Source organism: Coregonus clupeaformis, chromosome 9, assembly GCF_020615455.1.
Source record: "Coregonus clupeaformis isolate EN_2021a chromosome 9, ASM2061545v1, whole genome shotgun sequence".
Lineage (NCBI taxonomy): Eukaryota > Metazoa > Chordata > Actinopteri > Salmoniformes > Salmonidae > Coregonus > Coregonus clupeaformis.
This window is the reverse complement of record NC_059200.1, coordinates 42,980,072-43,096,828: the sequence shown is the minus strand read 5'-3', so window position 1 is coordinate 43,096,828 and position 116,757 is coordinate 42,980,072. Positions and strand designations below refer to the sequence as shown.

At 43.5% G+C, this 116,757-nt stretch overlaps 2 protein-coding genes, 1 long non-coding RNA gene and 1 pseudogene across 7 annotated transcripts in view; 3 read left to right on the top strand and 1 right to left on the bottom strand.

The window, feature by feature from the left end:
- The first annotated feature begins 5,115 nt into the window (after positions 1-5,115).
- LOC121574564 lies at positions 5,116-5,224 on the top strand (annotated as a pseudogene).
- A 19,709-nt stretch (positions 5,225-24,933) lies between these two features.
- On the top strand, positions 24,934-48,141 carry LOC121573836. 5 transcript variants are annotated; one of them, XR_006002097.2, is made up of 7 exons: positions 24,968-25,016; positions 37,114-37,144; positions 37,694-37,790; positions 38,117-38,193; positions 40,356-40,480; positions 43,871-44,032; positions 47,870-48,141. It is a non-coding gene; the product is annotated as an uncharacterized LOC121573836 (long non-coding RNA). The 5 variants fall into 5 exon arrangements; XR_006002100.2 differs by lacking the exon at positions 24,968-25,016 and adding an exon at positions 27,611-27,732 and having other exon boundaries at positions 40,360-40,480; XR_006002096.2 differs by lacking the exon at positions 24,968-25,016 and adding an exon at positions 27,611-27,732.
- A 12,885-nt stretch (positions 48,142-61,026) lies between these two features.
- LOC121574390 (glial cell line-derived neurotrophic factor-like) lies at positions 61,027-67,852 on the bottom strand. Its single transcript, XM_041887010.1, has 3 exons — positions 67,135-67,852; positions 65,413-65,643; positions 61,027-62,405 (listed from the first exon to the last, which is right to left on the bottom strand). The coding sequence occupies exons 2-3, from the start codon at positions 65,615-65,617 to the stop codon at positions 61,831-61,833; spliced, it is 780 nt and encodes a 259-aa protein (XP_041742944.1). The 5' UTR covers positions 65,618-65,643; positions 67,135-67,852; the 3' UTR covers positions 61,027-61,830.
- Positions 67,853-107,550: 39,698 nt separating this feature from the next.
- The window catches only part of LOC121573838 (melanopsin-B-like), a 24,993-nt gene continuing 15,786 nt past the window's right edge, over positions 107,551-116,757 (top strand). The window contains exon 1 of the mRNA XM_041886168.2: positions 107,551-108,227. Within this exon, the coding sequence (XP_041742102.1) occupies positions 108,091-108,227 (137 nt within the window). The 5' untranslated portion in view covers positions 107,551-108,090. The remainder of the gene's footprint in view (positions 108,228-116,757) is intronic.

Below are 116,757 nucleotides of genomic sequence, written 5' to 3'. Positions count from 1 at the left end.
TTAGGTCTGGCTAGCAGTCGGCATTCCAATTCATCCCAAAGGTGTTCGATTGGGTTGAGGTCAGGGCTCTCGACAAACCGTTTCTGTATGGACCTCACTTTGTGCACGGGGGCATTGTCATGCTGAAACAGGAAAGGGTCTTCCCCAAACTGTTGCCACAATGTTGGAAGCACATAATCGTCTAGAATGTCATTGTATGCTGTAGCGTTAAGATTTCCCTTCACTGGAACTAAGGGGCCTAGCCCAAACCATGAAAAACAGCCCCAGACCATTATTCCTCCTCCACCAAACTTTACAGTTGGCACTATGCATTCGGGCAGGTAGCGTTCTCCTGGCATCCGCCAAACCCAGATGAATCAGTCGGACTGCCAGATGATGAAGTGTGATTCATCACTCCAGAGAATGCGTTTCCATTGCTCCAGAGTCCAATGACGGCGAGCTTTACACCACTCCAGACGACGCTTGGCATTGCGCATGGTGATCTTAGGCTTTTGTGCGGCTGCTCGGCCATGGAAACCAATTTCATGAAGCTCCCGGTAATGAGTGTTGCAACCGAGGAAATACTATTTTTATGCGCTGCGCTCTTCAGCACTCTGCGGTTCCGTTCTGTGAGCTTGTGTGGCCTACCACTTAACGGCTGAGCCGTTGTTGCTCCTAGATGTTTCCACTTCACAATAACAGCACTTACAGTTGACCGGGGCAGCTCTAGCAGGGCAGAAATTTGACGAACTGACTTGTTGGTAAGGTGGCATCCTATGACAGTGCCACATTGAAAGTCACTGAGCTCTTCAGTAAGGCCATTCTATTGCCAATGTTTGTCTATGGAGATTGCTTGGCTGTGTGCTCGATTTTATGCACTTGTCAGCAACGGGTGTGGCTGAAATAGCTGAATCCACTAATTTGAAGTTGTTTCACAAATGTTTTATATATAGTGTATGTTGATATTGTGTTGTTGTTGAAGAGTCTGTGTGTTTGTTAATAATTAACCTCTCCCCTCTCTCACTGTGTTCTCAGTACTGTCGCACATGGGACCTGAGCTCTAACAAGAAGCACAAGATGTGCTTCAAAACCCGCTCCCTACAGAGGAAAAAGTCACGTCTACCTGTTGCACCTAGAGCCGAGATAGGAAGCTGGTGGCAGCCGGCTGCCAGGACGGAACCGTCCAGATCTGGGACCGGAACCTTAGCGTGAGTCTCGCTTTCTCGCTCGCACACTCACTCACTGACTCACACTCTCTCTCTCTCTCTTACACACACGCACACACACACACACACACACACAAACCACTTCAACGCCGTCTGACACAAACACACACACACACACACACAACCTCAACATTGTCTCACACTGGTGCACACTGTTAGTCACACTGAGGACTGAGAGGAGTAGGTCAGGATGCGAGCTGGGTGGTAAAATCCGACTGGACCTTGTCATGGGGTCAGAGTTCAAAAGGTCACTGACACTAAGCAGGACCCAGCAGTAAATAAAGCAAAAGGTGGGAAAGTGGCGTGTGTGTTTGGTAAATACCCTTATTTTAAAACAACCTGTCTGTTTCTTCCGTCTGTCTTGTATCTGGTGTGATATAGAGAAAGGACTGTGTGGTAAACGGATGGATAGGTCTTTACCAATGACGTATATAAACCCTGGATTGCTGACACTATGTATTGTTCATTGAGAGACTTTGAAGCCACCAGTCGGCCATATTGGCACTCCCTAGAAGAAGCAGTCCTCCGTTGGAATCAATGGAATTCTATAGTATTTCAATTCAGTTTCAAGGACAAGATTACATGTATTTAATTATTTTTGTTGGTTTATTGGGCAAATTAACATTAGTACTCTCTAAAAAATATATATACTTTAAGGAAAATGTTTATATTTTTAATTTTTAGCTCACATAATACAATTTAAAAGTATGCATTAAAGTGTCTGTAATAGAATAGATATGTCAAAAACAAATGTAGACATTAATAAATGCATTTCTATAGCTTCCAAAATATTTTTTACAATTGAGGAGGAGTACCAAGATGGCTGCGCGGTGGCTTCAATACAGCGCCCCCTGTCAGTCATCCAGGGTTTATACACATCATTGGTCTCTACGTGTGTTGTGGGGGACGTGGTTGAATAAGAATGCTTTGTATGTTAGTGGGATGGATGGTTAGGTTTGATCCTTATTGCTGAGATGGAGGATGCTGGTTGTTAGGCGAACATCTTTTGTTTTTGGTCACTGGGAGGGATAACCATTTAGATATAACCCACCCAGAAGAATATAGGGGAGAAATGCTGGTCTAGGTTAAAGCGGAGGTATGGTGCTTTAAAGATGTACTATGCAGAAATCGATCCGCCATTTCCTGGTTTCTAAAATTCTAATAGTTTTTGCCTAATTTCAGTTTGTGACAAAACAAGCAAATATAGTGTAGAGAATCATGGTACCATTTGTACCATGGTACCAACAATATTTTATTTTCAGCTGTTTGAAGTAAAAGACGCAAAAACGAAACTTAAGAACGGGAAGCATAAAAATAGCGCACATAGAACAGCTCTACTGCTTCTTAGATTTGCGTTTAATATGAATGACAGCTCTAGAATTTGGTCGGGTCGCCCAAAAAGTTACATATTGCAGCTTTAAGTTAAAGGGGAGGTATGTACTCTAGTTCTGTCTTGTAGAACTAGAGTACATACCTATTTTACTCTAGTTGTGAGTTAAAGGAAGGAGGCCTATTGTTGCTCCACCTTGGGAGAATTCCTAGAGTGAAAATGTCAGATTTGAGGGTTCAGCTAATATTGTGAACAGTTTGTGAGAGAACTGTGAATTACTAGCTAGGTTTCCTCTGCAACACACACAGTAAATCAACTCCTAGCTTGGTAGACTTGTTATACCACTCTATTTGGGTGGCTGTAGACTTTAGCGTAATGTTATTCACTGTGAGCTGGAATATTTTGACACCTTAGACCCACTGCAATTTTCATACCGCCCCAATAGATCCACAGAAAGCTTGTGCTCTGTTCCTTGTCTCAAGCTGCACACCCTGTTCTCTCATCAAGTGATCATATGTTCACCCATCAGACTATTCTCAATTTTATCTTGTCTTTACTAATATGTAAAATGAGTTTTGATTTAGAATGGCCCTTTATCAAATGGGTAGGAACAGGGGCAGGGGAAAAAGACATGTCATTCGTATGCACTGGAATAGCGAATGGAGGCTGCTTTCCCGCAGTTGAAATCATGCCTGGTAGGCTACTCTGGTTTTATAGGGAGCAGCTGAGAAATAGGCCTAAATATAGTAGCAACTGTGATCCTCTTTTTAGTGGCAACCATCAAAACTCTGCTTTCACACGGCATTGCATATACAGTGGGGGAAAAAAGTATTTAGTCAGCCACCAATTGTGCAAGTTCTCCCACTTAAAAAGATGAGAGAGGCCTGTAATTTTCATCATAGGTACACGTCAACTATGACAGACAAAATGAGAAAAAAAATCCAGAAAATTACATTGTAGGATTTTTAATGAATTTATTTGCAAATTATGGTGGAAAATAAGTATTTGGTCAATAACAAAAGTTTCTCAATACTTTGTTATATACCCTTTGTTGGCAATGACACAGGTCAAACGTTTTCTGTAAGTCTTCACAAGGTTTTCACACACTGTTGCTGGTATTTTGGCCCATTCCTCCATGCAGATCTCCTCTAGAGCAGTGATGTTTTGGGGCTGTCGCTGGGCAACACGGACTTTCAACTCCCTCCAAAGATTTTCTATGGGGTTGAGATCTGGAGACTGGCTAGGCCACTCCAGGACCTTGAAATGCTTTTTACGAAGCCACTCCTTCGTTGCCCGGGCGGTGTGTTTGGGATCATTGTCATGCTGAAAGACCCAGCCACGTTTCATCTTCAATGCCCTTGCTGATGGAAGGAGGTTTTCACTCAAAATCTCACGATACATGGCCCCATTCATTCTTTCCTTTACACGGATCAGTCGTCCTGGTCCCTTTGCAGAAAAACAGCCCCAAAGCATGATGTTTCCACCCCCATGCTTCACAGTAGGTATGGTGTTCTTTGGATGCAACTCAGCATTCTTTGTCCTCCAAACACGACGAGTTGAGTTTTTACCAAAAAGTTATATTTTGGTTTCATCTGACCATATGACATTCTCCCAATCCTCTTCTGGATCATCCAAATGCACTCTAGCAAACTTCAGACGGGCCTGGACATGTACTGGCTTAAGCAGGGGGACACGTCTGTCACTGCAGGATTTGAGTCCCTGGCGGCATAGTGTGTTACTGATGGTAGGCTTTGTTACTTTGGTCCCAGCTCTCTGCAGGTCATTCACTAGGTCCCCCGTGTGGTTCTGGGATTTTTGCTCACCGTTCTTGTGATCATTTTGACCCCACGGGTGAGATCTTGCGTGGAGCCCCAGATCGAGGGAGATTATCAGTGGTCTTGTATGTCTTCCATTTCCTAATAATTGCTCCCACAGTTGATTTCTTCAAACCAAGCTGCTTACCTATTGCAGATTCAGTCTTCCCAGCCTGGTGCAGGTCTACAATTTTGTTTCTGGTGTCCTTTGACAGCTCTTTGGTCTTGGCCATAGTGGAGTTTGGAGTGTGACTGTTTGAGGTTGTGGACAGGTGTCTTTTATACTGATAACAAGTTCAAACAGGTGCCATTAATACAGGTAACGAGTGGAGGCCTCTTAAAGAAGAAGTTACAGGTTTGTGAGAGCCAGAAATCTTGCTTGTTTGTAGGTGACCAAATACTTATTTTCCACCATAATTTGCAAATCAATTCATTAAAAATCCTACAATGTGATTTTCTGGATTTTTTTCCCTCAATTTGTCTGTCATAGTTGACGTGTACCTATGATGAAAATTACAGGCCTCTCTCATCGTTTTAAGTGGGAGAACTTGCACAATTGGTGGCTGACTAAATACTTTTTTTCCCCACTGTAGAAATGTCTGGGCTTAAAATAACATTTATTTCACTTAATGCAACCACTGTTTGAAGAGCATGCAGCTTTTAAATGCGCGACAGGTGATGTTCCATATTCCGCCCAAACTCTGTATGCCATGGGTGAGCGATGAGCCAAGGTTGTAATTCGGGAGAAAATGGGGTAAAAAAATATGCTTGTGGCCATACCACCCTGAACATGCCTGATCTCGGTAGCTAAGCAGGGTCGTGCCTTGTTAGTACTTGGATGGGAGACCCCCTGGGAATAGCAGGTGCTGTAAGCGCAATTTATTTTAAAAAATAATTAGAAAGACAGCGCTGTCCATTTTGTTGTTTTGGCTTTGAAATAACATCCATAACGGCCATGTTTTCCACTCTTTCAACCTGTTGTTGAACTTCTTTCTTCAAATTGATCATCACAGTGAGGTCAAAACATAAGTGTTTGTGATTTTCGGTTGCATTTGCATTGATGTCATTGGTTATAGGGACAATAGAGCACTGAGTACCAGGTGATTAGCGACCTGATAGTCGTTAGCAAGTTGGGTACTACCAACGCATGTCCAGAGTGTATAAGAAGAGTTTGCCGTGACTCAGCGGTCACGTGGAATTTGACTGCGGTCATGGCTCATGACTTCCGGTGTGGCGGTAATATGGTCACCGCAACAGCCCTACTCACAGCATTCAGCACTTGAGTATGAGTCGATCTGCTTGAGTCGCGTTGTTCTCATGGAGTAGAGTTTCCTGTCTGGCTACGGAGTACAGACTGAGGAGAAACAGGCCTTGTCTGTCGGCTCAGAAGGTCAGTCACATCTTCACTTCTCCTCTTCCCAGACTCTCCAAGCCCTGCCCTGCCGTCTACCCATGATCCTCCCTGCCTGGGGGATTTTGCGGCTGGGGTGACACATCTCTGGTCAGTGTTGGGGTGGTGGGAGGAAATTACACGCCGCAGCTTCCTGTGGATGGATCAGTGGACAGAGTAGGTTTGGCAGTCTATCGCTCACTGCCTCACTCACAGCTGTCACAGACAGACCTGACTCTCCGAGGGGGGATGGGGGAGGGGGGGCTCAGGACCTGGCAAAACCATCTCCTTACGCTTGAGGTGTCAGAACATCAGGACATCACTCCGGTTTGATTTCCTCCTAGTTATTTCCTCAGTGCTTATTGCCAAGTTTCACAAGTCTTATTTTCCCACCAGAGTAGGCTGTTCACAAGGTACTCTAGTATTCAAGGCTGGACTCAAACTGGACTTTTGTCTTTTTATTTTTCCTCCCTTCTATTTACGATTAACCAAAACAAAATCAGGATAACATTAATCCAAATGTCAATGATGATTACAGTCATTCAGGCTCGCCTGCCTTGCTAACAGATACTGTACATCCTGGAGAGTTGTAATTGGTTGAAAGAATGTTAGGCAATAATACAGAGCATATCGTTGCTGTCTGATGAAAACCTCTTATCACCAAAACAGAAACTTTTCAGGAAAAAAAAAAAATACCGTATTTTCCTATTAACAAACAGTTATTTTATTTTAATTTTTTTACATTAGTCATTTAGCAGACGCTCTTATCCAGAGCGACTTTCAGTAGTCAGTGCATACATTTTTCATACTGGTGGCGCAGTGGTCTAAGGCACTGCATCGCAGTGCTAACTGTGCCACTAGAGATCCTGGTTCGAATCCAGGCTCTGTCGCAGCCGGCCGCGACCGGGAGACTCATGGGCGGCGCACAATTGGCTCAGTATAAAAAAATTGGCCAGTATAAAAAAATATATATATGTATTCACTAACTGTAAGTCGCTCTGGATAAGAGCGTCTGCTAAATGACTAAAATGTAAAATGTAAATGGTGGGAATCGAACCCACAACCCTGACGTTGCAAGCGCCTTTCTTTACCAACTGAGCCACACGGGATCACCACACAGGATCATGAAAAAAAAAAAAACTGGCCAATTTAGTTACAAGGATGTCATCAGACAGCGACGATATGGGTTTTCCCTTACACCTCCACCAGCTCCCTCCATCCCTCCCTTTCTCTGAGGACCTTTCTGTGGACAGGGTTGAGTAGCTCTGAATGTGTGTTAATAGTAGTGTGTGTGTGTGTGTGTGTGTGTGTGTGTGTGTGTGTGTGTGTGTGTGTGTGTGTGACGTGACAGTTATTTAGTGCTAGGTGAGGTATGTGAGACCGTGACAGGCAGGCCTGAAATCTGCAGGCTCTCTGTGCAGTGAGTCGGAACAGGTAGGAGCAGGGCTCAGACAGATTACTCTTTGTTTTGAGGTTATAACCTCTTATATTCAAACATTTTTAAAATTATTTATTTTTATTATAACGATCTATGAACCTTTGCTTATACTGTATCTATAGCAGTCGTGCTTTTAGTTTCACATTTGGTCACTACTAGTAGACATGCATGCGTGTTATGAGACCAAGGGATTTCTCACTCCGTTTGCTAGAGAGTCTGTGACTTGTGTGATACTAGAGAGTTTTCTGTAGCTAGATTCCTGTCCTGCCAGCAGCCCTAGCAGAGCCCAGAGCCTTGCCCCCCTGCTGCATGGCTGTAACAGCAGGCTCAGAGAGATTGCGTAAAAGCTCTTTAATTTATTACTGTTCCTTCTCCTTGACTAAATATTTACCCAGCATCCCATAGCAGCTTACAATTACACTATGTGTTCCCTGGCCACCGGTGCCTGTGCTGGAGGGGCAAGTTTTCACTGGATACCCTCTACCCTATGCCCCATGACATGGGCTGTGTCCTTTGCCCTGTGCCATATGCACTGCTACAGGCTTGAAAGAGCCCTGGGACAAGCCCAGGACATGTTTGTTATTTAAATGGATTAACCCAGAAAACGTTATTACGTTATGACGAAATATAATCAATTAACTTGTATCACTCTCATTGATTTAGACTCACTTCCCAGCTAAGAACAAGACCCCCTACCAACCCATCACTGGTGGAACTCTCCACTCTGAAGAGGTTAGGACAAGGGTGGGCAATCATTTTGGCTCAAGGGCCACATCGGGATTTTCCAAATTATTGAAAAATCGGGCCGTATGTTGCCCACCCCTGGGTTAGGATCAAGTCCATCTCTTGCCATATCACTACTATTACTCATGGGCAGAAAATGTTGACAGACAATATCAATTATCCAGCCGACCTTGATCTAGTGATTTGGACTAAAGAAGGATTATTGAGGATGACAGATCAGGCTCTTGAATCCTGACGTGGGGTTGATTAATCATAAAATGGGAGTCAAGGAGGTCTCTCAGCCTTGCTGGGTAGGCAGTGATTGCATGGCTGTATTTTTGCCCAAATTACACAGTTTCATGTCCAGTGGTACTTGAAGGTGCTGCTGGGATGCCTTTCTCACTTGGAATGGGTGACATACGGGTGAAAACGCTGTTCGGCTGCGCTGGCCTCAGTTCCAGAACATTACCACAGTTACGTAAGGAATGTTATGTCGTCCTTGTTCTCCTCGGAACACTCCAGACTACAAAGTGCGTCCACTCAAGGTGTGGTTTCCATTAACTTTTACAACTTTATGATCAAGTCAAGAGATGATCAGAGTTAGCGTAATACAGAGACATTACGCAATGTTCTGCACACCTTAATAAGGAAGAGGAACATACAATATTTGTGATATTCATATGTTCAAGCCATAGTGTTCATATGCATTGTGACTGAATTAACATTTGGTGATCAACCGCCACCTTGTTTTTATTCTTGTTACACACTGTATCCCTGCCTGTGTAAATGGACCAGAGCTGGCCAACACATCATTTGCAGTCACCTGCCTACTGGGACCTCAACGCAGCAGCAATGGGACTCTGCACAGTGTCACTGTAAACCAGTAAATCCCTAGGCCATAAAAGATGGTGCCGGGGAGATTGGCTAGGAACTGCCTGCAGACTTCTAAAAACACAGGCCCAAGGAAAATGTTTAGAGGAGAAGCCCCTGACAGCCAGCTAGAGCAGCTACTAAGCCTGCTTTACGAGCCCATCTTCAGGGAACCCTTTGGAGTGTGAACAAACTGCCCCAGCTGGGTCTGGCTGGCTGGCTGAATGCAACCTGCCTCCTACAAACCCTGGCCCAATACCACAGCCTCCATCACAGCTGGGACTGGGAGACTAACAGCCAACAAGTCAGGGAACTGGGAGATTTGCCATGTGGAAATGGAATGCTACGGGACAGCCTGCAATATGGTTCTTAACCAGTTTCTCCATCCTAAAGTGGAGAGGTTTTATTCCCTGCATTTTGGCTATGGTTGAATGACTTAGAGAAATGTGTTGGAGATGGAGAGAAGTTAGAGGAAAGTAGCTGTGAGACACTCGCCGCAATGTGAGACACACTGACATCCTCCACACACACACACACACACACACACAGGGAGGGAAAGTATCACTTGTTTATTTCCATGAAGGATCAGCGCAGCTGTTCAGGGCTGGAGTTGGGCCACTCGATCCTCGGAACCAGCAAGAGTTCATAGCCTGATCTGACTGTACAGACGTCATCACACAGTGGTTCAGGTGTGTGTATTAGTGGGTGATTATAAGTGGGTGTGTTGGGTATAGGGGTTGTAATATAAATATAACTTTACTCGGATAACAAGGTCAGGAACAGTTGTGCTTGGGGTAGATCTTTATCAGACCCTTCCGAGGATGAAACCTAACCCACTATTGTGGCCTAACTCTGAGCCCCCCATGAAAATGTGTGAAATCTTCGGTGATGTCCCAGGGATCAGCGTTATAAGCTCTGAGCCCTCTAATCTGTTTTCGTCCATGCATGGATGATAGTGTGTGTTTGTGCGACGTTGCATTTGTGTGTATGTGAGGGGGGCACCTATTGCTCTATACTGAGGAAGGGGCGAGCAAGAGGTGTGAGACCAGCTTCAAACCAAGTCCGAGACTCCAGTTTCATAACCTGGTGCAGAACAGGAAGCTAGGCTTAACACGGGAAGCAAACCAACATGGAGCCTGCTGCCAACCAACATCAGGAAATGACCACATAAAACCTTGAAACCTGCACACCTGTAAGAATGTATTCAGGAAAACCCATTATAGGATTGTAATAAGTAACACAATTGCATTATGTGATTTGTTGGCACAATGATGGTTGATTTACCATCACTTCTGCCGGAATCACTGAATCACTAGACCTTAACACCGGACCATCGCAACTAGCTAGCTGCAACTGAATGGCTGATGTTGGCTAATCACCACTTCCCGACGTACTAGTTAGCCTTGAGCTAGCCTCGAGCCAGGCCCATCTCCCTGCCGTCTACCTCTCTGTCAACCGGACGGGACCTCCTAGTGGCGACACGGAGCCCCGCCGATCCATCACGACTGGTCTGCCGACGTAATCGTCTGATGTGGTTTCAACAGGCTTCCCGTTGCGACGACCACGAAGATCCATCTGCTAGCCCCGACCTGCTAGCACGCGTTAATCAATAGCCGTGCCTCCTGCTCGCCTGTGCTTTAGCAGCCTACGATCTGCTCCCGGACTTACTTAGTGCTGTTCACTGGACCTTATGATCACTCAGCTACACAGCTAATGCCTGCTGGACTGTTCCTTTACACGGTACCCCATCCTGTTTATCTGTTTAGCCTCAGCCCAAACTTTCATCGCCATTACCAGTTGTTGTCTTAGCCCTCTCGAATAACACCTGTGATTGTGTTATGCCTCTCTCCCATGTCAATATGCCTAGCCTATTGCTGTTTGGGTTAGTTCTTATTATACAATTTCACTGTAGAGCCCCAAGTTCAGCTCAACCAGCCTCAGAGAGCTCCTTTGTCCCACCCCCCATACACGCGGAGACCTGCTCAATCGGTACCTCCAATGATGCTATCTCTTTCATAGTTACCCAATGCTTAGGAGTACCTCAACTGTACTCATATCCTTCCATATCCTTGTCTGTACATAATGCCCTGAATCTATTCTACAACGCCCGGAAATCTGCCCCTTTTCTCTGTACCCAACGCACTAGAAGACCAGTTCTTAAAGCCTTTAGCTGTATCCTTATTCTATTCCTCCTCTGTTCCTCTGGTGATGTAGAGGTTAACCCAGCCCCTGCGATATGCACATTTTCAGGGAAGTCAGGAACCAATATACACAATCAGTTAGGAAAGCAAAGGCTAGCTTTTTCAAACAGAAATTTGCATCCTGTAGCAATAACTCCAAAACGTTTTGGGACACTAAAGTCCATGGAGAATAAGAGCTACCCAGCTACCCACTGCACTGAGGCTAGGAAACACTGTCACCACCGATAAATCTACGATAATCGAGAATTTCAATAAGCATTTTGCCACGGCTGGCCATGCTTTCCACCTGGCTACCCCTACCCCGGCCACCAGCTCTGTACCCTCCGCTGCAACTTGCCCATGCCCCCCCCCCCACCGCTTCTCCATCACCCAAATTCAGATAGCTGATGTCCTGAAAGAGCTGCTAAATCTGGACCCCTACAAATCAGCTGGGCTAGACAATCTGGACCCTTTCTTTCTAAAATTAGCTGCCGAAATTGTCGCAACCCCTGTTACTAGCCTGTTCAACCTCTCGTATCGTCTGAGATCCTCAGAGATTGGAAAGCTGCCGCGGTCATCCCCCTCTTCAAAGGGGGTGACACTCTAGATCCAAACTGTTACAGACCTATATCCATCCTGCCCTACCTTTCGAAAGTATTTGAAAGCCAAGTTAACATACAGATCACCGACCATTTCGAATCCCACCGTACCTTGTCCGCTATGCAATCTGGTTTCCGAGCTGGTTATGGGTGCACCTCAGCCACGCTCAAGGTCCTAAACGATATAATAACCGCGATTGATAAAAGACAGTACTGTGCAGCCGTCTTCATCGACCTGGCCAAGGCTTTTGACTCTGTCAATCACCGCATTCTTATTGACAGACTAAATAGCCTTGGTTTCTCAAATGACTGCCTCGCCTGGTTCACCAACTACTTCTCAGATAGCGTTCAATGTGTCAAATCGGAGGGCCTGTTGTCTGGACCTCTGGCAGTCTCTATGGGGGTGCCACAGGGTTCAATTCTCGGGCCGACTCTATTCTCTGTGATATCAATGTTGTTGCTCTTGCTGCTGGTGACTCTCAGATCCACCTCTACGCAGACGACACTATTTTGTATACTTCTGGCCCTTCATTGGACACTGTGTTAACAAACCTCCAAACGAGCTTCAATGCCATACAACACTCCTTCCGTGGCCTCCAAATGCTCTTAAACGCTAGTAAAACTAAATGCATGCTCTTCAATCGAACGCTGCTTGCACCCGCCTGCCCGACTAGAATCACTACTCTCGGCGGGTCTGACTTATAATATGTGGACAACTACAACTACCTAGGTGTCTGGTTAGACCGTAAACTATCCTTCCAGACTCACATTAAGCATCTCGGCTTCCTATTTCGCAACAAATCCTCCTTCATTCATGCTGCTAAACATGCCCTCGTAAAACTGACTATCCTACCGATCCTTGACTTCGGCGATGTCATTTACAAAATAGCTTCCAACACTCTACTCATCAAATGTGATGTAGTCTATCACAGTGCCATCCGTTTTGTCACCAAAGCCCCATATACTACCCACCATTGTGACCTGTACGCTCTCGTTGGCTGGCCCTCACTACATATTCGTCGCCAAACCCACTGGCTCCAGGTCATCTATAAATCACTTCTAGTCAAATCCCCGCCTTATCTTAGATCATTGGTCACCATAGCAACACCCACCCGTAGTACGCGTTCCAGCAGGTATATCTCACTGGTCATCCCCAAAGCCAACACCTCCTTTGGCCGCCATTCCTACAGTGAGGGAAAAAAGTATTTGATCCCCTGCTGATTTTGTACGTTTGCCCACTGACAAAGAAATGATCAGTCTATAATTTTAATGGTAGGTTTATTTGAACAGTGGGAGACAGAATAACAACAAAAAAATCCAAATGAAACGCATGTCAAAAATGTTATAAATTGATTTGCATTTTAATGAGGGAAATAAGTATTTGACCCCTCTGCAAAACATGACTTAGTACTTGGTGGCAAAACCCTTGTTGGCAATCACAGAGGTCAGACGTTTCTTGTAGTTGGCCACCAGGTTTGCACACATCTCAGGAGGGATTTTGTCCCACTCCTCTTTGCAGATCTTCTCCAAGTCATGAAGGTTTCAAGGCTGACGTTTGGCAACTCGAACCTTCAGCTCCCTCCACAGATATTCTATGGGATTCTATTCTATGGGATTAAGGTCTTGAGACTGGCTTGGCCACTCCAGGACCTTAATGTGCTTCTTCTTGAGCCACTCCTTTGTTGCCTTGGCCGTGTGTTTTGGGGCATTGTCATGCTGGAATACCCATCCACGACCCATTTTCAATGCCCTATCTCAGGGAAGGAGGTTCTCACCCAAGATTTGACGGTACATGGCCCCGTCCATCGTCCCTTTGATGCGGTGAAGTTGTCCTGTCCCCTTAGCAGAAAAACACCCCCAAACAATAATGTTTCCACCTCCATGTTTGACGGTGGGGATGGTGTTCTTGGGGTCATAGGCAGCATTCCTCCTCCTTAAAACACGGCGAGTTGAGTTGATGCCAAAGAGCTCGATTTTGGTCTCATCTGACCACAACACTTTCACCCAGTTCTCCTCTGAATCATTCAGATGTTCATTGGAACGATTCCTCACCGTTCTCATGATCATTGCAACTCCACGAGGTGAGATCTTGCATGGAGCCCCAGGACGAGGGAGATTCACAGTTCTTTTGTGTTTCTTCCATTTGCGAATAATCGCACCAACTGTTTGTCACCTTCTCACCAAGCTGCTTGGCGATGGTCTTGTAGCCCATTCCAGCCTTGTGTAGGTCTACAATCTTGTCCCTGACATCCTTGGAGAGCTCTTTGGTCTTGGCCATGGTGGAGAGTTTGGAATCTGATTGATTGATTGCTTCTGTGGACAGGTGTTTTTTTATACAGGTAACAAGCTGAGATTAGGAGCACTCCCTTTAAGAGTGTGCTCCTAATCTCAGCTCGTTACCTGTATAAAATACACCTGGGAGCCAGAAATCTTTCTGATTGAGACTGGGTCAAATACTTATTTCCCTCATTAAAATGCAAATCAATTTATAACATTTTTGACATGCGTTTTTCTGGATTTTTTGTTGTTATTCTGTCTCTCACTGTTCAAATAAACCTACCATTAAAATTATAGACTGATCATTTCTTTGTCAGTGGGCAAACTTACAAAATCAGCAGGGGATCAAATACTTTTTTCCCTCACTGTACCTCATCCCCATATTGTTATTTACATTGTTATTTATTTTGCTCATTTGCACCCCAGTATCTCTATTTGCACATCATTTTCTGCACATCTATCACTCCAGTGTTAATACTAAATTGTAACTATTTTGCACTATAGCCTATTTATTGCCTTACCTCCATAACTTACTACATTTGCACACACTGTATATATATTTTCTATTGTGTTATTGACTGTACGTTTTGTTTATTCCATATGTAACTCTGTGTTGTTGTTTTTATCACACTGCTTTGCTTTATCTTGGCCAGGTCGCAGTTTTAAATGAGAACTTGTTCTCAACTGGCTTACCTGGTTAAATAAAGGTGAAATAAAAAATTTAAGAAACTTACCATGAATGACTTAGGTGGAATAGCTAAGTTGTTGTGAGTGTGCTACACGCTGACTTAGCTATTCTACATGTACACTACCGTTCAAAAGTTTGGGGTCACTTACAAATGTCCTTGTTTTTGAAAGAAAAGCAATTTTTTTGTCCATAAAAATAACATCACATTGATCAGAAATACAGTGTAGACATTGTTAATGTTGGAAATGGCTATTGTAGCTGGAAACTGCTGATTTAAAAAAAATGGAATATCTACATAGGCGTACAGAGGCCCATTATCAACAACCATCAGTCCTGTGTTCCAATGGCACGTTGTGTTTGCTAATCCAAGTTTATCATTTAAAAGGCAGAGTTGCAAAGAAAAAGCCATATTCAGACTGGCCAATAAAAATAAAAGATTAAGATGGGCAAATGAACACAGACACTGGACTTTTTCATTGCAACTCTGCCTAGGTCAGCATCTCAGAGTCGCCTCTTCACTGTTGACGTTGAGACTGGTGTTTTGCGGGTACTATTTAATGAAGCTGCCAGCTGAGGACCTGTGAGGTGTCTGTTTCTCAAGCTAGACACTCCAATGTATTTGTCCTCTTGCTCAGTTGTGCACCGGGGCCTCCCACTCCTCTTTCTGTTCTGGTTAAAGCCAATTTGCGTTGTTCTGTGAAGGGAGTAGTACACAGTGTTGTATGAGATCTTCAGTTTCTTGGCAATTTCTCGCATGGAATAGCCTTCATTTCTCAGAAGAAGAATAGACTGACGAGTTTCAGAAGAAAGTTCTTTGTTTCTGGCCATTTTGATCCTGTAATCGAACCCACAATTGCTGATGCTCCAGATACTCAACTAGTCTCAAGAAGCCCAGTTTTATTGCTTCTTTAATCAGCACAACCATTTTCTGCTGTGCTAACATAATTGCAAAAGAGTTTTCTAATGATCAATTATCCTTTTAAAATGATAAACTTGGATTAGCAAACACATAGCCATTTACAACATTAACAATTTCTACACTGTATTTCTGATCAATTTGATGTTATTTTAATGGACAAAAAATTTGCTTTTCTTTTGAAAACAAGGACATTTCTAAGTGACCCCACATTTTTGAATGGTAGTGTACATATTACCTCAATTACCTCGACTAACCTGTACCCCCGCACATTGACTCGGTACCGGTACTCCCTGTATATACAGTGGGGGAAAAAAGTCTTTAGTCAGCCACCAATTGTGCAAGTTCTCCCACTTAAAAAGATGAGAGAGGCCTGTCATTTTCATCATAGGTACACGTCAACTATGACAGACAAAATGAGAAAAAAAAATCCAGAAAATCACATTGTAGGATTTGTAATGAATTTATTTGCAAATTATGGTGAAAAAATTAGTATTTGGTCAATAACAAAAGTTTCTCAATACTTTGTTATATACCCTTTGTTGGCAATGACACAGGTCAAACGTTTTCTGTAAGTCTTCACAAGGTTTTCACACACTGCTGGTATTTTGGCCCATTCCTCCATGCAGATCTCCTCTAGAGCAGTGATGTTTTGGGGCTGTCGCTGGGCAACACGGACTCCCTCCAAATATTTTCTATGGGGTTGAGATCTGGGGACTGGCTAGGCCACTCCAGGACCTTGAAATGCTTCTTACGAAGCCACTCCTTCGTTGCCCGGGCGGTGTGTTTGGGATCATTGTCATGCTGAAAGACCCAGCCACGTTTCATCTTCAATGCCCTTGCTGATGGAAGGAGGTTTTCACTCAAAATCTCACGATACATGGCCCCATTCATTCTTTCCTTTACACGGATCAGTCGTCCTGGTCCCTTTGCAGAAAAACAGCCCCAAAGCATGATGTTTCCACCCCCATGCTTCACAGTAGGTATGGTGTTCTTTGGATGCAACTCAGCATTCTTTGTCCTCCAAACACGACGAGTTGAGTTTTTACCAAAAAGTTCTATTTTGGTTTCATCTGACCATATGACATTCCTTTGACAGCTCTTTGGTCTTGGCCATAGTGGAGTTTGGAGTGTGACTGTTTGAGGTTGTGGACAGGTGTCTTTTATACTGATAACAAGTTCAAACAGGTGCCATTAATACAGGTAACGAGTGGAGGACAGAGGAGCCTCTTAAAGAAGAAGTTACAGGTCTGTGAGAGCCAGAAATCTTGCTTGTTTGTAGGTGACCAAATACTTATTTTCCACCATAATTTGCAAATAAATTCATAAAAAATCCTACAATGTGATTTTCTGGATTTTCTTTTCTCAATTTGTCTGTCATAGTTGACGTGTACCTATGATGAAAATTACACGCCACTCATCTTTTTAAGTGGGAGAACATACAAAATTGGTGGCTGACTAAATACTTTTTTTCCTCACTGTAGCCTTGATATTGTTATTTTATTGTTGCTCTTTTATTTTTTACTTTTGTTTATTTAGTCAATATTTTTCTTAACTCTTATTTTTCTTAAAACTGCATTATTGGTTAAGGGATTGTAAGTAGGCATTTCACGGTAAGGTCTACACCTGTTGTATTCAGCGCATGTGAAAAATACGATGTTATTTTATTGGTCACTATTAGGAAGGTTCTTTCCCCAGCCTGAGGGCAGGGCTGTACAGTGTGACCATTTTACTGGCATATGCGGCAAAATATTTAGCTGTGCGTCCTGGAATTTTTATTTAGGAGCACCAGTGCACCTAGAGAATTTAAGAATTCTAGCTTTAATATCAAAAATATTTGTCATTATGCGCCTACATTTCATCTTAGGCGCACACGTGCTCCTTGTAAATAAATAAATAAGTTATGCGTAGAGCCCTCAACGGGTGAAATCAGAAGAATTTGGTGCTCTGCGTAGAGCCAACAGGATTCCCAGTTCTCAGAAGAGCTTTTCCTGGTGGTTGAAAACTTGACTGTCACGAAGGCACCATTTTTTGGTTTTACTTCATTCCTCATCATCTCTCAGCTACTCTTGCATTCCCTCTTCCCCTCTCTCTATCTCTCTCCCCCCTCACCTTTCACTTTCCCCTCCTGATGAGGGGGCGCAGAAAAGGGGCTGAAATATGTCATGTCAACAGTAATCAAATCTCCCTGTAATCAAAGCTTACCTCATGTCTGTGTTTTGGGCTGGGAGAAAAAAGAACCCACTTCCCAAAGCTCAAGTAGAGGTCACATTGCTCTGTTTAGCAAAAAATAAGAACGTCTTGCTTTATTTGCCTGAATATTTAGTAGCTCTTAAATGGGATCATTTGACCCAAAATATGAACTTAGTTCTTGGTTGTCACATTTATCACAGCTAGAAAAGCTAATTTACTTATTGTGGTATGCAAAATTATTTATTTGTAGGTTAAGAGTTTTGGGCTACCAGATGTTGTCTTTGTAATTTCTCTCTGTTTTGAGATTTAAAACTATTTACCAGTTTTTCATTTAACATTGTAAACGTTTGAGCAAGAAAAAAAATCAGTGTTAAAAAAACATTTCCTCTGGCGAATGAGAGATAAAAGAAAAGAGGTTAGGCAATACGAGGGAAAAATTATAATGCAAAATAAAGTTAGGTTAGAAAAAGGTGCAAAGGCCAAGTGGTAGAGAGGACTGGAAATAAACGGACAGAGAGAGGCGTTGAGGGTGTGTGTGTTATCTGAGGCTGAAGGTATATCGTTATTGCTCTGTTCCAGCTTAATAGCGTCCCTCCACTTAGTATGGTGCTTACGGCCCTCTTACATCTCTATCGTCAGTACACCACCACTTGTTCCACTCTGTCACTTTCATTCTCTAGCTCTCTGTCTTATCTTTTCCCTCCCTACATCCCAAATTCCTTCTCTTGCTGACTGAAACTCCCTTGTTGCTATATTTATTGTACCATTTATTTATTTGGTTATTGTTTAGAATTTATGAATGTTTACATGCATAAATACTGGTTGTTTATGTTTGAGTGCTGGGAAGTCCTTTACCTCCGTGTTAAAAGCTGCCTGGTGTGATTTCTCTTGGTAGTCTGGTTGTACTCTGCACAGGTAAAGCCAAGGTATGCTGGCCAGAGCTCACTGCCAAGTCACACAAGAATAAAGCAGGCAGAGGCAGATCTGTCTTTTTATGTCATTCCAGTCTGGTTATCTACAGTTTCTAAAACTGAAGATGATGGGGCGGCAGGTAGCTTAGTAGTTAAGAGCGTTGTGCCAGTAACCGAAAGGTCGCTGGTTCTAATCCCAGAGCCGACTAGGTGAAAAATCTCTGTGCCCTTGAGCAAGGCACTTAACCCTAATTGCTCCTGTAAGTCGCTCTGGATAAGAGCGTCTGCTAAATGACTAAAATGTAATGATCAGAATTTAATCTCAGTACTAGCTGGGCTGGACAGATGTTCATCTCTAGCGTTTTTTTCTCATGCAATTTCTGAGCAGCTTTGTTTTTGTGCTGAGCAGCATAAGGTTATAACTCTCTGTGCCATTCCATGATGAAGGCACATTGGGGCAATGCCAACAGTACAGACCTGTGGAACTTGGCACACACAGCCACTCTACCACCGCAGGAGCTGCTGCAGTGGAACAAACTGAGTAAGCAGTAAGCACAGAGGAACTACATTAGATGGCAAGGAGGCCATCTTGGCAACACCTGTTTAAATCTTCAGGCAGGGTGCTGCTGTCTGCTTCTGAGTGGACATGGTTAGGGAGCTGAGATGAATGTTGGTGGCCACTGACCAGTCAGATTGTTTTTTATCTCAATCTGTAGCCTAACTGTACTACATGTCAAAATCGATCAAATCACATTTTATTTGTCACATACACGTGTTTAGCAGATGTTATTGCGGGTGTAGCAAAATGCTTGTCAACACCACCTTACCATAACCCCCATTGAGACTCCTAAAGAGAGATGGTAATAGCGGCTGTTTTACGGGATCCTGTGCTATTTTTTTATAATTTGTTTGCGCTGATCTTCACTTTTTTGTACATAATGTTTCCGTGGATAAGCCGCCTCTACCCTCCGTTCTATTGGCGAACGTACAATCACTGGAGAATAAACTGGACAAGCTCCGTTCGAGACTATCCTATCAACTAGTTTTTCTATACACCGGCAGGACAGAACGGCAGCGTTGGGTAAACTCAGGGGAGGGGGCATGTGCCTCTTTGTTAACAACAGCTGGTGTGCGATCACTAATGTTAAGGAAGTCTTGAAGTTCTGCTCGTCTGAGTTAGAATACCTCATGATAAGCTGTAGACCATACCAATATAGTTTTCATCTATATTTTTCTTAGCTGTCTATTTACCACCATAAACCGATGCTGGCACTAAGACTGCACTCAACGAGCTGTATAGGGCCATAAGCAAACAAGAAAATGTGCACCCAGAGACGGCGCTCCTAGTGGCCAGTGATTTTAATGCAGGAAAACTGAAATCCATTTAACCTAATTTCTACCAGCATGTCAACTGTGCAACTAGAGGAGAAACAATAAGTTAATTGATGACGTTGTCCCCACAGTGACTGTACAGTGAGGGGAAAAAAGTATATGATCCCCTGCTGATTTTGTACGTTTGCCCACTGACAAAGACATGATCAGTCTATAATTTCAATTGTAGGTTTATTTGAACAGTGAGAGACAGAATAACAAAAAAATCCAGAAAAACGCATGTCAAAAATGTTATAAATTGATTTGCATTTTAATGAGAGAAATAAGTATTTGACCCCCTCTGCAAAACATGACTTAGTACTTGGTGGCAAAACCCTTGTTGGCAATCACAGAGGTCAGACGTTTCTTGTAGTTGGCCACCAGGTTTGCACACATCTCAGGAGGGATTTTGTTCCACTCCTCTTTGCAGATCTTCTCCAAGTCATTAAGGTTTCCAGGCTGACGTTTGGCAACTCGAACCTTCAGCTCCCTCCACAGATTTTCTATGGGAATAAGGTCTGGAGACTGGCTAGGCCACTCCAGGACCTTAATGTGCTTCTTCTTGAGCCACTCCTTTGTTGCCTTAGCCGTGTGTTTTGGGTCATTGTCATGCTGGAATACCCATCCATGACCCATTTTCAATGCCCTGGCTGAGGGAAGGAGGTTCTCACCCAAGATTTGACGGTACATGGCCCCGTCCATCGTCCCTTTGATGCGGTGAAGTTATCTTGTCCCCTTAGCAAAAAAACACCCCCAAAGCATAATGTTTCCACCTCCATGTTTGACGGTGGGGATGGTGTTCTTGGGGTCATAGGCAGCATTCCTCCTCCTTCAAACAAGGCGAGTTGAGTTGATGCCAAAGAGCTCGATTTTGGTCTCATCTGACCACAACACTTTCACCCAGTTCTCCTCTGAATCATTCAGATGTTCTTTGGCAAACTTCAGGCGGCCCTGTATATGTGCTTTCTTGAGCAGGGGGACCTTGCGAGCGCTGCAGGATTTCAGTCCTTCACAGCGTAGTGTGTTACCAATTGTTGTCTTAGTGACTATGGTCCCAGCTGCCTTGAGATCATTGACAAGATCCTCCCGTGTAGTTCTGGGCTGATTCCTCACTGTTCTCATGATCATTGCAACTCCACAAGGTGAGATCTTGCATGGAGCCCCAGGCTGAGGGAGATTGACAGTTTTTTTGTGTTTCTTCCATTTGTGAATAATCGCACCAACTGTTGTCACCTTCTCACCAAGCTGCTTGGCAATGGTCTTGTAGCCCATTCCAGCCTTGTGTAGGTCTACAATCTTGTCCCTGACATCCTTGGAGAGCTCTTTGGTCTTGGCCATGGTGGAGAGTTTGAAATCTGATTGATTGATTGCTTCTGTGGACAGGTGTCTTTTATACAGGTAACAAGCTGAGATTAGGAGCACTCCCTTTAAGAGTGTGCTCCTAATCTCAGCTCGTTACCTGTATAAAAGACACCTGGGAGCCAGAAATCTTTCTGATTGAGAGGGGGTCAAATACTTATTTCCCTCATTAAAATGCAAATCAATTTATAACATTTTTGACATGCGTTTTTCTGGATTTTTTTGTTGTTATTCTGTCTCTCACTGTTCAAATAAACCTACCATTAAAATTATAGACTGATCATTTCTTTGTCAGTGGGCAAACGTACAAAATCAGCAGGGGATCAAATACTTTTTTCCCTCACTGTACGTACATATCCCAACCAGAAGCAATTGATTACAGGCAACATCCGCACTGAGCTAAAGGCTAGAGCTGCTGCTTTCAATGAGCGGGACACTAATCCGGACGCGTATAAGAATTCCCTCATCGTCTTCCAACGAACCAGCAAACAGGAGAAGTGTCAATACAGGACCAAGATCAAATCCTACTTCACTGGCTCTGACGCTAGTCGGATGTGGCAGGGCTTGCAAACTATCACGGATTACAAAGGGAAACCCAGACGCAAGCTGTCCAGTGACGTGAGCCTACCAGATGAGCTAAATACCTTCTATGCTCGCTTCGAGGCAAGCAACACTGAACCATTTTAACAAGTTAACATTCACAAGGCTGCAGGGCCAGACGGAATACCAGGATGCGTACTCAGAGCATGCACTGTCCAGCTGGCAAGTGTCTTCACTGACATTTCCAACATCTCCCTGACCCAGTCTGTAATACTGATGGTAGGCCTGATCACCAACGACGATGAGACAGCCTACAGGGAGGAGGTCAGAGACCTGGCAGTGTGGTGCCAGGGAAACAAACTCTCCCTCAACGTCAGCAAGACAAAGGAGCTGATCGTGGACTACAGGAAATGGAGGGCCGAGCATGCCCCCATTCACATCGACTGGGCTGTAGTCGAGCGGGTCGAGAGCTTCAAGATCTTAATCAAATGGCTACCCGGACTATTTGCATTGACACCCTTTTTTTTGCACTGATGTTCTTGCACTGGCTCTACCCACACCCTCACACATACTACACTGACACTCCAACACACATATACACAGACACTCACCCACATATACTCACACACCCACACCTGCATATTGATGCCACACACACACACACTTTCACACTCTTCACATACGCTGCTGCTACTCTGCACATAGACTCGGTACCAGTATAACTTGAATGTAGCCTATATTCGGCGCGTGCGACAAATAAAAGGTGATTTTATATCACTTTGCACTACATGATCTATAAATGCACAACTCTGTAAAGTGAAATTCTGTATTGGCGTTTTTAACCTTTGAGTCTTCGACCACATTAGCACTGTCATGCAATTTAGAAGACACCTTTTTTATGCAGTCATGCGTGAATAGTACATTTTATGTACGTGTTGTCCCGGGAATCGAACCCACTATCCATGCTCTACCAACTGAGCTACAGCGGACCACCATAGTGGCACGTGTTGATCATGTCAACTATGTTTTCATCAAATCAAATTTTATTGGTCACATACACATATTTAGCAGATGTTATTGCGGGTGTAGCGAAATGCTTGTGTTCCTAGCTCCAACTATGTAGTAGTATCTAACAATTCACAACAATACACACAAATCTAAGGTAAAATAATGGAATTAAGAAATATATAAATATTAGGACGAGCAATGTCGGAGTGGCATTGAATAGAATACATTATATACATATGAAATGAGTAAAGCAGTACAGTATGTAAACATTATTAAAGTGCCTATTGTTCCATTATTAAAGTGACCAGTGATTCCATGTCTATGTATATATGGCAGGAGCCTCAAAGGTGCAGGGTTGAGTAACCGGGTGGTGGCTTACCTGTGACACCGGGTGCTGTAGGTGTCCTGGGGGGCAGGCAGTGTGCCCCTGGTGATGCGTTGGGCAAACCGCACCACCCTCTGGAGAGCCCTGCGGTTGCCGTACCAGGCGGTGATACAGCCCGACAGGATGCTCTCAATTTTGCATCTGTAAAAGTTTGTAAAAGCTGAATTTCCTCAGCCTCCTGAGGTTGAAGAGGCGCTGTTGCGTGGACCATTTCAGATTGTCAGTGATGTGTACGCAGAGGAACTTGAAGCTTTTCACCTTCTCCACTGCGGTCCCGTCGATGTTTATAGGGGCGTGCTCTCTCTGCTGTCTCATGAAGTCCACGATCAGCTCCTTTGCTTTGTTGACGTTGAGGGAGAGGTTATTTTCTTGGCACCACTCCGCCAGGGCCCTCACCTCCTCCCTGTAGGCTGTCTCGTCATTGTTGGTTATCAGGCCTACTACTGTTATGTCGTCTGCAAACTTGATGATTGAGTTGGAGGTCTGCGTTGCCACGCAGTCATGGGTGAACAGGGAGTACAGGAAGGGGCAGATCAGGGAAGTGGAGGTGTTGTTTCCTACCTTCACCACCTGAGGGCGGCCCGTCAGGAAGTCCAGGACCCAGTTGCACAGGGCGGGGTTCAGACCCAGGGCCCCAAGCTTAATGATGAGCTTGGAGGGTACTATGGTGTTGAAGGCTGAGCTATAGTCAATGAACAACATTCTGACGTAGGTATTCCTCTTGTCCAGATGGGATAGGGCAGCGTGCAGTGCGATGATGATTGCATCGTCTGTGGATCTATTGGGGCAGTATGCAAATTGAAGTGGGTCTAGGGTGTCAGGTAAGGTAGAGGTGATATGATCCTTAACTAGCCTCTCAAAGCACTTCATGATGACAGAAGTGAGTGCTACGGGGCGATAGTCATTGAGTTCAGTTACCTTTGCTTTCTTGGGTACAGGAACAATGGTGGACATCTTGAAGCATGTGGGGACAGCAGACTGGGATAGGGAGAGATTGAATATGTCCGTAAACACTCCTGCCAGCTGGTCTGCGCATGCTCTGAGGACGCGGCTAGGGATGCCTTTTCATTTAGGTATTGTTAGGTCAGTGCACATTTCTGACGCTCCTGACACATTGGCTACAGTGTTATTGACATTACTATGACTGACCCCAGTTACATGTAAAATCTATTAACTTAAGCTTTTCAACCTCCCCAGGCCTAAATGTCCTAAATGCGTTAGGACAAAGTGGTTTGTCTGCTATGTATTGTGGTGTGGGACTTGAGTTATGGTAACTGTAGTGTGTTTTGGATTTGAATAGAGAAAAACAAAGACTAGTAGTCAGGCAGCTCAGCTTGCCAAGGTAAACCCCCGGAGTCGAAAATCAAACAACGTGTGTGTGTTCTGTCTGCAAAGGTTGGAGGATTTCATACAGCATGGAGGTTTTGAGGGTATAGTGTTTTAGGAGGAAATGGAAACCGTATGTTGTCTTGAAGAGATGGAACATGAAAAGGTCTTTATGTTACTGGAGTGGTAAGAGTTCAACATCCGTTTGTGAAAGAGAACTTATAGCAGAGTGTTTAGAAGTTCACTAAGGATGGTTGACAGTAGGGAGCATGCATTTTATACCTCAGTAACTGAGACAATGTCCTGGAATGTTCACTCTGATACAATGTCTATGTGAATGTTGGGTCATCTTCACTTGTCATACCTTTGACCTCTATCCTCTTCCGTCCCCAGGTCCATACCAAGTTCCACTGTCGCCAGGCCAACGCCCCAGGAACAGACACCTCCCGTCTCACCTTCTCCTACGAAGGGACAACACTGGCTTCTCGAGGAGGTGAGATCGATCAGCCTGCCTCACTGCCTATGCTTTCCGGATTTGTTACTACTACAGTACACCACCAATATAATATGAACATCAGCATTGCCTAACTGTGCATTCAACAACACTGTACTGTAGCTCTGTGCCTGTGTGTGTATACATTGGAGAGAGTCCCTCTACTCCAGTCCTGACTCAGCGCTTTCAGTAGAGCTGTGATGTCTGAACACGCTTCCTACAGTCTCGGTTGTTTCAGCGGGGAAAGAGCTCATCTCTTCCCCCAAGTGCAAATAAAGACGGCCAGTCTGCCACCATCAGCAAAGTTGTTCTGCACACATGCAGATCTTCTATACATAGAAGCAGAGGGGTTCCCTTGGAGTCTTTGTGCGTGTTCTGTTCTAGCCGTATGTCCCTCTAAGCTGTACTACAGTGGGGGAAAAAAGTATTTAGTCAGCCACCAATTGTGCAAGTTCTCCCACTTAAAAAAATGAGAGAGGCCTGTAATTTTCATCATAGGTACACGTCAACTATGACAGACAAATTGAGAGAAAAAAATCCAGAAAATCACATTGTAGGATTTTTTATGAATTTATTTGCAAATTATGGTGGAAAATAAGTATTTGGTCACCTACAAACAAGCAAGATTTCTGGCTCTCACAGACCTGTATCTTCTTCTTTATGAGGCTCCTCTGTCCTCCACTCGTTACCTGTATTAATGGCACCTGTTTGAACTTGTTATCAGTATAAAAGACACCTGTCCACAACCTCAAACAGTCACACTCCAAACTCCACTATGGCCAAGACCAAAGAGCTGTCAAAGGACACCAGAAACAAAATTGTAGACCTGCACCAGGCTGGGAAGACTGAATCTGCAATAGGTAAGCAGCTTGGTTTGAAGAAATCAACTGTGGGAGCAATTATTAGGAAATGGAAGACATACAAGACCACTGATAATCTCCCTCGATCTGGGGCTCCACGCAAGATCTCACCCCGTGGGGTCAAAATGATCACAAGAGCGGTGAGCAAAAATCCCAGAACCACACGGGGGACCTAGTGAATGACCTGCAGAGAGCTGGGACCAAAGTAACAAAGCCTACCATCAGTAACACACTACGCCGCCAGGGACTCAAATCCTGCAGTGCGAGACGTGTCCCCCTGCTTAAGCCAGTACATGTCCAGGCCCGTCTGAAGTTTGCTAGAGTGCATTTGGATGATCCATAAGAGGATTGGGAGAATGTCATATGGTCAGATGAAACCAAAATAGAACTTTTTGGTAAAATCTCAACTCGTCGTGTTTGGAGGACAAAGAATGCTGAGTTGCATCCAAAGAACACCATACCTACTGTGAAGCATGGGTGTGGAAACATCATGCTTTGGGGCTGTTTTTCTGCAAAGGGACCAGGACGACTGATCCGTGTAAAGGAAAGAATGAATGGGGCCATGTATCGTGAGATTTTGAGTGAAAACCTTCCATCAGCAAGGGCATTGAAGATGAAACGTGGCTGGGTCTTTCAGCATGACAATGATCCCAAACACACCGCCCGGAACTGAAGGAGTGGCTTCGTAAGAAGCATTTCAAGGTCCTGGAGTGGCCTAGCCAGTCTCCAGATCTCAACCCCATAGAAAATCTTTGGAGGGAGTTGAAAGTCCGTGTTGCCCAGCGACAGCCCCAAAACATCACTGCTCTAGAGGAGATCTGCATGGAGGAATGGGCCAAAATACCAGCAACAGTGTGTGAAAACCTTGTGAAGACTTACAGAAAACGTTTGACCTGTGTCATTGCCAACAAAGGGTATATAACAAAGTATTGAGAAACTTTTGTTATTGACCAAATACTTATTTTCCACCATAATTTGCAAGAAAATTTATTTAAAATCCTACAATGTGATTTTCTGGAGAAAAAAAATCTCATTTTGTCTGTCATAGTTGACGTGTACCTATGATGAAAATTACAGGCCTCTCTCATCTTTTTAAGTGGGAGAACTTGCACAATTGGTGGCTGACTAAATACTTTTTATCCCCACTGTATCTGTTTGGCCCGCGATGCCTCAGGCTTCGATTATCCCTGTGTGGAGACTCTCATCATGGTGCCAGTGTTTTTAAACCATTATAGTTCCGGGAAGGTCATTGTTGAGTTAAGAACACTGTACAAGAATTACCAGGCCATGTGACCTATAGTATGTAACACAGGAGAGAGTTGACCATCAGACCAGCATGAAATAATTACAATAACTCTTGAATAACTCCCATGTTTACATTGTTTTCTCTGCCAGGTGATGACACTGAAGATCTGGGACATCCCTAATTTCAAGAAGCCTCAATGTGGCTACAGGGCTTTCCAACTTCTTCCCCATGTGAGTACTACGTCATTATTCCCTTGACATTAATAATAGGTGATTTGAACACCCTTCTTGTGATTACTTCAACGTAACTGGTTGGCACACTACCTACATGTGCAGCGTACAGTTCCCGAAGGCAAATGTATGACATTATGTTTTGTACAAATGTGCTTGTCTAGTATCAGCTGGCTGAACTGTGGTGTGTGACTGTGTGTGTCCCCCCCAGGACAGACTGCTGTTTCAGCCCTCATGACAAGCTGCTGGTGACAGGGACGTCGGTGAAGAAGGACGAGGGCAATGGGAAGCTGGTGTTCTTCGACAGAGCCTCTTTCCAGAAGGTTGCTGGCACCCGCCCACCCGACTAGAATCACCACTCTTGACGGGTCTGACCTAGAGTATGTGGACAACTACAAATACCTATGTGTCTGGTTAGACTGTAAACTCTCCTTCCAGACTCACATAAAGAATCTCCAATCCAAAGTTAAATCTAGAATCGTCTTCCTATTTCGCAAAAAAGCCTCCTTCACTCATGCTGCCAAACATGCCCTCGTAAAACTGACTATCCTACCGATCCTTGACTTCGGCGATGTCATTTACAAAATAGCCTCCAACACTCTACTCAGCAAATTGGATGTAGTCTATCACAGTGCCATCCGTTTTGTCTCCAAAGCCCCATACGCTACCCACCACTGTGACCTGTACGCTCTTGTTGGCTGGTCCTCACTACATGTTCGTCGTCAAACCCACTGGCTCCAGGCCATCTATAAATCACTGCTAGGCAAATCCCCGCCTTATCTTAGCTCACTGGTCATTCCCAAAGCCAACACCTCCTTTGGCCGCCATTCCTTCCAGTTCTCTGCTGCCAATGACTGGAACGAATTGCAAAAATCTCTGAAGCTGGAGACTCTTATCTCCCTCACTAACTTTAAGCATCAGTTGTCAGAGCACCTTACCGATCACTGCACCTGTACACAGCCCATCTGAAATTAGCCCACCCAACTACCTCATCCCTATATTGTTATTTATTTTGCTCTTTTGCACCCCAGTATCTCTATTTGCACATAATCTCTTGCACATCTAGCATTCCAGTGTTAATACTATTGTAATTATTTTGCACTATAGCCTATTTATTGCCTTACCTCCATAACTTGCTACATTTGCACACACTGTATATATATTTTCTGTTGTATTTTTGACTTTATGTTTTTTACCCCATATGTAACTCTGTGTTGTTTTTATCGCACTGCTTTGCTTTATCTTGGCCAGGTCGCAGTTGTAAATGAGAACTTGTTCTCAACTGGCTTACCTGGTTAAATAAAGGTGAAATAAAATAAAAAATAAAAAAAGGTCTATGAGATAGAGGTCACCAACGCCGTGAGTAACATCCTGAAACTCTTGACTGCAACACTAATAATAACTGACCAGAATGACTACACCATATCCTAAGGTTTCATTTAAATGTATTGGTTCACAAACATAATCAACCATGTACATAGATAATCAAACAGTATTTTGTTGAAGGGACAATATTAATTTCTGTACATTGCAACAGATGCAGTATTGCAGACTTACCTAGAAAAATCCTATAATTTAATTTCCTCTCAGGATTTGTGGTTTGTCCTAAAACTCTCCTACATCAGTCTAAGCTCTCATTTGGGCAGGAAATAAGTCTTGTCTGTTTAGATTAAGAGGTTTAAGGTAGTTTCTTTAATCTCCCATTTAACCAGAGCTGAATTATCCCCAGCAGGGATTAGAGCTACAGTACAGCCACTACTGGGACTATACAGGCAGGAGAGGAGAGTTGGCCTGGGGAATACTGGATGCTGCTAAACTCAATTAGTAAGGTCTGATACTGTAGATACTGCTGAACTCAATTAGTAAGGTCTGATACTGTAGATACTGCTGAACTCAATTAGTAAGGTCTGATACTGTAGATACTGCTGAACTCAATTAGTAAGGTCTGATACTGTAGATACTGCTGAACTCAATTAGTAAGTTCTGATACTGTAGATACTGCTAAACTCAATTAGTAAGGTCTGATGCTGTAGATACTGCTGAACTCAATTAGTAAGGTCTGATACTGTAGATACTGCTGAACTCAATTAGTAAGGTCTGATACTGTAGATACTGCTGAACTCAATTAGTAAGGTCTGATACTGTAGATACTGCTGAACTCAATTAGTAAGGTCTGATACTGTAGATACTGCTGAACTCAATTAGTAAGGTCTGATACTGTAGATACTGCTGAACTCAATTAGTAAGGTCTGATACTGTAGATACTGCTGAACTCAATTAGTAAGGTCTGATACTGTAGATACTGCTGAACTCAATTAGTAAGTTCTGATACTGTAGATACTGCTAAACTCAATTAGTAAGGTCTGATGCTGTAGATACTGCTGAACTCAATTAGTAAGGTCTGATACTGTAGATACTGCTGAACTCAATTAGTAAGGTCTGATACTGTAGATACTGCTGAACTCAATTAGTAAGGTCTGATACTGTAGATACTGCTGAACTCAATTAGTAAGGTCTGATACTGTAGATACTGCTGAACTCAATTAGTAAGTTCTGATACTGTAGATACTGCTAAACTCAATTAGTAAGGTCTGATGCTGTAGATACTGCTGAACTCAATTAGTAAGGTCTGATACTGTAGATACTGCTGAACTCAATTAGTAAGGTCTGATACTGTAGATACTGCTGAACTCAATTAGTAAGGTCTGATACTGTAGATACAGTGGGGGAAAAAAGTATTTAGTCAGCCACCAATTGTGCAAGTTCTCCCACTTAAAAAGATGAGAGAGGCCTGTAATTTTCATCATAGGTACACGTCAACTATGACAGACAAAATGAGAAAAAAATTTTTTTATGAATTTATTTGCAAATTATGGTGGAAAATAAGTATTTGGTCAATAACAAAAGTTTCTCAATACTTTGTTATATACCCTTTGTTGGCAATGACACAGGTCAAACGTTTTCTGTAAGTCTTCACAAGGTTTTCACACACTGCTGCTGGTATTTTGGCCCATTCCTCCATGCAGATCTCCTCTAGAGCAGTGATGTTTTGGGGCTGTCGCTGGGCAACACAGACTTTCAACTCCCTCCAAAGATTTTCTAATGGGTTGAGATCTGGAGACTGGCTAGGCCACTCCAGGACCTTGAAATGCTTCTTACGAAGCCACTCCTTCGTTGCCCGGGCGGTGTGTTTGGGATCATTGTCATGCTGAAAGACCCAGCCACGTTTCATCTTCAGTGCCTTGCTGATGGAAGGAGGTTTTCACTCAAAATCTCACGATACATGGCCCCATTCATTCTTTCCTTTACACGGATCAGTCGTCCTGGTCCCTTTGCAGAAAAACAGCCCCAAAGCATGATGTTTCCACACCCATGCTTCACAGTAGGTATGGTGTTCTTTGGATGCAACTCAGCATTCTTTGCCCTCCAAACACGACGAGTTGAGTTTTTACCAAAAAGTTCTATTTTGGTTTCATCTGACCATATGACATTCTCCCAATCCTCTTCTGGATCATCCAAATGCACTCTAGCAAACTTCAGACGGGCCTGGACATGTACTGGCTTAAGCAGGGGGACACGTCTGGCACTTCAGGATTTGAGTCCCTGGCGGCGTAGTGTGTTACTGATGGTAGGCTTTGTTACTTTGGTCCCAGCTCTCTGCAGGTCATTCACTAGGTCCCCCCGTGTGGTTCTGGGATTTTTGCTCACCGCTCTTGTGATCATTTTGACCCCACGGGGTGAGATCTTGCGTGGAGCCCCAGATCGAGGGAGATTATCAGTGGTCTTGTATGTCTTCCATTTCCTAATAATTGCTCCCACAGTTGATTTCTTCAAACCAAGCTGCTTACCTATTGCAGATTCAGTCTTCCCAGCCTGGTGCATGTCTACACTTTTGTTTCTGGTGTCCTTTGACAGCTCTTTGGTCTTGGCCATAGTGGAGTTTGGAGTGTGACTGTTTGAGGTTGTGGACAGGTGTCTTTTATACTGATAACAAGTTCAAACAGGTGCCATTAATACAGGTAACGAGTGGAGGACAGAGGAGCCTCTTAAAGAAGTTACAGGTCTGTGAGAGCCAGAAATATTGCTTGTTTGTAGGTGACCAAATACTTATTTTCCACCATAATTTGCAAATTAATTCATTAAAAATCCTACAATGTGATTTTCTGGATTTTTTTCCCTAATTTTCTCTGTCATAGTTGACGTGTACCTATGATGAAAATTACAGGCCTCTCTCATCTTTTTAAGTGGGAGAACTTGCACAATTGGTGGCTGACTAAATACTTTTTTTCCTCACTGTACTGCTGAACTCAATTAGTAAGGTCTGATACTGTAGATACTGCTAAATGCCAAACGTAATTACTCAGGCCAGAGGGGTATACTACACAGACTAGTGCCCACAATGCAACAGAACCAGTAGCCACCAGAGGGGTATTCTACAAAGTAGGATCAATGAGTTAGCCAGCTAACTTGCCTAAATATTCTGAAATAACGTATAATTTTTTGGGAAGATAGGCTTGAAATGGGCATGATCTAATTGACTCAACAACCAAAAACACATATCTAAGTTTACCGTTCTTAAATTAAGCAGAAAATCAATAGTTATTTATGGGTTGTTAATTATGGAACAAGTGACTAAGGCTTTTGTATTATATAACTTAATTCAAGCCATGCATTTGTGTCTGAACATCTTGATTAGCCTACATGTATCATTGTTACATTTCAATAGAAAGCCTTTCATTAAAACATCTGACTTGAGTTATGTCTGTGGGTCTCAACATGGCCAACTGTGCTACTTGTGGGTCTCATCTCTGAATGAGAGCAGAATACTGATGTTTCCCCAACACTATGGTTTGCCAGTAGCACGATCGTCTTTCAGTGTAGGGAGAACTGGAAAACCCAGCTCAACCCAGCCAAGCCGATCTAAGAGAAAGAGAAGAGAGGAGAAAAGAGTCAGGAACACTATTTTAAGGGCCAGCCAAGCCAGGAAAGAGGGGAGAAATGTACCCCTATTCTCTGACAATCCTCCCCATCCAGTATTGGCAGGAGACACACAGTAGATGCTTTTCCAACTGCTTCAGTAAACATTAGATAGAGAATGAAATAGTATAACTAGCAAAATTATTATAGTCCATTCACACACAATGTGCATGTGAAGTAATGTTCTACACAATCTATCTGCATGTAGAGAACCTACATGCTACGTGTTGCCAAGGCAAAGTGCATGTATCCATAACATAAAATGGAGTAGCAGTTATTTACACCTCTATAATGCTTCTAGAGATACAGCAGCTGCAGGTGTTCTCCTCAACACTCCACTGCAGCGTCTGTCTTGTATTAGCCAATCAAAATAGCTCTCTTCACCAGGCTAAATAGAGGTTCAGATTGGAGAGAGAGCGAGAGAGGTCTGTCGATAATTGAAACCACACCACCAGCCCGTCGTTGGAAGAATGTTCTCTCTGTTGTCTGTGTCATGTCATACAGTACAGTATGCACAGTGCAGCTCTTTTTCTCTCTCCGCTCTTCCACCTCAATCCCTTTCCATCGCTCCTTCTTGCTCTCTGTCTCCCTCCCTCTCTCTATCTCCATCTCTACTGTCTCTGTCGGCCCGGGGATTTAGCAGAGTGTATGTGTAGTCATAACAACGAGGTCTGACGGAGGCTAATAGCTTCTATCTCAGTATCCCTCTGGACCAGGCCTGACGGCCAGGTTCTCCTATCCTCTCCTCGGGGTTACAGTGGCTGTGTTGCGCCCTGCCTCTCTCCTCTGCCAGCCGGCTGCCATCTCTTCTCCTGTCTGACAGAAGGCCTGGCACAGCCTACAGAGAGAGAGACCTAAGTGCATGTACCCTTGTATATTTAGTACCTTCCCCATCCCAAACCAGATAAGCAGAGCTATGAGGTAGTAAAGTTATTTCATTGGGGGGTGGGAGGGGGGGGTGACGTGCACTCAGGGGACCTGACGAATGAGCGATTTACTGTGTTTACACTAGCCGTCCCGCTCTGAGATGGGTTAAGAATTTAAGTGCTGTCTTTATGAAGTGGTGCACCATGCAGTCGAGTGAAAGGCAGGGTAACTAAACAGTCAGCGTAAACCCAGACCTGGGCCATAGGCTGTGCTAGGGAACGGAGGATTTATTTATCCTGGATAAGGTAAATAATCCATCCACTCTTAACTTATCTCTGTCTATCACAGGAGGGCATGAACCAGGTGACAACTCACAGACTCACTCCCACTGAGGTACAGTGGGAAATATCTCTGAGAAATACCTCTGTGAGAGTACTAGTGGATATAGCAGTCCTGGAAATCCTACAGTAGATTGCCCTGGGGAGAAATGGGAAAGACCTAGATAAGGTGTATTTGGTTGTGGTGGGTGGGTGTTGTGTATTGGGGAGGCGTTGTCCCTGCCTCCCATAGTGTGGGTGGGTGTTGATGTTTGCACTTGCTACCCTTCACTTCTCACGCTTGATGGCTCTCAAACAGTAGCCTGCCTCTCCCTCTCCTGCTTTCTTTGATGGAGAGGTTTAGGCTTTCATCTATAGAGTGAGGAGGAGGGTGCAAGGTGGGACATGGGCCATGGTTCTCCTCTTTGTGGCTCAGTACACTGCTCCTCCACAATGGCCTATTTGGAGGTCATTCTGACGTCAGTTATGGGGTGCTAAGGCAAACGGACACTTTAATTGAGATTTCCCCATTTAGTGGCACCAAAGCTAGATGTTTGGCTGCTGTGGTCCTTTTTGTTTTTGCCTGGCCACCCTGTTCTATGGCTCTCTCTCTGTCAACAGCAATAACCCTGTTAAAATGAACACACTGGCAGCTAACCAGGGGCCAGGAAGTTCTTTCTGAAGATCAAAAACATGCTCAGTTTGACTTCGTTACCAAAATCATCAGATTTTCTGTCCTGTCGGAAACATGTTTGTTTCTCTTCATCAGCCACACATTGATAGATACTATCCACTACATGTTCTCTTTTCAGACAGGAGGCAGAGAAAGAATGCTATTGAATAGCCGATTAAAGAGCTGCTCTCATCTCCATGATGTGATGTAATGTTGTGGAGTAGGAGAGTAAACTGTGTATTCCCCACACTATAAACACACGGCTCTGAATATCTACACTACCGGTCAAAGGTTTTAGAACACCTACTCATTCAAGGGATTTTCTTTATTTGTTACTATTTTCTACATTGTGGAATAATAGTGAAGACATCAAAACTATGAAATAACACATATGGAATCATGTAGTAACCAAAAAAGTGTTAAACAAATCAAAATATGTTATATTTGAGATTCTTCAAATAGCCACCCTGTGCCTCGATGACAGCTTTGCACACTCTTGGCATTCTCTCAACCAGCTTCATGAGGTTGTCACCTGGAATGCATTTCAATTAACAGGTGTGCCTTCTTAAAAGTTCATTTGTTTGAGCCAATGTGTTGTGACAAGGTAGGGGGATATACAGAAGATAGCCTTATTTGGTAATAGACCAAGTCCATATTATGGCAGGAACAGCTCAAATAAGCAAAGAGAAACAACAGTCCATCATTACTTTAAGACATGAAGGTCAGTCAATATGGAAAATGTCAAGAACTTTGAACGTTTCTTCAAGTGCAGTCGCAAAAAGCATCAAGCGCTATGATGAAACTGGCTCTCATGAGGACTGCCACAGGAATGGAAGACCCAGAGTTACATCTGCTGCAGAGGATAAGTCATTTGAGTTACCAGCCTCAGAAATTGCAGCCGAAATAAATGCTTCACAGAGTTCAAGTAACAGACACATCTCAACATCGACTGTTCAGAGGAGACTGTGTGAATCAGGCCTTCATGGTCGAATTGCTACAAAGAAACCACTACTAAAGGACACCAATAAGAAGAAGAGACTTGCTTGGGCCAAGAAACACGAGCAATGGAATTAGACCGGTGGAAATTTGTCCTTTGGTTCCAACCGCTGTGTCTTTGTGAGACACGGTGTGCGTGAATGGATGGTCTCCGCATGTGTATTTCCCACAATAAAGCATGGAGGAGGAGGTGTTATGGTTTGGAGGTGCTTTGCTGGTGACACGGTCTGTGATTTATTTCGAATTCAAGGCACACTTAACCAGCATGTTTAACACAGCATTCTGCAGCGATTTGGGCTTAGTGGGACTATCATTTGTTTTTCAACAGGTCAATGACCCAACACACCTCCAGGCTGTGTAAGGGCTATTTGACCAAGGAGGAGAGTGATGGAGTGCTGCATCAGATGACCTGGCCTCCACAATCCCCCGACCTCAACCAAATTGAGATGGTTTGGGATGAGTCGGACCGCAGAGTGAAGGAAAAGCAGCCAACAAGTGCTCAGCATATGTGGGAACTCCTTCAAGACTGTTGGAAAAGCATTCCAGGTGAAGCTGGTTGAGCGAATGCCAAGAGTGTGCAAAGCTGTCAAGGCAAAGAGTGGCTATTTGAAGAATCTAAAATATAAAATATATTTTGATTTGTTTAACATTTTTTTTGGTTACTACATGATTCCATATGTGTTATTTCATAGTTTGATGTCTTCACTATTGTTCTACAATGTAGAAAATAGTAAAAATAAAGAAAAACCCTTGAATGAGTAAAACTTTTGACCTGTAGTGTACATTGGAACCCTACTGCTGTGTCGCCTGGGTGAGGCTACTGCATAGCTCTGCTGGCCTGGGCTGGGCTATACTTGACTGGACTAAGTCAGTTGGGTTGGATCGGGCTGGACTGTTGTGCTGGTCTTGGTCCTTCTTGCCTGTGTTAGGCTGCTGGGTCAAGTCTCTGAGCTCTACTGGAGTGTAACGGAATTCCTCATGTGATGTAAATTAAATGATCTATAATCTCCAAGCCGATAGATTACCTAAAGACCCAGTCCTGTTTGGGAGCGTTTTCTTGATCTTTCTAAATCATAAATTACTCCACCACATGGTCAGTGGGGCAGATTAACCCCTATATGTCTAGTACACTCACTCACCCGGCACACACACAGCTGCTGTTGGTGCCTGCGGGGTTTGTGGGTGGGGGTGTTTGGCTGACTGTTTACGTAAGTGCATGATGTGTAATGCCTATGCATTGTGTGAGTATGTGCATTCATAAGTGTGTTTTGTGTTGCTGTGTGTGGGGGGGTCCCCTTACCACTGGGAGCCTGGTGGGAAGCTGAATGCTGTCACACCACCCTTAGTCCTGCCCTTCCCCATCTTGTCCCACCCCCCACAGGGCCACCCTGATCCACCCGCGGGGCCAGGGCACGCCATGCCACAGCTACACTACTCTCTCTCTCTCTGGCAAACACACCTCACACAAAAAAGCACCACACTGCTACACACATACATACAATCACTTCCTCCACCCACACACTCACTTTGTCAAACTGGGGTTAACTGGGGTCTTCCAATTCACACTAATACTCCATCCATGCCCACTGCTTGTAATACTGCCCACTGCTTGTAATACTGCCCACTGCTTGTAATACTGCCTACAGCTTGTAATACTGCCCACTGCTTGTAATACTGCCCACTGCTTGTAATACTGCCTACAGCTTATAATAGTGCCCACTGCTTGTAATACTGCCTACAGCTTGTAATACTGCCCACTGCTTGTAATACTGCCTATAGCTTGTAATACTGCCCACTGCTTGTAATACTGCCCACTGCTTGTAATACTGCCTACAGCTTGTAATACTGCCTACTGTGCCCAGCATCAGTCATAAACCTTTTTCTTTTTGTATAAAACGTTAAATAATTATTCCTCTCTCTCTCTTTCACAGTCATGCATAGAGGAAACTGCACTATCAGTGTGTGAGTAATGCATCCTCTTCCATTCCTACATTAGGCCTCTTTGTTACAGAGGGTCTTAGAGAGATGGAGAGAGCACAAAAAGCCTGAGTGAGAGGACTCTGCTGTACATTCAGGAACATCCAACGTCCAGCCACTACTGTGCTACCTGCCACACATCTGCTTAGCATCTCAGGACTTCAACCTATAAACTGGAAGTCTCTCACAAAAATAGTACACACGTGCACTCTGAAGTGCTTCATCACTGCTATGAGCGTGGTCACATTTGCCTTGGCAGCGAGCCATCTGTCACACACAGACTGATGGATCCAGGCCCCGTCCTGAGAACCAAATATAGTCAACTAATGCAGAGACCACTCCGACTGTTAAAAACCTGCCCGCATCCCACTCTACAACTATAGTCTACCGCGGTCAATAGTACAAACCACTACCACAATGTGTCCGCTCCAGCAGTCGTCGCTACGAATGATTTGAATCTCATGTTACGATGAAATGTTCAGTATGTCTCTGTATAGCTCATCTCCTGTCTCTGTTTCTCTGTCTCTCTCTCAGGGTGTGGTGTGTCTGGCATCCCAAGCTGAATCAGATTATGGTGGGGACTGGAAATGGACCGGCTAAAGGTCTACTAAGACCCTGTCAGGAGTCTCAGGTACACTGAGCTGAGAATGTTTACTTTTATGGTGGCTGGGACGACAGTTGTTATTTTTTTTATGACACGTTTTTAGCTGTCCTGTACATCGTCAGTCTTTTTCTCACTTTACAAACTCCCAGCGAGAAACGATAGTGTGTATATTTGATAATGTGCCTGAAGTGGGTTGTCTAGACTCCATCCTGTTGGAGCAGAGCAGAAGAGACTGGCCTGTGGTCCATCTCTAACCTACAGGCACCCATGTTTGAGAACGGTGTATAAAACTGACCTTGTCTCCCACAGAATGAAATATGAATTCTGTGGTGTCTCTATCTCTCTGTGTGCAGGGGAGCTGAGCTGTGTGTGGTGAAGAGCAAGAGGAAAGAGATGCAAGCAGAGACACTGACGCAAGACTACATCACACGTAAGTACCTCAACAAACACACACACACTAGGGCTGGGCGGTATACCGTATTTTACGATATACCGGTATTGATGCACGGACCGGTTTGGGTTTTTGCTCTATCTTCTATAACGGTAGTTGAATGTTTGGTTTGTTAAATGTGATACGCCGTGTATAACGTCCATTTTTATGGTTTACTTTGCTACTTGAGTCAACGCTCCGCTCTCTCTCAGACCTAGCCCTGCCCCGTCACTCAAGGAGCGCATGTGTTGTTCCTCCAGTCTCTGCATGGTCACATGCAACAATGTTGATGACAACGATATTGTTTTCACTTTGCTTCTTAATATAAATCCACTAGCGTTCTATAATTACACTATTTGTTTGTGTTTCTTACATCTGCAAACAGCTAGTTTGTATTTTCTTAGTAAGGTGGGCCTAAATCTTGTTAGCCGCTAATCGTTAGCTAACTAAAACATTTACTGAGCCAGAGCAAACGTAACTAGCTATACAGCCTGATAATACCAGTGATGGTGTAGTCCTACATCTGCATGCTTTTTTGAGCAACAGTATCTTCTAAATCAAAGAGGAATACGCGACGCAAGAATATGTTAGCTACCGTAGCTAAGAGAAAACATTGTGTAGCCAAAGATTATAGGGTCCCCTAGGAAACACTTGTCAACACTTTGGTTCCTACGCTGTCACAATAAATCCTTCCGGGCATTTTCATTTGTTGTCATGTCAAACACTGTATTCAAAGTGGCCAGTATTATATTCTAACTATAGAATTAGAATAATCATCAACATTTTGGTTAAAATAAGGCCTAGATTGTTTACCCATATTGTGCATCCCTACGTGGCAGTGTGGAAATGACCTCAAATGAGTGCAGGAAATGCAGAAATTGATGAAAATGTATTATTATTTTTGATTGAATTGAACAGTATAAAACAATCAGAATGGAGAAAGACACATTGAAATCAAAAACATAAAATACAATTATTCTTTCATATCCCGTGATATGATATTTTGGCCATATCGCCCAGCCCTAACACACACAGTATCAGGCACAAACACTCTAGCAGTATTATACAGCACACTCTCTCACACACACACAGATTTCAGAGGTGGCATCAGGCAATGTTCAGTCAGTGTTGTCACGGTGCAGGCCCATTTGCTGATGGTGAGTGTGAGTGAACAGACCGCCACAGGGCATGATGCCACGTGTCAACCACCCAGGGCCCCAGTCACGCCAGGGACAGCCACCTTTCCCATCCCCGGCAGCGCGATACCCCCGCTTACACACACACCCCTCTCCTGAATCAACCCCCCCCCCCACAATACGTGGCTCTCCTCTGTCAGCCTCGTATATGAATAGGAGGACCAGACACCTGACTGAGCCGTGATGGACTAGGAGGGAACACACAGCTTATTGTTTAGGCGACAGAACCCTTTTTATTATCCATCATGTGATTTCATCGCCACGCCGACAGGCTGTGAGAGTAAAGGTCATGGTCGCTGAGTGACAAACTTGTGCCCTAGTGCTAGAAAATTAGAGTGGAGAGGAAGCACGGTGATGGCCCATTGAGAAAAGAGTGGGGATCTGTTAACAGTAACCTTTTTATTTAATGTAGCGTGGAGGAGAAGAATTAACACTGAGCAGTGACAACAGGAGCTCCTGAATGGAAAATCACTTCATCTAGCCCTACACTAAGTGTGTCTCTGTAACCTCTAAGGAAGCACACACATACACACACACTGTTACTCAGATATACAAGCGTACACATAATGTTGGGGACACACACGTGGATGTGTAAATATAAACATGGAAGTGATAATGACCCTGTTGGGATCCAACATGGCAGAAAGAGTACACAGAGAGAACATGGATCTCGCCAGAGGCCACTTGGTGTGTTTGAGTGTATGGCTTTGTTATGCTATGCTTTCCAGTAAGGCCTGTTGACATGTTTGTTAATGTATGTGTTTTGTACTTGTTCTCTCTCTCTCTCTCGCTCTCTCTCTCTTTCTCTCTTTCTCTCTTTCTCTCTTTCTCTCTTTCTCTCTTTCTCTCTTTCTCTCTCTCTCTCTCTCTCTCTCTCTCTCTCTCTCTCTCTCTCTCTCTCTCTCTCTCTCTCTCTCTCTCGCGCTCTCTCTCTCTCTCTCTCGCGCTCTCTCTCTCTCTCGCCAGCCAGCCAGCCCATCCTCTTCCCATGTTCCGTGAGGCCCGGCAGCACAGCACTAAGAAACAGCTGGAGAAAGACAGAGTGGACCTTATGAAGTCCCACAAGCTTGAGCCCCCCGTCACTGGACCAGGTAACATTATAGGGACAACAATACAACTACATCAATCAACGAATATGACCTTATTATTACTGCTGGTAGGAATAGGTCTACAAACAAAGGCATTGGGCTTGACCAATATTAGAAGTAATACCGCTGCAGTTCAGGGTCACAACAACACAATGCAACCCCTGTTGTGTTTCCCTTACTAACACATTTGGCCATTGTCTTATTTCCCTAACTGCTGAGCCGCTGCTGCCCCAAGGACCTCTGTGGACTCCTATGTCCACTGTGCGTACAGTCTATCACACACACAAACACTCAATAAGCTGAGGTGCTGTACAACATTTCCTGACTGAATGTCTTCCAGCTGTCTGTTTAGCTGTGATGCTTTGAGAGAAGTTTGCAGCCCAGCTGTTCTCTTGAATGCTCACATATTCCCTTGCTCAATATTATGGGCACGAGGTTTAGAGAGAATAAAGTGGGAAAGAGAGAATGACATGTTGGCTAATTCACTGTAGTTGGTTTATCATCCTGATTTAAACTACTCTTAAAAGTGTTGTGTAATGTTTGAGGGATTGGCTGGGTGCTAGGGATGGATATTTCCCAAAAGATCTACCAAGTTTCAATACTCTGGAATAATTAATATTTGTCCCGGGAAATACCGCAAGAATCGGAAGTGCCCATTTTAAAGCATTTAAAACCAAGATATGGTCACTATGCCAGGATTCTCCCCAAATAAGCAGGACGCTGCGCCACCTTGTCGGATTGGTTGCGGCACTATGTAAAGATTTCAGAGCAAATTAAACTGATATTTAGTAATGTGCGAGTAGGCAAACTATCTTTGATCGCCAATGACGTTGTGAGTTGTGAAACAGGCCGTTCATAAATTCAGAGCATTATTATGTTCCTCAATTAATTCAGCACATTTCAGCAGTAGGCTATCTCGACACAGCGTGCTTAGGACACACCGAGTATAGCGTTGTCAAATCATGCAAACTTTGTAACAGCATTCAAACAAAAGGCAAATGACCAAAGTTGCTAACCTTGCTAGATAACCTCCTTCAACGAAAGACAGAATACCTCCTATATATGGATAAATCGAGTTGATGATTATACAGATAGCAGATCAGCTCATTAATAATGGGGAGATGAAGAATGGAAATAGTTTAAATATCAACGTATCTTAATGGGGACCAATTCTGTTTCAAAAATATCCATATCTGCTTTCAATAGCCATATCTCCTCTCGATAGCCATATCTACTCTCAATAGCCATATCTCCTCTCAATAGCCATATCTACTCTCAATAGCCATATCTCCTCTCTCTCCGTTTGTTGATCGTGACATTCTCTACCGAAGCTCTCATATGGGCTGCAGTACGAGACAGCACAAAGAAGCGGAGGAAATGTAATAGCGGTATTTTGGCATGCATCGGCAAGAGACGTGCTTTGATAATGCAACCTATCGATAATAAAGTTAGCAATTTTCATGCGAGACAGGATTCAGGATTTTGGGTTTCAGTGGGATTGGAACTGGATAGGAAAATAGCCTAGGCTCTAGAACAGGAGAAGATCACATTTTCCCTCATCCCTCTCTGAATTGTTAAGACTGCATGTCTGTGACAGAGAGGCCTATGTAGTGAATGGCTATCAAATTTGTGACTGTCTGAAGAGTCATAATGTTGAGCTGAATCTCAGGAGTGAGTCAAAGAACTACACTTCCCAGAGTGCACCAGCAGCAGCAAACCGGCTGCTTGTCACCTGATCAATCATTTTCACTGATTTGGAGCACCTGTGAAGGCATGGAGGGGCTCAGTCATTCAGAAGAACAAACTTCAGAGAGAAGACTCCAAGTTCACTCACAGGTTCAGTCCAAAGACGCCAATGGTAAAAGGCTTAAATGGTTAATTCATTTAAGTTATTTAGAATGTTTATTTAAATGTTTAAACTAATTTAAGTTCATTAAAATGTTTAATTAAAATGGTAACTTTTTGTTCTGTCTTTAAAGGTTTACAACCTAATTTACTGGCTAATTTACTGGACAGACCAATCGACTGAGAGCAAACTAAAAATAAAAAGGATTGAGTCAGAAATTTGAGTTGTCCCTGTGTCCTTTGGATGGTGAACAAGAGGAGGACTTGACACATAATGACAGCTCAAAGAGGCCCACGTTATATAGGCTATACTGTAGGAGTTTCCTGTAGGGTTTATTAACCACATTCTGGTCGCGACTCGCCTGTGCAGTCCAGCAGTGTCAATTATGCGTGTGCTTTGAATATAGGGTGACTTTGTGTGAAGTAGATACACTAGGGTAAAGGTTTCCATGTGACAACCTGTTTGGATAATGTGCTATTTAATTTTTTACTAATCTGCTGCTGCACATGTTTGGTATTTTGTAGAATTGCATTAGTGCGACATTGGGGATAATAGGATTTTGAATGTGAGTGTGACTGTGGCAGTCCATGTTTTAACACAACATAAATACTCTTATGGAAATGAGGACATTTTTTCTAACATTTTCATGTGTGTATGTTTTGGAGCAGGAGGAATGTGTTTCCTTGTCTGTCATTAAATGTGAGACTTTTTTCGTCTGTATGTATGCTTTTGGGTGCATGTTGCTAGTGTGTCTGCCTGCCTGTCGGTCTGTGCATGTTGCTAGTGTGTCTGCCTGCCTGTCGGTCTGTGCATGTTGCTAGTGTGTCTGCCTGCCTGTCGGTCTGTGCATGTTGCTAGTGTGTCTGCCTGCCTGTCGGTCTGTGCATGTTGCTAGTGTGTCTGCCTGCCTGTCGGTCTGTGCATGTTGCTAGTGTGTCTGCCTGCCTGTCGGTCTGTGCATGTTGCTAGTGTGTCTGCCTGCCTGTCGGTCTGTGCATGTTGCTAGTGTGTCTGCCTGCCTGTCGGTCTGTGCATGTTGCTAGTGTGTCTGCCTGCCTGTCGGTCTGTGCATGTTGCTAGTGTGTCTGCCTGCCTGTCGGTCTGTGCATGTTGCTAGTGTGTCTGCCTGCCTGTCGGTCTGTGCATGTTGCTAGTGTGTCTGCCTGCCTGTCGGTCTGTGCATGTTGCTAGTGTGTCTGCCTGCCTTTCGGTCTGTGCATGTTGCTAGTGTGTCTGCCTGCCTGTCGGTCTGTGCATGTTGCTAGTGTGTCTGCCTGCCTGTCGGTCTGTGTATGTTGCTAGTGTGTCTGCCTGCCTGTCGGTCTGTGCATGTGTAGGAGATATGTGTGTCGGTGGTAGGTAGCCTAGCGGTTAAGAACGTTGGGCCAGTCAACCAAAAATCTCTGGTTCGAATCCCAGAGCTGACTGTCGATGTGCCCTTGAGCAAGGCACTTTACCCTAATTGCTCCAGTAAGTCGCCCTGGATAAGAGCGTCTGCTAAATGACTAAAATGTGTTCCTAACCCAGTGTTCCTCTCTTCCTCTCAGGTCAGGTGGTCATGTGGCAGCCCATGGAGGTACTCTGTCCTCCTTCATTGTGAAGAACATTGCTCTGGACAAAACCGATGACAGAAACCCTCGCCAGGCCATCCTCCGACACGCCAAGAAGGCCTCCAAAAACCCCTACTGGGTCGCTCCTGCCTACACCAAGTAAGACCAACCACACACACACACTCCTGTGATGACACAGACAGACAGGCTGTAAGATGAGTCTGCGGTGGGTATAGTTTGTGGCTGTGCTAAGGTTGCAGCCTGCCTGGCTTGGTGACACGTGGATGTTTAAAGTGCTGCAGGCTGCAGCCCAGGTCTGGAGGCCCACCAACCACCAATCAGCTACCTAAGAGGGCTCGTGTTACACCTGGCTAATGGACAGGACTATTATGGGCTGAGGATCTAAATGTGTTTAAGGAAAACGTCCACATTAATCTGTAGACATCCCAAACCCCTTCATGATATGTTTAGGTCCATAAAAATGTAATTCATGGCATGATGTTTGACAGGAGACAGTATATTTAGTTAGCACAGTAGATAATGGGTGTATGAACTTATTGAGGCTCACAGTCTTAACTTATATAACCTTTTTAACTCAATTTGATGATCAAAGTCCAAAATGACTAGGAGTAAGAACAGGTCATTCCCCTGAGAGATTCTCTCGTGTTGATGGCTATCGCTCTAGGGGTTGGAAAGTGTAGCCTGGCCCCTGTTTGGCTCTCTGTCAATAATATTTCACATGCATTATGCATCAGTCTAATTCTGGCGACACAATCCCAATGGACTGTCAATATAGCTCATCACCTCACCAGTCGACAGGTGTATAGATGAGCTATGGAGATTTCATGGCCATCATCATCCATGCAGGTGCTGAAGTATTGAGTGTCATAGACAGTGGGGTAAGACACACCAAGGTACCACGTCTAGTCTGGGCTAAGAAAACATCCTGATCCATGTAACCCTACCTGTAGCCTTTTACCTGAGTGGGCTCGCTCAGCTGATCCACCCGATCACTCATTAGTCATTACCACTGCTAATTGGAATGTTAACACTAATGAGACGCATTGTAGCACTTGGGCACCGTGACAGATTCATGACCAACTGATCCGTTTACTCCCTTTGTTGGGCTCCCTGGTATCAGTATACACAATAGTGATGCGCGGGTTGACTCATAACCCGCGGTTATATCCACGTGGCGGACGGGTTTAGGATCATTAAATATTGTGGCTGAAGGGCGGATGTGTGGCGGGTAGGTTAAATAAAGAGAAAAAATACCTTTAAAATATCCATGAATGTATAATTATTGTGCAATTTATATAGGCTACATTGAGGTTTTTCTTTCATTATTTTAGGCTATCTGGTATTACTGCATAAGCCTAAGCTTGAGGGCTTAACTGTGCGTGCCAAATAGCCTGCACAGCCAATTGCCAAATAATGCTTTTGGGAACGGGCAGAAGTTAACGTCAATCCAAGGAGGCAAAAAGGACATTGCCTAAACTGAGTTCAATAAGACAAACGCTGTGAACGGAGAGTTGAAAATAAAGAGAAGGGAGGGCCAGAAAAGTCATGTTTGGGGAAGATTTGGTGAAGTGGTAAGAGGGTAATAGCAGTACCGGCTATGTTATGTGTGTTGATTGTGAGGTTCTATACATATTCGACAGTCACAAGGCGGTACTTCAAATAGGCCTATTTCATGTTAAGGGAAATGTAGTCTACTGTTTAGATGGGTTAAATGGAAACTGAAATCTGGACATTGACTAACCAGAATAACCTACAGTTTTTTTGGCAAACTCCAAAGTCCTCTGATGATACTAGTCCCTTGCGAATCGACATCTTTATGTTTTTAGAGAAATGTCTTAGTTTGACAGCTGTTGCTTGCGGTTTGAGCAAGAAAACAATAACGGATTGGATAAATTGAACAAAGTGCTGCACATAGCCTATATAAGGGGCTACATGTATGACTTTCACAGTGAATGCTTTTGTGTATACATTTTGTGCGAATGAATTGAACATCGCCAAATGCATCATAAAATAATATTGCGCCTCTGGAATAACGGACATTCTGGGGTAATAAATACATAACCAATGTTCTAGTAATAGTAGTCCCGTGTGAATAGGGCTATAGCCTTAATAATAACTCCTGCGGAATGAAGCATTTCTTGCAGTAAAATGATACACCAAATATAGGCTAAATATGGACTTGGGAACAGGAGTGGAGAAATATGATTGATTTATTTCTGCAGCTTGAGAGAATGCAATGCTCAGTTAGATACCATCTGTAGAGTTGCTGTCTTCATCATAAATCATCATAAAAGCTGATAGTATTTCAACCACAAAATATGCATTGAAGCCGACCTGAAATCTTATCAGAAACACGTTGCGTCGTTTTCACAGCTTTCTTTTTCCTTACAACCGGTCAAACTGATGTCATTTGGATGTTTTGCACAGAGAAAATATTTTCTGGGAGGGGGGCTTTATATTTTCTCCCCAGTCCCTAAATGTCTTTGCTCCGTGAAAGATGACAGAGAGAACTTCATGGACGTCAACTAGATTGAAGCATCTATTACATTATTCTGTTTAGCAAGGGTTTATTTAGTCTTCTATTGGGCAACATATATTGACAAAAGAGAAGCTACATGTATCTAATTATAGACAAGTTGACTAACAAATAGCCTACCAAAATGTTGGATATTCTTTTATTTTTATATTTTTTTTTACCCCTTGTCTCCCCAATTTTGTGATATCTAATTGGTAGTTAGTCTTGTCCCATCGCTGCAACTCCCGTACAAACTCGGGAGAGGCGAAGGTCGAGAGCCATGCGTCCTCCGAAACACGACCCTGCCAAGCCGCACTGCTTCTTGACACACTGCTTGCTTAACCTGGAAGCCAGCCGCACCAATGTGTCAGAGGATACACCGTACAACTGGCGACCGAAGTCAGCGTGCATGCGCCCGGGCCCGCCACAAGGAGTCACTATAGCGCGCGATGGGACAAGGACATCCCGGTCGGCCAAACCCTCCCCTAACCGGGAAGACGCTGGGCCAATTGTGCGCCGCCTCATGGGTTTCCTGGTCGCGCCCGGCTGCGACACAGCCTGGGATCGAACCCGGGTCTGTAGTGACGCCTCAAGCACTGCGATGCAATGCCTTAGACCGCTGCGCCACTCAGGAGGCAAATGTCGGATAGTCTAAGCAGAAATATATCTAAAGCGGGCATCAACAAAATCCTGCACCCCTGTCAAATAATCGTTCTGCAGTCTTTGACTGTAGCCTATAGCACATTTTCTATATTTGCGGGTTAGGGTTGGGTGCGGGCATCAGATTTTTACTTTATCACATATAGTCGGGCGGTTGCAGATGGATTATTAGCAATTGCGGGCGGGTGCGGGTGAACAAACAGCTGACTCACGCACCACTAACAAACACACGAGACAGAACAGAATAAATATTGCATTACAACTCCCTCACCTGATCATTGAATGACCTGTAAGAAAGTTCTAAAAGAGAGGGTATGGTGGATAAAAGAGTCACTGACTAGGAGGCACACTGCAGGTGTTTTAGGAGGTGCTGCCTGGACCCTAGTGGAGGTATTAGAAGAACATATTCTTAATTCCCCTACTCTCTCCTTCCTATAGTCTAACCCCGTGTGTGTTTTCCATGTGTGTATATGTTTCTGTGAGTGTCATGTCCCCTCCATTACTTACCTAGGACAGATGTTGGATTATAATCACTGCTCAGAATGGACAGAGTGATAAAAATAGGGAAATAGTTTAATCTCCTCCCGACCTGCCTCACTGACTTATGTCCTATCCCTTTCACTACTCCTCCCTTATTGTCTCTTAATATCTTCTCCCATTATTCCTTCTCTCGGTCTGTATCAGTTTCATTTTCTGTTGTGTTGACACTGAATATGACCCCCTTATTTGTATCGTGTAAGGATGGTTGTAATGTACCGTACCGAAGTAAATTGTCTCCCCTCCTCACTGTCTTCTGCCAGGACCCAACCAGATGCGATCTTTCAGAGTCTGATGTAGAGGCTGACGATGAACCAGATTGGAAGAAACGCAAGATTTGAGCCGCAGCAACTCCTTTGTGTGTGTGTGCGTGTGTGCATGCAAGTGTGTTTTTGTGCGATTGTGTGCTAGTGTGCATGGGAGTGTTTGTATATGAATATGTGTATGTTTTTGTACTTTGCTGTACTTGAATCAAATGTAGTGTTTGTGATCTCCTGAGATACAGTAATTAAAGGGATAGTTTATCCAAATTCCACGTGTACTTTTACTCTACCTCACTTTATCCCATCTCATTGAAGCCTATAGCATTGTCTTTGGACCTGTAGCGTCCCAGATCAAGACTTTCAGCTAGTTCTTATTGAGATGCAATCTCCTCCACCTAAAATCAATCTTGATCTATCTGGTTTCTATCAGGGAGTTTACCCTCTTAGACATATAGTCAGTCTTAGTCATAGACTGAAGGACATGCATGCGTTTCCTTTGAGTCACTCTGTCAAATATTTATTTAGATGTTATTTCTGTTGCGCAGTTTCACTTGCAGGACTCAACCAGTCCTAAATATTGATGGGAAAAGAGAACATTTTGCATGGAAATGGTCGATTTGAATTAGAAAATACCAAAACAACTCAATGTCATGTGGTGTAATTTATGGTCCATCGTATGAATTGAATTTAGAAAGTTACTCCATGAATAATGCTTTTGTCAATATGAACAAGCACTTTATCTAATGTACATACACAGTAGAGCTATCTTACGCAACGTATGGTATGGCCACCCAACTGTGTCAGAGCTGAATAGCTAGAAATGTTAAAAATATCCTTTTAATTGCTGTGTTCACCTCACCTAGAAACTAGATAAGTGATGACAGTAAGCAGTGTTGTCCTAAATCTCCTGTCCAACCTGTAGATTGTCTATAATTATTTTAGTGTGAGAGAAAAGGCTACTGTGTACAGTGTATGGATCACGTTTATGTTCATTACAGTCCTCTGGAATGTAGCCTCTGGCTATTTACCCATCTTACAGTTTCATCTATATTTTTCGTAGCCGTCTATTTACCACCACAAACCGATGCTGACACTGACCGCACTCAGCCAGCTGTATAGGTCCATAAGCAAACAGGAAAACGCTCCTCTAGAGGCGGCACTCCTAGTGGCCGGGGAATTTAAGGCAGGAAAACTGAAATCCGTCTTACTTAATTTCTACCAGCATGTCACCTGTGCAACTAGAGGCGAAAAAAACTTTTTATTTTGTTTTTTATTTCACCTTTATTTAACCAGGTAAGCCAGTTGAGAACAAGTTCTCATTTACAACTGCGACCTGGCCAAGATAAAGCAAAGCAGTGCGATAAAAACAACACAGAGTTACATATGGAATAAACAAAACGTACAGCCAATAACACAATAGAAAATCTATATACAGTGTGTGCAAATGTAGTAAGTTATGGAGGAAGGCAATAAATAAGCCATAGTGCAAAATAATTACAATTTAGTATTAACACTGGAGTGATGGATGCGCAGAAGATTATGTGCAAATAGAGATACTGGGGTGCAAATGAGCAAAATAAATAACAATGTAAATAACAATATAGGTATGAGGTAGTTGGGTGGGCTAATTACAGATGGGCTGTGTACAGGTGCAGTGATCGGTAAGCTGCTCTGACAACTGATGCTTAAAGGTCACCTTTAGATCACCTGTACTCCACATCACAGAAACGCATACAAAGCTCTCCCTTGCCCTCCATTTGGCATATCTGACCATAAAGCTATCCTCCTGATTCCTGCTTACCAGCAAAATCTCAAACCGTAAGTACCAGTGACAGACTCAATACGGAAGTTGTCCGATGAAGCGGATGCTAAGCTACAGGACTATTTTGCTAGCACAGACTGGAATATGTTCCGGCATTGAGGAGTTTACCACATCAGTCACCGGCTTCATTAATAAGTGCATTGACGATGTCATCCCCACAGTGACCGTATGGATATATCCCAACCAGAAGCCATGGATTACAGGCAACATCCGCACTGAGCTAAAGGCTAGAGCTGCCTCTTTCAAGAAGTGGGACACTAACCCGGACACTTATAAGAAATCCCGCTACGCCCACTGATGAACCATCAAACAGGCGAAGTGTCGATAAAGGACTAAGACCAAATCCTACTACACTGGCTCTGACGCTCGTTGGATGTAGCAGGGCTTGTAAACTACCACGGACTACAAAGAGAAACCCAGCCGCGAGCTGCCTAGTGACTTGAGCCTACTAGACAAGCTAAATGCCTTCTATGCTCGCTTCGAGGCAAGCAACACTGAATCATGCGTGAGAGCAACACCTGTTCTGGACAACTGTGTGATCACGCTCTCTGTATTCGATGTGAGTAAGAACTTTAAACAGGTTAACATTCAGATGGATTACAAGGACGGGTACTCAGAGCATTCGCTGACCAGCTGGCAAGTGCTTCTGACATTTTCAACCTCTCCCTGACCCAGTCTGTAATACCTACATGTTTCAAGCAGACCACCATAGTCCCTGTGCCCAAGAATGCCAAGGTAACCTGTCTAAATGACTATCGCCCCGTAGCACTCACATCTGTAGCACTCACGACAACGCCTCTTCCCCCTCAGGAGGATAAAAATATTTGGCATGGACCCTCAGATCCCCAAAGTTCTACAGCTGCACCATTGAGAGCATCTTGACTAGCTGCATCACTGCTTGGTATGGCAACTGCTTGGCATCCGTCTGCAAGGCGCTACAGAGGGTAGTGCGGACGGCCCATTACATCACTGGGGCCGAGCTCCCTGCCATTCAGGACCTCTATACCAGGCGGTGTCAGAGGAAGGCTCTAAAAATTGTCAGACTCCAGCCACCCAATTCAAAGACTTCTCTCTGCTACCGCACGGCAAGCGGTACCGATGCACCAAGTCTGGAACCAACAGGACCCTGAACAGCTTCTACCCCCAAGCCATAACACTGCTAAATATATTGGACAAAAATCTAAACCAACATGTGTTGGTCCCATGTTTCATGCGCTGAAATAAAAGATCCCAGAAATGTTCCATACGCACAAAAAGCTTCTCTCAGATTTTGCACACATTTGTTTACATCCCTGTTAGTGAGCATTTCTCCTTTGCCAAGGTAATCCATCCAACTGACAGGTGTGGCATATCAAGAAGCTGATTAAACAGCAGGATCATTACACAGGTGCACCTTGTGCTGGGGACAATAAAAGGCCATTCTAAAATGTCCAGTTTTGTCACACGTGTGCAATTTGCATGCTGTTGAATTGAACCAGCCACCCGGACAGCTGATGAAACTGGGTTTGCACATCCGAAGAATTTCTGCACAAACTGTCAGAAACGACTCAGGAAAGCTAATCCGCGTGCTTGTTGTCCTCACCAGGGTCTTGACCTGACTGCAGTTCGGCGTCGTAACAGACTTCAGTGGGCAAATGCTCACATTCGATGGCCACTGGCACGCTGGAGAAGTGTGCTCTTCATGGATGAATCCCAGTTGCAACTGTACTGGGCAGACGGCGTGTATAGCGTCATGTGGGTGAGCGGTTTGCTGATGTCAACATTGTGAACATTTGAGTGCCCCATGATGGTGGTGGGTTATGGTATGGGCAGGCATAAGCTAGGGACAACAAACACATGCATTTTACCGATGGCAATTTGAATGCACCTAGATACCGTGACCATGCCCCTACTTTTTTTAAAAGGTATCTGTGACCTCCAGGTGCATATCTGTATTCCCAGTCATGTGAAATCCATAGATTAGGGCCTAATGTATTTATTTAAATTGACTGATTTCCTTATATGAACTGTAACTCAGGAAGAGCTTTGAAATTGTAGTTAGTTCGGTTGGCTATTTGGTTAACTATTTAACTATCTGCATTGACTCTTTTTGCACTAACTTTTTTGACTCATCACATACAGTGGGGAAAAAAGTATTTAGTCAGCCACCAATTGTGCAAGTTCTCCCACGTAAAAAGATGAGAGAGGCCTGTAATTTTCATCACAGGTACACGTCAACTATTACAGACAAATTGAGAATTTTTTTTCCAGAAAATCACATTGTAGGATTTTTAATGAATTTATTTGCAAATTATGGTGGAAAATAAGTATTTGGTCACCTACAAACAAGCAACATTTCTGGCTCTCACAGACCTGTAACTTCTTCTTTAAGAGGCTCCACTGTCCTCCACTCGTTACCTGTATTAATGGCACCTGTTTGAACTTGTTATCAGTATAAAAGACACCTGTCCACAACCTCAAACAGTCACACTCCAAACTCCACTATGGCCAAGACCAAAGAGCTGTCAAATGACACCAGAAACAAAATTGTAGACCTGCACCAGGCTGGGAAGACTGAATCTGCAATAGGTACGCAGCTTGGTTTGAAGAAATCAACTGTGGGAGCAATTATTAGGAAATGGAAGACATACAAGACCACTGATAATCTCCCTCGATCTGGGGCTCCACGCAAGATCTCACCCCTTGGGGTCAAAATGATCACAAGAACGGTGAGCAAAAATCCCAGAACCACACGGGGGGACCTAGTGAATGACCTGCAGAGAGCTGGGACCAAAGTAACAAAGCCTACCATCAGTAACACACTACGCCGCCAGGGACTCAAATCCTGCAGTGCAAGACGTGTCCCCCTGCTTAAGCCAAAGTACATGTCCAGGCCCGTCTGAAGTTTGCTAGAGTGCATTTGGATGATCCAGAAGAGGATTGGGAGAATGTCATATGGTCAGATGAAACCAAAATAGAACTTTTTGGTAAAAACTCAACTCGTCGTGTTTGGAGGACAAAGAATGCTGAGTTGCATCCAAAGAACACCATACCTACTGTGAAGCATGGGGGTGGAAACATCATGCTTTGGGGCTGTTTTTCTGCAAAGGGACCAAACGACTGATCCGTGTAAAGGAAAGAATGAATGGGGCCATGTATCGTGAGATTTTGAGTGAAAACCTCCTTCCATCAGCAAGGGCATTGAAGATGAAACGTGGCTGGGTCTTCCAGCATGACAATGATCCCAAACACACCGCCCGGGCAACGAAGGAGTGGCTTCGTAAGAAGCATTTCAAGGTCCTGGAGTGGCCTAGCCAGTCTCCAGATCTCAACCCCATAGAAAATCTTTGGAGGGAGTTGAAAGTCTGTGTTGCCCAGCGACAGCCCCAAAACATCACTGCTCTAGAGGAGATCTGCGTGGAGGAATGGGCCGAAATACCAGCAACGGTGTGTGAAAACCTTGTGAAGACTTACAGAAAACGTTTGACCTGTGTCATTGCCAACAAAGGGTATATAACAAAGTATTGAGAAACTTTTGTTATTGACCAAATACCTATTTTCCACCATAATTTGCAAATTAATTCATAAAAAATCCTACAATGTGATTTTCTGGATTTTTTCCCCTCATTCTGTCTGTCATAGTTGACGTGTACCTATGATGAAAATTACAGGCCTCTCTCATCTTTTTAAGTGGGAGAGCTTGCACAATTGGTGGCTGACTAAATACTTTTTTTCCCCACTGTACGCTGCACCTACTGTTTAACATCTGTCACTTTATTCCTAGTTATATGTACAGCGGGGAGAACAAGTATTTGATACACTGCCGATTTTGCAGGTTTTCCTACTTACAAAGCATGTAGAGGTCTGTAATTTTTATCATAGGTACACTTCAACTGTGAGAGACGGAATCTAAACAAAAATCCAGAAAATCACATTGTATGATTTTTAAGTAATTAATTTGCATTTTTATTGCATGACATAAGTATTTGATCACCTACCAACCAGTAAGAATTCCAGCTCTCACAGACCTGTTAGTTTTTCTTTAAGAAGCCCTCCTGTTCTCCACTCATTACCTGTATTAACTGCACCTGTTTGAACTCGTTACCTGTATAAAAGACACCTGTCCACACACTCAATCAAACAGACTCCAACCTCTCCACAATGGCCAAGACCAGAGAGCTGTGTAAGGACATCAGGGATAAAATTGTAGACCTGCACAAGGCTGGGATGGGCTACAGGACAATAGGCAAGCAGCTTGGTGAGAAGGCAACAACTGTTGGCGCAATTATTAGAAAATGGAAGAAGTTCAAGATGATGGTCAATCATCCTCGGTCTGGGGCTCCATGCAACATCTCACCTCGTGGGGCATCAATGATCATGAGGAAGGTGAGGGATCAGCCCAGAACCACACGGCAGGACCTGGTCAATGATCTGAAGAGAGCTCGGACCACAGTCTCAAAGAAAACCATTAGTAACACACTACACCGGCAAGCCAGCTCATGCTCAAGCTGCTCAAGCCAGCGCATGTCCAGGCTCGTCTGAAGTTTGCCAATGACCATCTGGATGATCCAGAGGAGGAATGGTAGAAGGTCATGTAGTCTGATAAGACAAAAATTGAGCTTTTTGGTCTAAACTCCACTCGCCGTGTTTGGAGGAAGAAGAAGGATGAGTACAACCCCAAGAACACCATCCCAACCGTGAAGCATGGAGGTGGAAACATAATTCTTTGGGGATGCTTTTCTGCAAAGGGGACAGGACGACTGCACCGTATTGAGGGGAGGATGGATGGGGCCATCTATCGTGAGATCTTGGCCAACAACCTCCTTCCCTCAGTAAGAGCATTGAAGATGGGTCGTGGCTGAGTCTTCCAGCATGACAACAACCCGAAACACACAGCCAAGGCAACTAAGGAGTGGCTCCGTAAGAAGCATCTCAAGGTTCTGGAGTGGCCTAGCCAGTCTCCAGACCTGAACCCAATAGAAAATCTTTGGAGGGAGCTGAAAGTCCGTATTGCCCAGCGACAGCCCCGAAACCTGAAGGATCTGGAGAAGGTCTGTATGGAGGAGTGGGCCAAAATCCCTGCAAACCTGGTCAAGACCTACAGGAAACGTATGATCTCTGTAATTGCAAACAAAGGTTTCTGTACCAAATATTAAGTTCTGCTTTTCTGGTGTATCAAATACTTATGTCATGCAATAAAATTCAAATGAATTACTGAAAAATCATACAATGTGATTTTCTGGATTTCTTTTTTTTATTTTTTTTGATTTTTTTTTGATTATGTCTCTCACAGTTGAAGTGTACCTATGATAAAAATTACAGACATCTACATGCTTTGTAAGTAGGAAAACCTGCAAAATCGGCAGTGTATCAAATACTTGTTCTCCCCACTGTATTTATCTACCTTAACTACCTCGTACCCCTGCACATTGACTCGGTACTGGTACCCCTTGTATATAGCCAATTTATCGTTACTCATTGTATTATTGTGTTATTCTACTCATCTATTATTACGTGTTTTGCTTTTCTATTATTTAACTTTCTTTCTCTGCGTTGTTGGGAAGGGTTCGTAAGTATTTCACTGTTAGTCCACACATGTCGTTTACGTGACAAATAACATTTTATTTGATTTATGAGGGATTGAGAAGACTATAGTAGTTTTGTTGAAACTGAATGGTGTCTTTATAACATGGCAGTTCTCCTTCACCGGTGTGAATACCCAGTCCCCAGATTTTGTTAACGTGTTAAGAAAACAGGCATGGAAAGGGTTAGTTTTGTCTTTCCTTCTTAGTGAATCAAATAGCACAGGGTGTGCTGTGCTTTGGCATGCACAATCATCCCAAGAGATCATGACTAGAAAGTGTGTTCTAAACACAAACCCTCGAAAGCTGCTCATCATCTGCGCTGTGGCCAGTTCGCCATGAAAAAGCCTCAAACATCCTGAAAACCGTAATGAGTCCCAAAGGAGCGTGGCTTAGCCAACCGCCAAGCCCTAAGGCCTAATCCTCTTGCCCAGCACTACTATTCCGAGCGGTGATGTCACCAGCCAGTGGCTGCAGCAGTGTCTGTTACCAGCCCTAGAATGCAGGAGCAGTGGGTGACGTCACAGTCCACCCATGTCCAGTGGGATCATCTGCCTCCTTTAGTAGTGGGAAAAGGGTGTGTTGTGGGCTGGATGTGTGGCACTACAACCCGTATAAGTCATGGAGCAGTCAGAGGATCAAATCTCTCTGTCTTGTTCCCAGGTTTCGCCTCATCTCCTTGCCCCCAATGCTTGGCAGTTTTTTTTTGTTGTTGTTCAAAAGAGGGGCAGGTTTTGGACTAAAGAAATGTGGTTTGCTGATGGTCCAGGCCTGAAGTCATCATCCTCACAGTGCTTGATGGACAGTTGTGTGTACATAATCAGTGCTTTCCTTTTATCCACTGGAAAAATCGAGGTACATAAACCCACCTTGAGGTGTATACACACTGTCAGAAATTGACTGACTCATGCCGCCTGTGCCATTTTCTCATCAGTGTTTACACATCTCTGCACAGTGGAAACATTCTCCCTGAGTGCCTCGATTTACAGCAGGGTGTCGCTTTCCAGCAAGCTTTTGTTTACTGTACAGCCCTGGCCCCGGCATTCAGGAATACACAACAGGAGGGAGCATATCACTGGAGAGCCTCTCTCCTCCCTCTTATCTAGCCCTACAACCCACTAACACACACCTACAACACTCAACAACCCCTCCCCTGACCCTCCCTATAGAACCTCAGACCTCCCCCTGCCCTAACATCTGTCCTTCAAGTGCTGATGGCAACCTCCAACAAGGTTATTCCACCATGAGAATTACTTTTGCACTCGCCTTGCTTACAATCTTTCTTATAAACTACAAATAGGATTCTACAGCACTTGCACTGTATTTAGTATTGAATAGCAATCAGACGCACAACATTTAGATAGAAACAAGTTTTATTATGTAAAAAGTTATAAAATGAATATTGTACAAAAATACAATTTGTTGAGAGCTTTGGTTCAGTAACACAAAACAAGTGAGACATTACATATTTTCTTTCACTGTGTCAATAACAACACAAACATAGGTCTGAAAAAAAATAATGCAATTCTTTCTGCCTGCCTAGTGTTTGTACTGCTTGGTGTTCGTACACCAGGCATGTTTACCTTCACAGAATAACTGCCGGAGTTATGAACACACAGGAAAAGAACACTGACCATTGAGCAAACATCCATAAGACAGAGGGGAAGTGGTCAGTCAGTTAGTTCACGCACACTTTAAAATAACGTATGGAAGGGTAAGGGCTGAAGATGCTGCTAGGAAGTCTCCAGAAGGCTTACACAGAAATCTGTTATTAAAGGGGACGATGATCCAAATGCTAAAAGTGTGCTGTGATAAAATGGTTGATTATTCTCTGACAGTATTTGGCCTAAATTTCAGCTTGATGCTGTGGATTTGTTCTGTGTGCAGGGTGGATTATGGGACTAAAGCTGGCTTGGTTGTAGTTGGGTGAACACAGATACTCTGGTCCATAATCCATGCCCTTCATCAAGTCCTGGGGCGCTCTCTCTCTCTCTCTGTTTCCATCAGAAGCTCCTCTCTATGAGCATGGGAGAAAGGCAAAGTAGTAATCTGATTTTAACGATTCCTCTGTTAGTGCTCCTTTCTGTTTTAGTAGTTGTTTTGGGTGAGTGTACAGTGAGGGAAAAAAGTATTTGATCCCCTGCTGATTTTGTACGTTTGCCCACTGACAAAGAAATGATCAGTCTATAATTTTAATGGTAGGTTTATTTGAACAGTGAGAGACAGAATAACAACAAAAAAATCCAGAAAAGCGCATGTCAAAAATTTTATGAATTGATTTGCATTTCAATGAGGGAAATAAGTATTTGACCCCTCTGCAAAACATGACTTAGTACTTGGTGGCAAAACCCTTGGTGGCAATCACTGAGGTCAGATGTTTCTTGTAGTTGGCCACCAGGTTTGCACACATCTCAGGAGGGATTTTGTCCCACTCCTCTTTGCAGATCTTCTCCAAGTCATTAAGGTTTCGAGGCTGACGTTTGGCAACTCGAACCTTCAGCTCCCTCCACAGATTTTCTATGGGATTAAGGTCTGGAGACTGGCTAGGCCACTCCAGGACCTTAATGTGCTTCTTCTTGAGCCACTCCTTTGTTGCCTTGGCCGTGTGTTTTGGGTCATTGTCATGCTGGAATACCCATCCACGACCCATTTTCAATGCCCTGGCTGAGGGAAGGAGGTTCTCACCCAAGATTTGACGGTACATGGCCCCGTCCATCGTCCCTTTGATGCGGTGAAGTTGTCCTGTCCCCTTAGCAGAAAAACACCCCCAAAGCATAATGTTTCCACCTCCATGTTTGACGGTGGGGATGGTGTTCTTGGGGTCATTGGCATCAACTCAACTCGCCGTGTTTGGAGGAGGAGGAATGCTGCCTAAGAGCTCCATTTTGTTCTCATCTGACCACAACACTTTCACCCAGTTCTCCTCTGAATCATTCAGATGTTCATTGGCAAACTTCAGACGGGCATGAATATGTGCTTTCTTGAGCAGGGGGACCTTGCGGGCGCTGCAGGATTTCAGTCCTTCACGGCGTAGTGTGTTACCAATTGTTTTCTTGGTGACTATGGTCCCACCTGCCTTGATATCATTGACAAGATCCTCCCGTGTAGTTCTGGGTTGATTCCTCACCGTTCTCATGATCATTGCAACTCCACGAGGTGAGATCTTGCATGGAGCCCCAGGCCGAGGGAGATTTACAGTTATTTTGTGTTTCTTCCATTTGCGAATAATCGCACCAACTGTTGTCACCTTCTCACCAAGCTGCTTGGCGATGGTCTTGTAGCCCATTCCAGCCTTGTGTAGTTCTACAATCTTGTCCCTGACATCCTTGGAGAGCTCTTTGGTCTTGGACATGGTGGAGAGTTTGGAATCTGATTGATTGATTGCTTCTGTGGACAGGTGTCTTTTATACAGGTAACAAGCTGAGATTAGGAGCACTCCCTTTAAGAGTGTGCTCCTAATCTCAGCTCGTTACCTGTATAGAAGACACCTGGGAGCCAGAAATCTTTCTGATTGAGAGGGGGTCAAATACTTATTTCCCTCATTAAAATGCAAATCAATTTATAACATTTTTGACATGCGTTTTTCTGGATTTTTTTGTTGTTATTCTGTCTCTCACTGTTCAAATAACCCTACCATTAAAATGATAGACTGATCATTTCTTTGTCAGTGGGCAAAAGTACAAAATCAGCAGGGGATCAAATACCTTTTTCCCTCACTGTATATTGTATGCTGTATAGTGCTAACACTGAGTGCCTGGTTACCCAGTGCTCCCCTCTCTCCCCTTCAGTGATGTCACAAACACTGTCTGTCTCTCTTTGTTGTACTGTCTGGTCTTAAGACGTACACTTCCTTATGTATTCATTTTGTCAGTGAAGCTAAAATCTGTACATTTGGCCCTATACTCCAGCATTTTGGATTTGAGATCAAATGTTTCATATGTCACCTTTTATTTGAGGGTATATTCATACATTTACATTTACGTCATTTAGCAGACGCTCTTATCCAGAGCGACTTACAAATTGGTGCATTCACCTTATAGCCAGTGGGATAACCACTTTACAATACAACCACTAACAATTTTTTTTCTTTATTCTTTTTCTTTGGGGAGGGGTACATATCTGTTTTACCGTTTAGAAATTAAATATTAAACTTTTGACTACTTTAATACACTTAAATACTTATGACACCTTCAAATGGGGGGACTAGATACATAAAGTGCTTTAATTTCTAAATGGTAAAACTTATGTATGAAAATACCCTCAAATAAAAGGTGACATTCTGTACTGTCACCTCATATGAAACATTTGATCTCAAATCCAAAATGCTGGAGTATAGGCCCAAATTAAAAGTTTTAGCTTCACTGTCCAAATAAATATGTAGGGGAGTCTATGTCGGCTTGGCCAAGAGAGACAGAGCCAAGATCTCCCTTAAATGGTCTTAAACACTGGGGTTCCAGTGGGAGTAGTGGGCTAAGCTGCATGTTAGAGGATCATTTTCAAACTAACCCCAGATCAGTGAGAAAAACCTGTGTGTCTGTCAAAGCAGAGACCACAGAGACACTCCTAAGAACGCTAAAGCCTACTGGGACAGTAACCACTACGAAGCCTTTGCCCAGACTTGGTGTAGAGCCAGGACCAGGCTGAAGGGTTGAGGGTAACAGATCCTGGCAGCCAAGTGTACATGCATACCATCAACTTCTGCACTGTGATGGCCAAAGGACAGTGGATCCCTTTTCCACAGTCTAGTCTCAAGGTTTGTACTGACTGCTTCTATGATATCAGAGATTTTCTGTTCTACCATCGCTCCTGGCTAGCTTTTTTGTAGTATTTTGTAAAGCGTTCAGTAACACATTACTTTCAAAAAGGTGTGATAGAGAAAGCAAATGAATTGTAAGCAGTGGGCCTGAAGGCTGTTCATATCCAACCTGTCCTGCACCAACTCTAGCAATGAGGTCATTTTGTTATTCTGTCTTTAAAAAAGAGGATGTCTTGAATTAATGTGGAGAGTATCATTGTATAGAAAGCTACACAGCTCTCCGGGATAACCACTGGCAGTACGACTTTATTATGTCTAGAACATAAACAGTGTTTGCATGTTCCTTTGTAAACCGATAATGGCATGCCATGATTTTGTCAGTCTGTTTACCCCTCTACTTTGTTAGAGTGAGGAGCAGCTGACTGGTGTCTCCAAGGCCCTCCGCCCCGAATGTCCCAGGCCGCTCGGCCCTCTCTGCTTTCCATTAGTGACAAATGAAGAACGCTGTCAAAGACGCTCAAACCTGGCATCATTCAAAATGATCGAAAGCAGAGATAAGATGTTTACATTTAGAAAAAGGTTGAAATTGGTCCGCTCCACCCTGTCTCTTTCTTTCTGCGCGCCCTCCCTAAATCGATACCTTCTGTTATTCTCATAAATCTATGATGTTTTGGAATCGGCAGTGGGTTTAGGATTAACTACCATGGATTACAGATATAAACTGTACAGCATTTTGAAACTGAAGGATGAGTTTGATTAGTTATGGTTGCACCTTGAATCCGGTTGTTTCAGCAATCTGATTCCACTTAGAAAACACATGCTCCACTTTGGTACCATCCGGGACAAACCAGAGCTCAAATAAATAAGAAAAACATTTCTTTCATAAAATGGACTGCAATAAATAACAATAAGTTAATTCAATCTTAATAAATACAGTGTGTATGTATGTATGTATGTATGTGTGTATATATATATATATATATATATATATATATATATAAATTCTAAATATCTTGGATTTTACATTGATGTGTCGTACCAGACAATCTGTCTCTTTGCTGTAGGACTAAACCAGTCAACAGGTTCCCTGGTACATTTGAAATGTAAACGTTAAGCTCCAGTCTGTGCAGTGAAACCAGAACACTCTGGACTGCAGCTGGAAATACTCATCAGGAAGAGTTCTGTTCTCACTGTAAGCCTCATGATCTGACTACGGAAAAACGGACGTTCCTGGGAAAAAAGATGCTCCCCGGGAAAAACTGACGTTTTTGAGGAACGGCATACAATATCCTGAAATCCTCTTAGTCTGATTTAGTTTCAGCAGCTCCATTGCAGGTAAGCCTGTGAGTGTAACAGCATGGTTCCACAGGTAAGTGAGACCGTATGCCCCTGTAGGCGTCCAAGAACGTGATCCAATCATGAAGTGAATACTGAGCTGAATTGACAACGTCTCTTTTATAGACCGTTAGGCTGAATTTCTATGTAATGTCAATTCTATGTAATTATAGCATAGAGGAGTCCCTTCTCCAATGTGACCTGATCTGGGCTCTGAATCAGCCTAATTACTGGAGGTTTGGGGATCACACCATCCCTGTTCACCCCACTGCAGCCTCTCAGGAGTAGGACACAGGACATGCTAACTCTGGCCATGGGTCCTAAGACACCACTGGAGTGGAGTGTATCCGTCTCATGTTCCCTTCTTTTTCACTGTGTTCCTTCCCTCCAAGAGGCAGTACCAGCCTCTGAGTGGCTTTATGTTACTGCTCCTTCTCATGTCTGTCTGTCAGCCTTTCTCGCTCTCTCTCATTTGTCTCTCCCAGAGTCAGACACAGCCACATTTGCGGGCGGAATGCTTCCGCAGAATGTGGTAGTCCTCGTTGTTGTCATCCAGGAAGGACAGATCATCGTCAAAGGTGATTGGTCGACAGCAGGTGCGGGAGGGTGTGTCCTTGACCAGCTTCTTGTTGTGGGTGAGGTTGTTGAGGATTTTGTCATAGTTTGTCTCTGCGTCTGAACAGGGGCCGCTGCAGTACCGGAAGATCAGTTCCTCTTTGGTCCGGTAGCCCAACCCTAAGTCTGTCACATTGAGATGGACCTCTTTTAGCAAGCAGCCTCGGCCTCCAACCGGCTTCATCCGCTGCTCCCCTCTTTCACTGCTCCTCCCTTTGCCACCTCGCCCCCGACCCTTCTTCTCCCCGCGTCCTCCTCTCCCCTCTCCTCTCACTCCTCCTCTGCGGTCTGTGTTTGCTGCTCCTCTCTGTCTCTCCTGCTCTCTCTGCTCCCTCCTACCCCTTGAGCCGCCGTTAGGCTCAGATGATCTCCTCAGTCTGCCAATGGTAGCTTTGATAAAATCCATTACATCATCAAACTGGTCCGGATATGGGCCTGTGATGTCATCTTTAAGAGAGAGAGGAAGCAAAGAGGAAATGACTGATAATGCAATAGTAAATGGAATGCAATAAAGTGACAATAACATATAGAGTCGTAATAAACAATAGAAGTAAAAATAGTAATGGCAACAATTTGAATGTTAAATCAATATTGAGTATCCCCATGACAAAGTAGCAACGCTTCAATAACTGGCTCTGCCTAAGATTACTGAGAAAGACTCAAACAATCTTCTGTATGGCACTGTCAACACAGGTTTTATTCTCGCCTCCGACAATTCCCTATAAAATAACCTGCTGTAAACAAGCAAAACAGAGCTGCGAATTTAACATACGTTTTTATTGATTGGCATTCGGGACAATGTCACATTGTCTGTACTGTGTTGTGGTGTCAACAAATTGCATATCTGCTTTCACTGGATATCTTCATAGGTTTTGAAACTATCAGAGATAAACAGTACAACGCAGAAGCATCAATTATCACTTAGCAACAGCTATGGAGGAGAAAGTGGCGCTCTCAGAACATTCAGACAGAAACCGCATCGGCCCAACTCTCCAAATAATGACTGATCTTAGTTATACGTCTTGGAATGGACAGCCTTCTCTTTCCCTTTTAAAACATTGAATCTGAGCATTAAGCACCTCTAGAAGGGAATCATACGGATTGTGACATTGAGTTAGAGCAGATTTCATCTCTCAGAGTACCTATTCTGCTTCAAATTCAGAACATGCAGGGAGCCCTCCGCCCTCTGCAGAGGGGACAAAAACAGACCCAGAGAGCCCTTTGATCCTTAAGTAATACATGTTGATTCTATTATAGTGTAAACTCCCTCCTGCTCCACAGCGCATAAACGTCTGGCAACCCACTCAGAAGATCACAGAAAACATTATTGCTAAATGACTCAATTAGTATGACACTGTTACCCAACAGCAATCAGGTGTATGATGTTTTTATTATGTTTTAATGTGCATGCGTGTAAGTTTTGTGCGTCTGTGTATTCGGTCGGTGGAGGTGAGGTTAGTAGAGGGGGTAAACTGGCCTTGACATGATTACTCCAGGCCTCCGTTGACTGGCCTGTATGTGGTGGGCACAGGGCAGCCAGAGAGGTTGTGTAGTGTGTCTGTCTGGCAGGTGGAGGTGTCAGTAACCCAGCCTCTCTATGGTGGTGGGTTTCACCTGTCCCACTGCCAGGGTACAGGTAATCTGATCCACCCAGCTCCACAGCTGATTGGGCAGTCGCGACCGTATCGGGTGAGCCAGGGGCCAATCTGTTTAGACACCCTGTGCCCTTTTGATTTAGGCACCACCTATTGTGTGGCTATCAGCTGATAGACTATAGAGCAGACAGACAGGGGTAGGTCCTATTCTATGCCAGCTGACAGACAGGTGAAGTGTTCTGCAGCAAAACAGCCCAAAACACAGAAACACCTGGGTCTCCCATGCACCTATTTCAAACGTTCTCCAGAATCATGTTTGTTATGATTTAGAGATCAGCTATGACACCTGCCAGTGTAAAGCTTCACTGAGACCAAAGTGAAGTCCTGACAAGGATCCGACAGGGACCAAAATATTTTTTACTATTAAAAACTTGTCTAGCCTAGTTGAGCATGCACCAGAAGCCTTGTACACATTTTCTGTCCTACAGACACAAGTATCTCTAGAGGCAGTGGATCAGCTGCAGAGACACTTGCCTCCAAAGGTTACTTGAAACGGTTACAAGATTAATCGCTTACCACAGACATCGCAACTGAAACAAAAGGCCAAAACCTCCCATTGAGTCCAGGGTTGTTTACACCTTGGTGCATTGTTAATGGTTTTAAGTTACAGAACAGGCCGAGGTGATGTCACTCACCGCTGCTAACTGAATATGAGGTGAGGGCAAAACATTTCTCTGGTCTAAATGTTCCATGTCTCATCTACAGCTTATACTGTGTAAAGACAAGACAGGTTCATGCTCTTTTTAAACAAATGGAATTCCTCACCCTCGCAGCTGCTAAAATGAGCTTAAACACAATATTGAGCGTTCCTTTGTTGGTTCTGACTCTGCCATATTGTCCATTCTTTCTCCTGTGATCAGCATCTGTTTTGAGGTTTCTCTACTTTAACTTGGTTAGGGTGGGAAACGTGCTTTGTTTTCCTGACAGGGAGAGGGCACATATCCTGCAGTCCCAGAGAGGCAGGGTTGAAGATAAACAAGGCAGGAGGAATGTCAGCGCTAACCTCCTGTGTTTTGGACTGAGGAGCTGCAGTCACTATTTCTTGCTCCTTCTGCCGCATGGATGTTTTGACACCAGCGTGATGCTGCCCACAGCAGCAGAGAAAGCTGTTCAAACCTGCTGTTAGACAAACTACTGCTCCTTCTCTGAAGCAGGCACTGAGCAGGATTCATCAATGACTGGTCTGGCCCGATGGGCGCCTCTGTTCAAGGGCACTTCACACTATCAGGCCTCAATTACATTGACTGCTGTCCCGTTATTTGGGATAAGCTTGCCTTGCTAGTTGCAACAATGTGGTTCATAGCAAAAGGCAGTAGCTTGCAAGACTTTAACCCACCAAAAACCAAGTGTAACCCCAGAGAGCCTGTTCTTACCAGGGGAGCACTCCTGGGTGCAATACGGAACACATGGCAACCTATGGCCATCACATCAACAGATATGTATCCTCTCTGTTTGGACTGAGTATAGCACGTTTGTTTTGGTAATCAGGCCTTTGAACACACTGAGTACCAAACAATACATGGTATGTTGAATGTGCATTTTTTTCAGAGCGCGTGTTTAATGTATGGTGTGTCACCCTCTTTAAACCCATATTCACTTCAAGGAACTGAGAACCAGTTGAGTACTGAGGACTGCAGTCACATTAATGCTACGGTTTTGCAACAGATTCTCATCAAGCAACTTTATTAGTCTTCGATAAGAAATAATACTTTTCTAGAAGATGGTCTGATCTTATGCAGAAGAATGTATCTTTGACACTTCAGCAGGTGATAAAACAATGTATCAGAGTCTTGACTTACATTTATCCTCCATGGAAATCTCTTGCAGGCTGTGAGACTCCGAATGGAACTCTGGCTCTGGTTCCTCCACAGACAGGGACAGAGAATCACTATGCCAATCCAAGTAGTGAGTTCTTTTGGCTGGCTGAATGTTTTGGTAGAGGGGGCGTGTGGAGACGGAGCTCAGGAGCAACAAACACGTGGCCAAAACATCCCATAACTTCATCTTAGACTCAGTTCCTATGAAGGAATCTGCAAGAAAACGAGATGGGTGTGTGAGTTGGATCCAACTTTAAAATAATCAAACATTTCAAAATTGGATTGAACTATGAATATAAGTGTAGGCTGTAGACACAGTGCCAAAAGGGGGTTAGTTTGGTAATCTTTTCAATAGCGAGAAAACTGGACAATATTACAAGCATATAAAATGTATAAAAATGCTGGGCAGGCCATTCTTTTGGCTACCATGGCTATGCCCCCATAGGATGACAATGCCTCCATCCACAGGGCATGAGTGGCCCTGAATAGTTTGATGAGCATAAAAACAATGTAAATCATATGTCATGGTCGTCTGTCACCAGATCTCAACCCAATTGAACACTTATGGGAGATTCTGGAGCGGCGCCTGAGACAGCGTCTTCCACCACGGTCAACAAAACACCAAAGTATGGAATTTCTCATGGAAGAATTGAGGTCTCCAATAGAGTTCCAGACACTTGTAAAATCTATGTCAAGGTGCATTGAAGCTGTTCTGGCTTGTGGTGGCCCAATGCCCTATTAAGACACTTTATGTTGGTGTTTATTTAGGCAGTTACCTGTAGTTATTTGTATGTTTTGTTGGCTAACTGGGGTTCCAAATTAACAAACTTCAGAGAGCATTATTAACATTGTAGCAAATTTGATATTTTTCAACTTAAAGGCCAAATATGTCTAGAAGGTTATAAACACTATATGTAGCTATAAACTGTTAGCACATGGTATTTAGGTTTAAATAACCTAGATATAATCTATGAATGTAATACTTGACTATCCTATTACTTTTAGGGACCTCCATAGCTTCTGCATGATACAAATATTGATAATCACAATCATGGTTTAATGATTGTTTTTGTGGCAAGATATTTCTTCATTTCCATGAATATCCATTCTGTCCCAAACAACACCTCGATTACAACTAATTCTATACCTATTTCAGAGAGAATGCATGAGTGCGTGTTACTGAAATGGGTCGCGGCCACAGGCATAGGGTGCGCCTTTACTCCAAAATGTGTTCATGGACGCGCTATGCATAGCGCATTGGCTACTGTCCAGCATAAAGGCTACACTAGCCCAAATGTTCACAGGAATTTGCCAGATGGTGAATCCCTGGACAATTCATTCTTACCTGGACTCTTGTTAATTGAGTAGTGTCTGAAGCTAAGGTTTGTCCATAGGGTGTAATTTTTTAATAGGCTTCATGCATTAAATAAATTGCTTCCAATTGTGCAGATAACACCGAACAAAATTGTATACACTGTTAGAAAACTGCCATCTTTTACACGTTTGATGCATTTGTCCTTTCAAATAAAATAATTTATGAATGCTTTTTTGTATTTTGTAGGCTAGACATTCAGAATGTCTGATAGCCTCACAATTAGTATATCAATGTTATAGGCATACAATAACATAAAACAGCCTACACACATGCATCTAAATTACTCAATAATACTGAACAACCAATAACTGTGATTGTAATGTGCTTACCTTAAATCTGGCCCTTGCAGACCTGCAATTGGTATCAGTATTAAAACCCAACACACAGCGATGCATTTAATGTTCCGTGGTGCGTCAGAAGGAGCCCTAGTTGTATCCAAAGGATATATTCAGACAGTACAGTTTTATCCGTTCATCCGATGCGTTGAATTAAATTTACAATGTAAAAAAAATAATTAAAAAAGTAAAAATGCCCCTCAAAATTAATGCAACAACGCTTGATGAGTGGCTTCTCGTATACAGAGCGGCCAACCATGCGTCTGCGCACAGGTAGGCTAAGTGTTGGAGTGACTGGCTGGCCAAAGTGCCGCTGCGCTCTCTCTCCAGGCGCTCAGTCGCAAACTAATTGGATGCTGGTTTCCACATTGGAAATCCGAGAAAGATCCACCATTACCAACTGCAAGGAGTCAAATGAAGACATCGGCTTTTCCGACGCAGGGAGTGGACCAGTTCACTAAAGCCGTGGTGCAGGGAAACGTACAGTAAACGGCTTTAGCGAGACCGTTAGGTGTTACTTTTGACCTTTTTCATGAGAGAAGATGTAATAAAAACGTTCGTAACATCCACCAGAGCACATGTATGATCATGAAGATTTACGCGATGTTTTCATATCCACAATAGACTTGGTATTCTAATAAAAAATTAGGGCAATGATGTGTATTCTCCATTATATCCAAGGTGTCCGCGTGAGGAGTGAGATGGCTGTCCACATGCGGGCTCTTCAGGCTGGCACTGGCAGTACAGATGTGCAGCTGTCTGCGCATTACACAATACCCGGCGCAGAGGGCGGTTAGGATAGATTTATAGCTTAGAGCGCGCTGACTTTTCGAAGTGTCCGCCCTTCTTTTCTCGACCTCTGCACGACCAAACAGAAGTAGAAACAGAAGTCCACTCCAACACACATCTCTAAACCACCACTGGCACTCCATTTGCAGGGTGGCAGTTTTGGGATGTCTTGAGGATTATGTCACTCTCCTGATGTCCTCGGGTTAGATTTCAGTAATGCGGAAGGCGATTTGGAGACATTCGGTTGCGATACATGTTCCTTGCCTACACTGATCTTCACCGCGCGCTCTGGGTTTCGGGTTCGGTCTAGTGGCTACACACAGCTCAAATTAGGATGCTCATCACTCTTATTTACTAGGACACACTTGTAAATACGTGTGGTGGACATTTGGGGTGAAAGGTGAACATATACAACGACTTTTAACATTTTACATATATGGCAAACTATATCATTCTCCATAATTTAATGCATCTGTAGAATACTCATAACTATTCAGATGCACACTATAGCTTGCAGCAAATGGTCACTTAATAACCAGTGTTTGGTGTCATTATCCCTGCAGGGGTCTATGTGGGCCACAATAGAGGCACTAGAAGCATTCTGTGATGTGGCACCTGAGAGGCCTGGTCCATTAGCCCTCATAATTTACACTCAAAGATCTCCTTTCATCTTTAGCAGAGCCAAATTCCTCCTGGTTTAACCCAACTGTTTATGAATTTATGTGAATTTAGTGTTGATGAGTTAAAGGTACCTGACATCCCCCCCCAAAAAACATCAAAAATAATAAAAAACGTCCAAATACAGTGCACATTTTTTATTAGAGAGAGAAGGACTTCATTTCTGTTTGACAGGCATATTGCAGAGGGAAATTTCTGTCTGTCGACAAAAGGGATGCAAATCCTACTGTTGACACTGTAAATCCAAGGTGACTGGTGATATGATTTAGCTTGTTTTGATCATTCATTGGTATTAAAGGTGCGTACTTGTTAGCTCCAGGACTGGAATATCATGTCAATACATGCATTCTCTAATATGTTTTTGCCTTGGTTACCCTGTGTCCTCTTGGTATTGAGTCCTTTCTACATACACACAATACTGTAGATTCCTCACTGGCATGTTCTCTTCTGAAGCTATGCACTTCATTGTTGCTATATCATTAACAGACTGTGAGTAATGGGTGCACCCATAACCTGTCAAGAGGCATACAATTGTCTAAATCCATATAATGTAGGTGTAAAGACACCTATGACTGACCGTGTGCTGCTTACTCCATCTCATAATTATGCCTAAACCACAGCATAACTATTTTTGCTCAGTGAATGACTTTTAAGTGTTGTGTCTGTGTAAGAATGTAGGATCTTTCAAAAGCCAAGGGAGGGATATCCTCTACGAAGGTGCAGTACAACAGAATCATTGAAGAACCAGTAGTTTATAAGTGCAGGCTAAGGGAGTATATGACATATTTACAGAGTGGATTATAAAAGAAAAATGTTTTTACAAAAACAATAGTAAATTGACTTAGTGGATGGGTGGGATTCTTCTTATTTGCATTCCCAGTATCAACTCTGTTTGTATTCCAAATGGTTGTTAGATGCCGTCAGTCACTGATTGATTCATGTCATGTTACTGGATTAAAGGTTGATAGTCAGGTTACAGAAAAAAAAGTAACATACACACCAGATAGGTGTAGTGAAATGTGTTGTTTTACAGGGTCCGCCATAGTAGTACAGCACCCCTGGAGCAAATTAAGGTTAAAGGGATACTTCTACTTCCCCAGCGTCAGATGAACTCGTGGATACCATTTTTATGTCTCTGCATGCAGTTTAAAGGAAGTTGCTAACTAGAGCTAGCGTAATTGCTAACTAGCATTAGCGCAATGACTGGAAGTCTATCTGCTAGCATGCTAGTAGATACTCATTCCCCATAGACTTCCAGTCATTGCGCTAAAGCTAGTTAGGATTGGCTCACAAAACTACCTATGACTTCCTACATGCTGGACACAGAGATGGTCAAATGGTCAAAAATAAACAAAAATAGCTTCTTATTAAAGAGTAATTTCTCAAGCAAGAATTTTGCTAGGGGCCTCCCGAGTGGCGCAGCGGTCTAAGGCACTGCATCGCAGTGCTTGAGGCATCACTACAGACCCGGGTTCCATCCTGGGCTGTGTCGCAGCTGGCCGCGACCTGGAGACCCATGAGGCGGCGCACAATTGGCCCAGAGTCGTCCGGGCTAGGGGAGGGTTTGGCCGGCCGGGATGTCCTTGTCCCATTGCGCTATAGTGACTCCTGTGGCGGGCCGGGCGCATGCACGCTGACACGGTCGGCAGTTATTATTACTGGGTTAAGCGAGCAGTGTGTCAAGAAGCAGTGCGGCTTGGCAGGGTCGTGTTTTGGAGGACGCATGGCTCTCGACCTTCGCCTCTCCCGAGTCCGTATGGGAGTTGCAGCGATGGGACAAGACTGTAACTACCAATTGGATATCACGGAAAGTTAAAAAATTATAATAATCACATTTGCTAGGACTGTCTGGGAGTGGTTTCAGTTGGGAGGGGAAAACGGAAACTTAGCTGTTACTGGCAGAGAGGTTTGGAACTCTTTCTTATTGGTCTATTAACTAATTTACCACTTGGTGATGTCACATTTCAGGTGGTCTTTTCAAACAGATCTTACACTAAAAGGGCATATTCATCATTTTCACGGTCTTATTACAACCTCATAGTGTGGATATATATATAGAACACAGGAAAATCACGTTTTTGACTGTACTGGGCCTTTTAAGCGGTGCAGTCATAATTGGTGCACTGCCCAGTCCCCCTGATTTAGGTCTTGCCGTGAGGAATCGCTTTAACTGTCTCTTTCTTGCTCTATTTCCTTTGGGCGTTATTGACCGTCAGAGCTGTGTGTGCCTGTCTCTGTGCTGCTCTGGGTTTGGCCAAACGTTTGGCTTGGTGTTGGTGCCTCCAGGACGGATGCCCATTGGCCATGGACACCTAGATACAGTACATCACACATCCTTTATGGAAGAGGCGGTTACTAGTGGTTACTACTAACAAACCATGACAAACAAACACTACCATAAAAACAAGAATAAACAGGATTACATAATGATGCCCCTTTTCCCTCTTACGGTCAACGAGAATATCAACAGTAATGACAACAATGATTCATATGCTGTGTGCTACCAACAAGCCCAGGAATGTCACAGTCAAGTTGGTGTGTTCAGTAACAGATAGCAACAAAAGCCAACATAAACAGTGCATTCGGAAAGTATTCAGACCCCTTGACTTTTCCACATTTTGTTACGTTAAAGCCTTATTCTAAAATGGATGACATTATTTTTCAGCAATCTACACATAATACCCCATAATGACAAAGCGAAAACAGGTTTTTCAAAAGAGCACAGTGGCCTCCATCATTAAATGGAAGAAGTTTGGAAGCACCAAGACTCTTCCTAGAGCTGGCCGCCCAGCCAAACTGAGCAATCGGGGGAGAAGGGTCTTGCTCAGGGAGGTGACCAAGAACCCGATGGTCACTCTGACAGAGCTCCAGAGTTCCTCTGTGGAGATGGGAGAACCTTCCAGAAGGACAACCATCTCTGCAGCACTCCACCATCAGGCCTTTATGGTAGAGTGGCCAGACGGAAGCCACTCATTTTTAAATTTTTTACATTTTAGTTATTTAGCAGACGCTCTTATCCAGAGCGACTTACAGTTAGTGAGTGCATACATTTTCATACTGGCCCCCCATGGGAAATGAACCCACAACCCTGGCGTTGCAAGCGCCATGCTCTACCAACTGAGCTACAGGGAACTCCTCAGTGAAAGGCACATGACAGCCCGCTTGGAGTTTGCCAAAAGGCACCTAAAGACTCTCAGACCATGAGAAACAAGATTCTCTGGTCTGATGAAAACCAAGATCGAACTCTTTGGCCTGAATGCCAAACGTCGCGTTTGGAAGAAACCTGGCACCATCCCTACGGTGAAGCATGGTGATGGCAGCATCTTGCTGTGGGGATGTTTTTCAGCGGCATGGACTGGGAGACTAATATTTCCGTTTTTTTAAAATATACATATGCAAAAATTTATAAAAACCAGTTTTTGTTTTGTCATTATGGGGTATTGTGTGTAGATTGATGAGGAATAATTTTTTTTAAAATCCATTTTAGAATAAAACTGTAACGTAACAAAATGTGGAAAAAATCAAGGGGTCTGAATACTTCCCGAATGCACCGTACAACAAACGGTGGTCCTTAACTACAGCCTTCATAGAGAGTTGGTTCTTTAGAAGTGATCTAAAGTGCTGAGCATTTTTTACGGGGAGGGGCTGAGAATTCCACAGGCGGGGGGTAGAACTGGAGATGGGGGCTGTCCCCTGTGGGGGAGGGGGGGGGGCAGTAAGGAGACCAGGGTCAGAGCCCAGGAGCTGCTAGAGTGACTTGAGGTCAGTTACCAGTCCACTCAAACTGATTTGTAGAGTACTTCTCACAATGACATTGTCACCAAGCCTAGAATCTGTTGTGGAAGTGTTGTGTTGGTAAGGGAGAATAGTTTTTATGATGTGATAACTAAAAAACCAGCAGGGGAACTAGATATTTGGGAATTATCAAACAGCTTTCTCTGGCTGGCACTGGGAATGTGTGTCAAAACTTTGCATGACTGGGCAACAACACTGGATATGATTGAAGATGGTCACGGCAGTGCACAGAGCCAGTGGAGTTAGAAGGGAGGGAATATTATTATTATTATTATTATTATTATTATTATTATTATTATTATTAATAATAATAATTCATATCAAACCTCGCCCAGAGAACTCAGCTGAGAGAGATTGATCCAATAGCGACTCTGGAATACAATCAACCATTATTATAAAAAGCAATCAATCACTTTCAGTGATGAGTGATCTTTTAATTTTAGATGCGTTCGTAAGGGAGATAATCACAGAGCTCTCTGATGTCAGACTAGTTGACAATGACCAGCTCATAGACAGACAGAGCGTGTATTGTTAAGTGGACTGGAGCTAGACTGGGGTGACACCAAAGACATCCTCATACTGCCCTCTCTCAAGTGCGTGTATTAAATATTAGTTGGCTTGGAGGAGTAACATGAGTAAGCTGAACGAATCACCACCACATGGGGTGTGAGGAAGAGACTAGTAATGACTGAGATGGAAGTGCCTTCTTTTTTCATTAGGCGTTCTGTGCGACGGGGAGAACCCCTCCATTTTTAATGCCAACCCTCAGATCACCCGAACAGCCTGTCTCAGTAGGATGGTGACTGTTGGTTGATCTTTATTATTCAAACTCAACCCCAGTGTTTAAAATAACTAGTCACAAAGAGTTTGGTGACTTTTTGGGACAGTTTGTGTCTTGTCATGTAGTGGGTTTCATTATGTGTTGTGTCATATTTGACAGAGGTAAGTTCATAACTCATGATGTCAATGTTGATCTGCCTGAATCAAATACACAATGAACAATCAAGAAATACATGTCTAAAGATATTCCTAGAAGGCTTCAGTATGATCCACCATTGTGTTTAGTACATGGGTGACATGTTAACCACTCACAGTTCCTGTTTTAGGGTCCTCCTGACCACAGTAACCAGCCCAGTGATACTGTATGTAGACTTGTCTGAAACTTGTCTGAGACTTGTCTGGCTAGCACATGGAATTCACTCACATTATATACCCCTCACTCACATTATACACCCTCACTCAAATGATACACCCCTCACTCACATTATACACCCCTCACTCACATTATACACCCCTCACTCACATTATACACCCCTCACTCATATTATACACCCCTCACTCACATTATACACCCCTCACTTGCACTACACCCATGGAGTGGACTGTATGTTCTGACATGATCCGTGACACTATATACAGACTGTACATACACTGTATATGCATTTCTGTCCCAGCCTCATCAAGTAAGCCTTTGATGGTGATGGCTTGATTAAATCCGTTTGGACAGGTGTATTGACCTGTACCTGTGATGAAAATATATGCACTGTTTGGGTGCTTCAGCAGTTTGTAGGCTTTATTTGAACTACTTGCTTGTGAAACCACGTGGCATGACCACTGACGGTACCACAAATCCCTTCATGACCTGCCAAGCGAGCCGACCCTGACCAGATCCCACCCTAGCCAGATAGTATCAGGCAGTGTTTGTTTGATGTGGCTGTGGGACATTCACATGGCATTGCATAGTGGTCCTGTCTCTAAATCCCCTCTGGAACTCTTGATCAGCCAGGACAAGGTGTGCCTGGGCACTGATACCCTGGAGGGCAGTGTCTCAACTCCAGTAATACCCAGCTGCTACAGGCTGCCAGACACCCGCCCTGGATAACCCCTGGAACCAACAGGTTCCTGTTGAGAGAGTAGTATGTAATGTAACAAAGTTAGATCAGTAGGTGATTCTTATACTACTGATCAGTTGCTATACAGTGCTGTATCTCCCTGTTTTTGCTCCCAGTTTTTTTTATCAACTCATGAGGTGGTGCACAGGCATTAATCACACAATCTACTATATCTCATGGTATTCTATAAGAAACAGTCTAGGTCACTTTTACAGTAAGATTCCACTCTGTATCATCTGTGCTTTGAGAGAGAGAGAATCTCTCAAACAGAAATATAACGTACAGAAAGGACACATTTAAAAAACCCATGTGTACCGTTTCTTTAAAATGCTGTGGCACCTTGTATTTGTTCTATCACTTTTGTCAGTGCAATATACTGTAGATTAAATTAGACAAAATATCCACGTCTTTTCTCAAGTCTAGTACATTCTACATCTATGTACTCAGGACAAGACAGTAAAAATCAGAAGTCTTCCCAGGAGTTTCTCTTCTCCTGATCTACTCATCTGTGCCATAGGCCGACAGGTTGTAACATGGAGATAAGGGTCAGTGATTGAACTGTCTGCAGTGTTATTAGAACAGCACACTGGGGAGGTGTGGGAACAGCTCATTATTGGTCAAGGGTGAATGATCACCTATGGGGATCAAAGGGAGTAGATTGTCTTGATCTGGGGGGAAATACTCAATGGCTTTTCAAGACCTTGCATAGGCTTTTGAAGGGAATAACAGATTCAAGGTTGTTAAGAAGGTGGAGTGTGCTAAAAGTGGTTGGCTTTGTTATCAAGGTGTGTTCATTTCTGACAAAGAGCCTAATTGTGGAATCCTTTTGGCGTAGCAAGTCCCTTTACAATGACATAGTTGTGTATATGTATGTTAGGCTCTGGATGTATGGGATGCAGCTCTCTTAATTGATGCTATAGGGATAGTCTTGGCAAGTTCTTAGAATCCCACAGGCTTCCAGGAGTTTCTGTGTCCAGCTGGACAGAATCAGTGGAGGTTTCTGCAGGGTGTGTACGGCATCCAGTCTGGCGTTTGGTCTGCCATGTGCTATCTCTGTAAGCCTTCATCAGGCTGTCAGACACACTGGCCAGCGCCTGCGGTCACAGGCACAACGTCTGTGGTGGAGCAGATAGTATCCCAGCAGGGCCTTTTAACTCTGAGAGGGTTGGCCGCCAGCATGCCTTTGGGCTGATATGTTACCTGTGATGGGCTTGACCTCTGACCTTCAGCGGCTGTCAGTGTGAGGAGCCATCTCAGAGGAGACATGTGGGACGGTCCCCAAGGTGGCACCGTGTCAGAACCGACGCTGGCTTTACGGCTCTGACCATTCAAAGAGAGTCCGCCAGGCCGGGGCGGCCCCCCCTCCTACTTCTGTTACTAAATAAACATGGACGGGCTAGCGCTGAGCAGCTTCACTGGGCTCAGATCCCTGGGGAAGGGAAATAATTACACTGCTTGTTGTCCTGCTGCTTTATACACTCTCACTTTACAGAGCTGAGCAGTGCTATTTTAATGATAACCTCTAGCCTTCAGGGTTGCTGGCTTGCTGCTGCTGGCTAAAAGTGTTGTACAGGCGGGGGGCTTGGTCTTGACTTTCACAACGTGTACCCGTCCCAAACGTAACAAGGTTGCATTAATTGGAGGAGGAAGTGCCAAGGATGTTTTTTGAGGAGGGGTAGCGGGCCCAGTGAGTGATCGGAGAGGGGGTCGGATCCTGTTTCTGCTCTCCTCTGCTCTGGTTCCCTGTTCTAATCCAGCCCAGTATGTGTTGAACAGGGTGGGGGCCGTTGGCTGTGTGATTCCATCCGGTGGCAGTGCAAAGAGAGTCGCTAACTCCATACTTCCTCCAACGCTTCGCTCACAATGGACACACAGAGAGCGCTGAGAGCACCTGATGGATCTATGTCATGCAAATACACGTACACACACACGTACACACACACACATGCAGACACACCTCCAAACCTCCATGTCAGTTATATTATGTCTCTCTCTCAGCAGACTGAGCAGCTGGCTCCCCAGGCCATAACGCTGGTGTCAATCAGCTTATATGCTGGTTGCATTCATTGCTACTGTTACATTATCATGCATTACCTGCAGAATTTCTGCAAATAAATAATGCTTCCAGGTGCAGTGTAGGCCTACTACTATCAGCCGGAATAAGAAAAAAGTTTGTTTTAGATAGATAGTAGATTTGCACCTGGTTACCCTAAACCTTTGAGTACTTTGAGCAGAAAATGTAATTAGCTCATTCCTTGGCCAACAGTACAATCTATGACTAACAATGTGGGAACACACTGTGTCTACTCTGCACATCTGCATATCCTTGCTAGTGGTCTAGTTGGGATCATATTAATAACAGGGCTAAATTTGGCTCACTATCACAGTGAGGAGACTGGGTGAGGAGGAGAACTGACACCAATCCAAAAAGGTCACTAGCACAACGTAAATCACTGACTCATAACAACAGTCGCCAGTTAGCATGGTCACTCAGTGAGACAACCCCATGGGACCAATTATTCCTATCTATGAAGTGGAGGCTAAATTGGGAAACCTAAGCATACTTTGATCCCAGCCAGAAAGGTACATTATGCACTGATGCCAGTATTGTTACAGCTAGATACATTTACATTACATTTTAGTCATTTAGCAGACGCTCTTATCCAGAGCGACTTACAGTTAGTGAGTGCATACATTATTTTTTAATACTGGCCCCCCGTGGGAATCGAACCCACAACCCTGTTGTTGCAAACGCCATGCTCTACCAACTGAGCTACATCCCTGCCGGCCATTTCCTCCCCTACCCTGGACGACGTTGGGCCGATTGTGCGCCACCCCATGGGTCTCCCGGTCACGGCCGGCTACGACAGAGCCTGGATTCGAACCAGGATCTCTAGTGGCACAGCTTGCACTGCGATGAAATAACACATATAGAATCATGTAGTAACCAAAAAAGTGTTAAACAAATCAAAATATATTTTATATTTGAGATTCTTCAAAGTAGCCACCCTTTGCCTTGATGACAGCTTTGCACACTCTTGGCATTCTCTCAACCAGCTTCACCTGGAATGCTTTTCCAACAGTCTTGAAGGAGTTCCCACATATGCTGAGCACTTGTTGGCTGCTTTTCCTTCACTCTGCGGTCCGACTCATCCCAAACCATCTCAATTGGGTTGAGGTCGGGGAATTGTGGAGGCCAGGTCATCTGACGCAGCACTCCATCACTCTCCTTCTTAGTAAAATAGCCCTTACACAGCCTGGAGGTGTGTTGGGTCATTGTCCTGTTGAAAAACAAATGATAGTCCCACTAAGCCCAAACCAAATGGGATGGCGTATCGCTGCAGAATGCTAGGTAGCCATGCTGGTTAAGTGTGCCTTGAATTCTAAATAAATCACAGACAGTGTCACCAGCAAAGCACCCCCACACCATAACACCTCCTCCTCCATGCTTTACGGTGGGAAATACATATGCGGAGATCATCCGTTCACCCACACCGCGTCTCACAAAGACACGGTGGTTGGAACCAAAAATCTCTAATTTGGACACCAGACCAAAGGACACATTTCCACCGGTCTAATGTCCATTACTGGTGTTTCACAACACAACTGATTGGCTCAAACGCATTAAGAAATTAACTTTTAAGAAAGCATACCTGTTAATTGAAATTCATTCCAGGTGACTACCTCATGAAGCTGGTTGAGAGAATGCCAAGAGTGTGCAAAGCTGTCATCAAGGCAAAGGGTGGCTATTTGAAGAATCTCAAATATAAAATATATTTTGATTTGTTTAACAGTTTTGTGGTTACTACATGATTCCATATGTGTTATTTCATAGTGTTGTCTTCACTATTATTCTACAATGTAGAAAATAGTAAAAATAAAGAAAAACTCTTGAGTGAGTAGGTGTTCTAAAACTTTTGAACGGTAGTGTATGTGAAATTACATAATATGAAAAATGTTGTGGAATTTAACTGAAAAAATCTGCAAGTATGAGCTTTTCACATTCCCAGCAGTAAGTTGTTCTTGTATGGTGTTACGAGTTAGTTACAATTAGTATATTGGGGAGCATATTTAAGATAGGGTTGGTATTTGAAGAGAAATTGAACTTTCATTCTAGATAATTTCCATACCTGCTGTTCCAATTCAGAGCTGTTGTTGTGGGTGGAGATAGAAGCCTTCCAGTATCTCAGAAGTGATCAGCCGCCCTGGCGTGATACACCTGGCGGTTCCTTCAGGGTTCTGCCAAATGGAATGCTGCTGGGTCAGTGCTCATGTGGCCTCAGCCTTGAACTTTGCTTTCTGAATCACAAACAACAAGTAGCTCACATTCACCACAACATTCATTATACAGTTTGCCAAGAGACAGTTAAAAGTAACCTAATGATAATCTAATCTGTTACCTTTGGGACTGTAACTGTTATGGATAACCTAAGTACAGATAGCAATGCTAATTCAATTCCAAGGTCAGGACGGGGGAAATAGTGACTTCTTTCTCCAAGGAGGACGACTGCCTTTAAAGCCAGAGGAAAGAGCATGATTAAGACCAGCCTGGCACCAGTGAGTTTGCAGTCACACTTGTACTGTGTCAGATGTGTTTTCCGGACCGGACCACAAGGAGAAGCTGACCAACTGATCAGGAAATTAGGTTTTGGTTCAAGGGTCAAGGTTCAGGCATCACATATGACTCATAGTGAGTCATAGCGGGTGGATCTGAAGATCTGAACCTTGGAACGAATTAAGGATATAGCTTTACTTAGTGTAGCTGTACAGTACTTCTGTACCACTCCTCTGCCCGTAATGTGTTTTTACCAGTCCCTTTCCCTAACCACTAGGGTTAGCGTGTCCCATTTACCTGTGATAGAGGATCTGACTGACAGTGGTCTCATGTAACTAACCATTGGTGTCTGCTGTGCAGAGCAGCGTCCCAAACCTATGTAGTCCCATCACAGTCAGGGGCGTGTCTGTATGTAACCTACAACACAGCTGTCATGTGGTGTGTAGTAACAGCTGAAAACACTGATGAAAATGACCTGTGACCTGTCATTACGCTGACCTATGACCTGTCATTACTCTGTTGTCCAGGGAGGGAGGGATGGATGGATGAATAGAGAAATGAATAGACAGTTTTACTAAGACTAACAAAGTGATCTGAGTGGCAGCATAATCTGGCAACAAATGCTTGACACTTTACAGCATCCTTATATGCATGCACCTGGAGTAATCTGGAAACGTTTTGTGAACGTTTAGCATACTGTATTTGTGTGAGAATGGTGTAAAACAAAATCTTAATTTCTGTTTATTTTCCAAGTGTAGGTCAGCCAACTAAGGGGTCAATTATGCAGCTCTCAGGGAGGATCAACATGCTGTATTCATACATTCCTTTTGGCCTTTCTTCTGCATGTCAATGTTGTGTGTTTTCACCAGGGGATTGGTGTCACTACCGCCCAGAGGCAAAGGCTTTGGAGAGACCGACACCCCTCGTGGTGAAACCAGTGAGGAGCACAATTATTTTATATTTCTACACATTGCTATTACAACTGAAAGAGCTATACCTTCAACTGCCCACATGCCAAAAAGCAATATTTCACGCGAAACGTGATCCGTGTGTGTGACAAAGGGAATGTGCTATACGGGATCATTACAGAGAGAGAAAGGCCTGAGTCTTCGGAGCAGGTGGGGCTTTATCATTGTGACCGGGGGGCAAGAAGACACAGAGTAAGGGGGACAGAGACAGGAGACCACAAGAAAGGTGGAGAGGGGACTGGACTTTTACTCACCTCTCCTTTGGAGTGTCATCATGTTACCAGCCTTCTGAAGAGCCGCCCTCCCCTGCACTGTATTGTACTATAGTGCATGTGGGCTGGGGAATAAAAGACACTTGACAATGCTCCAGATAATAGGGCAGACGGTGGGGGTGAGCCTTGTCCCATTGTTGCTGATGTATCGTTTAATAAACCAAGAGATCAAGTTGATTGGATGGCTGCACGCCCCTGCACTGGTTGTATGGTGGAGGTGGCATTCATTTGAAGAAATGTAAAGGGGGGCGTGCAGACACTGTAGAAGTTGGAGATTGATAAATTGCTCTCCCTTCATCCTTTTATATCTAGCAATGGACAAGGACACACCTACAGGATCAAATTGATGGCTGGACTTTGTGCAGTTGACTTGAACCACCTGTGCTCTCTTTTGACAACCTATTCTTTACCTATCACCACCTCATCATAGTCAAAGAAATGTAGAATCTAGACTGATTTATACTTTGTTATAAGCTTTTGTGCAAGAGTCTGCTGTAAAAAAGAACAAAGAAAATATTTTATTTTATGCTGTACTGAAACCATTTGGCCATATTAGCCATACTATCAGACCTCACTAGGAAGGTTACATTGCTAAACCTGCTACTACCATCACCTGCCATAGGACCTCTACACCAGGTGGTGTCAGAGGTTGAGGTTGTAATTCTTTACAGGGAGACAGAGCTCTCTCCCTCTCTCTCCGTCTCTCTCTCTCTCTCTCTCCCTCTCTTTCTGTCAGTCTGAGGGAGGTGATGGGAGATCAAGAGCAGCATTCCACCAGGTGGAAAGCTAAGCTGTCAGGGGTCAGAGACACAGGAGTGGTCACACACTTGTAAGGACATTATTTACAGCTGTAGAGGGCCACCACAGCCCACCAATGACTGCCCTGCTCTACACTACTCTCTACAGTACATCAGTATATCTGACCCTATGGAAGTGTTTTCCTCCTGGGACCACTAGGTTGGAGTAAACATTAAGACATTACAATGCTCTGGTAGTCTAACCTACTTATTGTATATTTATATCCTTCAACCATTGGAGGCTGCTGAGGGGAGGACGACTCTTAATAATGGTTGGAACGGAGCGAATAGAATGGCATCAAACACCTGGAAACCATGGAAACCATGTGTTTGATGTATTTAATACCATGCCACTTATTCCGCTCCAGCCATTACCACGAGCCCGTCCTCCCCAATGAAGGTGTCACCAACCTCCTGTGCCTTCAATAGTGGTTATATGCTGTATGTTGATCAAAGGTACTGTGCAGAAGTTTCCTCTTATTTTTTCGGAAACAGCTGAGAACACTGCCCTGGTTATGTTATTAAAGTGTTATACTGTAAACAATGCTATTCAAGTGTGTGCATGTGTGTTGTTGTCTGCGTGTGTGCGTGCACGCGTATGAGTGTCCGTGTGTGTGCATAACTTGGCCTTTATTTGAAAAGGGTCCATAACCTTTGGGTTTGTTGTTCAAGGTTTGGAGGGAGAGAAGGCCAGGGTCAGTGTGTGAGTAACAGAGATGGAATGTGTTTTAGCTGCCTAGTGCTATGGCTTCCATTTGTCATTCAAATACTGAATATAGAAAAAACTGAGCGTGCAATATGAGAACACCATCTCCTATTCCACTTCCATGAATATGTTGGAGTGCTTAATATGTACCCACCGACCAACTGATCTTACACAAATACACTCTGCCAAGTTTACCCTTTCTAACCTTGATAATAAAAACCTTTATTGATAGACCTAGGGAATGTTACACTAGGTGACTCCCTTCTACTGCAGACTTGAATCTCAAATATACTCTGTAATATTGCATTCAGTGGGTTGAATGTATGAATGAACGTATCCAGTTTAGTTGTAAATATGTGTCACTAGTGGGCCAATATAAACCCCTAAGGTCGATGTATGCGCCCGCAAAAAAGAGAGAGCGGTGTTTGTCAGACCATGAGACATCCCGAAAAGTCTGTCTTCTCATAAAATCGTCTGTAGCGTCCGAATGGTTTGGCCCACAAAACTATTATGACCTCTCTATAGAAAGATGAGACTCACAAACACGATGGTGTTCTCCGTCTTGGGGACTCGTCTGAAGTCGGTACAGCCGATCTGCCAACTTCTATCTGTAGCGTCCGAACAGTTTGGGCTACACACTAATATGATCCCTCTCAGTGGCAATTTTAGCATGTCAATCTTGGTGGGGCAAACTCCCCCCCAAAGAAATCGATGCATGCCAGCAAAGCCACAACACAACACTAAACAATACATTAATTGCACTATAACGGTGACAAACATTGCCTACAAACTGTTAGGGCCAACATAAAGCTGTCCCAACAGCAGAGATTTATTTTCAGCACCATGGAGTGAATCCTTACCACCACTACACCTGGCTATCAGTGGAGCCTTGACTGGCAGCAAAACAGTTCATTCAGCCACATTTACTGCCTTTAAAAAAACATGGCTGATATGGCTGACTTGCTTAAACAAATGTGGTTTCTACTGACAATTGAGATGTACAAACTATGGCATTAGGGAATGATGAGCGGATAAGAGGCAATCCATAATTTCGATTAAGAAAATGAGCGAGCTAAGACGGACGTAGTCAATATAACTATTTGTTCAGCACTTTTGAAATGTACAGCGACAGAATTCAGAACATGGGCCGTTCTTACAGTATTCTCCCTGTACACCAGGTCAGAACCGTAGGATAAATAAAGGGGGCATATAAGCAGACAATGAAAGCTCTTACAATATTCTATGATGACATTTCTGCCTCATTTACTGCCTTTAAAAAAACATGGCTGATATGGCTGACTTGCTTAAACAAATGTGGTTTCTACTGACAATTGAGATGTACAAACTATGGCATAAGGGGACAACGAGCAGATGAGAGGCAATCCGTAATTTCGATTAAGACATTAATGAGCGAGCTAAGACGGACGTAGTCAATATAACTATTTGTTCAGCACTTTTGAAATGTACAGCGACAGAATTCAGAACATGGGCCGTTCTTACAGTATTCTCCCTGTACACAAAGTCAGAACCATAGGATAAATAAAGGGGGCATATAAGCAGACAATGAAAGCTCTTACAATATTCTATGATGACATTTCTCTAAAACAAGCTATAGGCTACATGTGCACCACCAAGTCAGAACAGTAGGCTAAGTTATGAGGGGGAAAGGGACAAAAGTATTAGGGTGAGGCACATGGGCTACTAACAGCTTACTACATAACATGCACTTAGTATTACTTTCTTAGCTACAGTATATATATCTCCCTGCCATATTACATCATTTATGCAGCAGCATACAATACATTTTTGGACTCACCGTTATGCTGTGCTCACTTGAACAGAAAGGTGGCATATTGTCCCAGTCGGAGCTAGTTTTTTTCAGAGTTCCCTGTTGTCTTGAACTCACTGAAGTCTGAGAATTCCCAGTTCTGAGTTTCCAGTTGTTTTGAACGCGGCAGATTGACAGCAGGCCAATGTATTGAACCTTTTCTGGCCCATGGCATGTGAATGTTTATGCTTTTAAGCTTGGAAAAGAGACCCTTAAACCCAGACTTGGATCACACACCCACTCCACTGAATAGCAGGCTAGTGATTGCTTTGCAATGCTTGCAGTTAGCCACTGATTCCTTCCAAACCACTCATTGTTGAATTTGCGATTTCAACTTGTATAATATTTATGTCCAATGGCCGATGAGCACCGATATGTTTTATCTATAATTTATCTTCATATGACAAGGATTGAAAAGGATTTGCCAGTAGATTGTCGATGTGATTCATGATGATGACTGCTTGTCTAGCTTGCTAGCTAAGATTTTGAAAGTATGATGTTGACATGATCAGTCCAATGAAAGCTACGGTAGATATAACGTGATTTGCTGTCATTTTATCTGTGGCCAATGACCTTGAGCCTTCTTGGATGGGCACTTCTAATGTAACTCTATGGCAGCACCCAAGGGGCTTGAATTTTCGAGCTCTCCCCGTAGATTCTTCGGTGACGTAGTGTCCCCATGAGTGACAGAACGCTGAGCCAATCATGGCGCAACTAAAGAACATTACCAACCCCTACGCTCCGTATTTTCCGCTGGCTGCCCCACCACCACAGAAAGCACTGAGCTAGGCTAAAACACCTGCATTTTGGAGCTGCCTTACTCAAGAAAGCAAAAAAGAGACTATGTTTGTATGTGGCTATATTAACGCAATGATTTTATTTTTTTACATTGTTTGCAAACTGATACGTGACACGTATTAATGCCAAAATCACATGCAAAACAGACAACAAAGAAAACTGAAAAATACATGTTTTTAAATCATTATTTTGTCTTGAATGATGGGTCACCACTACCAATATGTGCCCTTCTTTGCAAGGCATTGGAAAACCTCCCTGGTCTTTGTGGTTGAATCTGTGTTTGAAATTCACTGCTCGACTGAGGGACCTTAGAGATAATTGTATGTGTGGGGTACAGAGATGAGGTAGTCATTCAAAAATCATGTTGAACACTATTATTGCACACAGAGTGAGTCCATGTAACTTAATATGTGACTTGTTAAGCAAATTTTTACTCCTGAAATGATTTAGGCTTGCCATAACAAAGAGGTTGAATAGTTATTGACTGAAGACATTTCAGATTTTCATTTGTAATTCATTTGTACAAATTTCGAAAAACATTATGGGTATTGTGTGTAGGCCAGTGACAAGAAATCTCAATGTAATCCATTTTAAATTCAGGCTTTAACACAAAAGAAATTGGAAAAAGTCATGCATGTACATATCTACCTCAATTACCTCGTACCCCTGCACATCCGAGTGGGCTCCGGAGTGGCTCAGCGGTCTAAGGCACTGCATCTCAGTGCTTGAAGCGTCACTAGTGGTTCGATTCCAGGCTGTATCACAACTTTAGTATCACAACGTCTGTGTACGCTATCTCTGATGCATGAAGCCCACTGAAAACATACGCTGAATATTTCATTAATAGTGATCATAATTGAGAGAAAAATGTGAGCATTCGCACAATCATCCTAAAATCTCATAAGAAATAAGGTGCTGTTTTTTGTCTTAGAGTAACGTTATACTATGCTATTCTAAATCAAATCAAATGTTATTGGTCGCATACACATATTTAACAGATGTTATTGCGGGTGTAGCAAAATGCTTGTGTTCCTAGCTCCAACAGTGCAGTAATATCTAACAATACACAACAATACACACAAATCTAAAAAGTAAAAGAAATATAGAAATAGGACATGCAATGTTGGAGTCCGGAGTGTATATATATATATACAGTTGAAGTCGGAAGTTTACATACACCTTAGCCAAATACATTTAAACTCAGTTTTTCAAAATTCCTGACATTTAATCCTAGTAAAAATTCCCTGTTTTAGGTCAGTTAGGATCACCACTTAATTTTAAGAATGTAAAATGTCAGAATAATAGTAGAGATAATTATTTATTTCAGATTTTAATTATTTCATCACATTCCCAGTGGGTCAGAAGTTTACATACACTCAATTAGTATTTGGTAGCATTGCCTTTAAATTGTTTAACTTGGGTCAAACGTTTCGGGTAGCCTTCCACAATAAGTTGGGTGAATTTTGGCCCATTCCTCCTGACAGAGCTGGTGTAACTGAGTCAGGTTTGTAGCCTCCTTGCTCGCATACGCTTTTTCAGTTCTGCCCACAAACTTTCTATAGGATTGAGGTCAGGGCTTTGTGATGGCCACTCCAATACCTTGACTTTGTTGTCCTTAAGCCATTTTGCCACAACTTTGGAAGTATGCTTGGGGTCATTGCCCATTTGGAAGACCCATTTGCGACCAAGCTTTAACTTCCTGACTGATGTCTTGAGATGTTGCTTCAATAAATCCACATAATTTTCCTTCCTCAGGATGCCATCTACTTTGTGAAGTTCACCAGTCCCTCCTGCAGAAAAGCACCCCCACAGCATGATGCAGCCACCCCCGTCCTTCACAGTTGGGATGGTTTTGCAAGCCATCCCCTTTTTCCTCCAAACATAACAATGGTCATTATGGCCAAACAGTTCTATTTTTGTTTCATCAGACCAGAGGACATTTCTCCAAAAAGTACGATCTTTGTCCCCATGTGCAGTTGCAAACCGTAATCTGGCTATTTTATGGCGGTTTTGGAGCAGTGGCTTCTTCCTTGCTGAGCGGCCTTTCAGGTTATGTCGATATAGGATTTGTTTTACTGTGGATATAGATACTTTTGTACCTGTTTCCTCTAGCATCTTCACAAGGTCCTTTGCTGTTGTTCTGGGATTGATTTGCACTTTTCGCACCAAAGTACGTTCATCTCTAGGAGGCAGAACACGTCTCCTTCCTGAGCAGTATGACGGCTGCGTGGTCCCATGGTGTTTATACTTGCGTACTATTGTTTGTACAGATGAACGTTGTACAGATGAGGCGTTTGGAAATTGCTCCCAAGGATGAACCAGACATGTGGAGGTCTACAATTTTTTTTCTGAGGTCTTGGCTGATTTCTTTTGATTTTCCCATGATGTCAAGCAAAGAGGCACTGAGTTTGAAGGTAGGCCTTGAAATACATCCACAGGTACACCTCCAATTGACTCAAATTATGTCAATTAGCCTATCAGAAGCTTCTAAAGCCATGACATCATTTTCTGGAATTTTCCAAGCTGTTTAAAGGCACAGTCAACTTAGTGTATGTAAACTTCTGACCCACTGGAATTGTGATACAGTGAATTATAAGTGAAATAATCTGTCTGTAAACAATTGTTGGAAAAATTACTTGTGTCATGCACAAAGTAAGACATTTGTGGAGTGGTTGAAAAACGAGTTTTAATGACTCCAACCTAAGTGTATGTAAACTTCCGACTTCAACTGTATATACAGTACCAGTCAAAAGTTTGAACACACTTACTCATTCCAGGGGTTTTCTTCATTTGTACTATTTTCTACATTGTAGAATAATAGTGAAGACATCAAAACTATGAAAGAACACATACGGAATCATGTAGTAACCAAAAAAGTGTTAAACAAATCAAAATATATTTTATATTTGAGATTATTCAAATAGCCACCCTTTGCCTTGATGACACCTTTGCACACATTCTCTCAACCAGCTTCATGAGGTAGTCACCTGCATTGCATTTGTGGAATTTATTTCCTTCTTAATGCGTTTGAGCCAATCAGTTGTGTTGTGACAAGGTAGGGGGAGTATACAGAAGATAGCCCTATTTGGTAAAAGACCAAGTCCATATTATGTCAAGAACAGCTCAAATAAGCAAATAGAAACAACAGTCCATCATTACTTTAAGACATGAAGGTCAGTCAATACGGAACATTTCAAGAACTTTGAAAGTTTCTTCAAGTGCAGTCCCAAAAAACATCAAGCGCTATGATGAAACTGGCTCTCATGAGGACTGCCACAGGAATGGAAGACCCAGAGTTACCTCTGCTGCAGAGGATAAATTCATTAGAGTTACCAGCCTCAGAAATTGCAGCCCAAATAAATGCTTCACAGAGATCAAGTAACAGACACATCTAAACATCAACTGTTCAGAGGGGACTGTGTGAATCAGGCCTTCATGGTCTATTTGCTGCAAAGAAACCACTTCTAAAGGACACCAATAAGAAGAAGAGACCTACTTGGGCCAAGAAACACGAACAATGGACATTAGACCGATGGAAATTTGTCCTTTGGTCTGGAGTCCAAATTGGAGATTTTTGGTTCCAACCGCTGTATCTTTGTGAGATGCGGTGTGGGTGAACGGATGATCTCTGCATGTGTATTTCCCACCTTAAAGCATGGAGGAGGAGGTGTTATGGTGTGGGGGTGCTTTGCTGGTGACACTGTCTGTGATTTATTTAGAATTCAATAATATAATATGCCATTTAGCAGACGCTTTTATCCAAAGCGACTTACAGTCATGCGTGCATACATTTATTTATTTTTGTGTATGGGTGGTCCCGGGGATCGAGCCTACTACCTTGGCGTTACAAGTGCCGTAGTCTACCAGCTGAGCTACAGAGGACCACAATTCAAGGCACACTTAACCAACATGGCTACCACAGCATTCTGCAGCGATATGCCATCCCATCTGGTTTGGGCTTAGTGGGACTATAATTTGTTTTTCAACAGGACAATGACCCAACACACCTCCAGGCTGTGTAAGGGCTATTTTACCAAGAAGGAGAGTGATGGAGTGCTGCATCAGATGACCTGGCCTCCACAATCGCCCGACCTCAACCCAATTGAGATGGTTTGGGATGAGTCGGACCGCAGAGTGAAGGAAAAGCAGCCAACAAGTGCTCAGCATATGTGGGAACTCCTTCAAGACTGTTGGAAAAGCATTCCAGGTGAAGCTGGTTGAGAGAATGCCAAGAGTGTGCAAAGCTGTCATCAAGGCAAAGGGTGGCTATTTGAAGAATCTCAAATATAAAATATATTTTGATTTGTTTAACACTTTTATTTTGGTTACTACATGATTCCATATGTGTTATTTCATAGTTTTGATGTCTTCACTATTATTCTACAATGTAGAAAATAGTACAAATGAAGAAAACCCCTGGAATGAGTAAGTGTCCAAACTTTTGACTGGTAGTGTATATCTATACACTATATACAGTGGGGAGAACAACTATTTGATACACTGCCGATTTTGCAGGTTTTCCTACTTACAAAGCATGTAGAGGTCTGTAATTTTTATCATAGGTACACTTCAACTGTGAGAGACGGAATCTAAAACAAAAATCCAGAAAATCACATTGTATGATTTTTAAGTAATTAATTTCGATTTATTGCATGACATAAGTATTTGATACATCAGAAAAGCAGAACTTAATATTTGGTACAGAAACCTTTGTTTGCAATTACAGAGATCATACGTTTCCTGTAGGTCTTGACCAGGTTTGCACACACTGCAGCAGGGATTTTGGCCCACTCCTCCATACAGACCTTCTCCAGATCCTTCAGGTTTCGGGGCTGTCGCTGGGCAATACAGACTTTCAGCTCCCTCCAAAGATGTTCTATTGGGTTCAGGTCTGGAGACTGGCTAGGCCACTCCAGGACCTTGAGATGCTTCTTACGGAGCCACTCCTTAGTTGCCCTGGCTGTGTGTTTCGGGTCGTTGTCATGCTGGAAGACCCAGCCACGACCCATCTTCAATGCTCTTACTGAGGGAAGGAGGTTGTTGGCCAAGATCTCCCCTCAATACGGTGCAGTCGTCCTGTCCCCTTTGCAGAAAAGCATCCCCAAAGAATGATGTTTCCACCTCCATGCTTCATGGTTGGGATGGTGTTATTGGGTTGTACTCATCCTTCTTCCTCCTCCAAACATGGCGAGTGGAGTTTAGACCAAAAAGCTCTATTTTTGTCTCATCAGACCACATTACCTTCTCCCATTCCTCCTCTTGATCATCCAGATGGTCATTGGCAAACTTCAGACGGGCCTGGACATGCGCTGGCTTGAGCAGGGGGACCTTGCGTGCGCTGCAGGATTTTAATCCATGACGGCGTAGTGTGTTACTAATGGTTTTCTTTGAGACTGTGGTCCCAGCTCTCTTCAAGTCATTGACCAGGTCCTGCCGTGTAGTTCTGGGCTGATCCCTCACCTTCCTCATGCCCCACGAGGTGAGATCTTGCATGGAGCCCCAGACCGAGGGTGATGAACTTCTTCCATTTTCTAATAATTGCGCCAACAGTTGTTGCCTTCTCACCAAGCTGCTTGCCTATTGTCCTGTAGCCCATCCCAGCCTTGTGCAGGTCTACAATTTTATCCCTGATGTCCTTACACAGCTCTCTGGTCTTGGCCATTGTGGAGAGGTTGGAGTCTGTTTGATTGAGTGTGTGGACAGGTGTCTTTTATACAGGTAACGAGTTCAAACAGGTGCAGTTAATACAGGTAATGAGTGGAGAACAGGAGGGCTTCTTAAAGAAAAACTAACAGGTCTGTGAGAGCCGAAATTCTTACTGGTTGGTAGGTGATCAAATACTTATGTCATGCAATAAAATGCAAATTAATTACTTAAAAATCATACAATGTGATTTTCTGGATTTTTGTTTTAGATTCCGTCTCTCACAGTTGAAGTGTACCTATGATAAAAAATTACAGACCTCTACATGCTTTGTAAGTAGGAAAACCTGCAAAATCGGCAGTGTATCAAATACTTGTTCTCCCCACTGTATATATACAAAAGTATGTGGGCACCACTTCAAATTAGTGGATTGAGGCTATTTCAGCCACACCCGTTGTATAAAATCGAGCACACAGCCATGCAATCTCCGTAGACAAACATTGGCAGTAGAATGGCCTTACTGAAGAGCTCATGACTTTCAACGTGGCACCGTCATAGGATACCACCTTTCCAACCAGTCAGTTTGTCAAATTTCTGCCCTGCTAGAGCTGCCCTGGTCATCTTTAAGTGCTGTTATTGTGAAGTGAAAACATCTAGGAGCAACAATGGCTCAGCCGTGAAGTGGTAGGCCACACAAGCTCACAGAACTGAGTGCTGAAGCGTGTCTGTCCTCGGTTGCAACACTCACTACCGAGTTACAAACTGCCTCTGGAAGCAACATCAGCACAATAACTGTTTGTCGGGAGCTTCATGAAATGGGTTTCCATGGCCGAGCAGCCGCACACAAGCCTAAGATCACCATGCGCAATGCCAAGCGTCGGCTGGAGTGGTGTAAAGCTGGACTCTGGAGCAGTGGAAACGCGTTCTCTGGAGTGATGAATCACGATTCACCATCTGGCAGTCTGACGGACTAATCTTGGTTTGGCGGATGCCAGGAGAATGCTACCTGCCCGAATGCATTGTGCCAACTGTAAAGTTTGGTGTAGGAGGAATATTTTAATGGTTCGGGCTAGGCCCCTTAGTTCCAGTGAAGGGAATTCTTAACAATACAGCATACAATTACATTCTAGACAACTCTGTTTTTCCAACTTTGTGGCAACAGTTTGGGGAAGGCCCTTTCCTGTTTCAGCATGACAATGCCCCCCATGCACAAAGCGAGGTCCATACAGAAATGGTCTGTTGAGATCGGTGTGGAAGAACTTGACTGGCCTGCACAGAGCCCTGACCTCAACTCCATCGAACACCTTTGGGATGAGTTGGAACACCGTCTGCGAGCCAGGCCTAATCGCCCAACATCAGTGCCCAACCTCACTAATGCTCTTGTGGCTGAATGGAAGCAGGTCCCACAGCAATGTTCCAACATCTAGTGGAAAGCCTTCCAAGAAGAGTGGGGGCTGTTATTGCAGCAAAGGGGGGACCAACTCCATATTAATGCCCATGATTTTGGAATGACATTTTCGACGAGCAGGTGTCCACATACTTTTGGTCATGTCCCCCATAGGGAAAGTAGAAGTTTCTAATCTAATCTCATTGCTCTCAGATACACTTAGTGACCTTTACTGAAGTTATGTGGTTCCATAACAGTATTGTACATAATGATTGTTGGAGAAACGTTACATTTATGCCCTAACTGTTTGTGTCCACCATCCTGTATCCTATTGACTGTTCTATATTCTTCTGGCTATCAGTTGACTCTGAATGAGCGCACCATCCGTCTGCCCCAGCACTTCTCTAAAGGGGTGAACGTAGAGGACTCCCTGCACCCCTGTGTAGACACCCCCTGTGCAAACAGGGGCACCTGCCGCCCCAAACAGGCCTTGTATTAATGTGACTATTAGGGCTTGCAAGTTAAGTGTTTCACTGTACTTGTGCATGACAAATAAAACAACTTGAACTTGACTGCCCCCTGGGGTACACTGGCAAGCACTGCTGGCAAGGTGAGACCTCTCATGGTTATACTTTATAATGCATGAGTATCAGAGGAGCCTGGTGGGAGGAGCTATAGGAGGACAGGCTCATTGTAATGGCTGGAATGGGAAAAATTGAACAGATCAAACATGTGGTTTCCATATATTTGCTGTTTGATACCGTTCCATTTATTCCATTCCAATGAGCCCGTCCTCCAATAGCTCCTTCCACCAGCCTCCTCTGGTGTGTATGCTGCATGCAGTCATTTCTAGTCTACCCACCTCTCACCCTCTCTCTCTCCCTCTCTCTCCTCCCTCTCTTCTCGACCCATGGTATTGCTGAGCTGAATGTGGGACTTACTGCATGAACTGTAAGTCTCAATGTGTGTCATGTTGTTCAGATGTATAATTCTACAATGTCATATTATAAGAATAAGCATGTATGAATTGATAACAGCATGTGAAAGCATGTGGCATCTACTGGTAATTGGAAACATTCTATTGATTGTTTGCTGTTGTAGTTGTCTACAACTGAATGAATCTGTCCATGTGAAAAGTTGTGGTGTCCTCTAGTGGACATTGTAGGTAAGTGCAACTTCCCCTTTATATCCTCCAGTAACATTGCACAGTTTATTGGATGAAGGTGACTCACTTACAACAAGGACATTTTTAAGAGGTATGCCCCTTTGATTTTCCAGATTTGCCTGTTTCATTATGTATCAACTAGCCATATCAGTAGATCAAAATAAGTCTTATCTCCTCTCTTATCTACTCTCTCTGTATCAGGGTGTCAGGCTCCAGGAATCAGAATTGACTTTTCGTAGCAGGTTAGGAAAACTTAGGCAGCATGTTAGGATAATTAACGTAGCAGTTTAGATAGTTAGGTTAAAGTTAGGAAAAGGTTTAGAGATAGCTAATCCCATCTAGGCATGACCTGTTGTACCTGGATCAGTAGAGCTGTTGATGAAGATAGTAGGCGTAATGGTGGTGTTGGGAAGGATAAGGTGATGATAATGATGATGATGATGGTGATAATAATAGTGATGATGAGGAGGAGGATGACACCATGGTTCCTGCAGGTGGGATGAAGGATACCTAAGGCCAGTACCTGTGGGGCCTCTCAGCCCCACCCTCTCTACAGACTACCACCTGTCGCTGGTGGAGGATGCAGCCGCTGGCAAGAACATCTACACATGCAGGCCCTGACAGCTCCTGACCTCATTTCCCCGGGGACTCATTAACAGGTGGGACTCATTAACAGGTGGCACTCATTAACAGGTGGGACTCATTAACAGGTGGCACTCATTAACAGGTGGGACTCATTAACAGGTGGGACTCATTTACAGTGGAGACTCATGAACAGGTCAGACCATGAGCCTGTTAAATATTATGCTAATATTTACTAATATGTCTTTGGATGAACCCAAACAATGAAAATGGATGGTTAACTTGCAAATATTGTATTATTTATAGGTTTTTACTGTAAAGGATTTCCATTGATTTGAAAAGGTGTGATATGGAATTCCCTCATTATGGATAGAAGAGTGAGACATGGAACTCCTCTAGAATGTCTCTGTGCCTGATACTGAGGTGGGGTGTGGGGGTTTGTACTGTAAAATACTGCTATCCAGTTGTTTTGTGTATTTAATCCCAGAATACATACATTGTATTGTAACCATATATCTGTCAAAGAAAATGTATAGGATGTACAGTACACTCAGTATACAAAACATTAAGAACACCATGACATAGGTGAATCCATGTGAAAGCTATGATCCCTTATTGATGTCACTTGTTAAATCCACTTCAATCAGTGTAGATGAAGGGGATGAGATGGGTTAAAGAGGATATTTAGGCCTTGAGACAATAGAGACATGGATTGTGTATGTGTACCATTCAGAGGGTGAATGGGCAAGACAAAAAATGTAAGTGCCTTTGAACGGGGTATGGTAGTAGGTGCCAGGCGCACCAGTTTGTGTCAAGAACTGCAACACTGCTGTGTTTTTCATGCTCAACAGTTCCTATGTGTATCAAGACTGGTCCACCACCCAAAGGACATCCAGTCAACTTGACACAACTGTGGGAAGCATTGAAGTCCACATTGGCCAGCATCCCTGTGGAACGCATTCAGCACCTTTTAGTCCATTCAGGCTGGTCTGAGGGCAAAAGGGGGGGGGGGGTGCAACTCAGTATTAGGAAGGTGTTCCTAATGTTTGCTATACTTAGTGTATATATCAGAGTGGAAATATAAAAATGTAAAAATTGGACGTATAATTTTTTTGCCGAAGATATAAGACTGATGTTAAAATGTTTTATCGTTTTTGCCCAAAGATAAAATAAGTTGTTTTTAGGTGAGCAGCTTAAGTAACTGCATGCCTAGCAGCTTAAATTCCATGGGGAGAAAATCTATACCATCTTAGAAGTCTGTGATTGCTCTCAGAGAGAGAGAGATGATTCTGAGGTTGTTTTGTTTGTTTGTGACTGTGTGCTGTGCGGGCGGACGGTTTAGGTCTGTTGAGCTCTCGGCCATGTGATTTGCCCCAGAGTGCTTTAACTGATGATGCTCCTCTCTCTGTATGTAACTCTACAGAGAGAGAGAGAGCATTGTGATCGTCCCATCTGACACTCCTCCCCTGACCTCTCTTCATCCCACTTCCTAAGGAGCTCCTCTGTTCTCCAGCCTCTCAGCTTTGGCTTCTTTCCTTCTCTCTCCTTCTAGCTGTTTCTGTTTCTCTCCAACCCCTGTTTTTTCCCAGGCTGAGACTTGGCCACTCTTCATCCATTTTGGTCCATCCACTCCCATGACCTTACCCCTCCTTATCCACTCACCCTAGTTCACCATTATGTGTTATTCTCTGGTGTACAAGAGGCACATACTGCTGAGAAGTTTCTATTTAATGGTTTCTTTCTTTTGAAGGTTCCTCTTCACTTTTGAAGGTGCAACTCAATATTAGGATAGTGTTCTTAACGTTTTGTACACTCAGTGTATATCAGGGTGGAAATATTAAAATTAAAACAATTGAAATATAAAAAATGTCAATCTATGGCTTAGCGGAGGAGAGATTCAACGTTGAATGAAGAGACTCTTGGCTCTAATATCTGATGGTATACTGCTAGTTGAGTCATTCAAATATACATTCTGTGTACTGTATATAGTCATTCTCTAGCCTGGTTAGTGCATATCCCAAATGGCGTGGCGGTCTAAGGCACTGCATCTCAGTGCTAGAGGCGTCACTACAGACCCTGGTTTGATTCCAGGCTGTATCACAATCCGGCCGTGATTGGGAGTCCCAAAGGGCAGCGCACAATTGGCACAGCGTCGCCCGGCTTTGGCTGGGGTAGGCCGTCATTGTAAATAATATATTTTTCCTAACTGACTTGCCTAGTTAAATAAAGGTAAAAAATAAAAATAAAGCTTTCCTTCACTAGCAGCTGTACTGTAGCAGTATGGTTGAATGGTTATGCAAACAGACTTGATGATGAAGTTTGCTGACTTCCTCATATTATTGGTTGCATGCACTGCTCTTTAGCTATTCAGCAAGGTACAGCAGTCTGCAATGCTTAGTATGCACTGAAATTATAGATACAACTAGGTAGGCCTCCTGTAGCTCAGTTGGTAGAGCATGGCACTTGCAACGTCAGGGTTGTGGGTTCGATTCCCACGGGGGGCCAGCATAAAAAATGTATGCACTCACTAACTGTAAGTCGCTCTGGTAAAGAGCGTCTGCTAAATGACTAAAATGTAATATGTTCTCCAGAATCTCCATGGAAATTGCTTTGAGCAGAAGTGTGTCCTGTACTCTGAATTCCAAACGTCTCATTAACAATTAGTCTTAACCCTGTCGCCGACTGCGCTCCCTGTCATTGGTAGTTTCCCCACTGATAATCTGTCATGTCTCAGCTGTGCATTGCCATTGGGTATAGCTAAATCCATACTAATCTACATTGACGGCGCAGCAGTCCCTAACATAAATGACGGCCTGATCCCCACTGTATTTAGATAACACGTTTCACTTAATGACAGACCTGCATTCCAGCGGGTGCACCAGTAACTGTCTGTCTCTGCCAGGACAGCCTGCTGGTTAGAACACTACTGCAGCTTGCTTTATACAAGCTGTCAAGTGCTTTACCTGAAATCTTAAGTGTGAAAATCATCATATTTTGTGTGACTATTTACCATTGCCTTCTACTTCATTATAATAACAGATGCAACAAGGACTACATTGCCTTCAGAAAGTATTCAGACCCCTTGACTTTTTCCACATTTTGCTACGTTAAAGCCTTATTCTAAAATGGATTACATAATTTTTTCCCCTCATCAATCTACACGCAATACCCCATAATGACAATAAAAACAGAAATATGACATTTACATAAGTATTCAGACCATTTACTCAGAACTTTGTTGAAGCACCTTTAGCAGCAATTACAACCTCAAGTCTTCTTGGGTATGACGCTACAAGCTTGGCACATCTGTATTTGGGGAGTTTCTCCCATTCTTCTCTGCAGATCCTCTCATGCTCTGTCAGGTTGGATGGGGAGCATCGCTGCACAGCTATTTTCAGGTTTCTACAGAGATGTTCGATCGCGTTCAAGTCTGGGCTCTGGCTTGGCCACTCAAGGATATTCAGAGACTTGTCCCGAAGCCACTCCTGAGTTGTCTTGGCTATGTGCTTAGGGTCGTTGTCCTGTTGGAAGGTGAACCTTCGCCCCAGTCTGTTGTCCTGAGCGCTCTGGAGCAGGTTTTCATCAAGGATCTCTTTACTCCGTTCATCTTTGCCTCGATCCTGACTAGTCTTCCAGTCCCTGCCGCTGAAAAACATCTCCACACCATGCTTCACCATAGGGATGGTGCCAGGTTTCCTCCAGACGTGATACTTGGAATTCAGGCCAAAGAGTTCAATCTTGGGTTCATCAAACCAGAGAATCTTGTTTCTCATGATCTGAGAGTCTTTAGGTGCTTTTGGGCAAACTCCAAGTGGGCTGTCATGTGCCTTTTACTGAGGAGTGGCTTCTGTCTGGCCACTCTACCACAAAAGCCTGATTGGTGGAGTGCTCCAAGATGGTTGTCCTTCTGGAAGGTTCTCCCATCTCCACAGAGGAACTCTAGAGCTCTGTCAGAGTGACCATCGGGTTCTTGGTCACCTCCCTGACCAAGGCCCTTCTCCCCCGATTGCTCAGTTTGGCCCAGGCGGACAGCTCTAGGAAGAGTCTTGGTGGTTCCAAACTTCTTCCATTTAAGAATAATGGAGGCCACTGTATTCTTCGAGACCTTCAATGCTGCAGAATTTTTTTGCTTCCCTTCCCCAGATCTGTGCCTCGACACAATCCTGTCTCGGAGCTCTACGGACAATTCCTTCGACCTCATGTCTTGGTTTTTGCTCTGACATGCATTGTCAACTGTGGGACCTTATATAGACAGGTGTGTGCCTTTCCAAATCATGTCCAATCAATTGAATATACCACAGTTGGACTCCAATCAAGTTGTAGAAACATCTCATGGATGATCAATGGAAACAGGATGCACCTGAGCTCAATTTCGAGTCTCATAGCAAAGGGTCTGAATACTTATGTAAATAAGGTATTTCTGTTTTTTGTTTGTAATACATTTGCAAAAAATTCTAAAAACCTGTTTTCACTTCGTAATTATGGGGTATTGTGGGTAGATTACTGAGGCTTTTTATTTATTTAATCAATTTCAGAATAAGGTTGTAATGTAACAAATTGTGGAAAAATTCAAGGGGTCTGAATACTTTCCGAAGAATAAGGGTGTGTTGTTATGTTTTTTTTTAAACATATTTATTTGACTGTCAATGTGTATTTGTTGTCAATGTTTTGGTGTCAAACTGTTGGCAGTTGTGAAAAAAGTCAATATTGGATGAGTGGTAGAGTTAATTGAAAAGAATGCCATTAAATGCTTTTTTCATTAATTAGGCTAATTTCACTTGAGCCATATGGTCTCTCTACTAGAAACTCATGGACAATATGGACACAGATATAATAAATTAATAGTATATATGAACACATTTTTGTAAAAAAAAAGCAAGTAATAATTACAGTAACTTTGGTAAACTACCGGTAGCTTTGCAACCCTAGTCCTGACTGAACCAGTACAGAGTGAACCCACTATCTCTTTTACAAGTGGTGGAGATGAACCTTTAGAGTGTTCTGCCCTGCGGTAAACCCAGGTAAAGCGAGCCTAGTGTTTTTTTTTTTTTTAACAAAGCGGTCTGAATAGGGTCTTGGGGAGTGGGGGTGGTGGAGGAGCAGCTGCTTGCTCACTTTGGCATGAGATTATTAAAGTCGGGAGGCTTTTATCTGGCGCTCTCCCAGGACTCACACATGGCTGCTCATTTAACAGGCCTGATGCTGGTCTAAAAGGTCTGATTCCTCCCCTCCATAGGGAGCAGGGCTGGGCCACACTCTGCTCTTACTGCCCAGGTACCCTGGGCCCTGGAGCTCCATGTACACACAGATCTGATTAAGGCACGCAGGGTTAGAGAGAACAAAACTTTTTAGTGGTGAATTCTCTGTGGTGTTCAGCATGTACAGTAGTTATATAATGGATGGAGAATGGAGTCTAAGAATTATATGCTGTAGATTCTACATAATGCAATGATGCAATTTGTATTTTGTAAGTAATAGAATATTGACAGTTCTTTTCTACTTGTAGATGAAGCCATTTTAATGCATCCATCCATATGTTTGAAGAGTAAAAAGGGGTCATGCCTTTTCAATGTCAGTCCGGGGGAGGGTTTAGTATTTTTTAATTTAGTCCAGGGGAGGGTTTAGTATTTGTTAATTTAGTCCAGGGGTGGGTCATGTAATGTGTAATCAATGAAATGTCAATATTTCTCAGTGTTATAGAATTAGTTGCTCACTATATCTCCATGTATGCCCGATGCCCCCCTCATCTTTCTGTACTGTGGTGTGGTTCGCTGCAGGTGTAACGCAGTCTGGACCAAACACAGGAAAATAACCAGAGGCATGTCGTTTTTGACCTATTGATTGTTAGACTGCGAGCATTTGATAAAATTCACGCAATATCATAACTTGATATCTCTGAAAAATGTTGTGAGTAGCAGCGAATTGATGAAAAGATTTGGGGAGCCCGGGGCTAGTTATCACACTCCCTGTGTGTGTTTCTCAACACCAGTAGGCCTATAGCTTATGAGACTCTTCAGCATTAATACCTTTTTACGTGGGAATATCTAGAGTACGGTGAGAGGTTTCAGACACGATTTACATGAGTGAGTCATTTCCCCCCTTCCAGTTCCTGCCGCTCCCTCTAGTTCCCGTGCCTAACATGATCAGACTGACTGCCTCCTTAACACTGCAGCACTGCCAAGTCCCCCCACCCCCCAATCCTTCTACAAAACACAAATGTCCTTATCATGGAATTCAGTCAATGTCTACATGGTAAATGAATGCCATGTACAGTCCTACTCATTTAGATTTAAAGGTTACGTGCAACAATGACAAGTTGTGCCAAAAGCGCATTGGAAATCAATGTAACGCATGACCAGTGTGAGAACAGAGGGGAGATAGGAAAGCAGGGGAAGGCAGGGGGTGTGGGGAGGCTGCTCTTCTGCTCTCTGCTGGCTGGCTGTGAGGAGACAGACTGAGGCTGAGGTGAGAGAAAAGCAGGGCAGTTGATTCCTGCAGCTTTGGGTGATTATTATCAGAGCATTTGAACAAACGTCAGGCTCCTCCTAACCCAGGGAATAGAGAGAGAGAGAGAGAGAGAGAGAGAGAGGCTGTATGCGTTCTCCAACACTTCCGATACATGCTACACAGCCAAAGTCAATCTCCACCAGTCCATACTAACACAGATTCAACAGGAGGAGGGCAACAGGTATGTGGAGTTGAATAATTTCTGATTTGTTGACAGTCATTTTCGCTCTGCTAACATAGATTGATTGATGGATTTTGTGATTTGATGGAGCTTGCTTCGATTTTTCATACTGTACCAAATCGGTCTTCAAATTGTTTGCAGTATTGGGAGTTGAAAGCGATGTTCATTCTGCAAAACTTTATTTGATTCACTACACTGCAGGGCATCCCTTCTAAGACATTGAATAAATCTGGAAGGTTTCGAATTAGACTATTATTCCCGATATTTCCCTGGAGATTATGAAGCTCACATGATTGGACTTTTCACTGTAATATTGGAAAGAAACCTGAATATGAATTATTGTTTTGTTGAATAGTCATGACTGGTTTGAGCTATCAGTCATGTCGTAAGACAATGGTGGCGAAGGATATCATTACTACTTAACACGGATCCAAGTTCAGTTTTAAGATCCACACGTGTCATTGGCATAGGGTTAGCTGGATGTTTCTGACTGCCCTTAGAACTGTGACAACGGGCAGCATCTCCCCGCTTGGCTCGAAGGGATATGTAGGGGTTTTGCAAACACAGCCAGATATGTGCACAGTCTTGTACCCTCAAATAAAAGGCAGTTGAATGGTGCCCACTCTGCTGTACCCTGATATACAGTGCCTTCGGAAAGTATTCAGACCTCTTGACTTTTTCCACATTTTGTTACTTTACAGCCTCATTCTAAAATTGATTAAATTGTTTTTTCCCCCCTCATCAATCTACACACCATACCCCATAACGACAAAGCAAAAACAGGTTTCTAGAAATTGTTGCTAATTTATTAAAAATAAAAAAGGAAATATCACATTTACATAAGTATTCAGACCCTTTACTCAGTACTTTGTTGAAGCACCTTTGGCAGCGATTACAGCATCGAGTCTTCTTGGGTATGACGCTACAAGCTTGGCACACTTATATTTGGGGAGTTTCTCCCATTCTTCTCTGCAGATCCTCTCAAGCTCTGTCAGGTTGGATGGGGAGCGTTGCTGCACAGCTATTTTCAGGTCTCTCCAGAGATGTTCGATCGCGTTGAAGTCCAGGCTCTGGCTGGGCCACTCAAATACATTCAGAGACTTGTCCAAAAGCCACTCCTGCGTTGTCTTCGCCCCAGTCTGAGGTCCTGAGCACTCTGGAGCAGGTTTTCATCAAGGATCTCTCTGTACTTTGCTCCGTTCATCTTTGCCTCAATCCTAATTGGTCTCCCAGTCCCTGCCACTGAAAAAACATCCCCACAGCCTGATGCTGCCAACACCATGCTTCACCGTAGGGATGGTGCCAGGTTTCCTCCAGACGTGACGCTTGGCATTCAGATCAAAGAGTTCAATCTTGGTTTCATCAGACTAGAGAATCTTGTTTCTCATGGTCTGAGAGTCTTTAGGTGCCTTTTGGCAAACTCCAAGTGGGAGTTTGCCAATGTTGCCTTCCAGGCAAACTCCAATGTTGCCTTCCAGGCAAACTCCAAGTGACATTTAAATGTTTCCCCTTAAACCACTCGAGTGTTGCTTTAGCAGTATGCTTAGGGTCATTGTCCTGCTGGAAGGTGAACCTCCGTCCCAGTCTCAAATCTCTGGAAGACTGAAACAGGTTTCCCTCAAGAATTTCCCTGTATTTAGCGCCATCCATCATTCCTTCAATTCTGACCAGTTTCCCAGTCCCTGCCGATGAAAAACATCCCAACAGCATGATGCTGCCACCACCATGCTTCACTATGGGGATGGTGTTCTCGGGGTGATGAGAGGTGTTGGGTTTGCGCCAGACATAGCGTTTTCCTTGATGGCCAAAAAGCTCAATTTTAGTCTCATCTCACCAGAGTACTTTCTTCCATATGTTTGGGGATTCTCCCACATGCCTTTTGGCGAACACCAAACGTGTTTGCTTATTTTTTTCTTTAAGCAATGGCTTTTTTCTGGCCATTTTTCCGTAAAGCTCAGCTCTGTGGAGTGTACGGCTTAAAGTGGTCCTATGGACAGATACTCCAATCTCCGCTGTGGAGCTTTACAGCTCCTTCAGGGTTATCTTTGGTCTCTTTGTTGCCTCTCTGATTAACCTTGCCTGGTCCGTGAGTTTTGGTGGGCGGCCCTCTCTTGGCAGGTTTGTTGTGGTGCCATATTCTTTCCATTTTTTTATAATGGATTTAATGGTGCTCCGTGGGATGTTCAAAGTTTCTGATATTTTTTTATAACCCAACCCTGATCTGTACTTCTCCACAACTTTGTCCCTGACCTGTTTGGAGAGCTCCTTGGTCTTCAGGTGCCGCTTGCTTGGTGGTGCCCCTTGCTTAGTGGTGTTGCAGACTCTGGGGCCTTTCAGAACAGGTGTATATATACTGAGATCATGTGACAGATCATGTGAGACTTAGATTGCACACAGGGGGACTTTATTTATTGCCTTACCTCCATAACTTGCTACATTTGCACACACTGTATATATATTTTCTGTTGAATTTAGACCTTATGTTTTGTTTTACCCCATATGTAACTCTGTGTTGTTGTTTTTATCGCACTGCTTTGCTTTATCTTGGCCAGGTCACAGTTGTAAATGAGAACTTGTTCTCAACTGGCTTACCTGGTTAAACTAATTATGTGACTTCTGAAGGTAATTGGTTGCACCATATCTTATTTAGGGGCTTTATAGCAAAGGGGGTGAATACATATGCATGCACCACTTTTCCGTTATTAATTTTATACGAATTCTTTGAAACAAGTTATTTTTTTCATTTCACTTCACCAATTTGGACTATTTTGTGTATGTCCATTACATGAAATCCAAATGAAAATCCATTTAAATTACAGGTTGTAATGCAACAAAATAGGAAAACGCCAAGGGGGATGAATACTTTTGCAAGGCACTGTACTTACAGTGGGGAAAAAAAGTATTTAGTCAGCCACCAATTGTGCAAGTTCTCCCACTTAAAAAGATGAGAGAGGCCTGTAATTTTCATCATAGGTACACGTCAACTATGACAGACAAAATGAGGAAAAAAATTCCAGAAAATCACATTGTAGGATTTTTAATGAATTTATTGGCATATGATGGTGGAAAATAAGTATTTGATCAATAACAAAAGTTTCTCAATACTTTGTTATATACCCTTTGTTGGCAATGACACAGGTCAAATGTTTTCTGTAAGTCTTCACTAGGTTTTCACACACTGTTGCTGGTATTTTGGCCCATTCCTCCATGCAGATCTCCTCTAGAGCAGTGATGTTTTGGGACTGTCGCTGGGCAACACAGACTTTCAACTCCCTCCAAAGATTTTCTATGGGGTTGAGATCTGGAGACTGGCTAGGCCACTCCAGGACCTTGAAATGCTTCTTACGAAGCCACTCCTTCGTTGCCCGGGCGGTGTGTTTGGGATCATTGTCATGCTGAAAGACCCAGCCACGTTTCAACTTCAATGCCCTTGCTGATGGAAGGAGGGTTTCACTCAAAATCTCACGATACATGGCCCCATTCATTCTTTCCTTTACACGGATCAGTCGTCCTGGTCCCTTTGCAGAAAAACAGCCCCAAAGCATGATGTTTCCAACCCCATGCTTCACAGTAGGTATGGTGTTCTTTGGATGCAACTCAGCATTCTTCGTCCTCCAAACATGACGAGTTGAGTTTTTACCAAAAAGTTATATTTTGGTTTCATCTGACCATATGACATTCTCCCAATCCTCTTCTGGATCATCCAAATGCACTTCAGACGGGCCTGGACATGTACTGGCTTAAGCAGGGGGGACACGTCTCGCACTGCAGGATTTGAGTCCCTGGCGGCGTAGTGTGTTACTGATGGTTGGCTTTGTTACTTTGGTCCCAGCTCTCTGCAGGTCATTCACTAGGTCCCCCCGTGTGGTTCTGGGATTTTTGCTCACCGTTCTTGTGATCATTTTGACCCCACGGGGTGAGATCTTGCGTGGAGCCCCAGATCGAGGGGAGATTATCAGTGGTCTTGTATGTCTTCCATTTCCTAATAATTGCTCCCACAGTTGATTTCTTCAAACCAAGCTGCTTACCTATTGCAGATTCAGTCTTCCCAGCCTGGTGCAGGTCTACAATTTTGTTTTTGGTGTCCTTTGACAGCTCTTTGGTCTTGGCCATTGTGAAGTTTGGAGTGTGACTGTTTGAGGTTGTGGACAGGTGTATTTTATACTGATAACAAGTTCAAACAGGTGCCATTAATACAGGTAACGAGTGGAGGACAGAGGAGCCTCTGAAAGAAGAAGTTACAGGTCTGTGAGAGCCAGAAATCTTGCTTGTTTGTAGGTGACCAAATACTTATTTTCCACCATAATTTGCAAATAAATTCATTAAAAATCCTACAATGGGATTTTCTGGATTTTTTTTCCTCAATTTGTCTGTCATAGTTGACGTGTACCTATGATGAAAATTACAGGCCTCTCTCATCTTTTTAAGTGGGAGAACTTGCACAATTGGTGGCTGACTAAATACTTTTTTTCCCCACTGTATGTAAATAAGGTATTTCTGTTTTTATTTTTAAAACATTTGCAAAAATGTCAAAAAACCTGTTTTCGCTTTGTCATTATGGGGTATCGTGTGTAGATTGTGTAGATTGCTGATGATGATGATTATTTTAAAATACATTTTAGAATAAGGCTGTAACGTAAAAAATGTGGAAATAGTCAAGGGGTCTGAATACTTTCCGAAGGCACTGTAGGTCACAGATAAAAGCTGAATGGCTTTACATTAAGTTTCATGGATCGGAGTGCTTTTGACAAGCAAGCATTTGGAAAGAGAACTTAGGAGAGACTGCACATACTATGAACAAAACTGAATGTATGGGCATTTCTGTCATACTGAAGTTGATGCTGGTTTTGGGTGGTGATACAATTATTAAATATGTGACATCATAGACTCATGAAGTCATAGACTATTTACACTGCAAAAATATAAACGCAACATGCAACAATTTCAACGATTTTACTGAGTTACTGTTCATATAAGGAAATCAGTCAATTGAAATAAACTCATTAGGCCCTAATGGATTTCACATGACTGGGGATACAGATATGCATCTGTTGGTCACAGATACCGTTTAAAAAAAAAGTAGGGGCGTGGATCATTAAACCAGTCAGTATCTGGTGTGACCACTATTTGCATCATGCAGCATGACACATCTCCTTCGCATAGAGTTGATCAGGCTGTGGATTGTGGCCTGTTGAATGTTGACCCACTCCTCTTCAATGGCTATGAGAAGTTGCTGGATATTGGCAGGAACTGGAATACGCTGTCGTACACGTCAATCCAGAGCATCCCAAACATGCTCAAAGGGTGACATGTCTGGTTTGTATACAGGCCATGGAAGAACTGGGACATTTTCAGCTTCCAGGAATTGTGTACAGATCCTTGCGACATGGGGCCGTGCATTATCATGCTGTAACATGAGGTGATGGCGGCAGATGAATGGCATGACAATGGGCCTCAGGATCTCGTCATGGTATCTCTGTGTTCGTTGTCCACAGCTTATGCCTGCCTGCCCATACCATAACCCCACCGCCACCATGGGGAACACTGTTCGCAACGTTGACATCAGCAAACCGCACGCTCACATGACGCCATACATGCTGTCTGCCATCTGCCCAGTACAGATGAAACCGGGATTCATCCTTGAAGAGCACTTCTCCAGCATGCCAGTGGCCGTCGAAGGTGAGTATTTGCCTACTGAAGTTGGTTACGACGCCGAACTGCAGTCAGGTCAAGACCCTGGTGAGGACGACGAGCACACAGATGAGCTTCCCTGAGACGGTTTCTGACAGTTTGTGCAAATATTCTTTGGTTGTGCAAACCCACAGTTTCATCAGTTGTCCGGGTGGCTGGTCTCAGACGATCCTGCTGGTGAAGAAGTCTGATGTGGAGGTCCTGGGCTGGCATGGTTACACGTGGTCTGCGGTTTTGAGGCCAGTTGGACAACTGCCAAATTGTAGAGAAATTAACATTAAATTCTCTGGCAACAGCTCTGGTGGACATTCCTGCAGTCAGCATGCCAATTGCATGCTCCCTCAAAACTTGAGACATCTGTGGCATTATGCTTTGTGACAAAACTGCACATTTTAGAATGATGTTTTAAAATTGAACATTTCTGGGATCTTTTATTTCAGCTCATGAAACATGGGACCAACACTTTACATGTTGCATTTATATTTTTGTTCAGCATACTTTAATGGAGACATTGGACTCAAACAGCATTTGTGTCAGTGTAAATAAATTATAATATTAATCACTGGGAAATGTCCATGACTCTAATCATTAAAGGAAGTGATTAAGCTGTGGCATTTGTGATGATGAAAAAGGCCATGCAGAGCCTGCAGTGTGTTGGCTTGGCTCTGTGTGACCGCAGTCCCATTGAGGTGCTGATTATAAGAGGATTTCTTTATTTTGTTAATGTGATCGAATCAAGAGTGCCCATAGAGTCACGCAATGTGAAGCCATGCCCCATCCATGCCCCCTCCCTTAATGGAAAAGTCCCAAGGGACCTTGGGACATCCCAACTCTGACGTCACCCCATTCAAATTGAAATTTAAAACGGTTAAGGTATTGGTTAGGGAAGGGTTTAGTGTAGGGACGTCCCAAGGATCCCAGATAGCACTAACCCTCCTTTAAAGGCGCATTCCAGCGATTTGTGACCTTTTCCTGTTGAAAAACAATGTCCCACGGAAAAATACAGTTTTGAGCAAAATAGTGTTTCAAGGAGTAGACCATTCAAGGAGTTGGTCTGATGGTGCACTCTAATGTAATCAGCCTCCCCCCTGCTTGAGGAACAATAGAGGAGCAATACAGAACAAAAGAGGAAAGGCCCATCTCCCCACTTGTGCCATGTCATGAAGATACCAGGACCACCTATTGAGATGTGCCTTTTGTTAAGTAAATCAGGTGATAAATACATTTTTTTTAACGGTTTTATTGTCACATACACTGGATAGGTGCAGTGAAATGTGTTGTTTTACAGGGTCAGCCATAGTAGTTCAGCACCCCTGGAGCAAAGTAGGGTTAAGTGCTCAAGGGCAAATCAACAGATTTTCTCACCTTGTCAGCTCAGGTATTTGAACCAGCGACCTTTCAGTTACTTGCCCAACACGCTAACCGCTAGGCTACCTGCTGCCCTGAGGCAAATTAGCTAAAATAGAGACTGGAGTAGGACTTTCGAGGTTTCTAAATCTTATTGTTGTCCAGTGGCCTGGAACCCCTGTCTAGACAGAGTTATGTAAAGCTATGTAGACTGCACCTCAGCAGCTCAACCTCAAGGCTCTACCTGGAAGTGATCAATATCTGAACCACAGGACACATTTCACCTGTAGGATGATGGGGGTCAGATAAAACGTCTGGATTAGTTATGAGAGCTGTTGTCTTACTACCGTGTTCCATTCTGGATGGGATGGAAATCAGTCAATGTTCACTACTGATATCATAGAGCCAAGACAAATGCCATGGAAGACAGTTATGAGGAAAGAGTTGCTTATACATTTGGCATCTGCTGTAATCATGTCAAACCTATTGAAACTTTGTCTGATAGAAACAAATAACTCATGACAGCGACTTGTTGTAAGCAACCTATTATTCTACAGCAGGAAGTGTATATCCGATAAAAACTAATACATCACAGCAGCTTGTATATTCCACTCATCCCTACAATTCACACTCCTAAAATGTATTTGTATTTATTAGGGATCCCCATTAGCTGCTGCCAAGGCAGCATCTACTCTTCATGGGGTCCAAACACATTAAAGCACTTACATTACATATAAAACAAAAGATAAAACAGTACATCATATAACATTATTTCACCACTACATATCTACAATACAAAATGTACAATAGAAAATGTTAATACCACCATACAACAATATTACAATGTATGCGTGTCTGTACCTTTGTGTGTGTGTCTCTTCACAGTCCCCGCTAGTAGGAAACGCCTAGTATACAGTACATGCTTTATGAATATGTTGACTCTGTGCATTGTTCCACTGCTATGATGAGACATAGGGTGTGACATTTCAGCTGAACAGAGCTTGAGAAGGCAAGCCAGCCTGTCTGAATAAATGACATTAGGAAATGGGAGAAACTGTTTCTGGTTGGTGAACTGAAGGAAAGCAACAAAGGTTTACATGAGTGAATATGCAGAGGGGACTGGGTGGTTTGTTTGATTTGTAGACCCCAGATATGTTAATGGCTGCTCATGGTACACAGTCTTATATAATGAGAAGAGAGAGAAAAAGGAGAAACATAACTGGAGAGAGCGCGAGAGAGAGAGAAAGTGTCACGAGAGAGATGTTGTGAAAGAGAGAGAGAGAGCTCTGTGGTTAAAGTGCTTTAGTGAAAGTGTTGTATGATGCATTAGATTGTTCATATGGACTGAGCTTCTCTCTCTGGCCCAGGCATGGACAACATGGACCGAGGTTTCTTCCGGAAGGTGGACGTGCCAGACCACGCTCATTACATCGTAGCCTGCTTTGTTGTGGTGATCGGAGCGGTGGGGGTCGGTGGGAACGCCCTGGTGATGTACGCCTTCTTCAGGTAGGCCACAGTACCTGAGGGAAGTTTACCTGTTGGAGAAGAGAGGAAAGTGTTTCTAGCTTGGGTACAAGTCTGTTTATGCTCTCTTGCAGATCTGCACCCAGGCTGATGTGTTTCTGTTTTTTCCCCTCAAAACCAGTTTTTTTTTTATTCAACAAAGTAATTTCTAAGTGTTTGCAGAAGAGATTTGTCCATGCAGGGTATTTGGATTTTTGAAGAACAGGCATGCCTCACATTTCAACTACATCTTCTATTTCCCGGATTTTCACACCCTTTGGTTTCAGCTCTGTGATTTGTCCTCATCTGCCTGCTCATTACAGAATCCTATCCTTTCAAATTCCTAAAAACTGTTTGTGTTCAGGTCTTCGGTAATGGTGTAGTCACTATTCATAAATCATTGTCCCTGGTTCATCATTGGCCAGCTGAGAGAAAGTGAACCTCAAAGGTTGCAGCAGGATGACGTGTTTGATTGAACAATGAAGAGTGGTGTGATCTTGAGCGTCATGTGTTTTGACATGGTACTGTTCTGACACTAAGACTTATTTTCGACGGTGCTCGAAGCGACAGAGTGAGGCTTGCTAATGCTGGGTGACAGACGGAAGTCATGCATTGTCCGGCTGGCTGGCCTGGCGTGGTGGTGACACATCACTGATTTATTTTTAGTTCACGTTGAACAACAAACTGGAGCTCTCAGATATAGAACTAATGAATGGCATGCCAAACATACAGCTGTCTATTTTACATGTAATTCACCAAAATAAAAATAAACAAATAATAGGAGTTATGTGGCTGGGTGTTTCAACTATTGAGTTCTCGAGGACCACCGTGTATTTTGGTTCTTATCCCTACTCTCAAATCATGAAGTGTTTCATAGTTGGAGAGAAGACATTCCTCTAGACACTGTGACCCTTCATAGACCCCGTTCATGGAAGGCATTAGAGAAATCTACTATACATATTGTACCATTCAGTCAAAGTAGCAAAGGTGCAGGAAGATTAGAGACCACAGTGAAGAAGAAAGTCTCTGCTAATTTCAGTAATTTCATGTTCTTAACTTTCGGTCATAGCAAACCTTTGACAGAGCTGACGTAGTAGCTAGGTCTACTACTGCTTTGACCGAAAACAATGCACATTAAATTACTGATCTAAGAGCACAGAGACATTTTCTCTTCCACTAAGGCATGACATACCTATGATAGTTGATTTGATTTGGATTTGTTTAGGTATTGTCATATGCACAGGCTACCTACTTATTTGAATGCTTGAAAATGTGTGATCCAATTCATTTTGTTCACAGTTCTACAGCGATATCCCATTCTAACATGTGTTTAATTTCTACCTGAGCAAAGAGCTTTGATTTTTATTTTATTTAGGATCCCCATTAGCCCCATTGGCGACATCTAGTCTTACTGGGGTCCGACACATAACGAAAAAATACTTTACATGTTAATATTTTTAAATGTATGTAAATTGTAGACATTCCAAACTTGAACTGTATACAGTGCTTATGTAAATAAGGTATTTTTTTGTTTTAATACATTTTCAAAAATGTCTAAAAACTTGTTTTTGCTTTGTCATTATGGGGTATTGTGTGCAGATTGATGAGGAAAACATTTAATTTGATCCATTTTAGAAAAAAGGCTGTAACGTAACAAAATGTTGAAAAGGTCAAGGGGTCTGAATACTTTCCGAATGCACTGTATATATATTTAACAAATTACGTCAACGGATTATAGAGGTCCTGGGCTGGTGTGGTTATACGTGGTCTGCGGTTCTGAGGCTGGTTGGATGTACTGCCAAATTCTCTAAAACGACGTTGGAGGCAGTTTATGGTAGAGAAATGAACATTATGCTCTCTGGCAACAGCTCTAGTGGACATTCCTGCAGTCAGCATGCCAATTGCACGCTCCCTCAAAACTTTAGACATCTGTGGAATTGTGACAAAATTGCACGTCCAGAGGCAGCAAAGCATCCCCAAACCATCACACCACCACCACCATGCTTGACCTTTGGTATGATGTTCTTACTGGTATGATGTTTGGTATGATGTTCTATTTCCAAGATGGCGAAGTAGTGCAGTTCTGTTTCTGTCGTGTGTCTGTAAATAGCCTGTAAATACCCAGTTTTTTGTATTTTTCGTACATGTTTCCCTATCAGACTTTTCATCCTTCTACAAAATATACTTTCCTGCAACCCGCCTCACTCAATGTGGAACGGATTCTATTATTGACTTACCTTTTATCTAGAATCTAGAATCTCCAGTTGAAACTAGCTAGCCAGCTAACTAGCTACTTGCTATTAGCCACAGCTAGCGGTGCTAGCGGTGTTTCACCCAGAACATTGGATTTTTTTCCGCGGGATTAATTTTAATCGCTGGACATTGATCACCGGATATTCGGCCAGTCTGCACAGCGCGTTATCGACCCAGAGCATATCAGTTCTTCCGCCGGAATCACTGATTCACTGGACCTTTAGCTCCGGATTCATCGCTGCCAGCTGGCTACAACAGGACGGACGCTGTGGTCTGGCTAATCAACCTGAGCTGGGCCCATCTCCCGGCTATCTACCTCTCTATCAACCGGACGGGACCACCTAGTATTGACACGGATCCCCGCCGATCCTGCACGACTGGTCTGCCGACGAAGTCGTCTGATGTGGTTACGACGTAACCACGAAGATTCCATCCATCTGCTAGCCCTGGCCCGTTAGCACACGCTTACTCACTAAACTGAACTAGCTACTTGCTATTAGCCACAGCTAGCGGTGTTTTACCCAGAACATTTGATTTTTTTCCGCGGGATTAATTTTAATCACTGGACATTGATCACCGGATATTCGGCCAGTCAGCACTGCGTGTTATCGACCCAGAACATATCAGTTTTTTCCGCCGGCATCACTGAATCACTGGACCTTTAACTCCGGATTCATCGCTACCAGCTGGCTACAACAAAACGGACGTGGCACACGCTAGCCGTGGCCTCTTACTCACTAGCGCTTCACCACCGGACCTTATGATAACTCAGCTATACAGCTGATATCTGCTGGACTGTTCCTTTTTACGGTACTACATCCTGTTTATGTTTAGCCTCAGCCCAAACATGGTTAGTTTATTGTTGTTTCGGTTATTTCTAATTGTACTATATCACTGTAGACCCCCCAGCCTAGCTAAACCTGCCTTGGTTAGCTCCTTTGTCCCTCCACCCATACACTCACAGACCGACTCAATTGATGCCTCTAGAGATACTATCTCTTTCAGTGTTACCCAACGCTTAGGTTTACCTCCACTTTACTCATATCCTTCCATATCCTTGTCTGTTCATAATGCCCTGAATCTTTTCTATAACACCCGGAAATCTGCCCCCTTTATTCTATGTACCCAACGCACTAGAAGACCAGTTCTTAAAGCCTTTAGCCGTATCCTTATTCTAGTCCTCCTCTGTTCCTCTGGTGATGTAGAGGCTAACCCAGGCCCTGTAGCCCCCAGTATCACTCCTACTCCCCAGGAGCTATCATTTGTTGACTTCTGTAATCGCAAAAGTCTTGGTTTCTTGCACATAAATATCAGAAGTCTACTTCCTAAGTTTGAGTTATTCACTGCGTTAGCACACTCTGCCAACCCTGATGTTCTAGCAGTGTCTGAATCCTGGCTTAGGAAGGCCACCAAAAATTCTGAAATTTCCATCCCCAACTATAACATTTTCCGTCTAGATAGAACTGCCAAAGGGGGTGGAGTTGCAATCTACTGTAGAGATAGCCTGCAGAGCTCTATCATACTATCCAGGTCTGTGCCCAAACAGTTTGAGCTTCTACTTCTAAAAATCCACCTTTCCAGAAATAAGTCTCTCACTGTTGCCGCTTGCTACAGACCCCCTCAGCCCCCAGCTGTGCCCTGGACACCATATGTGAATTGATTGCCCCCATTTATCCTCTGAGTTTGTACTGCTTGGTGACCTAAATTGGGATATGCTTAATACCCCAGCCATCCTACAATCCAAGCTAGATGCCCTCAACCTCACGCAAATTATCAACGAACCTACCAGGTACAACCCTAAATCCTTAAACATGGGTACCCTCATAGATATCATCCTGACTAATATACCCTCTAAATACACCTCAGCTGTCTTCAACCAGGATCTCAGCGATCACTGCCTTATTGCCTGCGTCCGTAACGGGTCCGCGGTCAAACGACCACCCTCATCACTGTCAAACGCTCCCTAAAACACTTTAGCGAGGAGGCCTTCCTAATTGACCTGGCCCAGGTATCCTGGATGGATATAGATCTCATTCCGTCAGTAGAGGATGCCTGGTTGTTCCTTAAAAGTAATTTCCTCTCAATCTTAAATAAACATGCCCCATTCAAAAAATACAGAACTAAGAACCGATATAGCCCCTGGTTCTCCTCAGACTTGACTGCCCTTGACCAGCACAAAAACATCCTGTGGCGTACAGCATTAGCATCAAATAGCCCCCGCGATATGCAACTTTTCAGGGAAGTTAGGAACCAATATACACAAGCAGTCAGGAAAGCAAAGGCTAACTTTTTCAAACAGAAATTTGCATCCTGTAGCACTAACTCCAAAAAGTTTTGGGACACTGTAAAGTCCATGGAGAATAAGAGCACTTCCTCCCAGCTGCCCACTGCACTGAGGCTAGGAAACACTATCACCACCGATAAATCTACAATAATCGAGAATTTCAACAAGCATTTTGCTACAGCTGGCCATGCTTTCCATCTGGCTACCACTAACCCGGCCACCAACTCTGCACCCTCTGCTGCAACTTGCCCATGCCCCCCCCGCTTCTCCTTCACACAAATTCAGACAGCTGATGTTTTGAAAGCGCTGCAAAATCTGGACCCCTACAAATCAGCTGGGCTAGACAATCTGGACCCTTTCTTCCTAAAACTAGCCGCCGAAATTGTCGCAACCCCTATTACTAGTCTGTTCAACCTCTCTTTCATAACGTCTGAGATCCCCAGAGATTGGAAAGCTGCCGCGGTCATCCCCCTCTTCAAAGGGGGTGACACTCTAGATCCAAACTGCTACAGACCTATATCCATCCTGCCCTGCCTTTCGAAAGTATTCGAAAGCCAAGTTAACAAACAGATCATCGACCATTTCGAATACCACCGTACCTTCTCCGCTATGCAATCCGGTTTCGAGCTGGTCACGGGTGCACTTCAGCCACGCTCAAGGTCCTAAACGATATTATAACCGCGATTGATAATAGACAGTACTGTGCAGCCGTCTTCATCGACCTGGCCAAGGCTTTCGACTCTGTCAACCACCGCATTCTTATTGGCAGACTAAATAGCCTTGGTTTCTCAAATGACTGCCTCGCCTGGTTCACCAACTACTTCTCAGATAGAGTTCAGTGTGTCAAATCGGAGGGCCTGTTGTCTGGACCTATGGCAGTCTCTATGGGGGTGCCACAGGGTTCAATTCTTGGGCCGACACTTTTCTCCGTGTATATCAATGATGTCGCTCTTGCTGCTGGTGACTCTCAGATCCACCTCTACGCAGACGACACCATTTTGTATACATCTGGCCCTTCATTGGACACTGTGTTAACAAACCTCCAAACGAGCTTCAATGCCATACAACAATCCTTCAGTAGCCTTCAACTGCTCTTAAACACTAGTAAAACTAAATGCATGCTTCTCAATCGAACGCTGCTAGCACCCGCCTGCCCGACTAGAATCACCACTCTCGACGGGTCTGACCTAGAGTATGTGGACAACTACAAATATCTAGGTGTCTGGTTAGACTGTAAACTCAACTTCCAGACTCACATAAAGAATCTCCAATCCAAAGTTAAATCTAGAATCGGCTTCCTATTTCGCAACAAAGCCTCCTTCACTCATGCTGCCAAACATGCCCTCGTAAAACTGACTATCCTACCGATCCTTGACTTCGGCGATGTCATTTACAAAATAGCCTCCAACACTCTACTCAGCAAATTGGATGTAGTCTATCACAGTGCCATCCGTTTTGTCTCCAAAGCCCCATACACTACCCACCACTGTGACCTGTACGCTCTTGTTGGCTGGTCCTCACTACATGTTCGTCGTCAAACCCACTGGCTCCAGGCCATCTATAAATCACTGCTAGGCAAATCCCCGCCTTATCTTAGCTCATTGGTCACCATAGCAGCACCCACCCGCAGTCTGCGCTCCAGCAGGTATATCTCACTGGTCATTCCCAAAGCCAACACCTCCTTTGGCCGCCATTCCTTCCAGTTCTCTGCTGCCAATGACTGGAACGAATTGCAAAAATCTCTGAAGCTGGAGACTCTTATCTCCCCCAATAACTTTAAGCATCAGTTGTCAGAGCACCTTACCGATCACTGCACCTGTACACAGCCCATCTGAAATTAGCCCACCCAACTACCTCATCCCTATATTGTTATTTAATTTGCTCTTTTGCACCCCAGTATCTCTATTTGCACATAATCTCTTGCACATCTAGCATTCCAGTGTTAATACTATTGTAATTATTCTGCACTATAGCCTATTTATTGCCTTACCTCCATAACTTGCTACATTTGCACACACTGTATATATATTTTCTGTTGTATTTCTGACTTTATGTTTTTTTTTACCCCATATGTAACTCTGTGTTGTTTTTATTGCACTACTTTGCTTTATCTTGGCCAGGTCGCAGTTGTAAATGAGAACCTGTTCTCAACTGGCTTACCTGGTTAAATAAAGGTTAAATAAAAAAAATAAAAAATAAAAAAAACTGTGGAATGAAGTGTTTGGTTTTCGCCAGGCATAATGGGACCCATCTCGTCCAAAAAGTTGACTCAAGTTTGCCAAAAAGCACCTGGATGATCATCAAGACTCTTGGAAGAACGTTCTATGGACAGATGATTCAAAAGTATAACTTTTTGGACGACATGGTTCTAGTAATGTCTGGCGAAAACCAAACTGCATTCCACAGTAAGAACATCATACCAAAGGTCAAGCATGGTGGTGGTGGTGTGATGGTTTGGGGATGCTTTGCTGCCTCAGGACCTGGACGACTTGCCTTAATAGAAGGAACCATGAATTCTGCTCTGTATCAGAGAATTCTACAGGAGAATGTCAGACCATCCGTCTGTGAGCTGAAGCTGAAGCGCAGCTGGGTCATGCAGCAAGACAATCATCCAAAACACACAATCAAGTCTACATGAAAATTGCTAAAAAGCATCAAATTGGAAGTTTTGGAATGGCCTAGTCAAAGTCCAGACCTAATCCCAATTGAGATGTTGTGGCAGGACTTGAAACGAGCAGTTCATGCTTGAAAACCCACACGTAAAGCAGTTCTGCATGGAAGAGTGGACCAAAATTCCTCCACAGCGACGTGAGAGACTGATCAACAACTACAGGAAGTATTTGGTTGGAGTCATTGCAGCTAAAGGTTGCACAACCAGTTATTGAGTGTAAGGGGCAATTACTTTTTCACACAGGGGAATTGGGTGTTGCATAACTTTGTTTATGAAATAAATGAAATAAATATGTAATTGTTGTGTTATTTGTTCACTTATGTTCCCTTTATCTAATATTAGGTTTTGGTTGAAGATCTGATTGTCACGTTCGTTGAGTACAGGATTGGACCAAGGTGCAGCGTGGTATGCATACATGTTCGTTTATTAAATAAACACTGAACAAAACAACAAGAGCAACGTAACGTGAAGTTCTAAAGGCTAACATCAAACAAGCCAAACACACAGAAACAAGATCCCACAACATAGGTAGGCAACATGGCTGCCTAAGTATGATCCCCAATCAGAGACAACGATCGACAGCTGCCTCTGATTGGGAACCACACCCGGCCAAAATAGATCTACAATATCTAGAATCTTACACATAGAAATTCACACCCTGACCAAACCAACTAAAGAAAACCAGGCTCTCAATGCCATTGCGTGACACTGATAACATTCAGTATCACAAATATGCAAAAGTAGAGAAAATTAGAAAGGGGGCAAATACTTTTTCATAGCACTGTATATACACACTGAGTATACAAAACATTAAGAACACCTGCTCTTTCCATGACATAGACTGACCAGGTGAATCCAGGTGAAAGCTATGATCCCTTATTGATGTCACTTGTTAAATCCACTTCAATCAGTGTAGATGAAGGGGAGGAGAAGTTAAAGAAGGATTTTTAAGCCTTGGACATGGAACGCTTTTGACACCTTGTAGAGCCCATGCCCAAACGAATTGAGGCTGGTCTGAGGGAAGAAGAGGGGGGTGCAACTCAATATTAGGAAGGCGTTCCTAATGTTTGGTATATTCAGTGTATATAAAACATTAAGAATACCTGCTCTTTCCATTCACATTTCCAGGTGAATCCAGGTGAAAGCTATAATCCGTTATTGACGTCACTTGTTAAATCCACTTCAATCAGTGTAGATGAAGGGGAGGAGACAGGTTAATGAAGGATTTTTAACCCTTGAGGCAATTGAGACATGGATTGTGTATGTGTGCCATTCAGACAGTGAATGGGCAAGACAAAAGTTTTAAGTGCCTTTGTGTGTGTGTG

What these genes read in the sequence shown, in the direction of transcription:
- LOC121574390 (XM_041887010.1), bottom strand. Translation starts at nt 65,617, where the DNA reads ATGAAGTTATGGGATGTTTTGGCCACGTGTTTGTTGCTCCTGAGCTCC. An exon ending in GATTTCCATGGAGGATAAAT is followed by an intron (nt 62,406 to 65,412) that starts GTAAGTCAAGAC and finishes TCTCTCTTAAAG; the next exon opens with ATGACATCACAGGCCCATAT.